Source organism: Mastigoproctus giganteus, chromosome 14 (genome assembly GCF_048544385.1).
Source record: "Mastigoproctus giganteus isolate SK-2022 chromosome 14, ASM4854438v1, whole genome shotgun sequence".
In the NCBI taxonomy this organism is placed as follows: domain Eukaryota; kingdom Metazoa; phylum Arthropoda; class Arachnida; order Uropygi; family Thelyphonidae; genus Mastigoproctus; species Mastigoproctus giganteus.
Genome location: NC_143588.1, coordinates 79,209,505 through 79,319,319, shown reverse-complemented (window position 1 = coordinate 79,319,319; position 109,815 = coordinate 79,209,505). Strand labels below are relative to the sequence as shown.

At 36.8% G+C, this 109,815-nt stretch overlaps 1 protein-coding gene across 3 annotated transcripts; it reads left to right on the top strand.

Annotated features, from left to right (window-relative positions):
* The first annotated feature begins 497 nt into the window (after positions 1–497).
* PRL-1 (protein-tyrosine phosphatase 4A family member PRL-1) lies at positions 498–71,577 on the top strand. 3 transcript variants are annotated; one of them, XM_090388825.1, is made up of 7 exons: positions 498–647; positions 1,660–1,804; positions 19,242–19,833; positions 49,251–49,343; positions 55,868–55,998; positions 63,922–63,996; positions 70,378–71,577. In XM_090388825.1, the coding sequence occupies exons 3-7, from the start codon at positions 19,717–19,719 to the stop codon at positions 70,484–70,486; spliced, it is 525 nt and encodes a 174-aa protein (XP_090244951.1). In that variant the 5' UTR covers positions 498–647; positions 1,660–1,804; positions 19,242–19,716; the 3' UTR covers positions 70,487–71,577. The 3 variants fall into 3 exon arrangements, with proteins under 3 accessions (XP_090244951.1, XP_090244952.1, XP_090244953.1); XM_090388826.1 differs by lacking the exon at positions 1,660–1,804; XM_090388827.1 differs by lacking the exon at positions 49,251–49,343.
* Positions 71,578–109,815: the final 38,238 nt, after the last annotated feature.

Sequence of the window (109,815 nt, the reverse complement as noted above, 5' to 3'; positions counted from 1 at the left end):
GATATTATTCTTAATTGCTTATTTCTCCCAATTCTTATTAAAAATTAAATTAATTTCGTTAACAATTAGAGTGAGTATGAAAGGTTTCCGAGTTACCAAATTCCAGAATGAATTTTCAGCTACAGTAACAATAAACTACAAGGATGAACTTTTTATAAAACAAAGAAGCATGAATTTTGTTGGTATACCTCATGTGGGGGAAAAAATGACCGATTAAATGAAGGCATGATTTTTGGACTCTGACTTACCTATTTTGTAACCATTATAATTTACAGTGAACATCCGCTATAAATGGATTTTTTTTTTTTTTGTAAGCATTACTTTGAATAACATATTAAATAAACAAAATGAGCGAAGAACATAATAGAAAGGAAATCTGGTAGCGCATACAGTATTTTATCCATGATCAGATGGTGACCACCTGTCAAATAGGCTGCTACCGAGGCTAAATACCAACAGGCAACACACTAATTCTATATCTACCTTACAACACACCCTGACGTCAGACACGGCGACCATTTCGGTCTCGTTGGTAGTTAGGAGGAGCTTCTACCATTTGTGTCGAGCGTAGTATCGTTCGAAATCGTGTGAGTGTGTGCGCTGGATTTTCCCAATACCTTTTTTCTTCAATGAGTAGCGAAAAATCAGTAAGTAAACTTCCCTTTACATTAGCCATTATGAAAATGTGTAAACCCAATTTCTACTACCTTGAAACTATAGACGACGTTCTCCGTTCTTTATCAGTCTTCCATTTCGAGGTCGCTGTATCCTGAACGAGAAAGTTGTTGTTTCCTGACTTAGAAATGAACTTTAATTCAGATAAATTGGTTTTAATTTTTAAATATTTATTCACGCAGCATGAATATGAAGTGAATTATTGTTGTGTAGCGCAATTATAAATGGCAGGTTTTGTTTCATTAGCCTATAAAGCTTATTATTGAATGAGTAATAGCGTATACTGTATATCTTCCATAAGTGTAGTCATATGAACATTTAAGCTATTCGCGACTTAAAACTGAAAAACTTATCCATTATTAGCTTCACGGCAACGTTGGATTTGTTTGCAGGTCAGGTTGTTTAAAATATGTGAGAATGGCAGGAAAAGTGTCCAATATGAAAGTAACAAAGGCATGAAAAAAAAAAAAAAACCTTGTAGCAAAAAGCAATTGAAAATATTAAAAAATATTTTTGTTCTGTATAAGACTAATATGATTATCTAAATTCTTCCTGATAATAAATAGGAAGATAATTCCTGTGATACAATTGTTTGAATCCTTTCTTTTAGCTGGATATTTTCTAAGAAATTTTTTTATAATAATAATTTTAGAGGGTAAACATGGAAATATTGTACCACATTAAATTTAGTTGGATATGTAGTCTAGCTGACAAAAGCGCATAAACTGTACCAAACAAATAGAACAAAATTCTCATAATTCTTCACTCATTTTCCTTACACAGGTATATTAAAACTCATTACCTTTTTTTTTTTTTTTTTTTTTTTGTAGGCTCATTTAAAAATGCCCTGAAAGACCTTGCTGGTGAAAAAATTAGACAGGAATTTTCTTTCTTGGATTTATATTACCATGATTTAATAATTAATGTAAACTGAGCCTTATAAAAGAGGCAAGAAAACATTGACTGGTTCTTTTCCTTTACCAGTAGGTAGATGGCCAAAGGGCAGAAAAGAAATTAAAGGATATGTCAGAGAGAGAAACCTCTGTTTTGAACATAGGGTTCCCTCATCTGTTGTAAATATGATGGTCAGCCCTTTTTTGATGCTCAAGAAATTCAAAATCTCTAGAAGGTATTTATTCTTATTCAGTACTAACTGATTTTAATGTGGATAGCTAAACTTTATTATAGGTATGGGAAGATATAATTGTTAAAGAATGCCATATAAAGGTGAATATTTGTAAAACATGACAGAACATCAGAACTTTACAAAATATAAATGTGGAATACCAGAGCTGTCAATATGTTGTTAGTAGCGAGCAGGAAACTTCATTTAAAAGAATCCGATTACATTGAGTGTTTTGCGTGTATGTGATGTTTTTAAATTAAACAAGACTTTTTTTTTTTTTCTTTTTGTTTTTTATGAGAACCGCAAAAAAATGAAAGTTATTAGAACCTATAGTGCTTATTACTATGAATGTGTTGAAGGTTGAGAAGATGAATGAAGATACTTGACATTAGACTGAATTTCTGTAGATTGTAATTTTTCAGATATATGTGTGAGGGAAAGATTGTTGCAGAAAATGAAAGTTGAAGGAATAAATGAGAAATTAGAAAACTTGGTTCTGTGAGTTGGACAGTAAAAGGATGCTGACTTGTTGTGGCACTAGTCAGACTGGTTTGGAAGAGAAAGGGACAATTCAGAAGAACAGTGCCTATGGAAGTATCTATTGAAAAGGCATGCAGCAGAAACAGAATGTCTCTGAGAGAGAGTGAGTACAAGCATTTGTCAGAGATGGGGCATTAATTAACCTAACTATCCTCTTTTGGAGTCTAGAAGTCTAAGAGAGGTTATGGGAGAAATATTCCATGGTAGAGTGGACTTGAGATTTATACAGAGTAAATTTAGAAGAAATGTAACACTGGGAGTGAAAGAGGAAACCCAATTTATTAGATGCAGAGGAAGAAATATATGTGATATGCTTATGACAAGAGACATTAGAAGTCAGGGTAGATATATATGTGATCTTGTTTAGAGATCTGAGTGTATCGAAGATGAGCATAGGCATAAAAGATTTTGTGAGATGTAAGACAGGACTGAGTTTTAATGCTCCAATGAAGAATGATCTGGATCAACATTTAAGGAATTAGTAGTGAATATTCAAGAAGTTGAAGCTATTTGTAAAGGTCATAGTTTCCCAAACTGGAAGGTGCAATGTGCCATCATCAGATTTGCTGATGATGGCACATTGCATCTGCATCTCGACCAAGGAAAAGATTGGGAGAATGAATTGAACCTTAGGGAACACCAGCATTAGTGGAGGAATTAGATGATAGAGAGCCAGTTACCATCACTTGCAGTGAGCGGTTCAAGAGAAAATTGGATACCCACTTTTCCATTGGATTTGTTCATAGATAGGTAATGGAAGCCAACATGTCATCAGTAAATCGACACCGACAGAAACCATATTAGTGATCATTGATCAGATTAAAGGTGTCAAGGTAGTTTAGGAGTTGGCAGATAATGGATTTCTCCATTACTTTAGAAAGAGAAGTGCAATGGGATGATAATTGGATGGGAGGGATATGTCACATTTTTCAGGAACTGGTTGGATATTAGCAAATTTCCATGCAGAAAGAAAAACACCAGTGTAATAAGAATGTGTAAAATTGTGATACAGAACAGGTGTAAGCCCAGAGTACAGGTTTTGAGAACAAGTGAAGAAATACCATCAGAACCTGGAGCTTTCTTGGAATCACATTTGTTCAGAATTTTTCTGATATCCTTTTGATTGATGACCACTGGAGTCTACTGGCAGTGAAGGAGGTTGTTTACCAAAGTTATCAGTACAAGAGTTGGAAGAAAAGTAGAATTATCAGTTTTATTTTTAGCTGAGGTGGCAGTAGAACCATCAAGTTTTACAGGAGGTGGGAGTACAGGTGGACAAGAGTTGCAACTAATAGATTTGGCAAGAGACCAGCGCTTGACTACCGTTTAGATGAAAAGCAGATTTCTACTTGTAGCCTGTTTGAAATCTAGTTTGGACTGATTTTTTACAAAGAAAGTTTTTACAGTTGGTGTAGGCAGAAAATGTATCTGGAGATTTGGATGTAAGCCAATTACAATATGCAACATTATCTTGAACAACTTTAGCACGTTTATTAGAAAATCAAGGTTTAGATAAAGGATGAGATTTTAAGGTGGAGTGTGGAATAAAGAGTTTCATCCCTATAAGAATAATTTCACTGACACATCTGAGCAGACATTGACATCAGAAGATTTTAAACAGTAATCCAACCAAGAAAAATAAGAAATGTCACAGATCAGATCATCCCATTTTGCATTCTTGTAGTTCCAAACAATACGAGGTTGAGAAAGGCTCCATTGGAGAAGAAACCATCACCAAGTTGTGATCTGAGGTGTCTAGAGGACCACACCTTGACTGTGTTCTTGGAAGGGTTGTTTTTGAGAAAAAGATCAAGCATGTTGGCTGTTTGGTTAGGATCGTACGATGTTCTCGTAGGTAGATGAACAATCTGTGTGAGGTCATTAGTAATTGCAAAAGCCTCAGCATCTTTACCAGCTGGGTCCTTGTGACTAGAAAAGTGAAGCCAGCTGGGGTTGTGAACATTAAAATCGCGAAGGAAAATTACCCCACTGTTAGGAAAGTTACACCTAAGAAAGAAAGTCGGGCTTGAAAAAGACGAAATCAGTGTTCCATGTTGATAGTTGAATTGGGAGGTCAGTAGATGAATTTGACACAATGAGGTAGAGATTTTAAGCTGGAGGTACTTCCTTCTATGTACCAAAACAGTTTAAAAAAAAAAAATTGTATAAGCTTGCCTGATTCTGAATAGTTATGTAGCTTTGGCTATTTGAATTTTAAAAAATTTATATTGAGTTTCGAATAAAAAAAAATTAAAGTAACAAGAACCATACTGAGTAACATGTTTTCATACTGGATACATGTCCACTTGTTCTTATTTATTATTTTTTCCATTCAAAACTCCTGAGTAATGTTTGAAATGCAAACAGCCATAGCTCTGTAACCATTCAAAATTACACACAATGCTTGTATGAACAATTTTGCATGTTTTGTTATTTAGAACTTCCCTTATGATTTTGCTGGTGTAATTTTTAAATACCTTGTGTCTGTGTGAAATAATATCCATTAATGAAAATATCCAAAAAAAAAAAAATGGTTGAAAAAAGTTTACATCATGAAAAAAAAAAATTTTTTTTTTCACTAATCTTTCTATGATTGCATACCTTTTCTGGAAAAGAATATACAGTACTTATTAATAATTTTAATCTTATGTGACATAAAAAGCAAATTTAAGATTTTTTGCTGTATGATCCAAAACAAAAATAATCAAACCTAAAGTATGGTGGGTACACGTGATCAATGAATTTCGAAAATATTTCTAAACATTGGGATTCTCTCTCTCTCTCTCTCTCTCTCTCTCTCTCTCTCTCTCTCTCTCTCTCTCTCTCTCTCTCTCTCTCTCTGTGTGTGTGTGTCAGTGGTTTAGAACGTCAAAGATAAAACAACTTGGCTTGAATTATAAGAGTAGTATTTCAGTTTGCCAGTTTTAATACAATAGAATAGCGATTATCTGAAGTGCCAATTAACTGAATCACTGCAGCCAACGAATGTGGACTTAGTCTTTGCATAACCCCAGTTGCTCACAGCTGGCGAGTATGGGCTTGGCACACCCAGGGTCCTGAGCTGGATATCATTATTCTTTTTCTTGGCAATTCCCTTGTTTTTCTTTCTCTCTCAGGATAACTCAAAATTTTTTTTTTTTTTTTTTTTTTTTTTTGGCTGGTGCAGCATAAGCCTCAGGCTTCCCTGTACTACATGGCTAATAATAATAAACCTTCTCCACTCACTAAGTCATCCCACATGATTTTTTTTTTTTTTTTTTTTTTTCAAGCCAATTCTAATTTTCACAGATACAAAAAAATTTTAAATGTTTAAGTAAACAAAAACACCTTACAATGGCAGACAAAGTAGAAATAATTTGTTGAAAAGGGGAGAATCTAGAAAGAAAATCACCAAAAGATGGTGTTGGGTTGGCCACAATTTCTGACGTTAAAAAGAACAAGTGAGTCAATTCCTCGGTTAATTTTTTTATTAGAAGGTGAAGATGGTAGCTTTAGCAGAAAAACACTGAGGGGCTGACAAATCAAAGTAGAAGGAACAATATACAAATGTTTGTGTAAAAAAGATCATAGTGTACAATATAGTCAGGTGGTTTCCCACAACTCCAAAATCATTGCTCTTGTGTTGAATGCAGTACCCTGTAAAGGCCAGATAGTGTGAGTGAAATGTGGTTTGTGTGGTGGCACAGTGGTTAGGATCAGGTGCCATGTGTACTGTGATGAAATGCAGAACTACTGGAAAAGCCAGGAAAAAGTGTAGTGCCTGGTTTATATAGTATTGTGTTGTTCTATTGTTATGTCTCTGGCTGATTGACCATGGGATGTTGCCTGCCACCACCCCTGGGAGGTGAACCAGGATGACCATCATACTCTGACTGGTCTCAAGGTTGCTTGAGCTCTGGAAGGAAACCAAGTAAAAAAGGAAAGAGTGGGGAAGATAGTACAAATGGTGGAGTCAAAGAAGGCATCCTCCAGTAGATATAAGAGGTGGGAAGGGAGAGGTAGGAATCACCCCTGGGAAAGAAAGACAGCTTACAGAACAAGGGAGGTCTGCAAAGGTGAGCACCAGATTTGTATCCCACATCTGGCAAGCCTGATGTTATCTGCACTTGGCAAAACAGGAAACCATGACAGGTCAACAGATTCTGTGCCCCGAAGAGCAATTCTGCAGAGTTCTCATTTCCAGTTAACCAGGAAGGTGGGTGTAAATCCATTGGTAAGGTGATGTTGTAGCAGAATCTTAGGTTGTGGAGAAAATTCCAAGGTAGGGCAATGTGGCCTGTGCTGCAGTTGCTGTTTTTTTTTTTTTTTTATATATATAACTTTTCTAGTTAAAAAAAAAAAAACTTTTTAAAGTTTCTAGATAGAAAAAAACCTGTGTCAATGCTGCCTATGGAAATATGTAGGGTTCTTTGTAGTGCTGCTCACCTATGATGAAAAAATTTTCATCTCCATGTGAAAGAGAGTAGAGGTTCGCCAGCATGATGCTTCTGAAAGGATGGTAATTTTCAGTATTAGAGCATGTTCCCAGGCCTCGGGGATACCACAAACACAGGATGGACTTGGTTGAGGCCCAGGTCGGCAAGCCTCTGGTTTGGTGAGCCATGTCCCGTAAGAAGATAAGTGGCATAGAGACCTGGTGAAAACCAAGGGGGTGGTTACAAGAAGGTGATGGTGACTTTGGGAATGAATCTCTTTGTAACCAACCCTTTAGGTTGGTTACAAAGAGATTTAGGGGTGGTATTCCAGTTGTCGTGCCAAGTTTCATTGAGGTGAGTATACATCTTTTGTTTCCAATTATTGGTTGGGTCCGGCGTTGAAGTTGAGTATTGTTGCCAGAAGAGATTTCCTGAAGCAGTAACAAACCTCCTGGCAATAGCTTCGAGGTCGAGTGGCATGGCACGGCACCATGCCAGTACTTGAAGGGCAGGTGTGCTAATGGTGCAGCAAGCTTGGGTAATGGTAAGTAAATGTGCTGCTGGATGGAATGAAGATTCCTATTGTTTCTGTATAGGGTTACGTTGTTCATCTGGCCTCTTAGCCTAGGGGCCTGTGTGAACACCACTGACCCCTATTTACCATGCCAGACATGGGGAGCCGGGCCAGGACATAGGGAGATAATGTGCCGGCTAGGCATCCCTGAGAGTCACCTAAGCTTTCTGGAGAAGCCGAAGTAAAATAAATGTCAAGTGTGAGTGAGGGAGATAGTTTAAGAGGGGAGTAAAGCAGGTAGGAAAAGAAGAGGAAGGAGGAAAGCATCCTCCAGCTGATTAAGGTAGGGAGAAAATGGCAAGTTGGAATACCAAGGTGAATAACTTGGTATTCCAACCAGATGAATCCATTATTCATTAAAAACTTGAAGGCATTATTTACTGGTTATGGAGCAGTTTCATCCCTCATTACCGTATGTAACTTTTTACCAACCTTGTGCTGAATGGTGAATAAGTGTGTAGAATAATGAGCAGCCAGGCTGATGTGTTGGGGAGGGAGGGACTTCTGATTGGAAGCAACTTTTGTTATGTGTATTCATAATCCTTACTACTGGGCTGAATTATTACTAACACAACTAGTAATTAGCTTTGGATATTCTTTGTAAGAAGTCATGAATAATGACTTCTGTTAACAGTAGAAGGAAGGGATTGAGTCACATTTGGTCCCCTTATTGATGGCTTAAAACTGTTGATGATCCTGTTGTTGCTGAAAAACTGAATAGGTATTTTGAATCTACATTCACACATGAATTCTTTAGAGAAGGGAATGCCAGAAGTTTATCAAACTCTAACAGGGAACTAAATTTTGTGATAACTGAGAAGAAAGTAGAAGAGAAATGTTGAAGCTAAACATAAAAAAAATTAAAGCGTGTGTACCCTGTATGCATGAAATATGTTTTATGTGAAAACATCCTTGGCTTGGAAGAGGTTAGCGAAATCCATTTGTAGAATAGTATGGTTGTGACGTTTTATGCTCGTGCACACTACTTACGCTACTGAATCAACTGAGTTAGCATCATTTCCATTACACTTCTGTTACATTCTGTTGTTAGGTGCTGCTATAGATGTTTTCACATCAAAAGGGCACCTGAGGTAGTGGTATCTATCCAGTTATATTAAGGGAGGCAGCAAAGAAGGTAAGCAAATCCTTAGCCATAATTATGACAGCATTTTTGGATTTGGGGAAGGTCCCTATGGACTGCAAATGTATCCCTAATTCATAAAGGGAGATCAAAAGGTGACATGAGTAATTACAGATCTGTTAGCTTAACATCTGTTCCAGGAAAAATAAAGTCAGTTAAAGAAATAATGCGGGGACCATCTGGACAGGAATGCAATTACACTGCAGTCACAGCATGGATTTGCTAAGGGGCAGTCTCTTGTCTAACCAACTGACAGGTTATTATGATGCAGTGACCAAGAAACTGAATGCAAAAAATAATTTTGATATATACAGTACTTGGATTTTGGGTAGGCTTTTGATACTGTTGCACATTAAAAAAAAACTTCTGTATAAACTGGAGCAATGTGGCATTAAGGGCACTTTACTGCTATGGATAAAGAGATGGTTAAGTGGAAGAGGACAAGGTGGTGTTCAATGGGCACTGCTTTTCATGTTATCAGTGGAGGCCCCCAGTGTTCAGTGCTGAGCCCGCTGTTGTCAAATATTAATGAAGGTATATCAGGCTTAATGTCAAAGTTCGCTGATGATACCAAGGTTGGCAGGGTGATTGACGACAGTAATCAGGTAGAGCTACTGCGACAAGATCTAGGAAAATTGGGTCATGAGCTGAGAAAGGGCAATTGAAGTTTAAAATTGACAAATGCAAGGTGCTGCGTATGGATTGTGGTAATCTCAGAGTAACTTATCAACTGTGTGATACTACACTTGGGGTAATGGAAAATGAAAAAGATCTGGAGTAATTGTTAGTCAGATAAGAAATTCTCTGAGCAGTGCAGACCTGCTGCCAGGTCAGCTCATATGGTTTTGTCAGTGATATACAGAAACTTTGCTAACAGGAGTAAGGAGGTGTTATCCCTTTGTACAAGGCCATGGTTATTTTACATTTTGAATATTGTATACAGGACTGGATGCCTCACTTTAGGAAGGATGTAGATTTGCTGGAATGGGTGCATAGAAGGGCAGCCAGATTGTTAAAAGGAAAAAAAGTGTGCTCTTACCTAGAAAGGCTTTAGTTCTGCAAATTGCAGCTTCTGAGGCTTCTTGCATCATTTGTTACTACTGAATCAAACAACACTAAAAAAGTGTTTTTAGTGAATTTTCTTGTTATGTGCTAATAATGTGAACTGAATCAATCTTTTTATACTTATTGATAGGAAAAAATTCAATTGAAAGAACCTCTACATCATTTAATATTTAAATTTCTTGTAAATCTTTACTTTTTTTAATGTGGTTTGAAATAATAATAGTGTTTTATAATGTTGCTCTTGAAAATTAGCTTTTTGTCTAGAAATACTATATTTATTTTTACTCTAATGGATTGCAATGCAGATATTCTTCAATATAAATGTTTCTTCAAAATGTATGGGTCTGATAAGCATATCTTGTAAATCAATATCTTTGTTTGACGTATGTGAAATTCTAGCACATTTTCTATCAGCCTTGAGTTACGTATGGCAATACTTTTTCCTGATAATGTTTCTGAATAGAACACCTGTTATGAAGTTAAAAGAATGAGATCTGCAACTGCAAAAAAATAAATTTAAATTGGAGGATAATAGTCGTCATCCATAAACGCATGCAACTACTGAAGGAGTAACGGCTCTGTTTAACTTAACATCAGAAAATTTTAATGTAAACCAATATCATTAATGAAAACTAAATGATGCACAGAATCCTGAGGGACTTATTTGTAATTTTGCTTTCATTAATAGCACGCTCCTTTAAGCATTGTATTCTACCACTTAACCATCTCTATTTACTCCGTCATCCTGTCCTTCGATGTAGACTACACCTTAAGGAAAATTTTCATTTTTCCTCTCCCAGAAGTCATTTTTATTATCTGTATTTTCATAGATCACTCTTGACCCCACTTTCCTATGTATGTGAGAGATGATTGCACATATCTTCTCTGTTAGCTGAACTCAGCCTTCTCTTCCCTTCCATTAAAGTACAGTCTTGTGTGAATGTATATGGAAAAAAAAATTTCAGCTTATCAGCCACCTTCTGAACTGCCTACACTGCTCCCCTGTAGTGTGACAGTATAGTTTATTCCTTTCCTTTTGATGTTCACATGTGTAGAGAACTTTTTATTCTTAGGCCTCTTGCAAAATTCCTTTCATAATCTGCCTTAGCCTGCCCCACTCTCTAAGCAACCTGATTAAGAACTACTTTATACATTACACATTGAATAGAGTATCATGATAATTTGTAGGTATCCAAAGCAGCCACCTTTTCTGGTGTTAGTTTCATCAATTTTTTTTTTTTTTTTTTTAGTCATCTGTTTTGTTTTAACTTTATGCCATATCTTTTTAAGGTATAAAAAACAGTGATTACATCTAGCTATTTTCTGAAACATTTTCAATTTAGCATGTGCATTCAGAATTTCTGATGAGCCCTTTGAATTTAAATTTTACTCAAATGGTATACAAGGCCAGCCTAAACTATCAGATTAGATTTATATTATATACATTTTTTATCTCTTCATTTAAAACAAAGAATATATATATATATATATTCTTTGATTATCATCACTTTTTTTTTTTTTTTTTTTTTTTGCCAGTCACAGAAGTGTGTTCGTGTTCTTTTCTGTGATTGGCAAAAAAAAAATAATAAATGCTCATTTTTTGGAAGTTATATGAAATACTTAATGTGGCCTTGACATATACTGTTATCAACTTTTTTTTTATGAATTCTCCTGCAGTCTGGAAGTATATTTATCTAGGATTTTGTGTAACCTGTGCTTTCTTACATTTGATTTTATGACTTGTTTCTTTTCTTTCTGTTTGTTTTATTAATTTCTGTATTTAAAATTTTTTTTTTATTTTTATTTCTTTTGTAGCTCTTCACATTCAAAAAAAAAATGTTAATTAAAGGTTATTCTTTTAAGCTGAACTTAATAAAAAAAAAAAAAAAAACTCAGTGTTCCAACAGTTTTTATCTCTTTTTTACAACTAGGTTCCTAAAGGAGGATTACACAAGCAATGATTACAGCATAGTGATAGTAGTTATAATTCAAGACAAGAGGATACTGTAGGGACTTATAAGAGCTATATAAAAACCAAAAGAAGGGAGAGGGTCTCCCAGGTGCAGAGTTCAAATGGGTTTCTGTTATGTGAGCTGGGGTTGAAGGGGCTAAATATTCATGCAATGTGCAAAATAAGTTGGCCACAATGGCAGCTATATACCACAATTTTGACAAGACATGCTAGGCAGCATTTATTACCTTTGTAAGATGCAATTTTTAATTAAACCAAAAGTAATGAATAAATATGTTTGTTGTGGTACATAAAATATATATACAAATCCCTTCATGGCTAAAGAAAGCTATGGGTTTGTTTGCTGGATTACAATATAAGAATCCACTTGATTGTTGTAGATGATTGGAATGTGGATGCAGAGCTGGAACAAGATGCTTTACCAGGTATGAACAACCAAACTTTTTTTACATAATCAAAAGGTAAATGACATAAATCTAAAGTTTAGTGCCAAAAGGTACCAGAGGGGGATATAAAAATTGCATTGACACTTGGTCACACACACACACAATGTTGTGTGCACCACCAAAATAGTAATATGACTACTGCAGGATGCCTGAAGGAGTGTAAAAATAATGGAAGGGGGGAGGAAACTCACTATGCATTGTGTGCTCTGGCAAACACCCCCATCTCTTCCATCATGCAGTATGGTTGATATATTTTGAGGTTATGATGAACATAATGGCGAGATCCAATCTTACATTTCGAGATCTAAAATGGTGTTTGCAGGCCAGTCACCAATTGGTAACTCTCTAAGAGGTTTCCACATCAGCTAATGTATAATCTCGCTGCCTTTACTCTGCCAGGTAGTGACTGGAAGGAGCATTGTTGGGGCCACAATATGTCAAGGAGCTGGGTATATTCTTGCCATGTGTACACCAAATCCAAAAACTTCATACAACATGGCCTTCCCTCCTTTCCTTACTACTGAATACATCATGAATAGTCAAACTAATAGAACAAATTTATCTGCAAAAAGGTCTAAACCTCCCAAACACTTCCTTATTCATTTCACATATGTACATGGTCTCGGTTCCAATCTCAATTATGTCCATTTCCACTTAGTCTTCTAAATTAGTCTTAGTCTTCCCCACATCGAGAATTTCTTTGTAATAAGTGTGATTTTATGCAGTAAAGATATAAAAATTGAATAAATCTTTACTTTAGCGTTGCGCTGTTACAGCAACATTAACAGCTCCGACCTGTGACTGAACCTGTGATTTTCTCACACATTGTGTGTTTGTCTTTATGTTGGACACTTCACGACGTTTTTAATTTCTCTTTTCTCGTCTCTGCTGGGAATTTAAACTGGCTATTTGGTGGTTGTGTAATTACATCCCTCCCCATGTGCTTAAGAGATTTGCCATATTGTGGTAAGCAGCAATTAAAAAATGTTAACGGTTTTAATTTTTATCTCTTGCGCTGATAGCAGCGATATTTTCGTCACTGCTCCAAATAAAGTGTCGGGGTTTTATGTCGTGGACATCTTACGCATATTTGGGGATTTTAAATTGCATAACATTGAGACGGACAAATAGAGTGAGCAAGACCTGTGATCCATCTGAACAGGTTGGAATCGTGGTTCAGTCACAGGTTGGAGCTGCAGAGCTCTGAAGCGAATTGCCAAGACAAGAAGGCAGATCACCTCTTGTTTTGATGCTTAGACATAAGGTTGTTGTTATTATTATACAGTTGTAGCTCTGTGCTTAGGAAGAGCTGGGTTTATCAAACTCTTCTTGTATAACTTTACTATAAAGATAACCCAAACCATAATTGTAGTATTATTGCCAAAGCGGCTCACATCTGGTATGGGCTTGGCAAACCCAGGGTCCTGAGCTGGATATCATTATTCTTCTCTTTCTTGGTGATTCCCTTTTACTCTCTCTCTCTCTCTCTCAGGGTAACATGGGATTTTTTTTTTTTTGCTGGTGCAGCATTGGCCTCAGGCTTCCTTGCACCACATGGCTGTAATAATACTTTTTCTGACAGAATCCCAATTATTGGCTGATTCAATTTCTTCTCATCTCAGCTGTCTTGATTATTCACTATACAATTCCTTTCATTTCAAAGGTGGTACTCTGTGCAATCAGATCACTGATCAGAGAGGGGAGGCTTAAATCACTGTTTCAAAAACTCAGTTTTTTACCGGCTAATGGGGGAAACCCTGGGGTCTGCCACAACATCACGAATATCCCCTGCTGTTTTTTACTAATATTTTTTTTTAAGTGAGTTTTATCGAAAACAGCTTTTTACCTGCCAAGTTCAATGAACTTTACTTGAAGTTCAATTTTGAAACTTATGTGTTGGGGTTTGTTTGTTTTTTTGGTTTTTTTTCCAATTTTGATGAAGTTTTTATATTTAGTTCTTTCTTAAATAGTTGAGTTAATTAAAAAAATAATGTTTTGAGTGGAATTTGGGGGACCCAGGTTCCATTTAGCTTTGGGCCTATCTTTAGATGACCCCTAAATTCAATTTTGCCTTGGGCCCTATGAAGGTATAATGGACCACTGTTCTTGTATATAAGTGAGCTCCCATTGACTGGAAATCCTCCTACCCATAGTTTTGGTGAAGATAGTATACGTTCATTCCACCTTCAGTTTGAGAAACCTTGTTCTGCACAAGCAGCTTCAACTTCTCGAATATCCACTACCAATTTCTTCAATGGACACTGCTCTTCTTGGACTAGTGGAGTTCCCCCAGGGTTCGGTGCTGGGCCCATTGTTGTTTTGTGTATTCATCAATGATATTGATGAGGGTATATCACGCTTAATGTCCAGGTTTGCAGATGATATATAAAGGTTGGCAGGGTTGTTAATGACAGTAAAGACAGTATTCTACTCCAACTGGATCTGGATAAGTTGGGAAACTGGGCTGAGAAGTGGCAACTGAAGTTTAACATTGACAAATGCAAAGTACTGCATATGGGTAACAGTAACCCAAGAGAAACGTACCAACTGTGTGGTACTGCACTCAGGGAAGTGGAGAGTGAAAAAGACCTGGGGGTAATTGTGCAGTCAGATATGAAGTTCACTGAGTAGTGCAGAGAGACTGCCATAGCAGGTCATGGAGTCTTGTCAATGATATATAGGAATTTTGCTAGCAGGGACAAGGTGATTATCCTGTTGTACAAGGCAATGGTCAGACAACACCTTGAATACTGTGTACAGGTCTGGAGGCCTCATTTTAGGAAGGATGTAGAGTTGCTAGAAAGAGTACAGAGAAGGGCAACAAGACTGGTGAGAGGAACAAAGGGATGCTCATACAAAATTGTATGATTAAATTCTGCAAACTGCATCACCTGAAGACTAGGCACATGCAAGGTAATCTGATTGAGGAGTATAAGGCCTTGAATGGATTGAGAAAACCTAATGCTAATGGGATTCTTCCTCTTGCTCAGATTAAGAAACTGAGGGGGAATAGATTCAAAGTGAGGAAAGACAGTTGTAGAATTGATGTGCGGAAATTTGCCTTTAGCCAGCAGGTAGTTGATGCTGGAACAGACTCCCATCTCTTATTGCTGAAGTTGATAGCTTAAATAAATTTAAGGCTGAGCTGGACAAGCATTTGGGGTGAATAAATAAGTGAAATGGGAGGGGTTTTTTTTTTTTTTTGACTTTGACTGATGCTGCATGAGTTTGCTTTCTTACATCATATGCCTCTGCTAATTCTAAATGCTGATCTCCAGATAATTCTTCTGTGGGCAAAGATAAGTTCTTGCAAAAGGTGTCTTCTGCTCCTTATCATCAGTAATGCTCAGATTTCTATACAATATCACATATATATTTATTAGGGATTATCCTGACTTCTAGTCTCTCTTGGCATAAGTACATCACAAATATTGTTTCCTTTGCATCTAAAAAGCTTTCCTCCTTTGCTCTCATCATTATTTTTCTTTTTAGAATCTGCCCACCCTATACAAATAAAGTCTGTCGTAGCATGGAATATTGTTCCCACATCTGGGATGACGCCCCTAAAACCTCTTGCAGACTTCTAGAATTCCATTCAAAGGAAGGCAGTTAGGTTAATATTATAATGACTCATTTGACAGAAATGAACATCTCTGACACCATCTCTCCACTCTGTTGTATAGACGTTCTGTTTCTTTTGCATGCCTTTTCTGTAGATATTTTCACGGGCAGTGTTCTTCTGAATCGGCTTCCATAATTCTTACTGTCTCTCTTCCAAACCGGTCTGAACACTTGCTGCAACCAATCAGCATCCTTTTACTGTCCAACTTAACACTAACTGAAAAAACTTATTTTTCCACATTTATTTCTTCAACCTACGTTTTCTGTAACAACCTCCCTTCATATATATTTCCTTAAAATTATAATCTACAGAAATTAAGTCTAATGTCAACAAGTATCTTCTGAACCTTCAGCCTGCATTGTACTAAGTGCTATAGGTTCTGATACCTCTTGTGCTTGGGGTTTCATAAAAAAAACATTAAAATTCTCACTGCCACTTGTATTTGCAAGGGTGAGTTCAATGTGCCACGATTTTTTGAATGTTGAGGAGTAACTCGTTTAATGTGTCTAAAAATAATGGTTAAAGTCTCTAATTCCTGGTGGCTAAAGTGAACATTTACTTTTATGCCGAGCTGTAAATCAGAACAAACTTTAAAATTTTATGAGTAATTTTTCCTTGTACATAAATTAACCTTAACGCAAGCGAAGAACAAATAAAACTGTATACCAAATCTTTAGAGCACATAGTTAACTATAAACAAAAATCAAGAGTTTGTTACAAATAGTGCAGTGTTCAGGCATTGTGCTGACATCAAATAGTTGTTTATTTCAGCTGACCCTTACTTTTACAGGACTCGTTTATTAACCACTTAAGAGTGACCACACGTATGCATTTTGGCAGATTACTTCAGTGCTGTTTGATGCATGTGTGTCAGCAGCATTGAATGTGTTAAGAAACACATAATGGTCCCCTTTAATCAACATATTTGAACTGACATTAAATTCTGTTATCAGTTGTTATTGCTCTAGCCTTCTAGTTGCTTGCCAAACCTCTAATTGTTTAAGTTAGTTAACACAACTCTCTTCCTTCTTTCTCCACTACATGATGCACAAGTTGTTATCAACTATTTCCAAAGATGTTAAATTTTTTTGCAATAAAAAAAAATGCAAGTTGCAATCTCTAGATGCAACTACTAACACATCTACTGGCAGTATTTGCAAAATTTCTCTGAGAATTTGTCCAATACAACTGAGTGGTGGGGCCAACTCTGAAATTTTAAAGCAAACTGGCTGCAATAAATGCTGGCTGCTCGAATGTTCCAATTATCTGAGTCCAGATAAATGGGCTTTTACTGATTTCTGTTTTCCAGTATGTGAAAAATACTTTGAGAGAGATGGAGGGGTGTTATCATTTAGATAACATACGCTCATATTAATAAAATTCTTTATTGCTGCTATGTACGGTACAAGTACTAGAGTCAATAATTCTCATCATGGCCCTGGGTTTTACATTAAGGAAGAAGATGATACGTGTGATTAAATTGGGTAAATGAAAAGTTACATGGGAAATTAGAAGTTATACAAAAATAAAAACATCTAAGAATGAAATTATAATAAATAGGAAAATATAAGGATAAACAGAAACTAACATTGTAACACAATTTGGAAGAATTTATTCCAATTCAACGGATGCAATCCACTCGAGGAGAATGCGGCGATATTTGTAGTTGGTAGCCATTTTCTGCATGTTAATTCCAAGACTGAGCAGTGCCTGAATTTTGGGGAGAGTTTCTTGGTAGGCAGGAAATGATTACAAAGTTTTAGGTGGTTATATTTGAGGATTAGTGTGGGGTCAGACCTCTAGGATGTCGGAGAGTCGTGCCACTGACCGAAATCATAGATGTTCGGAGCGTTTATCACTCCTGTGAACATTTTTACTGTAGCCATTAAATGCCTGCTGTCAATTAACTTTGGGAGTCTGGGTACATTTAGCTGCTCCGCTATGTCAGTTTTTCTCAATTAAGGGAGTTAGCGATGCTTATTTCAGGTGGCCCATTTCAGGTTCCCGTATTCACACGCAAACACTGGTTTTTGAAGTGAGGGCAACGCAGATGCCCAAATTTCAGCAGCATATAAAATAACCGGATAAACAGTGGTTTGAAGATATCTAGTAGTGGTTGCAGCATTGTTGGAATGATTTAAGTGTTGCTTTGCTCTCCAGCATAAGGTGATAAATCACTTCAAGAGGTATTTTGTGTGCTCATCAAATCTCAGCTTCAGATCAAAATAGACACCAAAGTCCTTATGGAAAACTAACCACTGGGGTGAGAGTGCCAGAAACTGATGGTTGAATTATTATTGGTTGCTGTTTCAATGAGTAAATCATTATTGCAGATTTTGAAGGGTTAAGGTTTAACCCAAAGATCTGCAACTAAGTTGAAAAAGCAGTCAAGTTCTCTGCAATTTAAGACATAATTGCCTTTGGGTTTGCAGACGGTGGGATTAAGGTAAGAAACTTTATATCATCGGCATACATTAGAGCACCATCATGAGGATGCTTGAAAGGAATTAGAATGGCTGCGAAAGGGAAGGCCAGAAAGGATGCCACCTGTGGGACTCCTGCAGTGATTTTCCTTCTAAAGTATTAGAAATCAGACAGATCCTGCATTGGTGTTATGTATGTATGGTTTTCATCTTGCACTTTAGGTTGGAAAAATATCTTTCAATGGTAGCTAAAGATTGAACTGGACTTAGTGACATTTTTTGAGTATGCATTCACTAAATTTTAACTTGTTATATGTTAGTATAATGGAATGCTACCTTGAGTGAACATTTGTTTTTCTCTGGCCTTAGTTGCCCTTGTGCCATAAAAATGAAATCACTTGTACTGGAAATGGTGTAATTTGAACAGCATACAAAAAACATTCCTTTCATGTTGCATTCACCTGATTTGGCAGCAAGGAATGTTTTGGCTATTCCCAAAATTAAAAAAGAACATTAAAAGAAAAAACAGTTTGAATTGATTTAACAAATCTAATCAAATACAACAAACTGGCTAAACGCATTCATGAGAGAAGACTTTAAACAGTGTGGCTGCAGAAAAAGATTATACTGAAGGATATTAACAACATAAAATATCTTATTCAATAAAATTAATTTTTATTGGCACCATTCACTGAACTTTTAGATCACACCCTATGTGACTTTTGTATTAAGACATTAAATAATCACATTAAAAATATTGTTTCATACCATAGTTACCTTGTGGTGGTATTAAAAATATTCTACTGTTACTTTATTATTTAATATTCGTATGCTGCATTAATTTTTTTGTCTAGTATTAACAATAAAAGGAGTGGGAAAGGACTAGGGATCATACTATGTATAAAACAGTGTAGCCTTCTGAAAGAAACTTACAGTATATTTTAGCATCTTGACTGTTGTGTGTAAATGCATGTTTTATAGGAAGCACAACTTATTTGTATAAATTTGGGGTTTGTGTACCACTATCATATACCACTATCTTTGTAAGATAGATATATAATGCATCAGTGGAGAATCAATTAATTCAGTATAATTTCATTGTTGTTAACAATAGTTTTTATGCTCTAAATGTAACTGTTTATATGATTTGTAAGTACTTTTGGTTGACCAAAAGGTTGTCACCCTTGGTCAGTCAGAAATAATTGTACAATTCGCTTTTAAAAATTGATTCTTGTATTGCAGGATCCAGAGAAATCAAATTACCTATTGATGGAATTTCTGAAGACAAGTGGGGAGTACTGCAGGGCCCAGCACAAATAAGTCAAATTAGAGAAAAAGGTTAAAGCTGTATATACGTCCACGGTCATTTTGTCAATCCCATTCCCATTGGCTAGTATTCATTTTCATCATTTCCATATGGGGTAAACAGATTGCCTTGCAGAAGACGTCATACTGCATTTATTAAATTGTGAAGGAGGTGCGACAACATAGCAAAGACTGGTGCTTTATCTAGACAAAATTGGTTGTCAGCAGCCTTTACTTTTCTTGCAAGTGACAGCTTTCTGGATCAGGGTGGACTCAAGTGGTAGAGCTTTCTCCTCCTTTTAATATTTTGGCTTTTCTTTCAAAATTTTCCATTAGGTTTTCTGTTCATAGTTAGCAATTTATTACAAAGGTGCCCATTTGAATTAAATCTCCATTGCTGTTCTTTCGAGGAATGACCACCATGAAACAAAAAACAATGCGCCCAGCACCGTCCGAGATTACCTATAAAAACATGCGGTTTCTTATCATGGACCGACCTACTGATGCAACAATCCCTGCCTTCCTTGAGGTAAACTTTGTGTTAATAAATTATTAATTCTGCTTTTGATAAAATAAAGATTTCTTTCAGTTTTGGTTTAGTCTAATTACTTTAATATTTCTAATTATAGATATCATTAACCATTTTGTGATATGATATTAATTGTATGTGAACTAATTTTTTTCATATTTCTACAGTTTGATTCTTCACATCTCAAAAAGAAAACTACCGAAACTATATAGGGTTATCATAATTAAACTGTTCTTAATGTTCTCTAGAGCAATCTGTTTCAGGTAATGCAACAAGTAAATGCAGGAGAGAATGCCATGGAAAAGAAATTGGCAAAAGTGATACTGCAGTTTGTGTTTTGCATCTTTATACCATTGGTTTTTGGCATAAAAGGAAATGTGAGAAGCAGTACTAACAGAAAGCAAACACCTCTTGCATTACCATAGTGCACGGCGCCTCCGTAGCCAGGTAGGCAGGAGCAGCAGTGCGTAGCACACACTTCTTGATTAGACCGGGGTTCGAGCCCGTGCCCCCCAAATACGGAGGAGCCAGAAAGGTCAGGGAATGACCACCGCATATCCCCGGAACAATATGGCCTTAGTTGCTAATGCTCCTAAAAACCAAATAAACAAACAAACTATAGTGCACATTTTATGGTGAACCTTTACTAATGTGATAGTTGCAACTCAGGAATATTGGCATCAAAAGAATACTCAATGAGGGCTATTAACACCTCATGCCTTCCATAATGCGATAAAAGTTAGAGGAAACTGGATGTCTTTTGGTTAAGCCAGGAGGAGGGCAGAAACCAGTCCAACAAATGCAGATGAAAAAATTGCCGCTATAGTAGGAGTGTTTTAGGTGGGATACAGCCCGTTTCCATCTGAATGTAAATTCCAGCGTCCACATGTTGTACACGAGGCCTCATCCTACACTCACTGAAGGTCATAGTATGGTATGGCTTTACAGCATCATTCATAATTGGTATATTATTATTGAATAGATTCATTCTATGAGACCTAGAACTGCTCTGTAATTGGTCAGTGGTATCAGGAGATGTTGGCAAGCAAAATTGTTCCAGACCCTCAACACCAAAAGACTACATAAAAAATTGTTCTGCAGGATGGGATGCCTCACACAGTGCCTACCCATTGTAAGAATTGTTACTGCTGCTTTTCACTGAAAATGTATTAATTAGTAGCTCCTGTCTGACAGCTTGTCCATCCTGCTTGCTTCATGCCCTCCCCTCCATATGACTATTGGGGTGAGATTGGCTGTGAGGTTATCTGAAGGACAGTGTCTACTGGGAAAGTACTGCTATTTTCATAGACCTAAAAGGCTATCATATGCAATGTAAAGAACACCACAAAACACTGATAAATACTCTAACTCAGGTGGAAGGTATTGTATAAAAGTGGTGGTCATTGAACAGTTTGTTAATTTCTTAATAATAACAGTGCTGCTTTTGCCCCTGTTGATAATTTTTGTATTGATTTTTTTGCCATCCTCTTCTGCATGTTATGAAGCACATATATGCTTAATTTCATTATGTTACCAGAACTAGATGACACTCCAAGCAGCTGTGATTAGGGATAGTTTTCCCCTAACATTTTGGAGAGATGAGTTCCTTATACAGCTTTTTGCATGTAATTAGTGCCTCTTATGACGTAGGCGCCTCCGTAGCCAGGTGGGAAGGAGCAGCAGTGCGTAGCACATGTTTCTTGATTAGACCGGGGTTCGAGCCCGTCACCACCAAATACGGAGAATGCGGAAAGGTCAGGAAATGACCACCGCATATCCCGGAGCAATATGGCCTTAGTTGCTAATGCTCCTAAAAACCAAATAACAACAACAACTTATGACGTAAATCAGCGTTTGTGAACCCTTTTAATAGCGTAGTCCACTTAAACACAAAGAAATTTCTTGCAACTTATCTATAAATGATATATTAGCATGGAAAGCAAGGTACTGGCGATTTCAAGGGTTGCTGGGAGTCAACATGGAATAAGTAAATACATGGGTTGTCTTAGGGTACCTAAGAGTAAGAATGGGTGCATGTATACTTGCAAGTACACCAATGCTAGTAGTATAGTAAATAAATTTGAGGTCCTGGTGAAGACATCAAAGGCTGTTGTTGGAATATCAGAGACATGGTGTCACACAGAGATAAGGAATGCAGAATTGGAATTTGGGGATACAATGTGTACAGAAAGGATAGAAGGTGATGCTGTTAGTTAAGAAACAAAATCTAAGGAAGTGCATCCAGTTGACATGGGTGGACAGTGCAGTGTTGAATCAGTTTGGTGCAACATAAGCACTGGGAAAACCAAGTTGAGAGTAGGAGTATGTTATAGGCCTAATGAGTGTAATGAACAGCTGTACAGGAAAATAGTGGGCCAGTAAATCAGATTGTCTTATAATGGGGATTTTAACTTCCCAGATATAGACTGGAATTTGTGGGTTAGTGACTCGTGCACTAGCAAGACTTTTGTGGATTTACTGGATGATTGTTATCTACAGCAGATTGTTCGAGAGACAACCAAAGGGAGTAATACTCTTGATCTGATTGTCAGCAGTGATTCTTCATGCATTTAGAATCTGCAGATAAAGGAATCACTAGGTGACAATGATCACAGTGCACTGATGTGGGATTTACTTAACTACCATCAAGGGTAAAGGGAAGGGTTTTTGCTTTCGTAAAGGTTGACTACAGTGATCTGAGATTTTTTTTAAATTCTATATAGTGGGACCAACTGATGTTACCAACAGCAAATTCTAAATGGGAAACATTCAAAGAATTAATTTTAGAAGCTACTAGGCTTTTCATACCAACTAAAAAATACTGTTCGAGGTGTAGGCCTAAATGGGTGTCAGATGATCTAATGAGACTTGTGGCAGAGAAGAAAAATGCATGGATGCATATAAATTATTAGGAGACACAGATGCCTACGGTAGATATAAGATTGTAATCAAGTCACAAAAGACATTAGACATGCAAAGGCAGATTACGAGAAATCTTTGGCAAACAATGCAAAGAAAAACAGTAAAGACTTTAATTATGTAAACTCTAGAAGGAAGGGGATGAATCATTGGTCAACTTCACATTGGCAGTTTGATTGTTGATGAACCTGCTGAGGTAGCTAACAAACTGAATGAGTATTTTGCATCTACATTCACACATGAGTAGGTCTGTAGGGAAGTGGATGTCAAAAGCTTATCAAGCTATGGCAGGGAGCTAAATGATTTTGTAATAACTGAGAGCAAAGTAGAGGAGAAATTGTTGAAATTGAACATAAGAAAGGTACCTGGGTGGATGGGAACTATCCAGTTATATTAAAGGAAGTAAGCAAACCCTTAGCCATAATTATAAGAGCTTCTTTGGACCCCGATGTGTCCCCATTGCACAAAGGGTGACACGAGCAATTACAGGCCTGTTTGTCTAACTTCTGCTCCAGGGAAAATCATGGTGAGTCACTGGTTAAGGAAGCAATGCAGGATCATCTAGAAAAGACTAGTTATAGTTCGGACAGTTCACAAAGAAACTGGATGCAAAAAATAATTTTGATATCATATACAGCAGATTCTCGATTTACCAGGTCGGATTAACTGGGACGCTTCAAGATTCCAAATTTAAAAAAAAAATCAACCAGAAATCATGAAATTCAAGTAATGACTAGAATAGGTATAAACAGATGTTTTGCAAGTTGTAAATAAGTGGCATTATTGGGAGATTAGTGTGCCTATTATCTTGCAACCCCCACTGTCTTCACACCCGCTGCTCAAAAAAAAAAAACCCCCAAATGTTTTAGTGAGTCACATCGATTGGTGTGTTCCGTCGCACCACAAAAGAACAAGTTTTGTTATTTGTGTCAGGGATGTCGGAATTTTTCTTTATAGGGGTTTTTTTTTTTTTTTTTTTTTTAGAAATCGGGACAATTATGGGCAAACAAGAGTTGTGCTCTCAATTTAAAAAAAAAAAACTTGAAATTATTCAAAAGTTTGAAAACTGTGCATCCGTTAAATCTCTAATGAACCATTATATGTTGGTGACCAAACCATACGCAACAATGTAAAAAATAAAGGGAAGCTATTAGATTTAAAAACTCACAGAATTCCATCTATTGGTATTATATCAAAAGTTTACTACCCGTTTATAATGAATTGCACTAACAGAAAAGCCCAGTAACCCTGAAAGTGCAAATTTGTTTTTATTGTTTTATGGCAGTGACCTCCAGAAATGTGCTTTGGTGAAATGTGAGCTCGAGTGGGGTGATAATAGTGAGTTTTTGCCTTAACCCTGTGAAGTTCTTTACAGAAAATTTCATTTTGACTGTTATCATGGTACCAACTAAGAGAATAAGTGGCAGTGGTACTAGTAAATCTATCAAGAAAAGGAAAGCAATTAAGTTGGATAAGAAAATTAAAATAATGAAAATGGATGTATGAATTAATAAAGGATATATAAAAATGGTCAAACATTAACAAGTATCGCACAGAATTCAGATTTATCAGTGGCAACGGTGAACACAATAAAGAAGAAAGACAGAATATGAGAAGCGGTGAAGCAATTGGCATCAAGGCTATGAAAGGAATGAAAAGGACTTGAGGTTAATATGAAATACATATCAGTTTTATTTTCTTCATTCTTCTGAGGATATTATGTGGTTTTTGTAATTTTGGCATATCAGGGATATAGTAGCAATATTTTTATTAGTCATTCCCGAGATATGTAAAACTTTACTTACTTAAGAAGTTCTGGAACGAATGTCTTATGTATGCCGGGGATTTACTGTATTTTTAGATTATCCAGAATTTTTCTTTTTCTTTTTTTTTTTTTTTTACCATCTTACCCGATAAATCAAGAGTCTGCTGTACTTGGATTTCAGGAAAGCTTTTGATACTGTGGCACATAGAAGACTACTGTACAAATTGGAGCAGTATGGCATTAAGGGCAAGTTGCTACAATGGATAAAAGGATGATTGAGTGGAAGAAGACAGAGTGGTTATCAGTGGACACTGCTCTTTGTGAACTAATGTTATTAGTGGAGTCCCCCAGGGTTCAGTTTTGGGCCCATTGTTGTTTTGTATATTTATCAATGATATTGATGAAGGTATATCAGGGTTGTTAATGACAGTAATGATAATACGCTACTGCAACAGGATCTGGAGAAGTTGAGGAGGTGGGGTGAGAGGTGGCAATTGAAGTTTAACATTTACAAAATTAAAGTACTGCATGTGGTTGGCAGTAACCCCAGAGTAACATATCAACTGGGTGGTACTACACTCAGGGTAATGGAGAATGAAAAGGACTTGAGGTTAATTGTGCAGTCAGAAGTTTTCTGAGCAGTGTAGACAGGCTGCAAGAGTAGCTCATGGTGTCTTGTCAATGATATACAGGGATAAGGGGGTGATTGTTCTCTTGTATAAGGCAGTGGTCAGGCCACACCTTGAGTACTGTATACAGGTTTGGAGACTTCATTTTAGGAAGGATGTAGAGCTATTGGAACAAGTTTAGAGAAGGGCAACAAGATTGGTGAGTGGAACAGTGTTGGTGTTACCAAGAAAGGCTTAATTTCTGCAAAAGGCAGAGAGCTGTTTGGATCCAAACATTTGCTCTTTCCTCCCTTGAATACTGTAGTACTATGTAATTTTTTGATCAGGCTTGATTTAAAATATGTTTTAAAGCAATAAAAGAGTTTAAGTTTTAAAATATCCATATTACAATCAAGAAGTTTAGACTTCCTGATATCACTGCAGTCAATAAATGCAGTACAGTTTGCCATTGTTTAATATTTAATGTAGATAATTGTTAATTATTTGGTACATTTTTTTGTTGCTGTGTGCATTTATTTTGTCATTGTTTTATTTCATTTTACAAACATCAAATTTTGTACCATCACTTAGGAAAATCTTTTTCAAACATTGGAAGTGATGTGTAGGTTTTAAAGAGAAAATTTGCCATCTTGTAATACCATGTTTGGATGGCATTGTAGTGGCAGTGCCTAGAGAAAGTTTTGTCAGGTGATGACTGTTCTAGAAGATCTCTGGTTGTACACTCAAAAATATTGAAATAGCCCAGATAACTCATTCAGAACTACTATGTGGCTGTTAATAAACTTGCAGGATCTTTAAACATTTTACCCAGAAGCTGACACTGAATTTTCAGTGATAATTCAAACATTCATTGTGGTTCTTTGTTGCTTACCAAAAATCAGTGCAGTGAGCATTTGACAATTGGCAGCAATTTTCTAATGGCTGGCATCAGATAACAACCATTGTTCCTGAAGTCTATCATAGCCAGAAACAAGGCTTAGTGTTTTCTGTGACCCATAAATAATGTGAATCATTGACTTGGAGATCAGCTCATCCACAGTGGCGCCTCCGTTTGCACTGCTGCTCCTTCCCAGGTGGGAAGGAGCAGCAGTGCATAGCACATGCTTCTTGATTAGACCGGAGTTCAAGCCTGTCACCACCAAATACGGAGGATGTGGAAAATGGTCAGGGAATGACCACTGCATATTCCCGGAGCAATATGGCCTTAGTTGCCAATACTCCTAAAAACCAAATAACAACAACATCATCCACAGTGGTCAGAAAAATTTCAGCAAGACTGTGTACTAGATAAATGCACGTAAGATATGGTAACATGTACAAAAATTCATATGTTTAACAGAAGCATTGTTTTACATAAACTTACCTATGCAGATAAGTTTTAAAGGTCCCACACGTGAAATCTGGATCACATAAAAAATGATCTAGCCTGTGCTGCTGGAGGTGATTTTTTTTTTTTTTTTAATTCTATATGTATTTTCAGAAATGCTGCCAATTGAAGTTGTCACATTCAGTGGACTCTTTTGATAAATTAATTTATTTAAAGTGTTTATGAAATCTTTCTTAAAACATTTGGGGTCATTTCACTGATAAGATTTGCCCCTCGACGTGGGCACCTGTACGTGGTGAGGGGACCTCCCAGTGACGCTGCTGGATTTCCAGACTAGCATCACTGGGATCCAACGCCCACAGCCTAGGTTCCGGGCTTACATCAATGGAATCCGGCGTGTTTGCCGTGCGCTGCGACCCGTGGAAATTCGGAAAGGGGGATCCTGGTGGTTGAGGGGCCCAGCTTCAATACACCACTTTGGCCCCTGCTTCGACAAGACGGGTGGTCCTAGAAGGCCCGGCTAGGATCAATCGGCTAGTAGGCTCGCCTGCGAGGGTCAACCGTGTCAATGCCACGCCCCTACCCTCATGGTCCGAGGGACAGGATTCAGGCTGGCGGCGGTGCGGGTATAGTGTCTGGGTAGCCCTGGCGTCCCACTCCCGAGCGCATTTATTGCATGCCGGGTAGTGGGCGTCCCTTTGGGCTCCGTGGTGGGTGGGGAGCCCGGGCACTGAACAATTAAAAAACTCCATGAATCCTGATAAACGTATTCCTTCAGGGGCCCCAACCCGGTCCCTATCTGAAAATAACGACGGAGAGGCAGATAGCATTATTGCTACAAAGAGGCAGAGAACCGAACTACCATCAGGGCCTGTCCCAAGGTTCTTAATAATGCATTCCACCAATGAAACACCGATTGGTAAAATGTCGCCCTTTTTTATACAAAAAGGGTTGGATGGGTTAGCAGGTACACCCAAGTCAGTTAAGAGGCTCCGTTCTGGGGACCTCTTGATTGAAACAAAAAATGACGGGCAGTCTGAACATCTACTCCGAGTAACATCAATCGGAGGTATACCCATAACAGTGACACCACACAGAACACTAAATTCATCGAGAGGTGTCATTTCGGAGTGGGACCTTCTCGACGTCACCGAGGAGGAAATCTGCTCCGAATTACAACCACAGGGAGTTACTGCCGTCAAGAGAATCACTGCGCGAAGGGATGGGAAAATTGTTAAAACCAGGAGTGTTATCCTGACTTTTAACTCTCCCAAACCTCCTGATGAGATTAAAGCTGGATACATCAACTGTCCAGTACGTCCATACATTCCGAACCCTTTACGGTGTTTTAAATGTCAGAAGTATGGACATTCTCAAATGGCCTGCCGTGGAGTCCTTGCATGCACCCGGTGCGGTGCAAAGGACCACGAAACAACAGCATGTTCAGCCACTAAACCCACCTGCATTAACTGTGAGGGAGAACATCCGGCCTATTCAAGGGCATGCCAGAGGTGGAAAGAAGAAAAAGAAATTCAACGGCTGAAGGCAGAGCTAAACATATCGTACCAGGAGGCAAGAAAAGCAGTGAAACCTCTTAACATCAAAAAACCTACCTACGCCCAGAAGGTAGCAGGGAGTTGTTCGATTGGGACTCAGACGGACATGTCTGTCCCTCCAAAAGAATCATTTACTCCCATTGCACGTTATCTTTTAAGCTCCCAAAAACCTGCACAAAAGGACCAATCAGCTGCCACTCCTATATCGATACCTCCTAATGCTCCACAAGTAACAAAAGCAAAAGAAAAGAATAAGAAAGGGGAAGTAACACCTAGTACCCAGGAAAACATGGATGTCGAGCAGAAGGAGGTACATGATGAGTCAGTTTTGGAACTCTTTGCTGAGGAAGAAATGGACACAGGACAGCGTCCATACTTCCCCAGGAAAGATAAATCCAAGACTGACAAAATTAAGCCCTCAGCACCTCGGAAGCCGCCTGATGGACCCACCAAGTCCAAATAATGGCTAAATTCCTACAGTGGAATTGTCGTGGATTCCGGCAAAATACTGACGACATCAAGGCACTCCTGCAAAAGCACAAACCAGTTTGCTTTTGCGTACAGGAGACTTATTTAAAGGCAAATGATGACCCCACCATGCATAACATTACCATCATTCGTAAGGATAGAATTGTGGATGGGTCTGCCCACGGAGGAGTCGCAATCCTCGTCGGCAACCAGATCCCATTTCAGGCTCTGCAGCTTACAACTAGCATTGAAGCTGTAGCAATTCGCCTTACAGTGGGGTTCTTATTAACTGTCTGCTCTGTTTATTTGCCACCTGGGATTGACATCCCCCAGAAAGACCTTGATGATCTTATCATGCAATTGCCCTCCCCTTGTTTAATTCTTGGGGATTTCAATGGACATAACACTCTGTGGGGTAGTGCTGACATCAATGGAAGGGGACGAGTCATAGAGCATATGCTCACTGACAATGATCTCTCCCTCCTAAATGTGGGAACAAACACCTTCTTCCACATGCCTACCCGTACATTCTCTGCCATTGATCTTTCTATCTGCTCCCCTTCTCTCCTTCCTTCACTTACTTGGGAGGTAGAAGAAAATCCATATGGAAGCGATCACTTCCCCGTGATAACAACCCTAACTAATGGTAGACCCTGTCTGCCATTTAGTTTACCGCGGTGGAAGATCGATCAGGCTGACTGGAATGCCTTTCAATATCTGGCAAACTTTGACATCACTACAGTCAGTCAGGAGCCAATCAATGAAGCAGTCATGTATGTCACAGAAACGATTGTCCAAGCAGCTGCAATTGCAATCCCAAAATCATCCAGCCGGTTCCCACTATTTCCCAAACCTTGGTGGAATTCAGAATGCACGGCAGCAAAAAAAGCACAAAACAAAGCGTGGGGGATATTCCACCGATATCCCACCACTGAAAATTTAATATCATTCAAACGTGCACGTGCAAAAGCACGTTATGTACGACGTCAGAGCCAAAGGAAATCTTGGATTCTTTTTACATCTTCCATAACTCAGGCTGCTAGCTCAAAAGTAGTCTGGGATAAGATCCGGAAAATGAAGGGAAAATATCCACCATGCCCTTCTGTGATCCTCGAGCATAATGGATGTCCAATTGTAGATCGAACTGCAGTAGCAAATACTCTAGGGGAAACATTTGCAAAAATATCTGCAATAACATCTTTTCCCGCAGAGTTTTTGGCCCTGAAAGAGAAAAATGAGAAAAACCCCCTGAACTTCTATTCAAAAGGGCTTGAATCATATAACAAGCCCTTTTCACAGGAGGAATTAAATGCTGCACTCTTTCTCACACACGCAAGTGCTGTAGGGCCCGATGACATCCACTATGAAATGGTAAAACACCTCACACCACAATGTAAGGATCACCTTTTAATTCTGTTTAACAGAATTTTTCTTAATAAACAATTTCCGGATTCCTGGCGGAAGGCAATCATTCTTCCCTTCCCAAAACCAGGAAAGGATCCTAGCAATCCAAGTAACTATCGTCCTATTGCTCTGACAAGCTGTTTGTGCAAAGTCCTGGAAAGAATGGTTAATGCACGCCTCGTTTGGTATTTAGAAACAAATGGTCTGCTTTCCAGGACCCAGTGCGGCTTCCGAAGAAATAGATCCACTCTGGATCATATAATTCGATTGGAAACGTCCATTCGTGACGCTTTTATTAAATCCGAGCATTTGGTAGCAGTTTTCTTTGATATTGAAAAAGCGTACGACACAGCCTGGCGATTTGGAATTTTAAAAGACCTGTATAACTTTGGTCTTAGAGGTAACCTTCCTGTTTTTATTAAAAACTTTCTTTCGAATCGCCAATTTCAAGTCCGTTTAGGATCCACCCTCTCTCGAGTTTTCTCTCAGGAAGAGGGAGTCCCACAAGGATCCGTTCTAAGTGTCACGCTTTTCGCAATTAAAATAAACTCTATCACAGAACAACTTCCACCCACTGTAAACAATGCCCTCTATGTAGATGACTTTGCTATATTTTGTCACTCATGCAATATGAGGGTCATTGAAAGGCAACTGCAGAAAACCATTGACCATCTTACAGCTTGGTCTTTGGCTAATGGGTTCAGATTTTCATCACAGAAGACTGTTTGTGTACACTTTTGTCGCAAACGTAATCTTCATCCTGACCCAGAATTAAGGCTTGGGCAAAATAACATCCCAGTTGTAGCAGAATTCAAATTCCTTGGACTTATTTTCGACAAAAAGCTGACATTCTTACAACATATTCGTCAGCTGAGGACAAGATGTGTCAAAGGGCTTAACATCCTTCGTGCCCTTTCGTCAACCTCATGGGGCGCAGATCGTGCTACCCTTCTTCGTCTCTACCGGGCACTTGTCCGTTCCAAACTCGATTATGGGTCTCAGGTCTATGGTTCTGCTAGAGATAGTGCACTTCGGTGGTTAGATCCAATCCACCATCAAGCCATCCGGACAGCCACCGGAGCATTTCGCACATCCCCTGTCCAAAGCCTTTACGTCGAAGCAAATGAACCATCTTTGTCTCTTCGACGTAAGCAGTTGTCCTTACAGTATGCATTCAAATTAAAATCCCTGCCCGATCATCCCACGTGGCCATCCGTTTTTGAGCCGCGTTGGGAAAATCTCTACAACACCCGTCGGACTGCCAACAAACCTTTTGGTATTCGCATTCAAGGGCTGCTGAATGAGCTGAACTTGACGGTAGACAATGTTGCCCAGTCACCAAGGCAATTCTTTCCACCCTGGCATGCTAATTTTCCAACTTGCGACTTCTCCCTTAAGATCTGGGAGAAGGCTACTACACCGCCATCTGTCTACCAGCAACTCTTTGCAGTACATCGACAGCGGTATTCTGACTTTCTGCCAATCTATACAGATGGCTCAAAGTTAGAATGTCACATGGGATCTGCTGTTGTGTTCCCTCACAAAACAATATCCTATAAGATCCCACAAGAAACTAGCATTTATACTGCAGAGTTGCATGCAATACAAACAGCCCTAGATCACATTAAAAATTGCGACTACCAGAGGTATATGATTTACTGCGATTCATCAAGCGTGTTACAGGCTCTGGTATCGGTGGGTTTTAACCCTCATCCGATCCTGTCCAGGATCCAGCAGATTCTTTTTTCTCTCAAGAAATTAGAATTCGTTATTCGCTTTTGCTGGATCCCAAGCCACATTGGGATCCGGGGAAATGAATCGGCTGATGCTGCTGCCAAAACAGCCATTTCCCTGGATAATCATTGCCTGTCAGTCCCCTATACAGACTACAGGCAAATAATACGTTCTAAACTGCTTTCCCAATGGCAAGATTCTTGGCACGGACAGACCACAAATAAATTACATCAAATCAAGCCTGTAATTTCGCAATGGCAGTCCAGTCTACGCAGGGTCCGAAGAGAGGAAGTTGTTCTTGCTCGGCTCCGCATAGGTCATAGTCATCTAACCCATTCCTACTTGCTGAGGGCGGATGACCCACCTATGTGTGAGATGTGTAATGCTATTTTAACCGTTCGTCATATTTTAATAGTGTCCTGTTTTTATAGAAGCCCGACGCTTGTATTTTACCGCTTTTAATAATTTGACTGAGCCATTTACACTCAGTCAGATTATAGGTGACAGACACAATATGTCTGACATCTTTAATTTTTTACAATTTATTAATTTTTATACAAAGCTCTAAGTTTTATGCTTTTACTATTATACCTTTTTAACACAAATGTTTGACGTGGTAGCCTTGGCTACCAAAATATTTAATAGCATTTTAAAATTTGACTTGGCGCATTATGGCCTTAGCTGCCAATGCGCCATAAAAAACCAAACCAAACTGATAAGATTTGGCAACTTTTAATCCTTATGAGATGTTTTTTAGTTTTAATGAATAACATTATATTTGAGACCCATACTTGAAAATGTGATGAATTAAATTAATAAATGCAGAATTGAAGGTGAGGAAAAAATAACAGTAAAGCTAATCTCTGATTCATGTGTTTTTTTTGTATATATATTTGTAGTATTGATTTCTTGTAAGTACATAACTAAAAACTAAGCAGTACATAACTGTTATTTACTTAAAATTATGCAAGAAATTTCTTACAAATATATAGTCTTTACTTTGAAAACATCTCCAAGCCACTTTATAAACAGTGGCTTTTGGAATTTTAATTAATTATCATAATCTGAAAATTAATCAGTGGGTTAAAAAAAAAAAAAAAAAAAAAAGACTAATGTTATTATCAGGAAGTAATGCTAGTGTTCTGACACCTGTAGTTGTATTGGATTGCAGTCATATTTGTGTTCTTCCCTTATCCACTGTTCTGCTGTGGATAAGGGAAGGACACAAATGACTGATAGTATAGTATGGGTGTAGACAAGCTAATCATGTTTTCCTTAACTTTCATTAATCTCTATTCCAAGCTCATACAAGAATTGATAATGGTACTATTTCTCTAGAGAAATAGTACCATTATCAATATTTCTATAATATTTCTCTAGAGAAATAGTACCATTATCATTCTGTTTAACTGAACCATGATATATATATGGTCATGACCACCACTATATTTTTGATCTTTCTTTCTATCCACTTGATCTTTGAAAACAAGCCAACTGTACATACTTCCTTCTGTTCTGTACTCCAACTTGTTACTGGACTGTATCCAGAAAACAGTCTGCTTTACAACCTGATTTTAATAGAGCAGTGATAATAAATAAATGACATACATAGAAAAATATCCACCTGTATTTTGAAGAAAAATTTTTGTAGTGTATTATTAGCTCTTTCTAGCAGTGACAACTGTTATTGTTACCTTCTTGTGTCTTCCCCCCCCCCTTTTCTGTGCCATTTAAAACTTTTTTTGTGTCAGCTTATTTTTGCTATGCAAGCTGAAAAAGTTTGATCTCTGGCAATAGTTGTACTCTTTAATCTGTTAATTTCTGCCAGATGAACTACTTTTTTTTTTTTTTTAGATAAATATGTGAAGAAAAGTATACATTTTTCTTCTTCACCCTGAATTTGATATTAGAAATAGTTTTTTGTGGGAAGAAAAAGTGTATTTTCCCAAAATTATTTATTGATATTCTTAAAATGAAGTAAAAATTATTGTTAAAATCTGAATTAAACAATTAAGCCCAAATATAAAACTATTCAGAGAGAATTTAAGCATTTTTCAAATATTATTTGGATGAATTTATTTATTTTGGGGATTAAATTTAAGATCATATTGTTACTTAAAACATGCTCAGTCATGTACAACTGTTCTTCACAGCTTATTTTGAATTTATTTTACTTAAAACTTAAGAGTATATTTTATGTAATTAATAATTCTACTTGCTTGAGTATAACTTTTTTTTTTTTCCTTCCTCCTCTTCTCCAAGAATGTGGTTTAGTGGATTTTAAGCAGCTATTTTCTCTACAGATTACAGATTCTTAGCCTATTTTAATACCTTATAAATCTGTTATTTGAAATGTAAATTAAATGAAACTTCATAGCAGTATTAGCAACGTCATATATTGTAGCTATGGTAATATGTTTAAAATGGTATTCTACATTAGCTCCTGTTTTTTAAATTAACTTTAATTTTTAGATTTTGCTTTGGTATGGTATTTGAGAATATCCCTGAGTCAGCCACTTTACTGCTTCTGGCTTTCATCCAATCATGGTTTGCTTGCAATCAGTATAAAACAGTTTCAAGGGTAACTGTATAATATGCCAGTTTCAGCAGGTACCAAATTCAATAATAAACAGTATTAGAAAATTAGAAAGTTGGTGGGACAGAGTAAGGGACATTTTCACACTTTAGACACATAAAACAAGAAAGAGAGGGGGAGGAAGGAAAGAGTAGGTTAGTTGAAAAATTTAATTAAGGCTATGGCAAAATTCAAACATAAGTAGCCAGGGGCATAGGTGAAAAGCTAATTATAATTGAGAAATTCAATTTAAAAAAAAGAGAGAAAAATTGATATGTATTGTATGCCCAAAAGAATTTGCCATTTGAATGAATTTCTCAAACTGGTGAACAAAGACCGAAAGAAAAGAAGGAAAAAAACATTTCTCACTATTTTTTTTTCTTTTTTTTTTTTTTTTTTTTTTTTATGAAAACCCCAAACACAAAAGGTATCAAAACCTATAGTACTTAGTACCGTGCAAGGGTTGAAGGAGAAGTATGGGGGAAGGGGGATGCCGGAAACTTTGCTCTAGAGACTAAACATGGGTTTCACCACTTCAAGCCTCCAATAAGCAAAGTGGTGGTATTTCACCGGTTGATGAAAGTCATCTACCTCCGGCGGTAGCTCAGTTGGCAGAGCAGTGGACTGTAGATCGAATTAACTATATGGTTTATATGATGTAATTAGAACTGACCCATAAAAGTCCTTATTAATAATACAGAATCTTTACATAATATTTTTAGTAATGTGATTAGTGTGTGCAGATTTTACTGTTATAGATGATGATGTGACCCAAAGTACCCCAATTTAATTCCGCTCCCCCCATTCCCTTGCCTAAGATATTTATTTTCTTGGAAACTGCTTCAAGTTAATGGAATATGAGAAAAATGCATGCAGGCTGTCAAAATTTTATTTAGGCTGTTACCATTTTGGCTTAAGGATAATTTAAATGCTTACATAGTTGAAATATTATTAGTAACGAAACTGAATTAAGTCTTTTACACCTTAACAGTTTACACATTGTGAGTTTGGCAATAAATCAGTTACCAAGCTGGTCACCTGCTTGTAACAGTACTGTCACCTGATTTCTTCAATTCTTTCTTATGTTGGAGTATGGATTTTGTTAGTTTTCTAACAGTGGTACCACTTGAGGATACTTGTGAATAACTTGGCTTGTAGGTACATCTACAAACAGATGTAGGCACTGATCTTCGAAGTGGGTTGTATTCCTTTTGTGTTGGATGCTTCTTATTTGTGGCATGCTGTGTTTACTTGAATGTTTGTCTTTTGTATGATCTGTCAGTTGAAAGGATGATAGTTTCTATCATGGAAGAATGAGTGCAGATATCAGAACTCACTCTCAAAGTGTTCTCGAGTAATATTTCCTAATATTTAACACTTGTGAATAAGACATCTTTTTATGTTGTGGGGGGGGGGTGAATCACAATGGAAGAACTGACCCAAATGTATAGGTTTTTTATAGATATGGGTCTCCCTCTAAGTTAAACATCTTATCACAGTGAACATATTGCAAGGTTACTGTGTAATTATATTTGCAATAACTGACCTCTTCTATTAAAGATTAGGATGCAGTGTGTGCTGTTTTTTTTTTTTCCTTCATTATGTGGACAAATTCTAGATTGCAGGTTGGTAATCATAATGCATTGCTCCTGAATCTGTACTGGGAAATGATTTAACGTCCTCTGTACAGCTCAATTCTTGTGATTTTCATGTTTTTTAAATATGAAGTCAAGGGAGCAATCAAAAATACAACAATGAAGAATTATGAAATCCAGTATATTGGTAGGATAACTGCATAGGTTTCTTTGTTTTTTTTTTATAAAGTGAAGGATCACATTCGGTGAAGGGCCTTCAGTTCAGCAATAAAAAAAAAAATTGTTTGAATAATGGTAGCTGTCAGTGATTGAGGTTAGCCAATGTAGACATATCACAGCATTTGATTGCACTATGTAACAGATTTTCAGCAGTGCTCTTTATCAGTATTTCTTGGGAGCTTATGAATTGGGATATGCTGACTCAGAATGTAACCTTCATTTTTGCATCAGATTTATTAACAATGTATAATTTCTGTACAGAATAGAGTATTAATCTTTGCTACAAGCAAACAAGCTTAAAATATTGCAAATTAAAAAGTAGAAACCCATAAGTTAATCAAAAAAAAATTCTTAAAAAATGTACATTTGAATGATTTTGTTTTTTGTGATCATTTGGAACCAAGAACCAGCTGTGGTTCATCCCACAGCGCCAGTTCTGCTTACCAAAAGTGGCCCATTGGCCACTCACATCCTTTCATCCAGGCTTCGAGTCAAGCAAGCCGGACTTCTCACCCATTTAAAGTTTGAGAATAGGTTTAGGTCGTTTCGGCCCCAAGGCCTCTAATCATTTGCTTTACGGATGAGACTGATTCCCTCGAGTGCCAGCTATCCTGAGGGAACCATCTACTAGATGGTTCGATTAGTCTTTCGCCCCTATACCTGGGTCTGACGATAGATTTGCACGTCAGAACCACTGCAGACCTCCACCAGTTTCCTCTGGCTTCGTCCTGCCCAGGCATAGTTTACCATCTTTTGGGTCCCAATGTGTATGCTTAATTTCCACCTTCCTTGGTATCTCTTTTCCATTGACTGTTATGTCCTGGTGGAACCTCTGCTCTTGTTGTTCACTTACATTGTCCAGATTTTGCTTGGAGAAATCAAGATGAAAGTGCAAGAAATGGACCTGATTAACATTCTGTATTCCATGTCTTCATAGTTTTCAATTAACTTGAAGAATTATTACAATTTGAAAATGGAAGAAGGTTATCAAATTGTAGCAGTGTGCTTAATGATTTTGTAATAACTGAGAGCAAAGTGGAGGAGAAATTGTTGAAGTTAAACATAAGAAAGGCACCTGGGGTGGATGGGATCTATCCAGTTATTTTAAAGGAGGCGGCAAAGCAACTAAGCAAACCCTTAGCCATAATTATGAGAGCATCCTTGGACTCAGGAGAGGTTCCCACGGACTGGAGATGTGCAAATGTGTCCCCAATTCACAAAGGTGGATCGAAGGGTGACAAGAGTAATTACAGACCAGTTAGTTTAACTTCTGTTCCGGGTAAAATAATGGAGTCGCTGGTTAAAGATGCATTGCAGGATCATCTAGACAAGACTGCAGCAATAATTCAAACACAGCATGGGTTTGTTAAGGGAAAGTGTTGTCTGACAAATTTGATTGGTTATTATGATGTGGTCACAAAGGAACTGGATGCAAAAAATAATTTTGATATCATATACTTGGATTTCAGGAAAGCTTTTGACACTGTTGCGCATGGAAGACTACTGTACAAATTGGAGCAGAATGGTATTAAGGGTAAGTTGCTACAATGGATAAAAGGATGGTTAAGTGGGAGAAGACAGAGGGTGGTAATCAATGGGTGCTGCTCTTCGTGGACTAATGTTATTAGTGGAGTCCCACAGGGTTCGGTGTTGGGTCCACTGTTGTTTTGTGTATTTATCAATGATATTGATGAAGGTATATCAGGCTTAATGTCGCAGTTTGCAGATGACACAAAGGTTGGCAGGGTTGTTAATGACAGTAATGTCAGTGTGCTACTGCAACAGGATCTAGATAATTTGGGCAGATGGGCTAAGAAGTGGCAACTGAAGTTCAACCTTGACAAATGCAAAGTACTGCATATGGGTAGAAGTAACCCCAGAGAAACGTACCAACTGTGTGGTACTACACTTAAGGTGGTAGAAAATGAAAAAGACCTGGGAGTAATTGTGCAGTCAGATATGAAGTTTTCTGAGCAGTGCAGACAGGCTGCTAGGGCGGGTCATGGGGTTTTGTCAATGATATATAGGAATTTTGCTAGCAGGGAAAAGGAGGTGATTGTCCCTCTGTATAAGGCAATGGTCAGGCCACGCCTTGAGTACTGCGTACAGGTCTGGAGGCCTCATTTTAGGAAGGATGTAGATTTGCTTGAGCGTGTACAGAGAAGAGCAACACGATTGGTGAGGGGAATGAAGGGATTCTCTTACCAAGAGAGGCTTAAGTTCTGCAAATTGCAGTGGCTGGAGACTAGGCACCTGCGCGGTGATCTGATTGAGGTCTATAAGGCCTTGAATGGGTTGAGCACGGTGAATTCTGATGGGATCCTTCCACTTGTTCAGATTACCAACCTACGGGGACATAAGTTCAAATTAAGAAAGGACAGATGTAGAATAGATGTGCGGAAATTTGCCTTTAGCCAGCGGGTGGTTAATTGCTGGAACAAACTTCCATCTGTCGTTGTAGAAGTTGATAGGTTAAATAAATTTAAGGAGGAACTGGACAGGCATTTGGAGGGAATGGTGTGTTTTTTTTTTTTTTTTTTTTTGGCTGATGCTGCATAAGCTCCTACACTTGCTTTCTTGCATCATGTGCCACTACTACTACTACTTGTCAACTGATTCTATGTAAATTTTGCCCATAATAATATTTAAAAAAAAAAAACCTGTTTATTATAAGGCAAAATGGCTGCCCATGCATTGCTATTTACACTTGGTAAGGTTGAATTAAAAATAGTGGAGGAGGAAAGGGATCTGGGAGTTACAATACAGGCAGCCAGGAAAACCCATGGTGTGCTATTGATGATTTATCAAATGCTATCCTGTAGAGATATGGAGGTGATAATCCCACTGTATAAGGCAATTATAAGACCACATTTGGAATACTGTGTTCAGGTATGGAGACCTCATCTGAAAAAGACAGAGCTTCTTGAAAAGGTCCAAAGACAGGCATTTCGAATTGTGAGATCAGCAAAATGACGACCATATGAGGAGAGACTCAAATTGTGAGCTACAGAGCTTGGCAACTAGGCACCTCAGGGGTGACCTGGTTGAGGTTTATAAGGATCTGCATATAGTTAAACACTACAGTTCCTTCATATCAGCAGAGGGATTAGTAAAATTAATGAAGGTAGAATTCTCACTGTTCTAAAGAATTCCAAAACTAGGGGGTCATAAATTCAAATTACAAGTCTTGAGATTTAGACTATATTGTAGGAAGTTTTCTTTAACCAGTGAGTTGTTGATAGCCGTAAAAAGTTTCCCTTGCAGGTAGTTGAGGCCAACGGTTTGAATAAATTCAAAGGTCAACTTCTCTCCTCACCTGTGTGAGGAGGTAAGCATATGATTTGTGTTTTCTAATCTACTTGGTTGTGTTTTTTTTTTTGCCAGTGCAGTAGAAGCCTGTAGCTTCTTTGTGCTATATGGTGAATACTATTACTATTTGGCTGTGATATCAGTTAATGATTGAAATATGACTTTTTTTTTTTTTTTTGGTTCACAAGCATTATCTCTTTGAAGATAATGCTTTTTTGAAGATAAATAGTTTTTTTTTTTTGATGGTGTGAGCATGTGTCTTTGGGCAAGAAGCCATGCACCTGTCCCTCCAGAGGCAGTTGTTGCCTTAGTCTGTTCCTTCATCTCTCATGCTTTTATTTTATTTTGAAAAAAATTAAATCAATTTATTTTGTTTAAAATATGTGTGATTAGGTTTATTAGCATTAGTAGAGGCATATGATGCAAGAAAGCAAACTTATACAGCATCAACCAAAAAAAAACTTCCTGTTTCACCCATCCATTCACTCCAAATGTTTGTGTAGTTCAGCCTTGAATTTATTTAAGCTGTCAACTTCCACAACAACAGATGGAAGCTTGTTCCAGCAGTCAACCACCCACTGGCTAAAGGCAAATTTCCACACCAACTGTCTTTCCTCGATTTGAATTTATGCTTCCTCAGGTAAGGAATCCAAGCAAGAGGAAGAAACCCATCAGCATATGCTTATTAACAGCATTAATTTGCTATAAATACATCGTGGTTTCCTGATTTCAGTAGCTTCAACAAAAGCTCCCTCTCCCAGTAAGTTTTACATTGGTCATTTTGTCTGCTAGTTCTTGTGAAGCCAACATCTTTTACTTTTGCAGCAAACAATTTTTAAATATAGATTGTCTATGTTTATAGTTGTGACCTTCAGGATCCAGTCCCAGCTTATATGAAGTGGTGGAACAAGATTTTCCACCACTGTATTATATGCACCAGGCTGCAACTCAATGCTAGCAGGCCATTCTCTTCTGTAGTTCTGATCTGCTGCCTACTATCCGAAAGGCAGAGAAAGCAAGAGTTAGTGAAATAACCGTGCGGAACCAGAAGGAAACTGTATCAACGCGAGGTCCTTGGCAGGTATCTCATTTATATTGGTCATACTTGCATCTTCTCTAATGCATACTTTGCATATTCGTAGTTTTCTTTAATACGTGCATAACAGGAATTGATGGGTGTATTTATTTATTGTGAAGCAACATAGCTTTGAACCTTTTTATTTTCACTTTCTGTGAAAAGACTATACTTCAGGATTGCGACTAATGCCAATTTTTTTCATAAAGACCAATCAAATCAAAATAATATCACCGGGAATTTGCAACAGTGTAAAAAACATGCATAAGTGGCATGTCTTTTTCTATGTGTGGAAATCTTGCAGCTGGAATCCAGTAGATTCCACTCTATTAAATGAAATATCGTGTACTCTGCACTGAATTTGGTTAGACCTAAGTCCCTCATCAGTTACCCAATTGTTGCTTTTTAGAGAAATGTGGTAATTCACTGAATGGGCCTTTGGGGTGTAATTTTAGTTATTGTGTTTGCCAGATTTGTCCTCCAGTTATGAAGATTCTTCTCTGAAAAGTGGATTGGGAATTGGCAAGTCTTCATTATGTGGCACTAAAACAGTAAAGGATGGTATGTTAAGGGTACACTACAGCTCTTCAATATACATACTTTAAACTTCAATATATTCACCATACAAAAGTAGCAGTCTTAATAATGGTTTGTGGGCTCTCTCCATATTCAAGTTATAACAAAAGACACAGCTACCACAAAAACACTTATGTAGGGTTACCATGTGTTTGGATTTTCTTGGACCTGTTCTCTCTAATGTTGATGTGAAACTATCGTGGCAGATATGAGGTGCCACAACTTGTCTTGATCACCCATAGTCGTTTCAAAATAGGCTTCACGTTCACTGCAAAACTGGGTGCCACCAACATTGTTGTTTCACTTGCTTCAGACCAATATAATGTCCACAAACAGCAGAACAAGTCTGGATATAACTTACAACTTTGTGGTAGCCATAATAAACTGTAAATAAATAAATAAATAATTATGAAATTAGGTGTGCATACACATTTATACAATACATATAAATGTTGTGAAAACATAACCTTCAATTTTTGCCAAAATATTGACACTAGAGAAAAACAAATTGCATCATTGGATTCAGCACACTAAATACAGTAAGCAATAGTTAAATATAAACAGTTTTTGCTACATGAGTGATTGAAATCAGAAACTGCTTCAGACAGCTTACAGTTTTTGGTGGTTGTATTTAATTTACAGTTGTGACTGTAGCATTTATTTTTGATTTTTAAACATGATACCTAGAATGTTGATGCTCTAAGAAATTTCCCAGTGAGTTATAAATAAATTCTTTATTGCTAATAAGTACAAGACAGTTCTAGAGACAATAATACTCGACATGGCCAGGAGTTTTACATTATAAATGAAATTAATTGGCAAAAAAAAACCGTTACATGGAAATTATGAGTTACAAACATGTAAATTATAATAATGAAAAATGAGGACTAAACGTCATATGGAGGAAATTATCCTAGTTTCACAGATGGAATCCACTCGAGGAGCATGTGACGGTATTTGTAGTCGGTAGCTAATTTCTGAAGGTCGACTCCAAGACGGAGCAGTGCCTGAATTTTGGGGAGTGCCTGGGCAGGTAGGAACCGACTACACAGTTTCAACCGGTTGTATTTGAGGATTAGTGTGGGCTCTGAGTTGTGTTGTAATTGCAGCATTGGTAACATTTCTTCAAAGCTCCATCAGAATGCTACATGATCTTTCTACAGTGGTTGAAGATCTATGCACTTTAATACCAGCAGAACCATAAAGTTTCATGTCCGAAAGATCTGGCAATTTATTCCAGCACTGAGTCTTAGTGTTGCAATATTTACAAATTTTTGCTGTATATTGTTATGTGAACTCAAAAACATTAATCCACACGTGAGAATAATGATATTAGTTCATGTACTTAGTAATGTGAATGCACATAAACTTTTAAGTTACTTGTTATGTATGGTTACCATGTCTTTGGATGTGTTTTTCAAATGTCTGGTAATTTAAAAGTTGTCCAGGTTTGTAATTGTTGGGACCAGCTGTAGTCCTGAGTCAACAGATGCTAGCACTTGTCTCATGTGGCAGTTACAGGATTGAGCCAATATAATACAACAAAAAGTGTAGTCCAATGTTAACTGCTTTTGGAGGTTTATATACTTAAGTAAAGTAGTTGTAATAAAATTGTAAACTCTTTTGGTAGTCATCCAGGATACAAATAGAAATTTATTTATTTATAGAATTTTAACTTTTAAAAATATTTATTAATTTGTTCTGTTTTGGTACAAGTTAGCACATGTAATAAGGTAGAAAAAGGTTTTTCTTGGTTATTCTGGTTTTTTGAGTTGCTGTAAAATATGCTGGCTCAATATCTCGCCTTCTAAAGTGTGTGCTGCAATAGCCATAAAGCCGATGTGCTATAAAATAACCAACAACACTGCAAGCCAGTTTGGTATGCCAGCTAGTTTGCTGCCTAACATCATAGTATTTATTATTTATGAATTCATAAATGTGAAATAGTGACTGCAGTAATAAGGATATATTTAATGAAGTATACTCATTTTATAATAACTAAGAAAATATATATGTAGTGTATTTTTTCTTAGATTAAAGATATTAAATCTTGCATAAGCAAGAATCATAATGTATGTCAAGCTTAAAAATTTGAGTTTTGCCTTTATTCTGAGTTCCCTTGTTCTGTGATTAGATTATAATTTTGGGAATTATATTGTTATGCCTTTTTATCAGAAGGCCTGACATTACTTAATAATAAAATTGTAAAATTTGTCTTTCCTCACAAGTTGGGAAACCTTTTTATAGTTAACTGCATTACTACGAGAGAATTCAAAAAATATTTGTGTTCACCCAGAAGTAGTTGAGATAGAAGGTTGAAACAAACATCATGTATTACACTTTTTCAACAAAATGGCATTTTCGCCATCTCTATATGCTTCCGCAGGCCAGTTTTGTAGAAGTCCTATAACTGTCCTTCAAACCACAAATCAGCAGCAGAAATCACCTCATCAGCAGGAAAGTGTTTTTCACGAAGGAAAGACTTCAGGGCAGGAAAGAGGAAAAAATCTGAGGGTGCAGGTTTGTGGAAATAAGCAGGATGCAGCAATATTTCAAACCCACATTCATGGGCACATCTCTTTGCAGCATGCAAGGAATGTACAGTGGCATTATTGTGGAGCAGGTGCACACCTTTGACAGCTTTCCCTGTATATTTTTTCTTTTATATATTTATATAGCATCTATGTATTTCTTTCTCATAGCTTTATGAGGAGGATGGAATAATACTACAGCATCACCTGCCAGCACTTGGTTGCACCAAGTGCTGGCAGGTGATGGGGGGGTGTGATTCTGCATGCTTCATTGGATCATAGTGATGCATCCAGGTTTCATCCATGGTGACTAGTCAGGAAAAAATTCCTCTTGCCTTTTCTGGCACATTGACAACATTTCATGTGCACATTGTGCCCTTTCTTTTGGTAAGGGGTTAGAAGTCTGAATCTATCTAGCAGACACTTTACTCATATGTAACTGTTGATGGATGATGTTCTCCACAGATCCCACACTAAGCTGGAGCTTTGCAGTTCTTTTATGCTAATACAGCAATCTTCCAGAGTTAATGCCTCAATTTTTTTCAACACTTCTGTTACAGCAGTTGCTGGGAATCTTGAGATTTCTTCATGCACTGAGGTTCTTCATTTGAACTGTTTATACCAATGGACAACATCAACGCCGTAACCTCGGCAGTCTCCATAAACAACAACCATTTCTTTGTGCATATTTTGGGTGTTTTCCTTTAGAAAGAACCGAATCATTAGCATTAGTAGAGGCATTTGATACAAGAAAGCAAGCTTATGCAGCATCAGCCAAAAAAAAAACCACTTACACTTCACCTCTCTGTTCGTTCGAAATACCTGTCCAGCTGAGCCTTAAACTTATTTAGGCTATCAACATCCACGACAAGGGATAGAAGTCTGGTCTATCCTACATCTGTCTTTCTTCAATTTGAATTTGTCCTCTCAGGTGATTATTCTGAGCAAGAGGAAGAATCCCATCAGCATTTGAGCATGCTCAAACCATTCAAGGCTTTATACACCTCTATCAGATCACCTCGCTGGTGCCTAGTCTCCAGACACTGTAATTTGCAAAACTTAAGCCTTTCTTCGTAAGAGCACCCCGTTATTCCATTCACTAATCTTGTTGCCTTCTCTGTACTCGTTCCAGCAGCTCTATATTCTTCTTGAAATGAGGCCTCCAGACCTGTATACAGTACTCTAGGTGCAGTCTGACCATTGCCTTATACAAGGGAATAATCGCCTCTTTATCCCTGCTAGAAAAATTCCTATATATCATCAACAATACACCATGAGCTACCCTTGCAGCCCGTCTGTGCTGCTCAGAAAACTTCATATCTGCCTGCACAACCACCCCCAGGTCCTTTTCATTTTCTACCACTGTCAGTGTAGTACCACAGAGTTGATACGTTGCTCTGGGGTTGCTGTTTCCCATATGTAGTACTTTACATTTTTCAATGTTAAACTTCATTTGCCACCTCTCAGCCCATCTGTTCAACCTTTACAGATCCTGTTGCAGCAGCATAGTGTCAGTAGTGTCCTTGACAACCCTGCCAACCTTTGTCTCGTCTGCAAACTTGGACATTAAGCTTGATATACCATCATCAATATCATTTATAAATACAGAAATCAACAGTGGACCCGACACTGAACCCTGAGGAACTCCACTAATAACATTTAGTCCATGATGAGCAGTGTCCACTGATTACCACTCTCTGTCTTCTCCCCCTCAACCACCCCTTTATCCATAGCAGCAAATTGCCTCCAATGCCACACTGCTCCAATTTGTGCAGCAGTCTTCCACGTGCAACTGTATCAAAAGCCTTTCTAAGATCCAAGTATATAATATCAAAGTTATTCCCTGCATCCAGTTCTTTTGTAACTGCATCATAGTATCCAATCAAATTGGTCAGGCAAGACTTCCCCTTAACAAAACCATGCTGTGTCTGAGTTATAACTGAAGTCTTGTCTAGATGATCCTGCAGTGCTTCTTTAACCAGTGCCTCCATTAATTTTCCTGGAACAGAAGTTAAACTCACAAGTCTATAATTACTTGTCAGCCTTTGATCCTCCTTTGTGAATTGGGGTCACATTTGCACATCTCCATTCTGTGGGTACCTCCCCTGAGTCCAATGAAGCTCTCATAATTATGGCTAAGGGTTTTCTGCCTCCTTTAATATAACTGGATAGATCCCATCTACCCCAGGTGCCTTTCTTGTGTTTATCTTCAACAGTTTCTCCTCCACTTTACTCTCAGTTATTACAAGATTCTCTAGCTTACTGCCAGAGTTGAATACACCTGGCATTCCCCTCTCTGAATAACTCCTCATGTGTGAATGTCGATGCAAAATATTCATTTAGTTTGTTAGCTACCTGAGCAGGATCATCAACATTTGACCCATTGATATCAAGTGGACCAATCTGATTCATCCCCTTCCTTCTAGAGTTTACACAAGTAAAGAACTCTTTGCTGTTTTTCTTTGCATCCCTTGCTAAAGATTTCTCTTAATCTGCCTTCGCCTGCCTAACCTCCTTTGTAACTAGGTTACAGATCAACCTGTATCTATCATAGGGTTCTGTGTCACGTGTTAATTTGTATGTGTCCCATGCCTTTTTCTTCTCTGCATTTTTCTTGCTTGACCAATTTGATTGGATACTATGATACAGGAACAAAACTGGATGCAAAAAATAACACTGATATCATACATTCAGATTTCAGCAAATCTTCTGGTAGGATTTCATCTAAAAGACTTTTGTAAAAATTGGAACATATGTCTCATTAGTTCATCTGACATCCATTTAGGCCTAAACCTTGAACAATATTTCTTAGTTGGTATGTAAAGCCTAGTAGCTTCCAAGATAAGTTCTTTGAATGCTTCCCATTTTGAATTTGCTGTTGGTAACATCATCAGTTGGTTCCACTGTATAGAACTTAAATACTGTCTCAGACCATCGTAGTCACCTTTATGAAAGCAATAACCCTTCCCTTTACCCCTAATGGTAGTTACCTCTTTGAGTAAATCCCACTTCAGAACACTGTGATCACTGCCACCTAGTGGTTCCTTTATCTGCAGATTCACTGATCTATATTCCACTTTATCTATTGTGATACTTTACTTCATTCAGTGCTGCAAAATTAAAAATGAATTATCAGATCAAAACCAAAATTTGTGGGGTTGCTATAGAGATTTCTTAAAGGTCAAATAAAAAAATCATTTTTCCTACCCCCCATATAATATATTTCTGGACTATCCAACTTTTGGTACACTATTGACAGTTTTCCAGAAATATTTCTATATACCTGTATGGTAACAAATATAATAACATCCTCTGAACTTAAATCATTTGTGAAAAAATTTTAGACCACCTTGCTCATTTCTGGTCTGGTGCTCAATCATTGCCAGACTGAACCCTGATTTTTCCTCTTAACCTTGAATTCAGTAATTAATAAGTCATTCACATATGCCATGCCATTCTCACAAAGTTTCTGAGATTGGCATATAAAAAGCTCTTATTTGTTTGGCATGAAATGTATATAAAAAGTAAGGTGAAGGAGTGTTTTGGTTTTTTTTTTTTTCCCTTTCTCTCTCAAAATTAAAACAATTAAGGTCAACTGTGAGGAATAAAGGGCAAGGCAATAAACTTTAATGACTGACTGTATTTATACCATTGATAATCTATGGAGTTGCAGCCTTGGTGCAAAAGAGTCGGGACAACCTTAATTACCAATTTTAATGCACATAGATGTGCACTACTGTCAGTAATGCTTGTCAAGTGACACAAGGTTTATCTGTTAAGTTACCAACAGACTTTTATTAGTACTGAAATGTTTAGTGTAGCACACTAAGAAAAATATGCATTGTGAAGTCTGGTGTTGATAGTCTGTCTAGGCCCTGATGTAATGTATTTTAACAGATTGGGTAAATGGGAAGAAAAAGGCAGGGATAGAAGTGAACAAGCATAATACTGGACACACTTGGAAAAAGTAGTGATATGGATTTATTCCTAATGTAAACATGGTTAAAATTTGATCTTTATGTCACCTACCTTATAATATGGCATGGTCTTACAAATTGTATCAGTTAAGGTTAAAAGATACTCTGTTAAGTCATTGTGGCGAAGGAGAAACTGTAAAAGGCATTGTTGTGTGCATATTGCATTGATTTAAGGTTATTTTTAGAATTGTTTTGGGAAGATAAGCGAGGAGAACCTATGTGTTTTAATACTACCAGGTATTGTTTATCTATTATCTGAATTCATGGTAAAGGTATGTTCTCAGCATCAGTGAATTTTCTTTGTCTTAGAGCTTTTATTAAATTTGTGTGAAAGGTTATTGATTTTAGGTAGTTAAAATTAAAATTTTGCTACTTAGTGGTAGCCTATCTGCTTAAGGTAGGGATGGGAGTATTGTCTGTTTAGGACAGAGTTTTTATATTTCAAGTGCAGTGTTTATAGTTTGATTCTGAAATTACTGATTGTATGAGGGGGATTCTATGATATCCTGACGGTTACTCGGTTTATTCTGACTTGCCATATTTGAAAAGGATCATCACCACTAAAATTATAAGCAACACCCACTTAGAACTCTTATGTTTACAGTCTGATCCAAACCGCATTTATAGTATGTTGGTGTATATCTTGATAAAGTTTTTTTTTATTTCAATCCACCATCTTGAAATGAGATTGAAGCAAGCATGATTACTTTGCAATGTTTAACAGTAGTGAAACTCATACTGAAGAATTACTAAATTTTGCATAATGGTACTCTAATAAGTGTTATTCTCACACCTATTACTTTATTTTGCTGCAAATTGTGTGTTATAATAATAGGTTATTATACAACAAAGGGAACATCTTTGCCCAGAAAATGACTTGTTTCTGAATATTGGGTACAATTGTTTTTTTTTTTTTTTTTTTTTTTTAATCCTCTCCGTTGAATGATTTTAAATTAACATAGTTTGGTGGCTGGCATTATTCAACTTTGTTCGGTATTGTGCAAATTTTAGTCTTATCGATATAAATTGAAAGTGTTAGTGATAAAAGGGAACCACTGGAAAAAGAAATTGTTTGCTATTTAGGGATTGTATATATATATATATATAGTTGATCTATATCTCCAAAAAACCAGGGGTTAGTAACATGTTGACACCAGTGGGTCATACACTATTTCCTGCTTTGTAATGCAGGATGCCAACTAGCAGATTTTGTATGTAAAAGCAAACTCTCCCCTCCCCCATTCCAACAAATCACAGTTTGGTTAAAGTATACCAAACACTATCAACTTTTCTTATTTGTTTCTCTGTTTTTGCCTTTATGGTTTATCAAAATTCATAGACTGATTGCATTTTAACTTAACAGTCAAATATTCTGTCTCTTGCACAAAAAGCATGTGCAGGCCACTGGTTGCCAACTCCTCTCTCAAGCTATATTTGTAGTCTGTAAATTGTTTTTGTGAAAAATGGTTATTTTTGATTAATTATTGAATAGTTAACTATTCAACAGAAATTAAAAGAAGAAGAAGAAAAAATTTTTTTCTCTCTCTCTGAAAATAACTTAAAACTAGCAATATAAGTACACTTAAAAAGTAAACAGATATAAATGTATATGAAGGTAGCAATGACATACCAAGACTATTTAAAAAATTATAAGAGCTATTTATATTGAAACAAGTGAAGTGTCTTTTGTTTAGAAATAGTATTATAAACCAAAGGGTGAAGATGAGCTGAAATTTATTTTATTTCTGATTTCCCTAGGAGTTAAAGAAGAGGAATGTCAAAGATGTTGTAAGAGTTTGTGAAGCAACATACAAAACAGACCTCTTAGAGCAGGAGGGAATAAGAGTTCTGGTAAACATTCTTTTTTTTGTGTATGCACATCTGTATGCATATAATATGCTAATTTATATTAGCTAACAGAACTTGCATCTATTGTTTGTATAATACAAGCTGTAAAAATATGCATAATGTTATATTTAAAATCTATAATTTATAGAAAGGCATAGAACATTTAATTAGCCCATTTACGAAAGCTAATTTCGCATTAATATAAAGCAAAATATATAGACTATCGTAGCTGCCAACCCTGTAGACTTATGACAGAAAATCCCTTATTTTTTTTACTCGATTTTGACCCCTTCTCCATCTCACCATGTTAATGGGTTACAAAGAGTTTTCTCAGTCTTTCTATTCACAAAAAAGGTAAAACTATTACTTTTTAATATTTGAAAAATTATTAAAATTAGAATTTTTTTTTTTTTAATTCTGCAAGTTTCTGTTTATTTTCAGTTAATGAAGTGACCATCAGTTGTGCTAGTCTTGTTTTTTGTAAGGTGCAATGATTTCATTGTACTTGTGGTGTGAAGGTAATTAACAATGTTTCAGTAAGATGCCATAGAAATATGACATAAAATATCATGTATGCAAGGTTTTTCGTGTATTGTAAAATCTGAAAAAGTTAACAAATTTGCCTTATGTATTGTGTGTACATGTGATTTTTCGATTTCAAGTGGTCCGATTACATTGCTGGAAATGCAATGTAATTGGACATTTGCAAACAAATAACATAAGGATAGCATATAGTGCATAGGGGAAAAAAAATGCAAAAACAGATGCATCATTTCATAGTGATGATGATATCATATGTGCCAAGTGTTTATTTGCATCTTTTGTTATGTATGAAATTTGTTCAGAAATGTTTAATGATAGTTGAAATAGCAGGAAAATACAATTTTTCGGAGGAACAAAAACAACAGGCGGTGTTAACAACAAAATTGCACAGGTAGGGAAAGAGATGATTACTGTCATTTTATGATTACTGTCATTATTAATAAGGTATTTGTTTGTTTTCAATTTGACATGGTTTTTGGAAGTTTATAACATAGCTTGCAATATAAAATTTTCTCTGAAATTTTGTTATTAATTCAAAATAACTCAATAGCTTTGATATATATTTAACAGTACAATTTTTAAAAAACAATGTTAAGAGTAGCAGTAGCATGTACTTCTTTTTTCTTTTGATGAAAGTAACAATGGATGAAATAGTTTCAGTTTGATACCAGTTTAAGTTTATAATGCAGCTTCTAGTAGATTTTTTTTTTTTTTTTTTCTCTTAGAATTTTGTTACAAGATCAAATACATATCAAGGAAAGGTGCTGTAGCAGTATTGTTTTCAAAAAAAAAATTTGCATGAGTAATGCAAATTTCTTCCTTTTATCCAATTTTCAATATGGTGTTTTCTGTTTGACCAGTTTTTGCAATTTATAATGCAGCTGCCAACAGTTGAAAATTTCCTCAATTTTTTTAATAGATGCAATACATACTGAAGAAAGAATGTATAATAATTTTCTTTTCAAAATAACAGTTCTAGTGAGAAGTATACTCTTTTCTTTGCACACAAAGAAACAGTTATAGTTAGTTATTCCTGCATGCAGCTGCCTCAGCTGAAGAAATCAACCATGCACTATCCCATGCTATACTTCATACACTAATGGCACCTCCATGGGCAGGAGCAGCAGCAGTGCGTAGCACACACTTCTTGATTAGACCAGGGTTTGAGCCCGTGACCACCAAATACGGAGGAAGCGGAAAGGTCAGGGAATGACCACCGCATATCCCCCTAGCAATATGGCCTTAGTTGCTAATGCTCCTAGAAACCAAGTAACTTCATACACTATAAAAATCCAGCAAATGAGAACTTTCTGAGGCAAGCCTTAGAGATGTCTCCCAATTATTTACATTGGGAATGAACTAAAAAGGCTTAGCAACATTTCATACATATCCTGCATTTTTTTCTGTTTGCATAGTGACTAACAGGTTTTCTGGAATTTTCAGTGAAAAAAAATCAAAGAAAACACTTTAATATATTTCAAAATAGTATTTAATGTGTTAGATGTGAATGTGTAGATATACATTAAAGTGCCTCTGCTCAAAATTCATCTTATCTCATAGTGTTCAGTACGACTCACAACCTTGTTAACATGCTTTATTTAACACTGGCATGCATTTATCCATAGTTCTATAAGAAAAGCAACTTCAAATATTAATTTTATTGAACAACAGCAGCCACAAAGCAAAATTATGATGCAAGCAAGAGAAAGATAGAAAAGGATGCAACGTAGAATGTGATTACAAATTTAGGATCCTAGTTGGGAAAATTTTAAGGACTTAAAAATCTGGACCCCATAGTCTACAGCAGAAATCCACATCCCTCTTAAAATGAGGTTTCATGACCTGTATGCAGTACTGAAGATGTGGGTGGTCAGGCTGCATCTTGAATACTGAATACATGTCTGGAAGCTTCATTTTAAGAAGGATGTGGGCCTTTTGGAACAGATGTAAAGAAGAATAATTAGATATCCAAGGACACAAAAGGGGATACTTTTGGCCCTAAAGACTTCAGTTCTGAAAATTGCAGTGCTTGGAAATTCAAGAATCCTGAATGACTGTTTAAGGCTTTAAAAGTATTGAGTAAAGTAAATGCTGATGGCATCGTTACTTAGATAATGGACATAAGAGGACATAAATTGAAAAAGCAGGACAAATGTGTGAAAATTTGCTTCTAGTTGGTGTAGTTGATTGTTGTATTTTGGATAAATATAAGGAAGAATTAGATAAATTACATTACCCGACAATTTTTTTTTTTTTTTTTTAATACCTCTTGAACGAAAGTTATTATGGGTAAAATTAATGTTCTGATTATGAAAATATCAGTATTTTACTTCTGTCACATCTACATCAAAAAATATATGCATTTTTTAAATTCCTTGTTTTTTATACAATACCAGCATACATGGTTGTAATTATTACACACAATATATGTTACTTAGACATGTTTCCCACTCAATGATTTCCTTTTATACTCCAGATTGCTTTCCCATTTAAGGAGCCAACAGTAATCTCCTATCATCACAGAGTCCCAGCGACCTTGGTATTGTTTTTCCATTGTAGATACGTCCTGGTGGAAGTGCTCTCCTTGTTCATCACTGACATCTGCTAAGTTTTCAGGAAAGAAATCCAGGTGGGCATGAAGGAAATGCATTTTCAATGACATTCAGCACCCCATGTTCTTGTAGCATTTCAGCAAGTGTGTTACCAGTTGCTCATAGTTCTCTTCTTTTCTCTTTCCGAGGAATCCGTGTATCACAGCCTTGAAAAACCTCCGTGCAGCCAGTTCAACATCATTCAGGTTTCCTTGAAATTCTTCATCTTTTAGGAGCTTTCTTATTTGAAGACCTATGAAAATTCCTTCCTTCTGCTTTGCATGAAATAAATATGTAAACATTTTCAGTAAATATGCAAATCTTCTGCTTTCTTTATCCAGTGCCTTAGTGAAATTCTTAATCAGCCCAAGCTTGTTGTGTAAAGGGGAAGAAAAACCTTTTGTGGATCAACCAATGGAACATACTTTATATTGCTTTTGTTGGGAATATATTCATCTTTCTTGTCCCAGTGTTGTACGACATAGTGTTTGGCTGTTGCACGACTATCCCACAAACACAGGAAACAACAGTATTTAGTGAAACCACCTTGCGGTCCAATCACTTTGAGATCATCACAAATATTCTGACCATAGTCATTGTAACATACAGCAGCAAGAATCTGGGACATAACTATCGTAAGTTTCTTTCAGGCCAACAGCATGAATAAGAGGAGTTGATGGTAAAGTATTTCCATTATGAAACAATACTGCTTTCAAACTTGGCTTTGGTGCATCAATGAACAAACGCCATTCAGAGGTATTGTAATCAATGTTCAGTTCGTGCATAAGACCAATGACTTCTTTGCAGACATGTTGTTTTCCAGTGCAAAATATCTTGAAACTCTTCATTTCGCTTACGGTATATTGTAATGTTTGTACCTTTGGCGAGTAAGTTCCACTGTTTTAGTCTGGATACGAGTAATTCTGTCTTCTCTTTGGGTAAGCTCAAGTCGCTTAATTCTTCTTGTTCAGTGTAATGTGGGGCCTTTTTCTTTTTCTGGCTCGTAGTCCAAATCATGTGAAGTACATGGTTCCGCAGCATCTGGTAAAATGATTTCTTCTGTACCTTCATCACTACTTCCAATACCCCAAGATATTGGTGGCACAGGTACTGACAGTTCTTTACTGTGTGGCACTGGCCTAATTGCTGATGGAATATTTCATGCAGTGCTTGCTCTTTTTGGAATTTTTTTTTTTTTTTTTTTAATAGTCGTCAAAATGATTCTTGGGCTCGCACCACACCGTAGGGGCAGACCGGGCTAGCCAGGTGGGTAAAGTGCCTGCCTGGCAACCCAAAGGTCGCGGGTTCGAATCCCGACTTGGGCTTGGATCAGAGTAAAAATGCAAAAACTTTGGGAAGTGCATTATGGCCACAGAAGCCGATGCACCAACAACTAAAAAAAAAAAAAAAAAAAACACCATATAGACGGCAAAAGGTAATGATCTCAACTTGCCATATAACCACAGCCTTGAGTTCATTGTATAACTAATACAAGAGATATGTGGAGCCCAATGTTTTTCTTGGTCACCGATCTTGCAGCCAAAGTACAATGAATATGCAACTTTTGTGACATTTGTATATTTTTTTTTCCTCTGAGTTTTTGGGGTTAAGTGTCCACAAACATAGCAGAAGTTGTCTGGGTGATTGACACAAGTTCTGTGCTTTGTCTTCTCCATTTTAACAATGCATTAACCTAAAAACAGTAAAAGCAATTGGTAAATTTGAACAGAAGGTGAATTCTTGTAGCATAGTTTATCATACACTGTATATTGAACAGTTGGTGTAATAAAAATACTGACTTGTCTGGAAAAGTGCATCAAAATATACTATATTGCAAGAACAGTAATGATGTACTTGCTTAACTTTTAGCCCAATAAACAAAACCAACCAAAAGTTAATAAGTTTAAAAATTGTATTTCAAACAGTAATGATATCTTTGTACAGAATCCAGTTATTTATCTGTATCTTAAAACTGAGATGTGGTAGGAAATTTTTGATTGATTTTAAATTCTATACATAAAACTTGACCAGAAACAGCCATTGATTTGCTGGAGGTAAAAATCATGTTTGGTCGTGTTATTAGAGGGGATGGATAAATGAGGTGTGTGGATTTTTTTTTTTTTTTTAAATACTAAATGACCCACCCACACACCCTTTCCATGTGGCCCACAGCAACCTGCTGGGAAAAAAAAAAAGCTAAAGCTTTTATTGCTTCTTCTGCAGTAATATCTGACAGACCCTCCCCCTCCCCCAAAATTTGGAAATGGGATCATATCCTCCTTTCCTTCCATGTAATCCCTATCAGTGACCTGTAATCAGGAATAACTAAATGTGGGCAGCTGCTTCCCAACCAGTCGTCCTCCAGTGGCTGGTTAGCATACCAAGCCACAAGGAGGTTATGCCTTGTATGTAGCCACAAAAAATGAATGCCGCATTGTTAACTGTGGCACTAAAAGCCTGGGAGTTATTAATAACTCAGTGTGTATGCAGTCACATTGAAATTGTAAACTCTTCTACCGTCAGCTGTCTAGACAATAAATGGAAAATGCAGTGAAAATAGGTAAATTTAAGTTTGGCAGACCATAACCTCCAAATAATTCATTGCATTGGTCATTTTGCCAAACATTTCCACTTTTGGAGATGGAAAATGTGCATCGTATTAATATATCATGCCATATAATAAATTTATCATTTAATATATATTTTATTTATTTTATGTTTTTAATGCAATAATGCCCCAATTTGTAATATTCCTAATTGGGGTTAGTAATTACCATTGTTTAAAGAAAAAAAATCCATGGTAAAAAAAATACGTACGTGTGTGTATATATATATATGTACTAATTAGACATAAAAGGAAATAAAATGTGAGAAGGCACTGTAAGAGAAATTACACGATTTTTTAATAGAAATGAAAGATATCTATATAAACTTGTGCAAAAAGCAGCAAGAGAGATCAACATAACCATAATATAAAATACTTAAACATAAGAGAAATGAACAGAAAATTTTCTTCTGTTCATTGCCTCGTGTCATTTATCAGGACTATTTTCTGTTTTATTATTTTATATATATCCATACAACCACAGTTTAAAATAAATCAAATAAAAGTAAGGGTGAACAGACTAAATTAATACTAAAATGTGAAAAGATGCTGCTAGAATGTTTTCTTTCTTTGATATTGAATAACTTTAAAGGCAGTTTAAAAATATGATCTATTTTAATTGAACTCTTAAATATTTAATAAATATAAAGAAATCCTAAAGAATTTCTTTATTTTCTCCAGTCAGAAGCAGCATTTTTAAAAAATGATGGAAGGTGGTGGAAATGTGTTTGTACTTATTTCAGAAATAAAAAAAAAAATTGTAAAATATAAAACTGTGATAATTATAGGATTGGCAGTTTGATGACGGTTCTCCTCCACCTGCAAAAGTTGTAGAGGATTGGTTTGACCTACTGAGAGTCCGCTTCAGAGAGGATCCGGAGTGTTGCATTGCTGTCCATTGTGTTGCAGGACTCGGCCGGTATTTATATTTCTATTCTTTTAGAATAGTTTTATATATTAGTGTTGCACATCATTTTGATCATAACTATTTTATATCTGAAGAATTTCCTTTCGAATTTTCTGTAGACAATCATTACAGCAGGATGTTAGATTTCAGAAACTTTTGCTAAATTTATTTAACAAACTTGAACAGAAATCCTGCAGGTTAAGAAGAATATTAGTGCTTTGATCTTTTTTATTCAGGAACCCAACTCATCAATTGTACATAGTCTGTTATTTGTAAAATAATTTGTAAGGAAAATCGTTTTAATTTTCATATTTTTAATTGTGTTAAATTAATTTTTAATTATTTTTTAAACTTTGTTACTCTAATATTAAGTTTTTCCTTTTAATTTCTGGAGAGTATCATACGGAAGTGTTCAATGTACTATATTGAGGTAAACTCCTCTTATTATTTTAAAAATATTGACATCAACATAGAACGTATTGAGCATTACAGCTCTGGTTCATACTATCTAATAGTCTGTTATATAAAAACCAGACTTGTGTTTTAACAAAATCCAGTTAACAGGTGAAGAGTTCAGCTAAGATCTGGAAATTGCTGTATATAGAAAATGAAGTGCAATGTACTTATCAAATAAAGAATACATTAGTGTCATCACTGTAAAAGCTAAAGGCTAATTTGGCCTTAACATTAACCCAGCAAAGTCTAAGTGCATGCTCTACTCGCTGAAGAAAGAAACAGCAATCATCTCGCCCAACGTCAGTGGAGTTTCCATCCCAACTGTTCCATATCTAGATTTGGGGGTTGTCTTTGACACAACTCAGATTCAACAAGCACATTTGACAAACTCATCAGTCATGCAGCACACCTGAAATGGAGATCAAAACAACACCTGCATTACATCTCAGACAGGGTTACAGCAACAAAATATGTCAGGACCATTATATACTCCCCACTACTTTATGCAGCTGAAATCTGGGCGTCAGCAGCACCTACGATCAGAAAACCGATCTGGGCAGTGGAATATTGGCTCCTCAAATGGGTAACCTACAAGCACAGGTTACCACCCATGTACATACAACTGAAATGGCCCAGGCTGCCCTCTCTCATTGATGAAAAAGGATTAATAATCACAGTAAAGATGTTGACTGGTTTGATCACATCTCCTTCATTCTGGGATCTCTGTGGCTGGAGGATTCCACCTGCCCAGCTATTTGCCCCTTCATTCATGCCTCCACCTATCAGATTGTTTCCTACCATACCTGATGCTCGGATGAATTCGGGACATCGACGCTGACCTTAAGAAATTTGCCGTCAACCAATGGTATAGTTGGACACTCGGCCCAATATCCTCCATGGGACTGCTAGCTGCATCTGACAATTGCCAAGCCCCGTAACTAATACAAGGAATGGTGACCACAGCAGACATAGTGCCACCATCTCTTGACAAAGCGTTGCAACCCATCGCAACTGTTTAGACGGAAGTGAAACTGCTCCGGTTGGAGACCGCCTGTGAATTAATTAGCGAGCATAATGGGGAAACGAGCCTGACAGTGCTCTTGCTGCTCTGTCCCATGAACTGAGGACGACAGTCACTACTGTAAATTGTATATGTATTTGCCATTTTCGTTTTATCCCTGTATCGTTTAATGCCTTATGGTTTTAATGTTTTTGTAATACCTCATCTGTAAACCCCTGGCCTTTTGGCCGTGAAGGGAAAGTTGCAATACTTAACCATGTAACCAGTTACAATCAAACGTTGCAATAAAGATTCATTCTCTCTCTCTCTCTCTCTCTCTCTCTCTCTCTCTCTCTCTCTCTCTGTGTAATATATATATATATATATATATATATATATATTACACAGAGAGAGAGAGAGAATATATATATTTGATATTGAATGTATATTATATAAAAATTTTCTTGTAGGATTTTTTTTTTCTTAGTTAGTTACTCATCCTCCCATTAAACTGAACTTAATTTACATTCAATTTACAATCTTTCCTTTACAGCCAGCTAATTTCCACAGAAACTCAAAATTCAACCCTCCTACAAAAAAGTGAATATTTTACATGAATCTTTCTATTGTAAAAACTTAACTTGCTCTTGTTTGCCATATTGGTTCAAGTAATCCTTGACAATATTTGTTGTTTCACTTCAGTGATATCACTGTTTTACTGTACAATTTTCAATAAAAATCTAAATTTCCATTAAAATGATACTTTGAAAGATGTGCCAGTTGTTTTTCTCTGTGCAGTGAAACAAGGTGCATTATTTGCTTATTGCCAAGTAATTCTTGCACTGTAATTCTCTGTTAGTTTGCCATACATTGTAACAGTATACAAATGATTGTAAACCCTACTAGTATGTCTGGAAAATTGTCAGCATTTAACTCTGAAACACAGTAACAAAGTTTTGTTATGAATGGTAACAAAGATTGTGTATATGCCTATTGTGTCATCTAGTGTTTCAAGAATTAAGAGATCAAGTTGTGAAGAAATTGCCATTTAGCCTCTGGATCAAAGATAAAACCCCAGATAACTTTATTCCAGGATTAGCTGACTTTACATTTTTCTATATTTGTCAAGAATTACTGTGCAAAAACTTGACTTGCTAATTTCAGATTACACAGTGAACTTGGAGAATCTAGCTAATAATGTCCAAGCTGTGCCTTTTACTGTCAATGGCCAAATGCACCTGGGTATAGTTACCACATTCGAGGCTTACTACTTTTGCTGTGCTCTGAAGTTTTGGTTATTGTTTTGATTTTTCACCCAGGTATCATGAGGCGTCAGCATACTGTCTGTAATTGTATTTTACATTGTTTGTTGGATGAAAAAAATGTTTCTGAAAGGAGATAAAAAAAACAAGTCTTCACACCGTGCCTCTTATCAGTCAGTCACAGTGGAAAAAAAGTCAATGAAAATTTCTCTTACTTAGATCTTGTGTGTAAAATTATATCATCCAGAATGTGTTTCTGGAAACACATTCTGGATGATATGAAACACATTTCAAGTGAAGTGAAATCAGCTATTTCACTTAAAGTGTTTTGATTTACATCATGATTTCTAAAAGCACATCTGTACTAATAAATATAAATCGATGACTACCTTTTTTTCCAAAAAAAAAAAAGAAAAAAAAACCCCAATTGTTGATTGAACACTTAAAGATACAAATGTTATGTTGTGTGTAGCTAATTTTTAATAAGTTTGTGGTCCTCAGTTTGTTAATAAAAGATTTTTAATTAAATAAATGCTAAGTAAAATCAGCATTTATTCTGTAAGCTTATTAAATGAATTTTAATTTCTAGAAGAGTAAATCCGAAGTTAAAAACTTGTTGAATATTGAAACAGTTTGTAATTGTTTCTTGTGGGTTGAGTCATGAAAGCCTTAAGAGATTAACCCTAATGATATTTGGTATATTCTTTGTGCATTGTGTACCAAAATAATTAGCAGTAATTACATGTTGTTCTGTTTGTACAGTTTAACTTAGATTGGAGATGACAAAGCAAATAAATTAGCTTTATAGTGCAGACAAGGCAAGACAATCTCCATCGGCACCTCCGTAGCCAGGTGGGAAGGAGCAGCAGTGCGTAGTACACGCTTCTTGATTAGACTGGGGTTCGAGCCTGTCACCACCAAATGCAAAGATTGCGGGAAGGTCAGGGAATGGCTACCGCATATTCCCGGAGCAATATGGCCTTAGTTGCTAATGCTCCTAAAAAGCAAAACAAACAAACAATCTCCATCCAACATTTTTAAACTGTTTAAAGATTCCATTTAAAGCATTCTTTGAAAATTCCTAATGGAACATTCAAATGATAGCTGTGCACAGAACTACCCCAGTTCTTTGCATAGTAATTCTCGACAAATATAAAAAAATGTAAAGTCAGCTAATCCTGGAATCGAGTTGTTATTATCTGGGATTTTATCTTTGATCCAGAGTCTAAACTGCAGCTTTAGATATGGTTGTCCATGCACAATTAGATGATTAAAAAGTATACACTAACATCAGTGATATAACATAATAAACTAGACTTTCTAACTTAAAATATTCAATTTACACAAGCCAGATGTTTGTGAGATCTTTACCCTTCTGTAATAAAAATCATCTTAAATTACTATAGAACATTTTAAAAATCTTAAACATCATTATTAAACTGAGAAAAACTTTAAATTTTGGGAATGGATGTTGCTTTAGACAACAGGAAACAGTAGTCATCATAGGTGTAGGAACTGTGGAGTCAGAAGAAAAGGGACCTACCATTGAAGAACTCTTGAATTTAGGGCTGTCTGAGAACTGTCTCCTCTTAGCAGCTAAGTTTCCTTTTTCTTTAGAGCCATGTTCATTGTCTAACTTTAAAGTAAACCTCAAATTTAATTTTTTTTCTGCTCAGATATGGTTGCTTTACCAATGTTAAAAAATCTTAGCAAGAAATACACTGGTTTCGCCCTTTTTCAGTCTATTAATAATTATCTTATCTTCTATTGACAACACATTGCAGTTTCTTTTGACTGTAGATGCCATTATTTAACACAAAGGAGCATCAGCATTGAAATTAAAAAGCAAAATGACACAGTATTTCACTTTGAAATAGCCACAAACAAAAAACTCGAACATTGAGTGATTCGAAATAAAATGCCTGAAATAACCTTGCATTGCAGTTGCTTGCAGTAGACTGAGTGAAAGCTAACTGCCCCCCGCTGACAGTTGTACAACAGACAATGCAACAAGGTCATGGGAGACTATCTTGGGTCTACACAGTATTTAAAGCCAAAATTTGATTTCAACTCCTGTAATGACAAATTAAGACTATGTTATACTGAGGATGACCTGAGAGAGATTGGGGGGGGGAGCATGATGTCAATACCAGATGTCTCTGCAGTAGTTAGAGAAGTAAGTGTTGGATATGCTGACCAAGCCAATTACTTGCATGGCTACTGATGTATATGCCTGGCAACCCAAAGATCGCGGGTTCGATTCCCGCCTTGGGCTTGGATCACAGTAAAATGCAAAAACTTTGGGAGGTGCATTATGGCCATAGAAGCTGATGCGCCAACAACTAACAAGAAAGGGGGGGGGGAAACTGATGTATATTGATTACTTCTTCCTGGTGTGCTCTGCCCAATTGCTGGATACTTGTGATTTTATGGAAGAGGGTAATTCTTTCCCTGTTTCTGTTGATTGTGTTATGGTAATCTTTCTGTAACAGGCCTCTAGTATTTCCTAGAGGCCTATCACATACAGTGATGGACTACTTTCAGGCAGAAAGTGCTTACTTTATGGTAACAAATATAATATGAGCAACATCATATTATCATCACTTTAGAAAAAGGTTGCCCTCCTGTTATTGATGTGCCCATCAGCTCTAGTTCGAAGTCTGTGGATGGTTTGCCCTATGTAATATTTACCACACTTGCAATCCAGTTTGCAAATCGTATCTCTCATTAGGCAGGTGCTGGATGAGTAAAGTGACTGCCTGGCAACCCAAAGGTCAAGGGTTCGAATCCCACCTCGGGCTTTGATCAGAGTAAATGTCAAACTTTGGGAGGTGCATTATGGCCACAGAAGCAGATGTGCCAACAACTAACAAAAAAAAAAAAAAAAAAAAATTAGGCAGGTGAATTGCCAAATCAGTAAATATTATTTAGAGCAAACTCTGCAAACTTCCAAGCTAAAGTTGATGAGCACACCAATAACAGCAGAAGAGGTAACTTCCTCCAAAGTGATAATACCTGTTATACTATACCTGAGAACATAAAAGTACTGAACATAGTCCACCACCATCACATTCTATTTAATGTGTTATGGTAATCCCTTTGTATGTGATAGAGGTCTATCACATACAGAGGGAGTACCATAACACATTAAACAGGAGCAAAATTGCTGTCCACCCTCCCTCAAAGATCACACTCTTCCATAACGTCACAAGTTCCTACAAGAATCCAGTGGTCTGGTGCTGAGCACACATCAGGAAGGAGCAATCAACATACATCAGCAAACCATGCAGGCTACCAGCCTCTTCCCCCCCCCCCCCCCCCCCCCCCCCCCCCCCCCCCCCGTCTGTATGCTTGGACATGCAAAATCCATTTGTCTTCTGACTCCATCATTTTTGCACTTAAGGTGGTGATTGATGTTTCCTATAGCTCGAAACAGCATGCATTCCCAAATTTGTGGACGGTTTTTTAAATGTTATAAAGTAATTTCAGATAGTTTTTGCCACAGAAGAAAACGGACAACAACAGCTTCCCCGAAATATTTGGCCTTGTGTAAATTTAATGTTAAGTTATTCTGTTTTTCTAATTGGTATTTAAATGCACCATAATGTTTTTTAGAGGATTAGTTGTACCTGTGTTCATGTTCAGCAAATCCTTCAGCTCCCTTGTTATTGAATGAAACTGTTATCAGCTAAATTTATTGAGATCCTCCTCACAAATAAAAGATGACCACGAATATGGAAATAAATTGATATGGTGGTAGAACTACATCAAGTTTAATTAAAACAGACCTAGGGTTCACTTTCTATGGTAGGACAGAGAAGTCGTTAACTCGATTTTCTAAATAAAGAAAATTGGGAGGTTGTGATAATCGATAAAATTTATGCCTACAGCTCTAGGGAGTGCATTTGGAATTATAAGATAGAGAGGTCATCATCCTACATCGATGATGGTTTTGTGGAGTGAGCTGTGAATGTATCACAGACTTCTGTGAATAAGCAGTTTAAAACTTCTGCAAAAGTGATCTTGGACAATTTAGAAAAGGCTGTAAAACATCTTAACCAAGCTGGTTTGGTTTGCTTCTTCTATTTCCTGTAAAGGACACACTAGGACTTGGTGTTTCTTGTCTCTTTGCTATTCGTGTGAGCACTTTTGCTACTGAGACAGTATGGCAAATTTCTTGTGTATCCTGCCTGATTCTTTTTTCTGGGGGCTAAAGCATCCTTGGGTTACTGTGCTAACCTTGACTCTGGACAAGTCATTGGATTGCTGTGTCTGTGGACTTGGCAGCAGACTCTGGTAGTGGTATTGCTTTCTTCAATAGTATATCAATCAAGAATTGGGAAGGAAGGTGAAAGGCAATATTTTGATGTATGCTAATACGTAAGAGAAATTTCTTAATTTTATGCTGTGATTCCGTATGAGGGAAAAAAAATCAAGAAATTGGACCAAACTCAAGATCCTCCAGGAGGTGGGGAGAACAGTGGTGTCTCTATGCATTTACAGGTATCTAAAACCCTTATGGTCTCTAGAGGTGCCCCAGAATTGTGGAAAAGACACATGGTATAAATAACAGTTTGCAAGCATAGCACAAAACCAAATAAAGTATCCAGTCAATCTTGAACATTTAGAACAAAGACCTAACTAGATCAGTAAATTCATTTCTTTGCACACAACAAAGTTTTCTTTTAATGTCCGATACCTGCATGATCAATAGTGTTACCTTTCAGTTTTCTTTAGAAATATGCAAAAAATAAATAAAAGTTATTGGCTACTCATCCCATTGCTTACTGTTTTTCTATAGTACATTATGTCAAGATCTACAATTGTACTCTAAATTGTCTTCTAGGAAGTAAACTGTAGTCTGTATGTAAGTATAGAGTTACTCATATAAACTCCTGATTTTCAAACATTTTACTGTTTGGAATGCAAATGGGAAAAATAATAATACAAAAGCATTGAATTAATTACTCATGGTATATTCCCAAGTAATAGTTAAATGCTACATATATAGTTAAGCTTATCCAAACTGCATGGCTATATTATGCCCATCATAACAGATTATTTCCAAATTGGTAACTCATGACTGGTTTTTGATGTTTTTATTGATGCAAGTATCCTCGAATATATAATACTGGAATTGTTTTTGAAAGTATAGTAGCTTGATTGCTACTAAGTTTTGCAACATTTGGTCGTTTATTTTATTTATTTTTTATATAGTGCTCCAGTGTTGGTAGCTCTTGCTTTGATAGAACTTGGAATGAAGTATGAAGATGCAGTGGAGTTGATTAGGCAGTGAGTATCTCTCTCTCTCCCCTTTGCCCTGCTTGTGTGTGTGTACATATTTCTCACATTAATATTTGCTAAATTTTTGAAGTGAAACTTCTTTAGACGCACTCCCAGCAGTTTTCAGATGGGAGTAACTTGTGTTCATGGATCAATGAAAATGCAACAGTAACATTAAGTAAATGCATTACAGGCGTTCTGAACAGCCAAATATCGTACTGGGATGGATGCATCGGTTCTCATCCAATAACCGAAGTTTAAGCACCATTAGGCTTGGTTAGTAATTGGGAGGGTGACCACCTGGGAATACCCAGTGTAGTTGACTTTCTGCCTTCCTTTCTTTTTAATTGATAAGGTAATAAAGTGTAAATCCATGCTTTATCTTTACTTTTATAGCCTGTGGATAATATTACTCTTATTGGATTCTCTTATTAGAATTGCTGTTAATAGAATTAAAATTCAATATGTAGACATGATCACAATGACCAGCGCTTACTACATAACGTATAGTGAATTGTATTTTGTTATGGAGTGTCCATCGTACAGTGAACCAATCATAAAGCGGGGATCCACTGTAGTGAGAATTGTAAGGCATATATAGAGCACATACATGCAATGCATCCATGGAGTGACAAAAATCGACAAGAAAATGCAACATGAAATGATTCAATCCTTCCCCCCCCCCACGCACACACTATTGTACCCCCACGCACACACTATTGTACCACTCTGTACTGGGCACGAGCGACACATGACCCAATCAGTACCCCTGCTGATTGCATCATGCTATTTCTTTCATCATTCTCCACAGTATTTAATAAAAAAAAATTATAATTCAACATGTCAAAGACTAATAGTGAGCTTTATAAGGTGTATAGAGCAAGTATACATGCAATGTGACCACCGAAATCACCTCCATTTAGTACAAAGGAGAAATCTAAGCTATTTCGACAGTGGAAGAAATTACAGCACACAATGGAATTGAACAAAGAAGCCAGAGAAGGTCCATCCACAACTCTGGAGCCTTACATCTCTCCAGAAATGTTAGAAGTGAATTTTAAGGAGTCATGGAAGTTGATACTGCAAATGAAAACAATGAAGAGTCTTCTAAGTCCACTCATAAACGAAAAGTGAAGAAGCCGAAGCCAACTGCCAGAAGTACTCCGTAAAATCATTCAACACGTAGCCAGCATAATACACAGTCGGAGCAGCAACAGGATTATAAGAAACACTGGAGCATCCATGCACGGTTTAAGTGTACATTCCTGGATAATGATTTTGGTTCAGTCTGTTCTGTGTGTGATCGGCTTTGGTTCAAGAATGTGGTGAAGATTGTAGCAGATCGAGATCATGCTCTTCAAACAGCATTTCGAAATGAGGATGTAAGTCAAACATTGGCCTGTAACAGCTGTTGTGGCTCTCTCAAGAACAAAATGATTCTGGCTCTATTGAAGTCAAATGGTTTTAGATATCATCTGATTCCACAGCACTTGCTGAAACTAGATTTGGTAACAGAATGTCTGGTATCTCCAAGGCTCCCATTCATGCAGATTCGTCACCTGTGGCGGTCAAGTAATAAATGTTCACCTAAAGAAGTTTCACTTAACCTCCGCTATGCATGCTCAGCACACACATTTTTTTTTATAATATCCATATGCTTGAATTGTATTCAGATATCAAGTGAAAAAAAGAAGTTTGCTAATGTATATGCAGTAAAACTAATTATTTTAATAAAGATAAGTTTGGCCTAGCGGTATTGATGTCTCCAGTTGTGACACGCACACTAATAGAACCTGACAAGCCCTTTTTTTTTTTTTTTTAATTCTACTTTCTATATAAACAGTGCTTGTCCTTTTCCTAATCAATTGAAATAGTTTTGTTAAATTAAATTTTTTAATGAAACATTTAAATTTAAAAATGGTTTTTACACTTATTTTCAGAAAATCAGTTTTATTAATTCTCTTAGAGATAATTTAACATAAAATATAAATGAAACTCCTACTCTCCTATTTTTATGTTCATAATTCCATTTAAAGTACATAAGTTCAAATGAATGCATAATTACCTATTACTACATTTTGCCAATTTCTTTTAACTCTGTATGCACAATAGTTATTTCCTAAACTACTGAAGTAAAACTTTGCATATATTTTGGTAGCAAGATAGAGGAAGATCTGATAGTCTCAAACTGCTGATTAATGTGCAACAGATGTTTTTCAAGAAATTCAGTCAAGCTTGTCAGCAGGTTGGCATCTGTTATAATGACCTAAATGACTGATGTAGCCATACCCTCTGACAAAAGGTTGTATAATTAGTTATCTATGCAGAAACTGTATAGCTAGGATGTTGATGGTCTTCCTAGCAGACTTTCACATACAAAAGATATGCTTGTTGAATGTGGTTAGTATTGATTATTCACAGGGCTTCACAAACATAATCACTATGGTGACTACATTTGATTTAGCATCTAGTAGTTTACAGGCAGTCTAGCTGCTGTGAGATTGAAAGTTCTTTGTTTTACAGTCATCATCGGTCTTCATCTTGCAAGGATTGGCAAGACTTTCAACGAAAGTACGGCACAATAGACTAATTATACTATTCAATGTGCTGTTCAATTATCAACAGCATCATTTTGCACAATGAATATTATTGGTCAAAGGAACACTGGAAAGTAATAGCCCAATAAGTTATATTTAGCTTTTGTTAGAATTGCACAAAAATTCAAGTTGCCTTAAGAGAATTTTGCGATTAGCTTATTCAACATTGATACAGCAAACTTCATCCTTTTTCATCATTAATTAATCTGAGAAAAAATAAATATTCAATGGTTTTTCATCCATGAAAAGAATGTTTGCATGATTGTTGTTAATCAGGTGTTTGTAATTCAGGAGTGACCCAGTATTTTAACAACTTGTGTTCTTCGACTTGCTTTTTGACATTGGCATTACAGCTCATCCTGCTGGTTATAACACCCAACATAGGTGTTTTTCAGGTGTTGTTCAAGGAAAATGATAATTAGTAGACATGTGCTCTACAGCATGCATTTTCATCATGTAACAGTCAGGGATAGGTTCCATAAAAGCTTATCTCATTTTCAAAATTAAAGGTTATTTAATAAAAATAAAACATGCATGAGCAATATTAATTCATTTTTTAATGTCTAATTTTTTGATCAGAGGACAGGTGGGATAGGGAAGAAATCTTCTTATATTTATTTTTATTTATTTTTTATTTTATTTATTTTTTTTAAGAATGAAAAGCTAGTATTTTTACAAATGTAATGTTTAAATTCTTTTGGTAGGACGATGTATATACCCACTGGTGGCATTGAATGTAAACAGCTACAATGTAATTATATTTTGGGTGTGTTTAATTATTTTGATAGTTGTTTCACCACAGTATCAACAAATTACATCTATATATGTACGGATTTTCTTAAAACTTACAGCAGTGATTCTTGAACTCTAGTTATTTGAGGCATGCTTTAGATAGGCTGCTAACGTAAAAAACATGTGTAATGCATCTAAAGATGTGTCGTGAATTTCCACATATTAATGGAAACTGCTTGCAGCTTCTCACTGACAGTTTTTGGCCCTACAACCATCTTATTTTCCATTAGTTGGAATGGAGTGTTTTGTAACCTGGTGGCATCCCAAAGTGCTGTGGCACCCTAGTTAAGAATCTCTACTCTAAGAGGGACATGCTGTCATCTATTGACTGTACTTGAAGCAGTAGTAGCCATTTTTATGTTTACAGTAGTTTTGAAAATTTGCATAGTGTGAGGGTTGTAACCTTTCTTTATGATTTGAGACATATCACAACTATGTAAACAGACAGAAAGTAAAGAAATCCTAGAGTTCAAATCCAGAAATTGGTGGAACTGAATCAGGTGATGCTTGTATAAATATAGGGAATACTATAACATCAGAAATAAAAGCAATGGTGAGGTTTTATTAAACTCATATGGAATACAGTAATACCCCGAAGTTACGCGATAGTCGGGGTACAACTTTGCATATAAATACATATAAATTTTGCTTAATTGGGACCAAGGACTAACAAAAACACTAGTTTAGAAGAAAAATATTAATAAAATTGCAGTTCTTTATACATATTAATACAAAATATGTATTAAAAAAACAAATGACTTGCGTTAAAAAGTTATTTCGATGTCGATGGCTTCATAAAATCTAACAAATTCGTCTGAAGACACAGCGCGTTCCCTTTTTTCACGCAGAATTTCTTCGTAGCAAGCTAATAATTTTTTTATTCCTTGCTTTGTAGCTATAACGCGTTCTTCGTTGGAGTCTATGTTTTCTAAAATTTTTAAGCCCTTTACAATTGAGATCTTTTCAATTTTCAACCTGTCAAGTTTGCAATTGTCATGTGCTTTTCGCCATTGCTTCATTTAGGCCTGTAGCACGTGCAATATCACATGGTCTTTCATTTCGCTCAAAGCGTTTCACAATTTTATATTTTTTCTCTATCGACAGAGGCGAACTGGCCATAAGCCTTACCGGGGAAACCCCGGTGGGCCAGTGTGATTTTGGCCATAAACCATAGTGCGAGGCCACTATAAATTTTCCCGGGTAAGAATTTTTGATCCAGTCCGCCTCTGTTTATCGATAATTGCTTTTCTTTTTCTCTCTGAATCTGCAGTGTCTTCACCAGGACGCTTCCTTTTCACACCTTTTAATTCTTTTTCTCATTTTTAGGGAATAAAGCACAATTACAAAACGAGGAGCACGCTTGATACGCATAAACAAAGCTGCGCGCATGTAGCAACTGAATAAACAACACCATAAAGGCAGAGATACACTATTAACACCTCATATTTCTAGGGGTTACTACCATAAAACAATAAAAATCCAGTTGCGTTTCTGCTAGTGAAATCTGTTATAAACTGGTAGTAAACTCGATCTAATTGCATTTGCGATTATACCGATAGCTGGAAATGTGTGGGTTTTTACGTTATTATGGTGAAATGTGTTTCCCCTTCACTGATATAAAAAACATAAAAGCAGCAAAGTTTAATTTTGTTCATCTTTCGCTCTCAATCTCTGCCGTCGCACCGGATATTGATAACATATGAAAAACGACCTTGAAGATAGTGGGCGGCAGCGTTGCCAAACGAAAAAATCAAGAACCGCGTAACTCCGAGTTCGCGTAAGTCGGGGTAGCGTAAGTCGGGGTATTACTGTATAAGCTCAATTTCTACACTCAATTGCTAGCAGGTGATATTTCAGGATTCTTATCAAACCCCATCACCAGACCATAAATGCTTGGGGGGGGGGGAAGAATTAGAAGAACATATACCAACTATGTAAAATAAATTGATAGATAATTAATTAGATGCAATTTTAACTTTTTTTTTTTTCTAATTTTTGTTTGTTATAAGACAATCTGAGGTGTACTGAGGAATTTAGAAACTATAACCAAGATAAAACATAAGATTAAATGGTAACCACAAAAACTGTATACTGTGGATATGGCCCTCTTACTTCCTACATAGCAATTTGATTCCAACTAGTGCACAGGCTTTATAAAGAATAACTAGGCTATCCCAGTGAATAAGAAACACCCTGAGGGCACAGGTTGTAAGACAACTGTGCTGGTTCTAGGCTATAGCCCTGAATCAGGAGTTTTAGCTGGAAGAATGACACCAAACAGAAAATCTTGCATATCTGTACACAAATGGAGTACGTTACATCCTATTAGTTCCAACGATGTCCAGTTCTTTTTTACTCTTATGGTGAAGTCTGGTGGGTAGTTATCTCATGATTGGTCAGTAACTGTTTTGTTGTTTCATTTTCTATTCTTTTGAAGATGTCAAAGTGCAGAAATTTGATCCTTGTTTTCTGTTGATAGAAAGATCACTAAAGCCTGATGAAGAAGGCCTTTTTCAAAAGAAGGTTATTTTGTAATTTTGATCAGTGGTGTGATGAGTACAGTTGTATCTCCGAATTTCCAAAGGTTCCAGCATTGGAAGCCATGGTAATCTGTATCCAATTTGTTGGACCTACCATACTATACAACCTTTCTGTGTTCATCCAGTCTAGATAGAAGCTGCTGGTAGGATTCTCCAATGTAGGTGACTCCACAACCACGTGTATGGTATACAGGCCCTCTGGGATTTTCATCCGGTATTTTTAGGCATTGTTTGAGGGATGATGAACTACAGCATTTATGATCTGATGATGGAACCTGAAACTGTTGCCTATTAACAATTTAGTGTAGAAATTGAGCATTAAAAAACAAAACAAAAAAAAAAACTGGCCTGTGCACTTTCCAGAAACATTACAAAATAAATGTTTTAAGCTAAGTATGCATTTCAGTTTTTGCCATTTCATTAACATGTCACCTACACACCATCCTTTACCTTTTTTTTAGCAAACGACGGGGAGCAATCAATGCTAAGCAGTTGTCCTACTTGGAAAGGTACCGTCCTAAGTCCCGACTGAAGATCAAGAATGGACATAAGCAATGCATCATTCAGTGAAGATCCTTAAAGCTCTCATAAAATTTCATGATCTAAATCAGATTGTTAGTCAAGTCCAGTTGTGCACGGTGTTGGTGGAATATTGTTTCAGTTAAATAGGGTGCATTGTTTTTTGAAACTTTTTTTTTTTTCTTACTTGTGTGTAAATTATGTTCTTTTTAAGAATTCACATTTAAAAATAAAAAAAAAAAGACAAGAAAAATAGGGAAAAAAAATGCTGAAACATTTCATTTCAGTTAGGATCCACTTAGTCTTCCAGTAATCTCATCATTTCCCTCCCTTGCATTAAGAATCTTTGTTTGGCAACGGTGGAGATGTGATTGTTACATTACAGTAGCAGCAGCTGCAGCTGTTTGTTAGTCTTGTAACTTGGGTATATATATTGGTGTGTGGTGTTGGGACATTCAGTTAGGATTCTGTGTACTGTGTGGAAATGTTAGATTTTTCTGTGACATCAGAACATTTCACATACTGTTTCTATGAAAGGACAATTATCGGGTGTTTTAGATATTATTTTTTGGATCTGTTTTGAAATCTATCAGTTCACTAGAACAGCATTTGGAGAATTGCTCTGCAGCTTTGTTTTAGTATGAAATGAATTGTTGGGATTGGTTGATTACATCTATGATATTAACTTCCATGCTAAATCAATTGCAAGGAGATATATAAGGTCAGATCATTTGTTTCTTATACCTCAGTACCCAAGAAAGGTATTCATCAGTCTTCACTTCTTGAGACCATCCTGCAGTGTGTGGGCACCCTTCCTTCCCATCCTGCACCAGTAGATGTGTAGGTGGTGGCTTAAGATCTCAGTGCAGTTGTTGAGTCTCTGTAGCCATTTCTTACCTGGCTGTTTGGTGTCTTGGATGTCTCTTGAACATTTCTTTCTCTCAGAGGAAGACACAAACATTGGAATAAATTTTTTCACTGTGTCGCTTTTGATATTGCATTAAAGTATGCCAATTAGTACAGAGCCCATTTTTGCCTGTAATTCCAACCTAAAGCTGTACATGGCCAAGAGTGGATTTTAATTTGACTGATTGTCACACATTGTAAGTTTGTTGTATTTTAATAAATGATAGTTGTCAAGAGTTCTGTCTTTCTTATACTTTTATGGAATGTGCATAATCAGAATAACTTGTCATACTTCCCCGTATCATGTATCTCCATTCATTTTTTAACACGTGTCAAAATATTCTGTAACACATTTGAACAACTTTATAATGAGAAAATAAAACCAAGAGTTGTTTTATAATTTAAATTCTTACTTTTTTTTCCTTCTAGATATTAAGTTGTCTTTGAATTGTTTATTTAAGAGAAACAAAATGGTAACGAATATTTACTATTGATTTTTGCATTTTAACTTGGCTATAATTTTTTTTTCTTTATGCAAAGTTTTATTGGAATTAACCTAAATACTATCAAGAGATTTTAAAGTCCATTATGCATCAAAAGTGCTATTCAAATAACCCAAACCAACTTCCACTAAAGTCATAAATATGTGGTTGTTAAACGGTGTCATGTTTTAACAAGGAAATATTGAATGTAGAATGGCATTACTTATAACATTTAATGCGAGAACATGGAAAATAATATGTTTAAACCTGTCAGCAAATGCATATTTTTTATTGCATAAGTGACTTAAATGGAAAACTTGCCAATTCTTTAAATTTTTCATTAACTTTTTATCTTTATCAGTTCAATAGAACAGTGTTGGACAATTGCTATATAGCTTTATTTCAATATGAAATGAATTGTTTGGAGTTGGTTGATCACATCCATTAACTTCTGATTAACTTTATTTTTATCTGACATATCTGACTCAGCCTTTAGATTGTAACATGGCTCTATATAATTATTTCATGTTGAAATTTTTATGAACAAATACAAATGGCAGAAAGATGCTCAAATTTTTCAAAACCTTGTATTCAAATACAAGGTTTTGAAAATAATATAATCTGAAAATTTCGCACACTTATTCTACACCTTAGTTCAGTGGACATGAGTCTTTAAACTCTTTGTCCGTGTAGTGGTTTCACCAAAAGTCGCTTGTTTGCAGAACTTTGTGTTCAAATCCCATCAGAGACAAGGAATTTTTAAAGGCCTCACCAGTCAAGGCTGTAGTTAATTTATCTCAGGTGGAAGGGAAGTAAGGTTTAACATGAGTTTTTTTTCAGCTTGCACAGCATAATGGCATACTCTGAGTGGATCATGTTGCAAGCCTACATGACTGCTAAATACAGTTGATTGTATTCATGATTTTTTTGTAAACTCTTACCTTAGTGTTATATACATAACAGTAAAGTACATTAACATCAGTTAACCAGTAAGTTCCTACAGGGAAACACAAAATAGCTTAAATTGACAAATGTTTTCCAAGCATCAGGAAATTCAACAGGTACATACTATAGTACATGATATCTAGCTGTATCACAAACAATTTTAGCATTAGACTGCAGAATAACCATATTGCAGAATTGAGGATTTTAGCCCATTAGCAGTTGTAAAAAATTTGAAATTCCTCTGTGCATGCGAAAATTTGAAAAATCAGCAAAATATAATTCAAAACTAAATTATTTTCAGTCTTTTCTGACCACAACTATGAAGAATCTATGTTAAAAACATATTTAATTAAATTTTGAAAATTAAAACTCCCTTTGGACTTGTCGGTAAGAGAATGCAAATATAAAAACCATGCCCTTCAACCTACTCTTTGATTAGAGGGGAGTGTCAGTAATAGGGGCACTCACTGCATGAAACGTGAAGCACATGTAAACAGCTTGATTCCAGATGATACATCAATATCACAAAACCAGAGAACATTACCAATTGGAGGAAAGTGCATGGCCGTAAAACAAACTTACTGTCAATAGTTCATGGCATGTCAAGCAACATGTGCATATAATTAGGTTTAACTTAATCATGAAGTTTTCCCAATTGCGTGATAACAGACATTTTTGGAATTTCCTGAGGTGAATTTAAAGAAACATTTCCAACAACTCGTGGTCAGCTGTGGTTAGCCTGTCGAAAGTGGTCCAAGGAGGGGAAACCCAAGAAGCGCCGGCAATGTGTTGGACGACCACCACTCATCGATGTTCGAAGTGAGTGACAGGAGTAATGTGTCAACACAGTACATTGAACCCTGCTGAAGATGGGGCTGCACTGAGTGCCCATGCTAACCATGGTTCAGCGCCTACAATTGGTGCAAGAGCATCAAAACTGGACCTTGAGTGATTGGAAAAAGATCAACTGATCTGATTAATCACGTTTTCTGTTGCACCATGTGGACGGCCAGGTACATGTGTTCAGTTTACTGTTGTGCACCATTGGACAAAAACAGCTGATGGCGATGTTCTGCTGGGGATACCTTGGGTCCAGTCGTCCATGTGCTGGGCACTCTGACATCTACCACCTACCTAAACATTGCTGACCAGGTATACCCTTTCATGGCAATGGTTTTCCCCTCTGGCGGTGCCATCTTTCAGCAGGATAATGCACCATGCCACACCACTGAAATTGTTCAAGACTGGTTTGTAGAACATGAGGAAAACTTACAGGTATTGCCTGGCCTCCAAATTCCCCCAACTTCAATCCAATCGAGCATCTGTGGTTTGTGTTGGAACAGCAACTCTGATCTGCAGCATATCAACCACAGACCTTACAGGAGTTAAGATCTACTGGTTACATGTTGGTACCAGATACCACAAGACACATTTAGAAATCTTGTCCATTCCTCGCCAGGTATGAGCTGTTTTGGCTGCTGCGCATCGAGGACCAACATCATATTAGGTAGGTGATCATAATGTTTTGGCTCATTGGTGTATATGGCAAACAATTTAAAATTGGTGCTTATTTTGCTATATATATTTTTTATTTATTTTTTTCTGTCTGGTGTTAATCTTCCCCCCCCCCCCCCTTTGGTTAAAATTTATTGGTACTTGTAATTTTTATGTGAAAATTGCCTGATATTTTAATTAATAGAACATTTACAAAATTTGCTAACTAATTTATTTATTAACTAAATAATTATAATAAAGATACTGAATTGTTACCATCTTCACTTGGGAATTAAAAATAATGCTGTCCAGTCTTCAGCTAACATCCCATTTTATACTGTTGACCACATACAAAAAACATTTGCCACATTCTAGGCCTCCCATTCCTTATACTGTCATTTCTCAGGTGAAATTTTGGATCTGGATCAGGTTCTTTCATTGACACACCCATTCAGTAATGATAAACTCTAATTCTAGGCTTGCAGTAATTGGTTTGAAGCAAGACCACAGATATATGTGGTATATTCCTTAGTCCATATAGTCCTTGGATTTGAAATGAGCTGGGAGATCATTTGAGAGTATTCATTGGAAAGTTATCAATGCAGGAGTAAACTAACTTCTCTAAACCTTGTAAAATCAATGCTGTGATTGCTACTGTCAGTGGTTAAAGGAGAAATTAAAATGCAGGCCTAATGACTAGCACTGGTTATAACCACCATCCTTACACCAAGTGGGAAAGACTTGGGTTCAAATTCCATCTGCACACAAGGAACTTTGGTGAGACTTTTTCATATTTTGATCAAGTTAATCAGTCTTAGGCAATGGTTTGTGTGGCTTTTTATCCAGTAAAACAAACTGACTGAAGAATATACACAACCAACTTACAGACAGTATGCTAATACTTTGTGGCCTTAGTTGCCATGCCATAAATTCAAACCTACATCAGATGTGATAATTGTTAACTCTTCCCTAGGTAATTCAGATTAGTATTTAATTCTCTCTCTAAATAGGGTTATCCACATTTAATAACTCCTTTGACCATTTTCATTGTAAAATTACCCATAACATATGTCCACTTATACTCCCATTTTTGAAAACATTTTGTGCAGAAATGAAAGTAATTTGACTTTGTAAACAGCTACTTTTCTGTTCCTCTACTAAAGAATCATTTTCAGCAAGTGGTTCTTTAATGGAAGCACAGTTTCCTCAATAGGTTGATAATCAGGAGGCACAATTATGAACTTGTGCCACAGTACAAACTCATATTTGAATATCCTCCTGTACCACAAACTGAAAGCTGTTATTAGGTTTGGCTTCTAGTGGAATAGTTGGAAGTTTTTGTTTTTTTTTTTTTTGTATCCTCTCATCCTAATTGTGGTATTGGTTGGGAGAAAGGAAATAGTGTTCTAGGGTCAAGCTTTCTAGAAAAATTGGTAGTAGAGCACTGTGGGTGGCAATAATTACACATGGCATTTTGCCTTTGCTTTATAGTCCCTAGAATTGAAATAGAACTTATTTGATCATTGTGGAAAGACCCATAAGAGAGCTACAGTGAATATAGGAAATCTAACGTGTGTACTTTTACAGGAGTATACAGGGATACCTCTACATACCATGTAAAATCAGTGCTGCATTACATGATCTTGAATTTATCCATGTGGAAAGGCCTGTATTTGAATCCAGTCTCTGCAGGAAGAACTGTTATTGGCCTTTTTTTTAATGTGGCAGTCAGCCTTGGGCAAAGGTCACATAATTTTTATCTCTTGGAAACTTGACACACATTAATCCATTATATGGATCTGTTTCTTACAAAACAAGATTGTTTTGTTAACACTATTCAAGTTACCATAATGTATGGCATTCTGCAGGAGTTTCAGCAGTAAAGCAATAAAGAAAAACAGTTTCAGAAACAAAAAAGCCATTGACACCAAAGAAGAGAAAATCTACCAGCTGATTCCAGTCAATTTTGTAACAGAAAGCAAAGTTTCACACTATAAGGTTGCACTGATTTGGGAAAAGAACTTCAAATGGGCACTCAGTATCAATAACTGGCTTAAGGGCTGCAGAGAAGATCTGGCAAAGTACAATTCATGTAACATAATATCAATAAAACATCTTACAAGTAGAAACTACATAAGACAAGTGGTGGCTTATAGTCAGATTTCAGGTTTGTGCAGTCTTTATTTACTTATTTTTTTTTCCTAAGTTATAATTATATAATTATAAATTATTTTTATATATTATATATTCCATCAGCATGAATTGTTGAGGAGGCTTCCATCCTGCAGTGGGTTGATAATGGCTGCACTTTTCCTTTTTTTTTTTTTAAGTTTGTACCAAGAAGTTGCACTGGTCAGCTGCTTTTTGTTTTTTTTTTTGCTCTATTATAGATACCGTATAAGCGTTCTTTTTACTCTGACGCGTTTTAACGTGCTATATCATATATCTTCGCAGTTAATTCGGACTACCTCTGATGATCGCTTACAAAAGAGTAAAAAGAAAGTAGGAAAAAGTGTGACTAAGCAACTCTACTGTACGCAAATAAATATTGGCAAACGCCCGGTGTCACCACAACGTGAATGGGTGCCAAACCAGCAATTTCATTCACTGCTTCTTTTTCCTGTACGTTTCGTCGCTAGTAATACGGGCCTACGAATTTCAACTTTTTAATAGCTGTTTTGATTTCATAATTCGGATATACTGATTTCGAAATACATATGAAGAATTTTTTTAAATTGGGGAGAAAGAAAAAAAGTAATATAGATGAAATTTTAACACAGTGAAAGCTTTTTATCGTAATAAAAAAAAACGCATAATAAATTATAATGTTTTATTAATTTATTGATATAGTTCAATTACGATAGTCACAATTACGTTTCTATGGCAAGGCTTCATTGCTCTTTCGAACTGTTTATCTGAATTTTCCCATTTCAGGACTCACAAAAACCCTTATTATCATCATTTGGGATATTGTTCTTGCATTTCCCATGTTATATTACGATGTCAACTGTCGCACAGTGACTCGGTTGACCCCGTACAACACCCTGTACCTTTCGCTAAACCACGAACATCCACTTTGAATAATCATTTACAGTTCAATCGGCGGGAAGTAGTTTGACTCGTTCGATACCATTCTTTGTACACCTTAACCCATGGCCGGCGCTAAGGGTACGCAATGAGGCAAGTGCCACAGGCGCTGCTAGATGCTCTACTGTATACAGTGAAACTTCTCCTAACGGACACCTCTCGTTAACGGACATTTTCAAATTCCCTAACTCACCTCCATTGGTTTTAACGTGTTTGCAGCTTCTGTCTAGCGGACATTCTCTGTAACGGACGCGGACAGGCAAACTGCACTGTTTCGTTTAGATTAGCACTTAATTTGATCTCCCCATAACGGACAGCGGGCGAGCTTACGGCCCTTTTTCTAGGAACTTTTCTTCCACGTATTGCCTCAATCGTGTGTTTATTTTCTATTTCCGATTCTCTGAATTTTATCAAGGTTTACGTCGCGGTTCTAAACCCTTTTTCAAGAATTTTAAGGTACGTGTAAAACTTCTGATGAATTCGGTGTGTGCAGGGGGGTGGGAATATGGTCGGCCTTTCGTCTTTTCAGTTTCAGTTTTCAGTTTTGTTCAGTGTCGTGTGAAGTGCACAATGTCTTCTCGTAAACATTTAACTTTAAAAGATAAAGTCGAACTCATTAATGCGTATGATCGGCAAAAGAATAGTGTTCCCACTCTCGCTGCAAAATTCAAAATCGGGAAGACGCAGGTAAGCGACATCCTAAAGAAAAAAAATGAACTGCTCAAACAATTTTGGCAACACGTAAATGATCAGGTTCAAAAATCATTCCCGAAAACTGTTGGACTTCAAACTGACAATGTTACATATGAGTGGTTTTGTCGCGAACGTGCTAAAAAAATTCCCATTAATGGGCCTATTATTAGGGAAAAGGCTTTGGGAGTTGCGAAATCTATGGCAGTAAATGAGTTCAAAGCTTCTGTGGGATGGCTAGACAAGTTCAAAACTCGGCATAAAATTTCTTGGAAAACCGTAAGTGATGAAGGTGGATCTGTTGATACTGGGGTTGTAACAGAGTGGACCATCAAATTGGAAGATTTATGTCGTGATTTTGAAGTTAAGGATATTTACAACTGTGACGAAACAAGGTTGTTTTTTAAAGCTCTTCCTGAAAAAACAGAGTCTAAAAAACGAAAAGTGCCAGGGCGGAAAAATTTCTAAGGAACACTTGACTGTACTATTGTGTACAAATATGCTGGGAGACTTTGAACAACCTCTTGTTACAGGAAACTCAAAATCCTCGTTGTTTCAAGGGCATAAAGTTGAATCTTTTGAATGTTGACTGGAAGTCTAATAAAAAAGCGTGGATGACACGAGATATCATAAGCGAATGGATAAGTCACTTTAACCAAAACATGATTCGCCGAAACAGAAAAATTATTCTTTTCATGGATAATGTTGCATCTCACCCGCACATTGAATTGTCCAACATTCAAATCGTTTTTCTGCCACCGAACACATCTGCAGAGTGTCAGCCCTTGGATCAAGGGATAATAAAAAAAATTTAAACTTCACTACAGAAAACGTGTTTTAAGACATCTCATTGCAAACATGAACGATGTAACATGTGCGAGTGACCTTGCAACGAAAATCAGCATCCTAGATGCGATTCAATGGACTTCCTCTTCAGTAAACGCAATTAGAAAACAAACTGGTGAACTGTTTTGTAAAGTCTGGCTTCTCAAACGCAAAAATTGAAGTTGTGAACAGCAATGTGGAGCAAGAAGAAGAACAAGAACTTCATCTATTGATAATGTACGATACTTCAGCTACAAGTGATATATCCTGGCTACAAAGATATAGACTCGAACCTCACTACAGAAGATGGTGCTCTAGATATCAACGACATTATCATCGATATTTTTCAAGAAGTTCCTCATGAGGATGAAGAAATGGAAGGAGGTCATTATGTCGAAGAACATTAACGACGAACCACCGATGAAAATAGAAGCGCTCATACAAATCAATCGTTTAAAAATGTTTTTCGCCGCTGAAGTATCTTACTGAAGGACTTTCGATGGTTTCTTCACTCCAAACAAATGTTGAAAACAAAATAATCAGCCGGAAGAAGGTGCAGAAGAAAATAAGTGATTACGGTATGTATTTTTCATAAGATAAAGTCATAATATGCATAGCACAATTGTATGTATATTATTTACAAAAATATTGTGCAAAATCTGTATATAATTTAATTTAATTTTACATTAAACGTTTAACGATTTTTCTCTCTTTTTTTTTTTTTTTTTTCCTCCCTCAGACTTCTTGTTAGCGGACACTTCTCTCTAACGGACACATTTTCGTTCCCCATGGCTGTCCGTTAAAGGGAAGTTTCACTATATATATATATATATATATATATATGTGTGTGTGTGTTAAGATACGATATGAATTAAGCGCCGTTACAAGGTTCTGCCTCAGGTGCCACAAACGCTAGCGCCAGCCCTGCAAGGCTTAACCACAGTGACCTATGAGCAACCAACAAGATGTGCCGTTTCCGATATGGAAGCACTTGACGCACGAACTCCCGCAATCATGCCTTTTTGAAACTCCGTGATATATTTACTACGTCCCATACCTGCTACTTTATCACTTTGACTTGCACAACCAGATGCAAATTATCACTCCTCTAGCGTACGAAGCTGTTCGGCTTTTTACTCTGCGAGCTATGCGGCATAGCCCTTTACGGATGAGTGTTCACAATTTAGTGATCATCAAATGCAGTGCTTTTAAAATAATAAAATTCTACTAAACAGTGAGCTTTATATACAAGTACAGACTGGTTTTAATTTCCATAAGGCGTACTTAGGCATTTGTTTATTTCATTTTTTCAAATTATGCAAAACAGGCACTGCCACTATTACCAAGTATGAGATATTTGTAAAAGAATAAGAGAAGTTTACCTCAATATGATACGTAGAACAGTTCCTGTGATACTCTCCGGAAATTAAAACGAATATAACATTACAGTAAAAGTTAAATTAAAAAAAATTAAGGAAGGAAAATCGGTTTGCAATATTTTCCTTAAATTCTTTTAATTAATTTTTTACTTAATTTTTAATTGTGTTCGATTGTTTTTTTTAAATTGTTTTCAATTAATTTTTTTCTGTAATGTTATATTCGTTTTAATTTCTGGAGAGGATCATACGGAACTGTTTTACGTATCATATTGAGGTAAACTTCTCTTATTATTTTACAAATATTGATATCAATGTAGAACAGACTGAGTATCACAGCTCTGGTTTATACTATTAAAGTACACTGGTGTGCAAAACTTAAGGACCAACACTATTTCTAAAGGTTCCACCCACAAAATCTTTATTTAAGATACTCTTTACTGATGGAGTAGATTCAGTCTCAGCAGCGATTCTGGACGTCAGCTAATCCGGCGAGAGGTCGGCACACAATATCACCCCGCAAACATCACTGAAAGGGATCGATATGGCGGTCAAGGTGTTCTGGTCGGGGAGGCGTTATCTTTGATGGACGTACGCAACTCCAGATACTGGAAGGTGATACTGTAACCGGTGCACGTTACTGTGCTGAGGTAATCCTTCCCCATGTGCGTGCTCCGAGGTGCCATTGGCCCCGAGTTCGTGTTTATGGATGATTTCCACACTCCATCGCACTGCAGCTGTCGATATGTTTCTGGAAAGTGAGGACATTGTTCATATGGATTGGCCTGCCCGTTCCCTACGATCAAAATTGCATCGAACACATATGGGACGCTGGGAAGACGCCTAGCGGCACGTCCACCCACACCAGAAAATGTTCACTAGCTGACAGAGGAATGGACGGTGCTACCGCAAGAACTTATCAACGACATTGTTCTAAGTATTAACAGGTGGTGCAAAGCCTTCATCGACATTAGGGGTAGCCATATCTCCTACTGAGGACTACCTCTTCCCTTTGTTCCATCTTTGGCAGTGATGCATCCTTTGTTCCATCTTTGGCAGTGATGCACGGATGCATCACTGCCAGTGCTATGTTGCCATTTTTGAATAAAGTTCCTCTGTACCGTTTTGTTTCCGTTGTTTCCTTCCTCATTTCTGTACCTCACGAGGTTCCTTTGGTATGCTTTTCCCATATCCAGGCCACTTCTATGAAGAAGCTACAGGTGAAAACCTGACTGGTCCTTAAATTTTGCAAACCAGTGTATGAGATAATGCAAATTTTGAAAAGACAAGAGAACTGGAGTACTGTACTGTACAGTACTTCAATTTTTAAAGATGCCAGTCCTCTGTCGATGGCCAATGCTCCACCAGTGCAGTGGCCAGAGGAGTTGAGGACCGACGGCTGATTTGGTATAGTTGTTAAAGATCAGGTGGGAACCGTTCAACAATCTGGCTGAGGAGGGGAGTCAAGAATTTATGCCTCTGCAATGGCCACTGAGATTTCCTTCATAAAATAAGTTGCAATTTATGCTGTTATCGCAAGTATAAATACACTTTGTTAACATTATTTTGTTAATATAACAGAAAAATACAGTTATTTTTTTATGATATGATAAAGGCCTATTCACGTGGGCGTGCATACTGAAGGAACGCTGTTGAAATTTCAAGGAGTTCAAACAAAGGAGAATCATTACCATTCTGAACAATAATATTGTGGTGTTCATAAGAAATTGTCATTGAAGGTTAGTCAACTTGATTAAAAATTCAAATGTTTTTAACGAGCTATTTCAGTAATAGCCAACCTTTCCATGTTCTTCCAAAAGTTTTTAATCCACTACTTTATTATTATTATTATTATTGTTCTTATATTATTTCTCCCTGATTGGGGTTTCCACCTCGTGATGGGTATTGCTACCAAGTGCACAGGGTGGTTATTATGTCTGGTGTTAGTCGTTGGTCGAGGAACTCCCTGACTATCCTACAGGTGTTCAGGATTGCGACTTTCTGGAGTTTCTTGTAGGTGTTCGCTGGGAGACCTATTGCTGCTAGGCTGTTATGTAGGGTCTTTGGCACCATACCTGTGGTTGACACGATGATCGGGATGGTCGCTACTTGTTGCATATGGCACATCTTTTTGATCTCCTGTCTTAGGTTCCTGTACTTCCTGATTTTTTCCCCATGGTTTTCTGCAGGTTGCTAGTGTTGGGTACCGCTATGTCAATCAGATAGGTAGCCTTTTCTATGTGCGGGATTGTCCTATCCGTTATTATGGCGCAGTCCCAGTACAGGTTGTGGTCTCTAGTACCGCCTGGGATTCGTACTTGTAGTACGGTACACTTTCTTCGACCAACTGGTATTTCCTTGCTAGCTTCTGATGTATTATCCTGGCTACCTGGTCGTGTCTGAGTGTACTCAGTCTGGGTGATCACCTTGCATACCGCGGTGATGTGTTAGATCGTTTCTGAAGCCAGATAGCATTGTCGGCGTGTGTCATCGAACACTCCGGGCTCCTTGGCGATGTATTTTCTATAGTTCCTGATGTTGATTACCTGGTCTTGGATGGCGAGCATGAATCCTTCAGTCTCGGGGAAGAGCGTCCCGCTCGTGAGCCATGCATTGGAAGCAATTTTATCTGTGATCTTGATGGAGACCATTGTAGTGTCTGCCATGGAGTGTCTTCTCTGCCCAACTTTCTAGCCTCGTTTGTACTGCCTGGTTGTGGGGGGGGGGGAACTCCTCACTTAGGTTGAGTGGGGTATACTGCTTGTCTGTCTTCCTTATGGCCTGGTAGAGTGCTGCTGTATAAATATTATTATTATTATTATTATTATTATTATTATTATTATTATTAGCCATATGGTGCAAGGAAGCCTGAGGCTTATGCTGCACCAGCCAAAAAAAATTCCCAAGTTACCTGAGAAAGAGAGAGAAGTAGAAAGGAATCACCAAGAAAGAGAAGATCGTTGATATCCAGCTCAGGACCCTGGGTTTGCCAAGCCCATACTCACCAAATGTGAGCCCCCTGGGGTGTAATCTTAAAAATTTTCACATTCTGCTAATTGGGGAAGGAATTAAAGTATCATTCATTCTCCGCTTGGTTTTTAAAAAACATTATGAACTGTATTCCCCCCACACACACACATCTAAAAATCAAGTTTGGACAACAACGTGCTTAGAAAAGTAAAGAAATATAATATCCTAAAAATGCTACATTTAATTTTTTTAAAAAAAAATTTTACTGCACATAAAATTTAAAATAATTAGACATTATAATGATTACATAATGTGTCTCGATTTTGAAGTAAAACTCAAAATCTAACTCATGTCGAAACTTTCCTATACAGGCAACCCCCGTATAACACTGCTTCTACAACACGGTTTCGCTTTAACACGATTGATAAATTGCGACAATCCTCGCACAACACGGTATTTATATAACACTGTTATAGAATTTCGAATAACAAGGTATTTTTGAACTTTTGTGCGGGGAAAACCCTGCTATAATATTGGATGTAATTTTTCAACATTTCCACTCTTTTTGAATCCCCACCGTTCACTCGCTAGTCAAAAAATAATTATTGAGAAATCCCTGTATTTTATTTTTGGAAAATCCCAACAAAATAAAATACAGTAAAACCGTGTTACGTTCTGTGCTATTGAACTTGTGGAATAATCTAGATTTCAAAGTTTTGGACAACACACCAGGCCATCCAAAAGATTTAAGTCATTCAAACGTTGAAGTTATATTCCTAGCACCACAGTTGTACTGGTTTAATACAACTTCTTTCATTCAGGCATTACATCGGAAAATCGTTACAATGGATTTTGGAAAAAAATTGATTCCGAATCTATTGAAGTAATGGAGGCATGGAAACATTTCTCAATTGTGGACTGAATCCGAATCATAACTTTATCGCTGAAAGAAGTAAAACCGTTAACGTTAAATGCGTTTGGAAAAATGTATGGCCGGAGTCAGTTCGTTCAGGAAATATGGTCGAACCGGCAGAAAACGGAATCAGTGCGATTTTAGAACTTGCTACGTCGGTAGGAGGGGAAGGTTTTGATTATATGACTACTGAAGCACTCGTGGGTAGCAGAGGTGATAGAATCGCCCTCCTCCCCCACACTGGCTGGAAAAGACCTGAGTTCGGATCCAGTCGATGACGGTAGGAATTTTTAAAACAGAAAATTGATCACAGGACACACGCAATTTATAGACAATATACACAGAGTAACATGGTCTTAGTCGCCGATGCTCCTAAAAAAAAATAAAATAAGATATGATTACTGAAGACGTTCAAGAATTACTGGTAGAAAAAGAAGCCGGATTTGATGCAAATTGCATCGGGGGGTAAAATCAAATCAATTCAGATGATATTATTATTATTATTATTAGCCATATGGTGCAAGGAAGCCTGAGGCTTTATGCTGCACCTTCCAAAAAAAAAAATAAATAAAAAAAAAAAAAAATAATAATAAAAATCCCGAGTTACCCTGAGAGAGAGAGAAATCACCAAGAAAGAGAAGAATGATGATATCCAGCTCAGGACCCTGAGTTTGCCAAGCCCATACTCACCAGATGTGAGCCCCTGGGGTTGTCGCAGATAAATTGTAAACTTCCAAATTTTACACTAAAAAGCATAGGGGAAGGCATAAAGTTAGCCGAGCAATTAGAATCTTATTTTTTGAATGCAGATTCTTGAATGAAAGGAGCCCAAAGTTCAAAAGGGAGCTTCAAAAATGCTTAGTTCCATACGATGAAATTCACAAAGCATTCACATTTGTGAATTCACAAATTCACAATTCATCAAGCAAATGTAGGCGCCTCCGTAGCCAGGTGGGAAGGAGCAGCAGTGCGTAGCACACGCTTCTTGATTAGACCGGGGTTTAAGCCCGTCACCACCAAATACGGAGGATGCGGAAAGGTCAAGGAATGACCACCGCATATCCCCGGAGCAATATGGCCTTAGTTGCTAATGCTCCTAAAAACTAATTAACTAACTAATGCAAACAAACCCAAATTACTGATTTTTTAAAGAGAGTAGAAGGTACACGAAATCTAGAATGGTGTATTTTTGTTAGCTTTTGGAACGTAATCCCCCCCCTTTTTTTTTTCAGTCCTGTATAACAGTTTCGCACAACACGACATTTTATAGGAACCTAACTACCGTGTTATACGAGAGTTACCTGTACTGTATTTCGAAATGTATCTATAGTTCAGAGTGAAAAACGTAGAGCACATTAAATCGTTAAAAAATCTGAGGTGGCGCTTGTGCATTGAAAATATAAAACAAACCGAAGTGTTTTGCGCTACTTGATTCTTAGTTGTCAGCAAAATACCAATGGTAAGTAATTGTCCTTCAAAATCAGCCGACCTGTAAGCAAGTGCTAAAGAAAACGTGAGCCTCCTAAATGTTTTTAATTCTACTCTTTTTTTTTTTTTTTTTTTTTCGAAAGTCAACACAACGTTGGCGAGTACCACGGCCAAAAACACGTGCCAGTTTCAACGCTGACATTGCTTGGCAGTAGTCTATGACCCGAATACTGCAGCTCTTTACAGCTAACAGTTGAGTTACGACACACCTGTCTTATACCTGCTGTAAGGAAAACTGCTGAGTACGTGTTTCTGATAACAAGAATTCTCCTCTGAACTTCATCCATCACTGCGCGTTCCCTAAATCTCGTTAACAAGTAATGCATGCAACTCGTAATTGGACTTTGCTTAAACAGTAACGCTGGTTGCCTTTAAAGAGCAGTAAAAAATTTCCTTGGGAATTTTGCAGTGGTAGCAACTATGTTCAAAAGTAGTTTAAGATGAACTATTACTGGAATGTTCTTATTTTGAAATGTTCGAATTAATACTTTTCAATTGCAAATTCCATCACATAAGTGGAAAATCTGTGTATGAATAATTTTCTTAGTGCCATACTTGCATACTTGCAATATTATTGCATCAGGCAATCATGTAACCAATCACTGCCTGCAATAAAGATATATTATAATACTTACTTGAACTTACTTGCAATAGCAGTCAGCATGACAAAACCATAATATCTTTTTTAATATTCTAGGTTCATTTATTATTTATTTAGTTTCTTCATTATTGATTGTGCTATAAGAGCACTTTGTAATCTTTATTATGTCTATACAAACATGTTTGTTTTTTTTTATTTCTTATGTTAAAAATTGTCATATTAGGGTTACCCAAGAATAAGTTCTTCCACGCATGCTCATTATGTTCGTAAATTGTGTATTCACTGGTCTGGGTGGAAGATCCCACAGATGCGACTGCTTCTGTTTATTTTATGGACTATGGGCAACCAACTGACTTTTGCAACCTACCTTGGCAGCACGGTATCAGTATCCACGCTTCCAATAAAATTCATATTTTTTCTACACATGACATTTTGTATTCAAGAAAATATTTCTCATATGATTCATAAATTTAGTATTGCATTAGCAATACTACCGTGGAATTGGTTTCCGACTATCAATTTCAAAATAAAAATATGGTGGTCTCTTTTTTTTTTTAAATATTTATTTGTAGGAAATTTTGTAGAGTGCATATTTTTTCTTATAGTTAAAAGAAAAATCTACAAAAAATTTTCTCAAAAAAAAAATATATAGTAATTAATTAAAAATTAATAAATGAATAATAAAAAAAATAACGGGCACAATGAGAACGTCAATGTTTAGGTAATGTTTAGTTAAGTGCTCCAAAAATGTAACAGAAACATTTATAAAAGAGAAAATGTGGTTTAATATATATCAAAATAATTACATTAATATATTTGAGGAATAATTTAGTTATTTGATTTGATTAAAATAAAATTTAATCAAAGAAAACTAACTAAGTTTTCGCCAATTTGAAATTCCATATGAGTATTTTTACACAGATTTGGTATTTCCTTCCGAACTGGTGTACTTTTTTAAAACATTCATTCGATAAATTTGAATTTATTGAAGGGTTTAGCCCATTTATATTCACAAGTCGTTTTATAAATATCAAATATTTCATATTTAAAATTATATCATTTCTTCATCTTGAATTTGATTGTGCTAATGTAATCAGTTAAAATTTTGCAAGCACTTAGGAGAACAAAATTTCCTTTAAAGTATAATTTAATCATTTTGATCGTCGTCGTGGGTAGCACAGTTAGTAGGCCTGGGTTCGAGAACCGTCGATGATGGAAAGAATTTTTATGGGTCTTTTTCACAACGTGGCTGAGTTAGTAGGTCTCGCTGAAACTCGGGTTTTTTGTCCAGCAAACAGAAAATCGACCTCAGAATACGCAATTTACAGACAATCTACACGAAGCAATATGGCCTTAGTCGCTGATGCTCCTAAAACCCTACTACACAACAATCATTTAGATCGTCTGATGTACATTACTGAGATCAGTGGTGTAGCTACCATGTAGGTAGGCAAGGAAATTGCCTTCGGGCCGGGGCCCTTTAGGGGCCCAGCGTCTTTGGCTGTCTCCTGTTTTTGCAATTTTCATTTATTAAGTAGGGGCCCGAACATTTTCTTTGCCTCAGGGCCCGAAAAAGGGTTGCTACGCTACTGACTGAGATCCTTGAGAATGATCACAGGTCATTCTTCCAGGTATGACAGGACTGCTAGCTGTGAATCAAATAGTGATGGAAGTGATATTCACGTGCCACTAATGAATCAAGCGAAATAAATTTCAGAAAATTCCGATCCTTCTGTGCCAACCATATCCTCTGCTTGTCCTTTCACGATGATGGGACCTTTAGTCATCCTGGGTATAATGTCGTATGCAAGTTTAGCAATACTGCACCTGTATACTGGAGGAGACCACCTTAGGATGAACAAAGTAAGCAGAAGTCTACGTGTGATTCCACATCACACAGAGAAATGCCTCCCCTCTATGTCACCATGCAATATACGTGGTATATGTCTCTCGTCACCCATTGTAATACCATCACTTTGCTTATTGTAGACGTGACTTGGAGAAACCGATGTTTGGACCACAGAGAAAGATTCCAGTAATCCCTGCCCATAACTCCAGGGGCTCACATCTGGTGAGTATGGGCTTGGCACACCCAGGGTCCTGAACTGGATATCATCATTCTTCTCTTTCTTGGTGATTTCATTCTACTTTCTCTCTCTATCTCTCTCTCGGTAACCCAGGAAAATTTTTTTTGGCTGGTGCAGCATAAGCCTCAGGCTTCCTTGCGCCATATAGCTAGCTAATAATAATAATAATAATCTCTTTTCTCTTATTTTAAGTCATGTATTCTGAGGTTACAATGAGAATTGTGGAGAAATTCAATATTTCTTGCATTTCGAGGTTACAGCTTTAAAATTGTTTTCGTAGACGGCTGTTGGTAGTCCACTGGCAGAACCTATTGGTAACTCTAGGAGGAATCCGGATTAGTTAGTGTATAATTTCTTTGCCTCTATTCTGCCAGCTAGTGACTGGAGCAAGCCTGAGTAGTGTTTATGCGGGAGGCACCGTCGAAGCCACGTTAGGTCAAAGAGCTGGGTATATTCTTGATCTGTGTATATCATACGCAAAAATTTCATCAATTCATCATCTTGTCTCATGAAAAATCAAATAAGTCAAACTTATCTGCAAAATGAACTAAACCTCCCTAAAACTTCAATCATTCCACAGATATAAGACCTCAGTTCCAATCTCAATGGTATCCATTTCTGCATACAGTGTGCCAAGTCTCACTTTTTTAACAGAATTTCAATTATGGCTCCAAAAATTCCTCCCTTCTCTTTATCACCTTAAGCGAGCTTAACCGTCACTCATCATTATCCTAATTGTTTTCCCAATGATTCCCTTCCCTTTACGTGGTACTGCTGCATATATCTGCTATGAGTCTTTGCCAGAGACTTCCTAATCTACAATCTTCTCTTTTTGATTTACTCTCGCTTGAAATCTCTTTACCCCATTCTGTCGGATTCATTTGTTGCCACTATCGTCATCCAAATTCGCCAATCGCTCTGAATTCTTTGACTTTCTTTCTTTGAAATTCAACTTTCTCTAATATAACTTTCCTAACAATGCGATAATATTCCTTTGTGATTTTACTGTTCTTAATTCCAACTGGCTTCAATTTTCTATTTACATAAATCCAAATGGTCGAGTTGATGAGGCATTTGCAATTACTAATGACCTTGCACAAATTGTGCATCTACTTACCAGAATACCACATAATCCTGACTTCCCACCCACCCACCACACCCTTGATATTTTCCTCTCCAACAACTATTCAACATATGCAGTCAATATTAGTGGTCCTTTAGGCACCTCAGATCACTCGCCGTTGTGGGTAGCACAGTTGGTAAAATCGCCGTCTTCTCTACACCAATCCGTGAAACTGGAGTTTTTCTTCCAGCAAGCAGAAAATCGACCACAGAACACATGCAATTTACAGGCCGTATACACGGAGTAATATGGCCTTAGTCGTTGATGCTCCTAAAATCCCTTACAACAACAGCCTCAGATCACAACTTAAGGAGTCTGCGAAATGAGATGATCTGCATTATTTCTTATCATTTTTTATCCTCTTTGGCTTACTGTTTTAAATCTTTCAAACTTGATGTTAGCTCCGATTGTGTTAGTAAATTCATTCTAGTCTGGATGTCTCTGCAAATTAGCAGAGAGGTTGTCTTTTCCAAACCAGGTAAACCCCTGTTCGAATTTCGTCTATGACGAAAAATTTTTTTTAACACTCCGTGACTGCGTTGGTCAGAGTGAAGCGAGTACAGCAAGATTTTTTCCCCAGAAACTCAGGTTTTTTGTAAAGGAAACAAGCAAACCGACTAGAGAATACACGCTATTTATGGACATAATACCTAAGGGTGGATGAGGTTGCTGTCGAGTGATCCTAATATGAGCTTTCTTTATTCTTGTTGGTATTTGCTATTAAACCATTTATTCCGCATTGTACCCTGAAATCTCTTCTTTATCTATACTTGGTTTTCCGAAAAATCTGCAACAATTTTTAGAAAATATGCAATATTTTTGGAATGCAATACTAAAGCTTGCAACAATTGTAAAACTATTATTAATCAATCCAAACTCGATTTTCAACATGTTAAGAATAGATAACCTGCTTCTTGTCTAAGTGGTAAACCAACTTTTCGAGCTCTTACAAAGCTATTAGCTGCCTTCTGAGCGTTTATACTGCCACCCTCCATTACTACCTGATAGATATACTGCATCTTCAGTATAAAGATAAAGCTGCCATATTAGTATCCAGTGCCGTACCAAGACGTTTCTGCATCCCGGCCAGAGCGATTTCTAGACGCCCTTTACTGAGGATATATTTTTTTGCCTCATTGTTCTTCTATTTTTGGCGCCCCAGGCAGGGGCCCTGCTAGCTCGTACCTTAATCCAGCTCTGTTAGCATTTACTAATTCTTGTATTGATGATTTTGGCTAATCACCTTCATCACACCAAACACACCCTGATCAATTCTTCAGTGGTTTTCCAACAGAAGGATGTTAGAAGAATTCTAAACTATGATCCCAAGAAAGTCCAGGTCCTGATGGCATTTTTTCATTTGTTCTCAAAAACTGTGCACCTAACCCTGTATCTGTTTTTGTTGCCTTTTTTACACTTATTTTACCACTGGTGTTTTTCCTTCTACTCGCATCCAGCAGTTTCTAAGAAGGGTAACAAATGCCTCTAATCCAGTTATCGTCTCACTCCAGTTACTTGTGCTGTTTCCAAATAATGGAGATATCCATAAACCACAAACTTTTACATCTCGAAATCTTTCATCTGATCAATGATCGATAATATGTATTCGTCAGTGTAGATCACTGACGAATTCGCTTATGTTATTCGTCTATGGACAAATTCGATGGAAAAGTTTGGCAAATTTATTTTTTTTTTTTTTTTGCCAAAGCTTTTAATGTTGCCTGGCACCAAAGTCTTCTAAATAAGCTATCTTCTTATGACTTGATAGGCCGACCGGGCTAACCGGGTGGGTAAAGTGCTTGCCTGACAACCCAAAGGTCTCGGGTTCGAATCCTGCCTCGGGCTTGAATCAAAGTACTGCAAAAAAACCTTGGGAGGTGCACTGTGGCCACAGAAGCCGATGCGCCAACAACTTAAAAAAAAAAAAATTACTTGATAGTGCTTAGCTCTGGCCCACCTCCTCGTAGCATGGAAGGGTACGATTAACAAGACTGCTACGAAGCAGCATTCCTGTTAATCGCTACTTCCCAGTACTCAGAAATAACTATGCAACCTAACGGTATATTAAGTACTGCCTTATTCCCAAAAAAAAAAAAAAAAAAAAAAAAAAATGCGTCTACTATTACATGTTCATCTTCAATGACATTCAGATTTCTATACAAGAACATATATTACCACTGGGATAACCTGACTTCTAGTTTCTCTCGGCCCAAGCACATCACAAATATTGTTTCCATTGTTTTCTTTTTCACTCTCATTGCTTTTTATAAACAGCTAGTGACTGTACAAATCCAAAATCCACCCTGCCTTGCCATGGAATATTGTTCCCACATCTGGAATGGTGTCTCCAAAACCTTTCTCAAGCTCATTGACTTTATTGAAAAAAGACAGTCAGATTAATTAATGATCCGTCGCTTATGAAGTCTCTCAACACTGTCTCAGATGTTCAGTTTCTGTTGACTGCTTCTTTCATATAAACTTCCATGGGCACTGTTCTTCTGAATTGGCATCTGTAATAGGCCGGAATCTGCAGATAAATGAACCACTAGGTGGCAGTGATCACAGTGTGTTGAAGTGGGATTTACTCAAGGAGGTAACTACCATCAGAGGTAAAGGGAAGGGTTTTTGTTTTCGTAAAGGCGACTATGATGGTCTGAGACAGTATTTAAATTCTATACAGTGGGACCAACTGATGATGTTACCAACAGCAAACTCAAAATAGGAAGCATTCAAGGAACTAATCTTGGAGACTACCAGGCTCTACATACCAACTAAGAAATATTGTTCAAGGTTTAAGCCTAAATGGTTGTCAGATGAACTAATGAGACATGTGGCAGAGAAGAAAAATGCATGGGATACATACAAATTAATGGGTGACATGGAAGCCTATGATAGATATAAGTTGGTCTGTAACCAAGTCACAAAGGAGATTAGGAAGGCAAAGGCAGATTATGAGAAATCCTTGGCAAAGGATGCAAACAAAAACAGAAAAGAGTGCTTTACCTAATTAAACTCAAGAAGGAAAGGGATGAATCAGATTGGTCCACTGGATATTGATGGTTCAACAGTTGAGGATCCTCCTCAGGTACATTTAACAATCTAAACGAGTATTTTGCATCTACATTCACGCATGAGGAGTTATTCAGGAAGGAGAATGATGTAGGTAAAGTAAACATTGGCAGTGAGCTGGATGATTTCGTAATAACTGAGAGGAAAGTGGAGGAGAGATTGTTGAGGATAAACATAAAAAAGGCACCTGGGGTGGATGGGATCTATCCAGTTATATTAAAGGAGGCAGCAAAGGAAGTAAGCAAACCCCTAGCCATAATTATGAGAGCTTCTTTGGACTCAGGGGAGGTACCCATAGACTGGAGATGTGCAAATGTAACCCCAATTCACAAAGGAGGATCAAAGGCAGACACAAGTAATTATAGACCTGTTAGTTTAACTTCTGTTCCAGGTAAATTAATGGAGGCACTGGTTAAAGAAGCACTGCAGGATCATCTAGAGAAGAATTCAGTTATAGCTCAGACGCAGCATGGTTTTGTTAAGGGCAGGTCTTGCCTGACCAATTTGATTGGATACTATGATGTAGTCACAAAAGAACTGGATGCAGGGAATAACTTTGATATTATATATTTGGATCTTAGAAAGGCTTTTGATACTGTTACACATGGAAGACTGCTGCACAAATTGGAGCAGTGTGGCATTGGAGGCAAATTGCTGCTATGGATAAGGGGATGGTTGAGTGGCAGAAGACAGAGAGTGGTAATCAATGGACACTGCTCAACGTGGACTAATGTTATTAGTGGAGTTCCTCAGGGTTCAGTGTTGGGTCCGTTGTTGTTTTCGGTGTTTATGAATGATATTGATGATGGGATATCAAGTTTAATGTCCAAGTTTGCAGATGATACAAAGGTTGGCAGGGTTGTTAAGGACACTACTGACGCTATGCTGCTGCAACAGGATCTGGAAAGATTGAACAGATGGGCTGAGAGGTGGCAAATGAAGTTTAACATTGACAAATGTAAAGTACTACATATGGGAAACAGTAACCCCAGAGCAACGTATCAACTCTGTGGTACTACACTGACAGTGGTGGAGAATGAAAAGGACCTGGGGGTAATTGTGCAGGCAGATATGAAGTTCTCTGAGCAGTGCAGACGAGCTGCAAGAGTAGCTCATGGTGTCTTGTCAATGATATACAGGAATTTTTCTAGCAGGGATAAGGAGGTGATTATTCCCTTGTATAAGGCAATGGTTGGGCCACATCTTGAGTACTGTATACAGGTCTGGAGGCCTCATTTCAAGAAGGATGTAGAGTTGCTGGAACGGGTACAGAGAAGGGCAACAAGATTAGTGAATGGAACAAAGGGTTGCTCTTACGAAGAAAGGCTTAAGTTTTGCAAATTACAGAGTCTGGAGACTAGGCACCGGCGAGGTGATCTGATAGAGGTGTATAAGGCTTTGAATGGTTTGAGCATGCTCAATGCCAATGGGATTCTTCATCTTGCTCAGAATAATCACCTCAGAGGGCATAAATTCAAATTGAGGAAGGACGGATGTCGGATAGATGTGCGGAAATTTGCCTTTGGCCAGCGGGTGGTTGGTTGGTGGAACCGACTTCCATCACTTGTTGTTGAAGTTGATAGCCTAAACAAATTTAAAGCTCAACTGGACAGGTATTTTGAACGAACGGAGGGGTGAAATGGGAGTGGTGTGTGTGTTTTTTTTTTTTTTTTTTTTTTGGCTGATGCTGAATAAGCTTGCTTTCTTGCATCAGATGCCTCTACTAATGCTAATGCTAATTCCTCTTCTCCCTTCAAAACCTTTCCAAATATGTACCTTTCCAAATATGTACTAATCAATATCCATTCGCTGTCCAACTGCAAACTTATGCAACCAACCTTTCTACTCCTCATTTATTCTCTGCAAGTATCTTTTGTCTTCAAAAAATTTAACCCATGCATAGAACAAGTAGTAATAGTAATAGAGGCATGTGATGCAAGAAAGCAAGCTTATGTAACATCAGCCAAAAAAAAAAAAAAAAAAATCACACAACCATTCCCTCTAAAGTTTGTCCAGTTCCTTCTTGAATTTATTTAAGCTATCAGCTTCCACAACGACAGATGGAAGTTTCTTCCAGCAATTAACCACCCGCTGGCTAAAAGCAAATTTCCGCACATCTATGCTACAACTGTCTTTCCTCAATTTGAATTTATGCCCCCTTAGGTTTGTAATCTGAGCAAGTTGAAGAATGATTATGAAGTCCTTTCCCACTTTTAAAAGTTAATAACTCGAACACTATTAGTTGTATCATAAAACTGATTTTTTTTTTCATTTAATTAGCATAAATGGCAATTTTTGCAAGAATAAAAAATTAGTTTGAAAATTGACCAACAGGATACTAAGCATTCATTCCAATAAACAATTAACATTCGTTATAAAAGGATAATTCTGGAATCAGGGAACTCTTGCCTTTTCAACTGTGGTCTTATTTTTCATCGTTAAGATAAAAAAGCTTGATGGTGTAGTAATCGACTTAATAACCAACTCCAATCAAGTTTTTTCAAATGTTGCCTAAAGATAAAACACTTTTAATTAAACTTTGTTACAAGAAAAGCAATAGTGTTATCGCAGACTTAATTGCTTGTTTAAGGCCTGCTTGTTCGAGAAGAACCGTATTAAAGATTGTAGAGTTTCAAAGAAGGCTGCCTAACTCCTAAGTAATAGTGGAAGTAGTCGACCTAGACTTAGGCATAATCTGTTTCCTTATAAAATCGAACATCTACATCTATAAAATCGAATTGGACCTAAAAGACTATAAAAACGATGCGCTTTCTCTAGTGGACGATTGAAAGGGTTACACAGGATCCAGAATGATTATTTAACATCCTGTCAACGTATGAAGCATTTTCACCTTGATGGACCTGTGATAGGCACAAGTTGCCGAATTTAGCCTAGAGAAAACCTTCCCGTGCATGTTGCAAAATTACATCATCCATTAAAGGGAGTATGATGTGGATTTACGGCACGCTGTTACTGGTCCCTTTTTATTTGAAACCATTAACAGTTGCCACATTTTAAGACACACACGACCAATAGAATATGATGTGTTAGCCTATTTGTACACCAATATTACCTTAAAGATTAACAAATGTGGCTTTCGTAGAGGCATAATTTTTATTCAGTATGGTGCTATTCCCCATATTAGCAATAACGACAAATAGTTCCTACAAGAAGCCTTCACGGAAGAACGAATCCAAGAGCGAATCCAGTCGCCATTTTTCACATTTCTGGCTTTCAAGGTCGCACGATCTAGCTCTAGCAGTTATGGAAATATCTGAAACGCTACTTTTACAAAATATCCCTTTAAATTTTTATATTTGAAAGACCCAATCAGCTGCGAGTTAGTAAATCGAAAATTTTGAATCATTGCTTATCAGAAAATAATGGTAGACACGTGGAGATCTGATCATCAGTAATGGAAATTTGCCAAGATTTTACCTTATTTTTATAAATTAATCACTTTACGAGCGTCCTTGGTAGGCAAATTTCGAACATTTTTGAAGTGAGACTGCTTTCGGCGCGCCCCGAGCAGTTTTCAAATGGGAGTAACTTGTGTCGGTGGATTTACATAATTCGCAACGAAAATGCGACACGAAATGAAATACTGTAGCACCGACGCATGACGCAATCAGTACCCTTACATTTTAAATCGCTATATCTCAGCTTCTAGCACTCCGATTTTAAAAATTTAAAAATAAAAATATTTCTTTCGTCATTCTCTACCGTATTTCATAAAAAATTTCGAAGGAAAAAAAATTTATAATTCAACATGCCGAAGAGTAATAGTTAGCGCTGTAAGACGTATAGAGCACGTATACGTGCAGTGCGGCCACAGAAAAAAATAAGTAAAGTTATTATCTATTGAGTACAAAGGAGAGATCTGCAAAAACTTTGCAATAAACTTGTAAAATATTAAACCACTGTAACATTGAAATAATAAACGTTTCAAAAAATTCTAAAGAAGTTTCTTGTGTACTCGACACACACTCAATTTTTTTTAATCCCACATATACTGATTTTTCGACACGCCCTATAGTTTTTGAGTTATTCATTTTTAAAAGTGCGAAAGAACAGTACCTTATAATTGCAGGAGTATTTCAATACAGTAATTGAAATCAAATTGAAAAATCTGCACTTTCAGTTTCGATCGCGGAGAGACTAACTACTCTCACTGGAGCCCCTCAGACTGGGGCTTATGTTAAACTTAGTGATAAATACCGTTATCCACGGTTCTGACTAAGTTGCTAATAGCTTTTTTAAATTACATAGAATCACCGTTATTGGGGAACACAGTTATTCCCACAGGCCCATGAGCGGTGTTAATCGGTTTCTGTTTTTATAGTTTCCAACTCCGTTTCATAGGAAGGACAGGTTATTGCTGCTTTTCTTAGGATTTAAGTACTCAATTTGGAAGTTTCACAGACGTCCTGGAGAGGGGTTAGCTAAGAGTGCTTATAAGTATAAAGTGTGGTCTGTGTTATCCTCTGTTCAGAGCTGTGTATGTGTGGAACGAAAAGGTACTCCGAAGTCTCAAAGGTTATATTTGTGCCAGGGTCGGTTTCGAGCAGTAACGTTATTAATTACATTTTAATAAGGAAGATTAGTTAGTAATGGGTTAGATTATGCTAGTTTTTGGTGTTTTTTTTTTTTTTTTTTTTTTTCAGATTTAGCGATATTAGTAGTATTTCCTAGTAATAAAGGTACTTTTTAGTGGAATGCAGGTAAAGCATATGAATTTTGATTTGAGTGGGAAGGGGCTTTATAACCATCCTGTACATAACCAACCAATATTCGAATCTTCCCTTTCTTAAATAACTAAGATACTGAAATCTCTTATGAAAAGATGATAGCTTTCTCTTTTGGTTTCAAAATTCAATATATACAATACTCTAATTTTTCCATAGTCAAAAAGTGAACATTGTTAAGAAGCAAAAAACTAAGCAATTTCGCTGTTACAAGATTACTTTAATATTAGACTGCTAAGCTGAATTTTTGTGGAAACATTAATGACACGTGTAAATTGTCGCCAATACTACCACGCAAACGTAACATGCAAATCTATGTCGTTTTTGCCAATAATCCAGTGTCGCTTTTTTCTGGCACCTCTAAAAATATGTGCGCTAGGGCTCGAGACTAACGAAATCTGTCACTGAGACTAGCCCATTTCAAAAGCTCATTTTCTCTAGAATTTATTTCTCAAAACTAATTTCCATCACAAATTCTATTTCGGTATAAGACCAGACTATCATTGCAGCCTCTATGCGTTTCTCATAAATATTGCTTCAGTACTCGATACTACAATGCAATTAAATTCATTGAAATGGTTGACACAGAGTTGATAACGAGCACTTCAAAATGTGCTCAGTTGTTTAATTGACTCAGCAATTCTAGCAAAGTTGCATAAATTCAAACAAGATGAATTATGAAAGGAACAAACGGAATGTTTGTTCCTTTCAAAATAATTATTTCGAAAGGAATATTATAACATTATTTCGAAATAAAACGAAATAACTATGAACTAGTGGTTCATAATTATTCCTTTGCTTTTATGCAATCAGTCCTACAACCTTAAAAGAGGGGGGGAAAGTCATTCTTCCTAAAAAACGTTCTGATATTCAGTTTTAATTTTTCGCTCTTATTTGTTAATTTTAATTGATTTTGTTAGAACTATATATTTAGGAAACTGAGAAAGCAGGTTGATTACTGCTCAAATGAAACCTGCACAGGGTTTTTCTCAATTTAATTTAATAGCATAATCCCAGATAGAGGGCAGCAATACAGTAATTATTATTCTGTAATTGAAAACAAACACAACAACAAAAATATCAAACTTTATTATTTTTCCCCCTAGGACTATTAGTAAACTGTCATTGATTGCTTACTGCTAAAGTCAAATGAAACAATTTTGTTGTTTTCAATGGAGTTAATGGTTTTGTTGTTAATGAAATCGCAAACAGAGAGCGACAATAAAGTGAAAAGTGATAAGTTATGAAAATGCTTTTTAAATTACAAATAAAACCCTAGGGGCTCACATCTGGTGAGTATGAGCTTGGCACACCCAGGGTGCTGAGCTGGATATCATCATTCTTCTCTTCCTTGGTGACACTCTCTCTCTCTCAGGGTAACTCAGAAATTTTTTTTTTGGCTGGTGCAGCAAAAGCCTCAGGCTTCCTTGCACCATATGGCTAATAATAATAATATAAATGCGTCAAAACAAACTCTCCAAAATACTTAAAATTTCTGGCTAAAAAAAAAAAAATATATATATATATATATATATATATATATATATATACCGTTTAGTCACTAGATGGCAGTCAGTATAAAGCAGATCCCAAGTTTCGTATCTGACACAGGGCTTGCTTTTACTACTTTCACTTGTGTAACGCTCCTACTGTAAACAGGATGTTTTGTTGGCAACACGTTCTACCACGACAGTGACTCATGAAGAGGAATTCCGTTGCCAAACCGTGAAAGAGTCCAAATATTTAACTGTATGGGCGTTGAAGTACTAAGAATGATTCAAGAGTTTTGAATTTCCACAAGTGTTTTGTTCTTTGAAAAGAGACCATATACAAAACAACAAAGCTCGTGAGACAAACGTTGCAGCATAGTAATTCTTTTCACTGAGCAACAAGGGGAATTTTAGGTGTTAATGAAAACATGTTTTGTTCGGTTACTTGGGATTGGCGGGAGAAGTACAGTTTGTTTTCAAAAATATCACCTATCACGTAGTCACTCTCAGGTTATTGATTAATGTTTCCATAAGTGTTTTGTTCTTTGAAAACATTACATACACACAAAACAAAGTCTATCGGCACGCAAGATCTACACTGCTGTGTAGTTATATTTTTTTCAGTAAGCAACAACGGGAATTTTGTAGGTGTTAATGAAAACACGTTTGTTGAAAGTCACTTTGAGATTGATGGAAGAAGTAAAGTTTTGTTGTAAAATATCACATAACGTAGTTACATTGATATTGTTGACTAGTGCAAGGTGCAAACTCTATTCTAATTCTGAATATACAGGAGTATAACTTACACGAATTCACTGCATAAAAGAGAAACACGAAAATTAATCAATCCCTGTCACAGTAAAATATTAATTAGGGTAATCATTTCTCAGAATGTTGTTGTTGTTTTTGGGTTTTAGTAACATCAGCTACTCGGGCCATGTTGCTCCGTGTATATTGTTTGTGAATTGCGTGTTCTGAGGTCGATGTTATATTTTGATGGATGAAAAACCCGAGAGTCCGTTAGAAAAAACCATGCTACCCTCGCCTGAGACCGACGAACTCAGTCACGTTGTGAAAAAGATCCAAAAAATTCCCATAATAGACCTGAGAACCAAATAAGATGCAAACATAATCGAAATCAGTTATTCGCATGTAATACAAGCACAATTGATCAAAACGGACTGTATTTGGTCACAAAAGGCAACACATTACACTTTCTCCTGCCACAAAGCATATTTGAGCACAACTTATGAGAGCCTGTTGGCACTTTTTTTTTTTTTTTTTTTGTAATTACATTTCCGATTTTTAAACAAAGACATAAAGAGGATATATGCTCCCCAAATGTTTTTGGGAAATAATCCAAAAGAGAAGTAATTATATTTTCAAAAATGCTCTGCATTAATAATTCATTCACTTTCATTCATTAGTGTCCTCTTAACGACCCTGCCAACCTTCGTATTGTCTGCAAACTTGGACATTAAGCCTGAGTAGTCAGGAGCGGGAGTGCAGTAGCACACACTCTTTGAGTAGACCAGGGTTCAAGCCCCTGACTGCTAAATACAGTCGATCCGCCACCTCACACTGGACCAGCATGGCAGATTATGGTCCATCTCTCTCAGCATGAATTGTTGAAGCTTCCATCCTGCAGTGGGTTGATAACAGCTGCAGTTTACCTTCTTTTTTTTTTTTTTTTTTTACCATCAATATCATTTATAAATACAGAAAATTACAATGGACCCAACACTGAACCCTGAGGGACCCCACTAATAACATTAGTCCACGAAGAGCAGTGTCCATTGATTACCACTCTGAGTGACCAACCGACAAATTCCAGTCAATATCAGAGAAATTAAAATCCCCCATTTTTTATAATACAGTACTCATCAGAATCATTAGGCATATAACACACTCCTATCAATTTTGATCTCCCAGTGCTTATGTCACACCAAACTGACTCGACACTGCACTGTCCAGCAATGTCGACTGGCTGCACTTCCTTGGATTTTGTGTTTCTTAACTAATAGAATAACCCCTCCTCCCTTCCTATACACATTGTACTCCCCAAATTCCAGTTCTGCATTCCTTATATCTGTGTGACACGTCTCTGATATCCCAACAATATCTGCCTTTGATGTTTTGAGCAATACCTCAAATTCATTTACCAAACTCCTAGCATTGGTGTACATGCAAGTATACATGCACCTGTTCCTATTCTTAGCTACCCTAACACAAACCATATGTTTACTTGTACCACAATGTTTCCTAGCAGTCCCTGAAATACCCTGCATCTTGTTTTCCAGGCTGCTGCTCATTCCAATAGAAGACTTAATTCAATAAGAATGATTTGACATAACAATCCAGATCAAATTGAAGCAATGGTTTTCTATTTTGATATATGGTCATCACAATCTGCAATGTGTTTAATTGTCAACATTATTCATTCATTTATACAATACACTGTATTATTCATTACACTAAAAGCACTGCTAATACCAATGGTTTCAAAGATATTTCTGGCTTTCTTAATTGAAGAGGGAATTTCACTCTATTTTAAAGATAAACTGTCTTCGACAAAATCTCTAAAATTGTTAATTTTTATTGCATATTTTATCAAAAAGTTTAAATTTCTTATTAATTTTTCACCGTCTTGCCACAGAGACGAAAGTTCTTTCATATTCCACAATTCCAGGTAGCATATGTTTAAAATTTCTTTCAATTCATTGTCGATAGTATCATTATTTTCTTTAATTTAAAATTACTGTTGCATTAATAACAAGGTCACAAGGTAATTTTTTAAATGTGTTCTTACTTTCGATTCCTTTAAATTCTTTCCACTTCATTCAACATGCTCTCAATTTTAGCTTCAGAATTTTTCAAATTAGTGATAGCATTGATAGTTTGAATAATTAATTAATTTAGTGCTTTTACCATAGTGATTCTGTAAAGCTTCTGAAAGGTAAGAGAGCTCCTGCAGGATGTCGATCATTAGTGCTAAATTAAGAAATTCCAGATTGAAAAGTCGGTTTAATATTCCAGAATGTTTAATTAACTTTCTGATTCAGAATGTTTGCACAAAGCGGGATAATTCCTCCATTACTGTCCGTGAGCTACAAGTTGCCCATTGTGGTCCGAACACATGACCGATCTTTATAATTTACACATAAAGTTCTTTAGCAACCATCCTTAACTCGCGCTGGTGTTTTGGAGATTGGTGATAGTTTTTTTTTTTTTTTAATTATTGCCTATATGCCATTATGTCTTGGAACATTTTCCTCATAGTGAAAGCCTTGATGCGGTTTCCAAATCTGCCAACATTTCATCTTCAGAAAGTTTACTTAATATCTTAGTTGCCTCATCCCCCCCCCCCACCTGCTGGACATTGCTACTGTCACCATGTAAACATAGACTGAGAAATTTATTGAAACCCATGGATCACTCACTTCTCCAAAAAACATGCCTGTTTGTCGGAGCAAAGGGGAACCACAACACAGGTTGACCAGAGGCTATTATCCATTTCGGGAATCTTTTTAATCCTCTGAATGGCTATGGAAAGCATATTAACTAGCACAACTTCTCGGAATGTGGCTGCATAGGTTTTACAGACACCATTAACATTGCGGGACGGTAACCCCTTTCAACCTTAATTCACGCTTTCCAATTACCTAAAGGCCAGAGGTGAGGACAATGCGCACAAAGTTATCTATTGTAATCCATTCGTTCTACAGAAATTATTTTAAATGTTTCTGTAGAAACCAAGGGGAATTCAAAAAAATTTGCTATGAAAAAGTCTGTTAAACAGCGGTCCGACTGTAATTAACTCGAAAATGAAGCAATTTTAAAATACATAACTGGTCAATTGTGCCATTAAAATTATGGGGATGGGGCCCCCGCTTGCCCCACCGCAGTTCTAGCTCTAGATACTCAATAATTAAATTCAGGATTTCATTTGTAAAATAAATAATAGCTTCAACAATGGGCTTACAGATTTTCAAAAAAAAATAACAATGGGCTCTCTCGAGCCCACTACAGCTCACCACTGTGTGGAGGGATATTCTCGAAGAAGATATCAGGAACATCTTTTTGATCCAGTGACAAGACTATGAGGAATCATACTGATGTACGCTGGTTTTATGCATTAAATAGATGTTTTATTTGAACATTTATTTGATTATTCCTTATTTTTATTATTGCCTATTTGCATACCAAAGCTTAGATAAACCAATCTACACTCCTTGGATAAGGCCACACCATGCTTGAATTAGCAACCTGTTCAGATGAAAGGTTTGAGCTTTTTTTTTATATATATATATATATATATATATATATATATATATACTACAGCTGAGTTAGTTTAGCTCAAATAAAAATTAAACAGCCCTCTCCACATAAACTACAGCTTTTTTCATCAAGCAAAATAGGCAAACTAACCACAATATGTACAATTATACACCAAGTATACTGGACACTTCACAGCCTCAGTTGCTGTGGCACAAAAACAATTAGAGCTGGATTAATTTTTCTGACAGTTATCACATTCCCATTTATATGGCATTCATTTGGATTCACCACACGGCAAAACCAGAGTCAGTGGCAAAAAACTCCCCCCCCCATTCCTCCTGGGTATTGGCCATGACTCAAGTCATTTAAAAGTTCATTCTGTTATCAATGGCTAGCCACTTTGGTCTTGTGATGGCAGTATACCTTTTCAAAGTGAGATAAGTAGCACTCTACCAACACAGAGGGCAATAACTAAGTAGGATAATCATTGTATGTTAAAGTAAAAAAAAACTACAGGAAGTGTCACCTGCTACCTAATTGAAAATTATGCAATTCCAAACTGTTCTGAAGGACCATATTCACTTCAACTGACAAAAAAACATCACAAACATGGAATGCATTAACTGAACTGTGCTGCTTCATTCTTAAAGAAATACAATGGTTGCTACCTCTGAATAGGTGGAATATGTCCATTCCACACAGTCACCAGTTCGGCTGTAGCATAGGAGAACAGTTGGGTTTGTCCCGATTCACCACTCCAGTTTTTGTCAATGGTGTGTACTCTGGGCCAGCCAGGAGGGATGCTAGACTGTTTCTTCAAATCAAGTGTGTATAAAACTTATGCTATTGGGACATAGCACTGTCTTTCTGTGGAAGTTAACATGGTGGTGGTCCTAATTCCATTGAGCTGCCAGTGTGAGCAATAGAAAATTGTCTAAGATGTTAGTGCATTACTCTACACTGATGGATTTTTGCACGACCAACATCCCTAGTCTGCACCACAAGAAGCAGACCTTCCTTGAATCATTTGTCACTTAATATCAATTAAGTGTATAAGTAGTGTGTGTATTGGTAGTGCACTGTGTATTAGTAGTGGAAAATGATTCAAGGAAGAAAGCATATAGAACACAGCCAAAAAAAAACAACAAAAACTAAATACCTATCTACCTACCCCTCTAATAATTTGTCTAATTCTTCCTTAAATTTATTCAAACCACCCACTTCAAACAACAACAGATGGAAGTTTGTTCCAACAATCATTATTCTCTGGCCGAAAGCAAATTTTCACGTCTATCCTACATACATCCTTTTTCAATTTATGTCCCCTTATATTAATACCCATTGTCTGAGAAAGAATAAGGATGCCATCAGCATTTAGTTTACTTAAACCATTTGAAGATTTAAACAACACCTCAATCAGGTCTCTGCACAGGTTCCTAGTTTCCAAGTGCTGCAACTTACATAACTGAAATTTTTCATTGTAACAGTAACCTTTTGCATTCTTCGCTAATCTCATTGCTCTTCTCTGCACCCATTCCAACAGATCCACATCCTTCTTAAAATGAAGCTTCCACATGTATGCAGTACTCAAGTGCGGCCTAACTATTGCGTTATACCCTAGGTTCCTAACCTGTGGGTCGCAAAGTGTTTTCTGGGGGGTTGCCGTGGTTATTTTTAGTTGCAATTATTTTTATAGGAAATTTCACAACAAAGGTTTTCAACACTTACTGTATTTATTTCAATATGGCATATGGCTACACTGCAATATTCTACTAGTGGTTGTTACACTGATTTTTGATAAATTAAAGGAAGTGACTTAAGGTCCACCACTGCAGATACTTAAATATTAAAAGCCTGCTGTGTTCATATATATTAAACATTTTATATTATTTTAATTATTTCTATGGTGGGCCTTTAATATTTTTTCAAATTTCTACTGTGGCAGACCTTGATTCACTCCCTAAAAATAAAATATACAAATGCAGTGTTATCATTAGAATAAAATTCTGTTACAAATAGTAAACTGAAAAAAAAAAAAAAAAATTCACTATGATGCAAAATTCAATATCAAAATTCATTTTAATCAGTGTCTCGACGTGTGAATAACAGACTGTTGAATACGGACCATCGAATAAAGGTGAGTTGCTCTCTTAACATAGTTGAAGGTCACCCCGTATATTTTGCTGATGCTGCCATGTTTGCAGTGATGTAATTCAATAATGTCAGTGATGGGCCGTCTAATGCAAACTTAGCGCAAACTTAGTTAGCCAATAGTTAACCACCTTTAGTTAGCACCAAGATAGAAACCAGCCACTCGCTGTCAAGCACGGGTTAACTACTGCTTGCACTTTCTAAAATCTAAAGAGCATCAGTAGGTCGTCATCAGTCCGTGCTAAATCTATACCCATGGAGAAAAAACGTAAATATTCAGAAGACTATCTAAAATTTGGCTTTACCACCTTGATCAGCAATGGTATAGAGAAGCCACAATGTGTTTTGTGCAATGTTGTTCTCAGTGCTGAATCTATGAAACTTTCAAAACTGAAACATCACTTAGAGGCAAAGCATTCAAAACATACTAAAAGGATTTGGAGTTCTTTCGACGCCATGAAACTGGTCTCAGACATCAGCGACTTGATCCTACAGAAAGTTTTCAGCAACAGAACACAGCAGCAGTGCAAGCATCATATGAAGTCGCATTGGAAATTGCCAAACAAAAAAAGTTTACATGATTAGAGAAACAGTCATCAAACCCTGCACGTTGAAGATGAAATTAATTCTTGGGGAAGCCAGCGAGATAAAGATGCAACAAATATCTCTGTCCAATAACACTATTCAGAGATGCATTTCAGATATGTCTGTAGATGTGAAAGAGCAGGTTTTGAATGAAATCAAAGTTTCTCCATTGTTTTCTTTTCAAGTTGATGAATCAACGGACACAAGTTCATGTTCTCAGTTGCTTGTCTTCATGAAATATATTCATTCAGATGACATCAAAGTAGAGTTCCTGTTTTGTAGTGCACTTGAAACTACAGTAATACCCCGAAGTTACGCGATAGGTGGGTCCGACGAAAATCGCGTAAGTCGAATTCGCGTAAGTCGGGGTACAACTTTGCATATAAATACATATAAATTTTGCTTAATTGGGACCAAGGACTAACAAAAACACTAGTTTAGAAGAAAAATATTAATAAAATTGCAGTTCTTTATACATATTAATACAAAATATGTATTAAAAAAACAAATGACTTACATTAAAAAGTTATTTCGATGTCGATGGCTTCATAAAATCTAACAAATTCGTCTGATGACACAGCGCGTTCTTTTTTTCACGCAGAATTTCTTCGTAGCAAGCTAATAATTTTTTTATTCCTTGCTTTGTAGCTATAACGCGTTCTTCGTTGGAGTCTATGTTTTCTAAAATTTTTAAGCCCTTTACAATTGAGCCCTTTTCAATTTTCAACCTGTAAAGTTTGCAATTGTCATGTGCTTTTCGCCGTTGCTTCGTTTAGGCCTGTAGCACGTGCAATATCACATGGTCTTTCATTTCGCTCAAAGCGTTTCACAATTTCATATTTTTTTCTCTATCGACAGAGGCGGACTGGCCATAAGCCTTACCAGGGAAACCCCAGTGGGCCAGTGTGATTTTGGCCATAAACCATAGTATGAGGCCATTATAAATTTTCCCGGGTAGGAATTTTTGACCCAGTCCGCCTCTGTTTATCGATAATTGCTTTTCTTTTTCTCTCTGAATCTGCAGTGTCTTCACCAGGACGCTTCCTTTTCACACCTTTTAATTAAGTATTTTACTCATTTTTAGGGAATAAAGCACAATTACAAAACGAGGAGGCACGCTTGATACGCATAAACAAAGCTGCGCGCATGTAGCAACTGAATAAACAACACCATAAAGGCAGAGATACACTATTAACACCTCACATTTCTAGGGGTTACTACCATAAAACAATAAAAATCCAGTTGCGTTTCTGCTAGTGAAATCTGTTATAAACTGGTAGTAAACTCGATCTAATTGCATTTGCGATTATACCGATAGCTGGGATTGTGTTGGTTTTTACGTTATTATGGTGAAATGTGTTTCTCCTTCACTGATATAAAAAACATAAAAGCAGCAAAGTTGAATTTTGTTCATCTTTCGCTCTCATTCTCCGCCGTTGCACCGTATATCGATAACATATGAAAAACGACCTTGAAGATAGTGGGCGGCAGGGTTGCCGAACGAAAAAATCAGGAACCGCGTAACTCCGAGTTCGCATAAGTCGGGGTAGCGTAAGTCGGGGTATTACTGTACTACAAAAAGTGAAGATATTATAGAGAAGATGAATACCTTTTTTGAAACTACAGTGGAAAAACGTCTGTGGGGTTTGTACAGATGGAGCACCAGCTATGCTAGGGTCAAACTCGGGCTTTCAGACAAAAGTGAAAGAATTTGCTCCCCAAGCAAAGGGCATTCACTGCATAATTCACCGATATGCTCTTGCCAGTAACTCTTCCAGCTCCTCTGCAAAAGGTACTTGATTCTCTGATCAAAACTGTGAATTACATAAAGTCTGGAGCCGTCAATACCCGTCTGTTTAAAGAACTCTGTAAAGACATGAATTCTGATCATGAGGTTCTTTTCTATACTGCTGTATGCTGGTTGTCAAAAGGAAATGTTGTCAATTGTGTCTTTGAGTTGAAAGATGAAATCAAGTTGTTCCTGGAAGTGCAAGGGAAACGTGAACTTGTGGCTTACTTTAATGATGAAGCTTAGAAGAAAGGAGTTGCTTACTTAGCAGACATTTTAGACAAGCTAAACCTGAAACTTCAGGGAAAGGAAACACACATCATCCAATTTCAAGACAATCTTCGGGCATTTGTATCCAAGCTGCAAAACTGGCGTCGGAAAGTAAATCTTGGAAACATTGCCATGTCTAAAATTCTGCAGTGTGGTAGAGGAATTTGAAGGCAAACTGGATGAGAATCTGAAGGAGGAGATTACTGGGCACCTTGAATCCCTTGAAAAGGAATTTCAGCAGTAATTCCCCGAGTTTACAGAGGAAGCTGCTGCACTGGTATGAAACCCATTCGCTGCTTCCCTGAATGTAGCCAGCATTCCCAATGAAGTAAAGGATGAATTCTTGGATCTGCGGAATGATTCCTTGGCACGTAATTTGTTTTATGAAAAATTGCCAAGTCATTTCTGGTGTGCTATGTATCAGTCATATCCAAATGTCACCATGCTTGCCTTTTGAGTTTTACTTCCATTTGCCTCTACATATCTCTGTGAGAGTGGATTTTAAATGCTTCTGCATATCAAAACAAAGGCAAGAAACAGGCTGAATGTTGAAAATGACATGAGGTTGGCTTTAACAAACAGTCAGCCACAAATTTTGAAACTGGTTGCCTAGATGCAAGTACAACCATCACATTAAATATTAGGTTAGAATTATATTCTGAAAATCTATTTTTAATGTGTTTTCTTTACCCTATTAAAAATGCCTTTTTATGCACGTGGCGGGGGTCGCAGGTTACTTGGCTATTATAAAAGGGGGTCGCGACTCAAAAAAGGTCGGGGAAACACTGCCTTATACAATGGCAAATAACCATCTTCTTGTCCCTGCTGGCAAAATTCCTGTATATTCATTGACAGAACTCCATGGGCTATTCCCGAGTGTATTACACAATGTATAAATACATATTGTGTAATACAGTGGCATGAGGTAAAATGACATTCGCTAGGCACTCTCAACATGAACACTACTGTCCCATATAATGGACTGTAACATGGCTCACTACTCTATAGCACCTGTTTCCACTGTTCCAGGGTCCAAGAATGAATAAAGCACCACTACAACCTGGCATTCATTGGTGTTGATGTGGAGGCTTGTAAGCAATAGCTCTACCATGAAAACTCATGCCATGCATCTCAATGTGAACCACAGATGCATTTACAGATACTTCTGTGGACATATGAAGGTCCAATGTAATGTTTTCCAAGGACTTCACTTGGTTGGCTTTCATTGCTTTCTTCAGGATTGGCAATTCCTATCAGCCAGGTTTTTTGGTCCACATCTCCCTCATTTTACCAATTTTTCACTACATCAGCTATGGAGTTGAATCTTTGCAAGGCTCAAACATGTGGCTATGATGCATGAAAACTTGCTGGTATGGTATCAAATGATTAAGCCCTTTTGACACCTCATTCCTGCTATTTCCCATATGGACAGCAACTTCAACACAAATATGCATACTTTAGTATTAGCAGCTAGAAGCGACCAGCCTATTCTAATGAAAAATCTTTTTAAATGTGAAGAATCATTCAATATATTATCTGGTGTTTCTATATCATCAGTGAGCCTTGCTTTGAGGGCAATGCCTAAGTTATGAACTTTTAATGTGTAAATCATGGGTGCCAGCAGCATGGTGCAAGGTTTGGATTTCGAAGTAATACACAATTTTTAATATTTTCATTAATTTATTGAAACATTAAAATGATACAAATTGTACATAAAGAAACTAAAATATTAATTCAAATAATTTATCGAAACAAGAACAAAATTAAAATAACTATTGCAAAACAGAACTAGACCCCATTAATTTTCGTCATTATCTTTAAATAAAAATTGCAATCTTCTTTGCTTCTCTGCAAATTTTGATATAGTTGCATTCATGAAATCTTCATATTCATCAATTCTTTTCCTATGTAAACTCATCATACACAAGCCTGACAATCATTCTTCGGGCATAGTTGATCTTGTGACAAGATCAATTATGTATTAATTAAGATATTGCATATATCCAAAAATTTGGA

Coding starts and splice junctions, on each gene's coding strand:
- PRL-1 (XM_090388826.1), top strand. CDS start 19,717: ATGACCACCATGAAACAAAAAACAATGCGCCCAGCACCGTCCGAGATT. Junction 19,834..49,250: donor CAATCCCTGCCTTCCTTGAG/GTAAACTTTGTG, acceptor TGATTTCCCTAG/GAGTTAAAGAAGAGGAATGT. Junction 49,344..55,867: donor AGGAGGGAATAAGAGTTCTG/GTAAACATTCTT, acceptor TGATAATTATAG/GATTGGCAGTTTGATGACGG.